Below are 144,179 nucleotides of genomic sequence, written 5' to 3'. Positions count from 1 at the left end.
CTTGTGTCTAAAATGAATCTTAAGATGTCTAGTTTACAACCCAACAAACGGATCTTAATTTGGATATAAACACAAGGAGTTATAGACCAAAGAACATAACATGGTCAGTGAATCCGAGAATAAGAATTTAAGAGCAACAACTTAAAAATGAAGGAAACAAGCCTTCTAAGATGTAAACAAGGTTGAAGAACTTTCATTAAAAGATAATCAAGAGAAGAAGAACTTACACAATCATAAGGAGGAGAAGAAGAAGGAGATCTTGAATTTGAAACAAGAAGGAAGGGAACTTGCCTTAGATGGTTGCAAATCCAAAGAGATGAAGACACCCCTTGAAATTGAAAATTCCATAGTCTCCACTTAAAGCTTCAATGAAGAAGAACAATGGAGGAAGAAGAGACAATCGGGAGAGGGAGAAGAAGAAGGGAACAAGAAAGTAAGAAGAAGAAAAGGAGGGAAAAAATGTGGGAGACTTGTTTCCCAACTCCTTTCAATCCATCTCCCTTTTAATTTTCTCTAATTTGCCCTTCATACTAACACACACAATTCACATATCTCTTACCCATTTTGGTCATTTTACCATTTTCTTAATCTTTTTTTCTTTTTAATTAAGATACCATTCTCTATACCCATGGCCCAAGCCCAAGTCAAAATATATAGTCCAAGCCTAAGTCAAAATATATGGCCCAATCCAATTAAGGCCCAATGGACTTTTCTTGAGATTTGGGTTCAACCCAATTCATTTACACTTAAGATTTAATTATTTATCAATGGTCTAATTCAAATAAGGCCCAAACCCATTTAGCCCACAACTTTGAGACTTTTTCACACCAAATATTATTTTCATTAATTTACCCCCATTACCAACTCATATAATATTTTTAACAATTAATTAATAAAGGCAACAACTCTAATGTGCAAACTAAAATACCCATAACACCTAGACCCACTAACGGGTCGTTACATAAAAGTTGTGAGATGTTTGCCAGAAGTGATCAAGAAGTCAATTGAAGTATTAGACTACATTAAGACGATGAATTGTTGTTTTTCGAATGTGTGGATCGCGTATAGAATACTTTTGACCATACCAGTTACAGTTATCTCTGCAGAGAGAAGTTTCTCAAAGTTAAAGTTGATAAAATCTTACTTTCGGTCAACAATGTCACAAGAAAGATTGAATGGATTGGCGATGGTGTCTATTGAAAGACATAGTTAGAACAAATTGATTGTAATAGTTTAATTATTGATTTTTCATCTAAAAATGCTAGAATAGTAAATTTAAAGTGAAATATTGTAAATTTTAAACTATTATTGTGAAAATTTTGAATGTTTTTATATAGTAAAATAAATTTATTTGTATTCGTTATATATTATTTTATTTTTAAATATAGGGGTCTCATATAAAATTTCGCTTAAGGGCCATGACATCTTAGGGCCGGCCCTGGCGACTACCAGCGACGATAAAGCTGAAGACGGGAGCCAAAAGAGACTGAGGAATTGAAGGCGATGGTGGGGGAGATGGTTGGGGTGATGGTGAGACTGATGGCAACGGACTACAAGTGACAATGATGGTCGAAAATTGGTTGTAGAGAGCTAAAGAAGAAAGAGAGTTGAAAAAGAAAGATATGGGTTAAAAATTGATATTTTGATTGAGGGTAAATAGGCAATTTTAATTATCAATGCAGCTTTTTCTCTATATAACTTTTGGAAAAGCTAAGGGGGAGAAGTTTTTCAAAAAAAATTATTAAATTAGCGTTTAGATTATATAACTTTTAAGTTATTTGAGTTGACCAAATACTTAACTGAAAAAATTTAACAGCTTAAGCTATACTAATAGCTTATAAACGATCAAACCCCTTAGCGAAACGGACTGTTAGTGGTCTCTCATCAGTCACATCACCACCATATCTCTCTCAGTTCATAAGGTAAACATGGTCTTCAAAGGAGTTATATTTTCCCCCTCAAAGTTTGAAAAATATACACTTAGCATGCGATCTTTTTTGTTTTTTTCAACAAATGCCCCCCCCCCCCCCCCCCCCCCCCCCCCAATTGTCACCCCTCAAGTTTGAAGAATACACTTAGAAGGTAGAGTGTACGTAAACATTTTCAAAACCGCCTCCACCACTTAAATATATATCAAGCGAGTATATTAGAAAAAATAAATCATAAAATAACAAAATAAAAAATGATTAATTATTTTATCACAAATTTACTTTTAAATTTTAGGTAACTAAACCGTATCTTTTATTTTTATGTTATTATCAAACTTAGTTTTTTAAGAAAAATAATTCTAATTATCTAATAACAAAGAGCTAATAGTTTCATGCTCTTGTTGCAGCTAGGTGTTACTGATCAAGGAGCTGACAGTTTACTACTAAACTTTAATAATAACATCATAACCCCTTCACTTATATTAACTCTACATAAACATGAGAAGAGATTCACCGGACACTAATAATAAACAAAGTTTCTTCCATATATATATATATGGACACGAAATGACTCACAATACTAGGTTTGAAACAAAGGCTGTTACTTTATCTTTCACCCCCAATATTTTTTACTATAATATTTAATATATTGAATTATCCGTCACCATTTCTGTCATCGCCCTGATGGGAACGACTACCTACTACTGGGCAGGCCAGAGGTGGTTACCTCTTAGGCTTGCAACATTTCTTCTGCAATTAGCTAGGAAACATTAATTTATGGACAGCAATGGAAAACGAACAGATCGAGTATCTTTCTTTCCGATTAAAGTCAAAAGTATTAAGAGGCTAAGAGAGAGAGATGTCACCTATTAATGACTGTTTTGAGAGAGAGAGAGATATATCACCTAAGAATGACTGTTGTCTTGCAATAAAAAATTAATGTATTTGTTGCAAGCTACATAACCTTTGTTTATAAAAGGGATAAGATGTCATAGACATATATATCCTAACCAAATTTACTAAGTTTTGAATTAATTACAGAATAAATACTACATTTATCATAACCTTTGTTTTTTTTTTTTGTCTAGTTTATCTTACTTTAAGTTAAGTTAGAACCTATCCAATATTTAAGACAAACCCAACAACTAATCTCTCCCTCTACAATAATGAGTACATATGTGTGTGTGAATTGATAATATTTTAACTCTTATCATATGCGCTGCAGGTGACCAACTATTTATTTTTTTGGGTCTCTTAAAAGTTAATTCATGGGCCATGGCGGTTGTCTCTTTGCGTGTGCCTGCCATACATATATATCTTCCAAGAGAATAATCAGTCTCCCCGTACGCATGCATTGAGGTAAAAGGGTTTGCGTTCAAACTTTAAATCCTTCCGTGAGCATCTTGCTTGTGATTTGTGATTGGAACACCTTTTTGTTTAGGTTAATAATTATTAATTAAGTTTAAAAAATAAAATAGTTAATAACATTAATATTAAAACTTAATAAGAAATTTAATTATTCTTTTGAACAATCTATCTATATGATATATGATATATTGAGTTATAGAAATTATAAAAAAAAAAAAAAGAAGCATAAATTGTCTCCAAAGGAAGTCGTAAAACTGGGTCCAACTGGCGGGTATCTCGAAATTTACCTTTGCCGCTTTACTCTACAAAAATAACAATAATGTATGCAAAAGCAGAGTGTATGGAGCCAAGGAATCCGATGGCAATGGATGGAACCTCACACTTGCAATGGGAAGGGATTAGGGACAAGCTTGCCTAAGCCAAACAATTGAACAAACCATTATTCTAGTGGACAAGCTGATGCCAGGGTTAGTATATATTGCGCCATAAAATATTACACGTTTGTTGACTAAAGAAGACAACAGAAAATGTCATTTTTTGTACTGTGCTTGTCAATATTCTATTCTAGAAATTGATGGTCTATAAATTGGCTCCCGTGTCGTGAGGGTTTGGCATCAGAGTGAATTTGAAACTATTGACGGTTGTAAGAATGGCGACAATGGGCCATTTCAGAATGCTGGTTTTGGCAGTTTTGGCATTCATAGGCTTTGCTCAAGCAGATTTGCAGATGAATTTCTATGCCAAGAGCTGCCCCAATGCTGAGAAAATTGTGCTGGATTATGTTCACAAGCACATCCCTAATGCTCCAACTTTAGCAGCGCCCTTGTTGAGAATGCACTTCCATGATTGTTTTGTTAGGGTTAGTAGCTCGAAACTTCACTTTTTGTTATTGTTTCTCTCTTGTTTACTTTCCATTCAGTAGGATCAGGATTTGTGGTTGTTGTTGCTATAGGGTTGTGATGCATCGGTTCTTCTCAACTTCACGGCTGAATCAGGCACCCAAACCGAGAAGAAAGCTGTTCCAAATTTAACACTGAGAGGATTTGACTTCATTGACAAAGTGAAGAGCTTGCTGGAAGCTGAATGCCCTGGCATAGTCTCTTGCGCAGACGTCCTTGCCTTGGTTGCAAGAGACTCCATTGTTACCATTGTATGATACCTCAATTATCAATCTACTTGCTTTTCCACACTCTAAACATTTCTCTCACTTTGCTTTTGTCAATCCTCAGGGTGGCCCTACTTGGAAAGTCCCAACTGGGAGAAGAGATGGATCCATCTCAAGTGCCACAGAAGCCCAAAACAACATCCCTGCACCAAGTTTCAACCTAACTCAACTTGAATCAAACTTTTCCAACAAAGGACTCGATGTTAAAGACCTTGTCCTGCTCTCTGGTAACCTATAAATCAACAAATCTAACTATAGATTTTCAAGTTCATCGTTGAGATTGTTTCAAATTCATATTTGAATACCCCATATGTATCAAAAGTACTATATATGATATGGATATGAACTTCTATACCAAATCCAAACTCAATGAGTTTGCATTGAGAGCCTATCTAATTATTCGAATTTAGTTAGTGTCATTTTTCCAGGACTTTTTACTGTGGTTTGTCTATATATAAACCTTGGAAATGGGATGCTTTTACCGACATTTGTACATAATGAATGTCAGGAAAATCCATTTTCTTATTAGGGTAGTTTCTCAATATATAGAGTTACATATTTGATTATTAATTAGATGATCTTAAGTTAACACTCGCGCCTTGTTCTTCTTTTTCTTGTTTTTTGCAGGAGCTCACACAGTTGGAATCGCGCATTGCCCTTCTTTCTCAGACCGATTGTACAATTTTACTGGACACGGGGATGAAGATCCATCTCTAGACAGTGAATACGCAGCAAACCTCAAGGCCAGAAAATGCAAGACACCGACTGATAACACCACCATTGTTGAGATGGATCCGGGCAGTTTCAGGACATTCGACCTCAGCTACTACAGGCTCCTCTTGAAAAGGAGAGGTTTGTTCCATTCTGATGCATCTCTAACAACAAGCTCCACTACAACCGAGTACATCAAGGAACTCCTCCAAGGATCGCTCAACTTCTTCTCTGAGTTCGGCTCTTCGATGGAGAAAATGGGGAGGATCGAAGTGAAGACTGGATCCGATGGACAGATTAGAAAGAAATGTGCGCTGGTAAACAGTTGATGAGATTGTTTCTTTTTCTACTTGTTTTTAGATTTAAGGTTGATATATTTAATTAATGTGTGTTTTGAATTTGGAGATCATTGTGATGTGTTGGATGAATAATGATTTGATTTGTGATTCCTTTTCAATGAGGACATGTCCAAGAAAGCTCATATTCATATTCAATAGAACATTGTCGGTCTGTAATTCTTGTGCCAGCATTCACTTGGCTTTTCATCACCAAATAATTGTGCTGCTTTTGCATGCAATGCATGTACATGAATTCCCATCTCTCTTTGATATTGATTGCTTAATTAATTAGCGTGTAATTATAATACAATATATAGTTTTAACTATATATATGGTATTGGTAATTATATGATTCGTGGAGATCTTGATTTTCAAAATTAATCGCACAACGGGACAAAACCCAATTGACAGCTATCTGCCTTCTAATCAATTTGAATAAAAAATTCTACCGACAGAAATTGATTGGTTAAATGCCTGCAATTGAGGTCCAACGCAGCCTCAGCTGCTTTTTCCTTTTTCCCATTTTTTTAATTTTTAGATTTAAATAACTGTTTTTATTTAATTATTTTAAAACCCATTTCCATTTCAACTTCGATTCTTCCTGTTATCATTAGAGTTGGAAGTGAAAAGAGTCGTATCTGAGTGACTTGATTTGATCTCCTTCAAGTTTATTTTCTTAATTAAATAATAAATTTAAGCTTAGTTTTTAAGCTCATAAGCGCTCGATTGTTAGCTCATTCATAAGCTTATTTTAAAATAATGTACTTTTTATAATTCAATATTATTTTTCATAATATGTATAATATTCTAAATATATATATAGATGTTCTACACAAACAAACTTAAATTAAACTTAGGATTAATTTGACCTTTGAGCTTGCGAAGAAGTCACATTTAAATTTTATTTTAAGTTCATTTAAAACTCATTTAATATAAATAAATTCAGTTCAAATTCAATAAAATCTAAATAAATAGACTCAAACTTTAATATTGAGTTCGACTCAAATTTAAATACAATAAAATGTTAGACAAAAAATCTAAGTGCTTATCACTAATTAGTGTTACACCTTTTCCTTCCCAACCCGATTTGATACTTTGTCCGCCTTAAAAGCCTAACCAAAGTAATTAACAAAGATAAGTTAAAATAAAACACATACTTTATATTATTATATTTGTATGATTTGTTTTTTTTTTTTTCTTATAAAAGAAAAGTACATAATTATTATTTGCTTGTTCCCTGCCTCTTTAAGTTTAGGGGCATATACATGTGACAGTCGCGTCTTGATCTTCAGCCCCAACTGATAGAGGCTTCTTAAAATATAGATGCTTTTAGTAATCTAGGTGTAGGTATCTAGACCTCTACCGCTCTACGCCCCACCTAGACCTCTGAGCCCACTAATACCATGAACCGTGTTCTCCAAACTATTACCATTTTCCACCTAATCATTGACCATTTGGCATTAGTTTTATGGGTTAAGTAGTATTTTTAAAATGGTTTTATTTTTTTATGCAAGTAAATCCAGATTTGGTGCTTTTAAATGGCAAGTTCCCAACTTATTTCTAATTTTTTATTTTATTTATGGACACCTAATTTAAAGGGAAAAAAAAAAAGTATTTGGGCACGTCATGAGATGATTGATTGCTCTACTGGCGCGCAAGAATGGGAGTTGGGGACCATTATTGTATTCGTTCCTCTAAAGCAGAGCCTTCCAAAGCCCCATTAATTAGTTTATTATATTAGTTTATATTAGATTTTGCTTACAAAATAAAAAAATTGGGTATGCTGTTGATATAAGCATGCAAATGTGTGGCATTGGTTAATGAAATGGGTGAGTGGGCCCAACTGGGCCTGCACTTGTACAGACTACAGATGCCGCCTGTATTGTCCCTTTGTTTAGACAAGACATCGTTGGTTAATCACTGCTCCTCACGAGCCATCCCGCAGTCGATCAAAATGAGGTCACATGGCCCCCGAGGGCACAGTCGAGTGGCACAGGGCAGACTGAAAGCTTATTTAAGACTTTTAACATGAGTTGGATTATTAGGGAAGTAGAATACTTTTTTTAAGAAAGTATTTTGAGAGTGACATTAATGATGTTAATGTCTATCATTTTGATTATTTAGACACATTTTTCAATTTATCTCCTCAGTATAATTTTAGGAGCTAGGTGGCTGAATACGCCAATAATAGGACGTAATTCAAAAAAAATGAGGTCACATAATCCTAGGAACATAGCCTACAAAAAGACGTGGAATCGATCTTGTCGAGGTGTTGCTTAATAGGCCCTAAGTCGTGATTCCATATTCAACTCCTAGCCACAACGAAGTACATTCTTAATTTACTCTTCTATAGGTTGTGGGGTCAGTGTGTAGAGAGCAATCGTGATGATACATAACTACACAAAAAAATGAGATCACATGCTTTATGGGTATGGGCATGCTACACTGATAAATTACTTAAAATTTTATATAAAGTATTGAAGTTGGAATTAATGTGATGATTTAAAAAAAAAATATTTTTAAAAGATAGTATTTAGTTAAAAAGGTAAGTTTTACGTAAATTGTATTGAATATTTAACTTTGAACTTGTATAAATTATATTTATATTTAAATTTATTTGAAGGGTACATTAGAGAAGGAAGATTACCCGTATTTAAAAATTAATTAGACAAAATTCAAATATCTAAATAAATAAATAAGGTCCAACCCAAAGATCTCAACCTCAATCATATCAATTTAAAATAATTCAATAACTCTAGTCTCTTAGGCACTTTTCCTTTTTACTTCGAAGGCCAACCAAAGGAAATGACAAATTATAAATAAAAACAAATGATGCTTTATATTATTCATAAAGAACAAAAGGTACATAAATATCACTTTCTTTTATCGTATTGTCACATCACTTTTTAATACCCAAAGAATTTGGTATCTGGAAAAGGAAAATAACGTTATTTTAAATATATATAATTATATATATATATATATATTTATCAAAGAGTTTGGCGCATCAGCTTTTACAGCATTGTTTAGTTGGAGGAATCAATTTGCTTTGGAAAATATTTTTTTAATTTTTAGTTTCAATTTTGGAATTATATGTCCTAATATTTTATAGTTTAAAAAATAATGTTATTTATTTCTAAAAAAATTAAAAATTGGGTTTTTTATTTTTCATGTCAGAGATTCAACTATTTTATAAAAAATTAAATTTAAAATTTTAAAAAATGTCTTTTGGCCTAATTTTTAATTATATGGAAAATCGTGTTTAAATATATAAATTTTTAAATAAAAAAACTTAATACATGCTGTCGGCCCCTCAATAATTCAAAAATGGCGTTTGATTATTGATATACAAAATATCAAGATTCAGTATCTCAATTATTAAAAATTATTATTTTAAATTTATATTATAATTGAAAGTAACTATAATCATTATTTACGTTAGGTAAGATGTCACAATATAAAAAAAAAAATCATGTCAGCGAGATACATTATATTAGACTTAATACATAAATATGACATTTGATTCATGATATAAAAGTTACATAATATACCTAAAAATATTTAAAAAACTAAATTTCATAAATAAACCCAAAAAATTCATAAAAACCTAAAAAAAAAACCTAAATTCATAAAACAAACCGAAAAAATTCATATAAAAGACCTAAAAATAATCAAAAAAAGACCTAAATTCATAAAAAAAAACCTAAAAATTCATATAAAAGACCTAAAAATATTCAAAAAATACTTAAATTTTATAAAAAAAAAAAAGAGGACCTAAAAATTTAATAAAAAACTAAAAATATTCAAAAAAGAATTAAATTTCATAAAAGACCTAAAAATATTTTAAAAAAATACTTAATCTCATAAAAAGACCTAATGAAAAACTGTGATTACAAGAACTTAAATGAAAAACAACAAAAACTTTATTAAATACATAAATCTTGTTTACAAACTGTTAAATATAATGTTTTAAACAAGAAATAACAAAACAAACCCTATCAAAGTACTAATCCAACCATCGTTGACACAAATCATATGTTGTGGGAAACACCAATGAGGTCTTAAACTATAATATCCAAAACAAGTCTCAATGAACATTTATAAAACTATTCGCTAATTTAGACGAGTCACACAATAGCAAAATATCTCAAGTATTTTAATTTACAACAAGATGATGAGTTACACTATTAGTAGTCGTGACCCTCATTCTTTCGTACCTTAAAGTAACCTCTTCCTATAGTTGGTTGGTGAAAGGAAACATCAACACTTGGTGGTTTATGCAAGGCTTTTAACTAGTTTTCAAATTTATTTAGAAAATAATAATAAATGGCAACAAATGAAATATAAAATCACTTTGCAAGACCCTATATCTAACAACCATGTGCAATAAAATTAAACCATCCATAGGACATTAGAAATTTATACCTTGTTGGATAATCGTGTTGGAGATGAATGTGCTAAACATGCAGCACATTCATCTCTCGTCCTTACTGTGAGCTCTTGAGGTAGCTTCACGAATAGCTATGAACAGCTTCGAACCTATTTTTCGAATGACTAGCCCTCCTCCATTATCACGAGGGACCAAGTCAGTCCATAGTCCAAGCAATGGTGGAATCCTATAAGAAGCTTATGTGCTAGCCAAGATTCTTTGTAGGTGATAGGTGTTGTAATTGGGTTTGCAAGAATGGAAACCAACAGTCTCACTGTTAATACAAATTGCTACAATGGCAACAAGCAAGAAGGGAACGAATGGAACAAGAGGATGATGAAAGGGTGAGTTCTTGGAAGAAGAAGAGAACAAACAGTCGAGTAGAAATAGGCAAGAGCAAAAGCAACCACTCAAACTTTCTTCTTCTTTTCCATTTAAATACCAAAACACCCTAGCCCACATACATGTATCAAATCGAAAAAAAATGACTAGGAAAGAGAAAGGGAAAAGAGATGGGGGTGAGAGGCATGATATCTGAATGTCGTCCTTCCCTTTTGTCACCCTCCAACACGCGGTCGACTTTTCATTACCAAAAAATGACGAGAAAACATCTTCAAACTTGACACTCTGTAAGAAACAGTCGACCACTTTTGATTATACATTCAATTGATTTTCATTGATTTAGTAAGGAACGATTGATCGATTCTGAACCAATCGACTGCCTCTAAAGTTGGTTGACCACCTTTATTCCCTCGTCTCAACTGTAGTAACCCATAATTAGAAATCAAATTAATTATTGGTTTAATGTGTTAATTAATAATAAGATTAATAATATTAACAATAATAAGAATAATGAGTTAGTATAAGCAAATGAAGTAAGTGGTTGGTGTAGGACTATGTGTAAGACATGAGATATGTGAGTATATTATAATAAGGTTAAGAATTGGTGAGGGAAGTGGCGTGAGTTGCTGGAAATTAATAAAGGCAGCCTCAATTAGCATTTAAAACTAAAGTAGGATGTTAATTTAATTGAAGATGTAGCCAGTATAGCTGTGCACGCAAGGCTGGAGGTTGGCTGATTTTTTAATTAGCCAATTGGAGTCCAAACGGCGCCGTTCCCTTAAGAGGCGGTGGCCTCCAGCAGCTGCTCCAGCGCTGCCACGTGGCGCCTCCTCTTCCTTTCATTTTAAGGCCAATTTAAGGCCGTTTTCTGCCCGATTTTCGCTCAGTGATCAGCAAACAATTGCAGAAAAATTTCAGTGCGTTGCGACGCGAATTAGGAGATTTTGGGTGCTGAAAAATTGGATTAAAGCAAGTTTAATCAGCGATTTAATTATCCAGGTATGTAGAGCAGCTAGTAATTAATATTCTGTACGGTCAGAATTTCGTTTTGCGTCCAATTTTGTTAATTTTGGCAAATAATTGAGATATTGCAGTTTATATAATTTTTACTGCTTTTGGACCCAACGAGCCTAAGGATATCTTTGATAAGGCAAGTTCTTCTTACCTATCTCGTCGTTTCTTTCGTTGGCGATTTATTGGACCTCCCTTCGTTTGATTTGGCTATTAATTAATTATGAAGTTTTTAAACGGTTAGTTTAAGATTTAATTTATTAAATGGATCTCGTGGGTTTTATTCGTTGGTTGCCTACGGGGGTTTGTGCCACCCCCTGCCTGTTGGGAATGATGTCGTACTCACCCGGGGCTAGGTTCTTAGCTGTTGGGTATTGTTATTGGATTTTTGGTTATTTATTGGTCAGAGCAGTTGTGCAGTGGGGCAGGGATTGGCTGTTCGGTGTAGGTGTGACTGTCGTACGGTCTGTTTTAGGCCGTCAGATGGTCTCTCCTAGTCACTGACTGCTGACCGGTGTTAGACACTACTGACTAGCTCTACCATTATGTGATCATAGCATGCCTGTTATATTTTATTCTTGTTGCATGGTTTGATGTGCACATGGGTACGGGCTACATATTGGAATTATCATGATTTGGTTATGCTTGGTCACAGACATTCTAGTTGGCTAGGTTGCATCCAGCACGGGCATATGCATCGCGTGTGATTTACTATGTGGGCGGAGCATGGCCTGATGCTTGGATGTATGGGCGCCTTGTATCATGTTGATGCTCAATACGCCATTGCATTTTATATGCATTGCATGGATACTAGTATTATTTAGTTCTCGGACGGGAGTACCGTTCCGAATGAGCCTTTGGCTCGACTGTCGGGAGTACCGGCAGGGATACGGGTGACGGGAGTACCGACCCGGGACCGTGCGCACAGGCTTATGGAGATATATGTTGCCTTTCAGGGCAACGGCAGGTTGGTATGGGACTTGGGTGTCAGATGTCTTATGTGGGCCCCAAGGACCGGTATGTGCTTTTATTACGCGGCACTATTGTTTGGTTGCGTCACATGGCTTGTGTGTACATGTGGGTTTGTATTTGGGGTGATCTCTTCTTCGATTCATGTTATAGCCTTCATTTTCATATAAACTTGCTGAGTCTTGCGACTCACCTTGCTTTCCATCATTCCAGGTAAGAGTAAAGCGAAGGCCGAGGGCGAGGATCGCGCCACCTAGCAGCCAGCCGTGTTGGTAAGGTGTACAGTTAGCTGCCCCCGTCATCTCTGATGTTTTGCTAGAGTCGCTGTCTTTTATTTTTGACTGTGCCAGGTTGTCATTTGTACCTCCTATTGTTGGCACAGGGTTTGTATGTATTTTCATATACTCCTTGACCGCTGTATCAGCGGGGTGCTTGTGGGCATGCATGTTTACCGTTTTGCTTCCGCTGTTAAATTTCTTATTTATGCATGCCAGGGCATTTTTGTCTTTTGTCTATTCCTCTTCCCTTCTGTGAGCGCACTCGTTCGGATAGACCGGGTGGTTGGGATATCCAAGCGGGGGTGCTTACAATGTTGGTATCAGAGCGTCATTGAGTCAATTTGGGGGGACAAGTAACTGTACACCAAGGCTGTTAGGTAGAGTTAGAGTGTTAGGACGTGTCTGTTATTTCGAAATGCGTTCTAATTAATTTTGGTTGTATAGGTATCATGGACGCACGACGTGGGCGAGGTCGTGGTAGACCGACGGCACGAGGTAGAGGACACCTTGTCCCTACTCCGGAGGTTCAGGCTACAGGTGCGGGAGAGCAGAGACAGCCAGTGCCACCAGATATGCAGGAGACATTAGCGGGTATTTTACGAGCTATAGATGTACTGGCAGCATCTCAGTTGCGACAGGAGCGCAGACATGATGATAGGACCGCTACGGCCCAGGCGTCGCATTCAGGTACGTTGGGAGCAGGGGACGGTTCAGGTGCTACAGTGCTTAGAGATTTTATGGCCCTGCGACCACCAGAGTTTAGTGGAGGCGCTGATGCGACGGTGGCTGAGGATTGGTTACTAGCGGTGGAGAAGCATTTGAGATCCATAGACTGTGCAGAGGCCCACAGAGTTCGGCTGGGGACTTTCTTGTTACGAGGTGACGCCGAGCGATGGTGGGAGACCACCAGACAGCGATATGGGGATGAGGGCCCGACCTGGGCACAGTTCGTCGAGACGTTCAATGAGACCTATGTACCGGCTTGGATCATAGAGCAGAAGGTGTTTGAGTTTATCGAGTTACAGTAGGGCAGTAAGACAGTTACGCAGTATGAGACTGAGTTCGTGGCATTATCTCGTTATGCTCCTGAGTTAGTGACCCCTGAGTCGCGTCGAGTTAGCAAGTTTCAGAGGGGGTTACGACCAGAGATCCGTCATGCCATGGCTGGTATTGAGGCCCCTGACTTCCCTACGGCTGTTCAGCGAGCCCACGCAGTGGAGAGGGATCGATTGGAGGCTCGAGCAGAGCAGTTAGTCTTGAAGGGTGCAGGGAGCAGCAGTAAGAAGAGGAAGTGGGATGCAGGCAGTCAGAGTTCAGGGCTTCCACAGTGCCAGCAATGCGGACAGAGACACCAGGGGCAGTGTCGGGAGGTGCGTCGGGATGTATGTTATCGCTGTGGTCGGTCGGGGCATTTGAGAAGAGACTGTCCACAGGTGCTTAGACCGACTACACCCGCCCTACCAGCTACACCGGCCACAGGGCAGGAGATTATTTGTTTTCGCTGTGGACAGAGAGGTCACCGAGCGAACAGGTGCACCCAGCCAGCACAGAGTGGAGGGCCACGGACTGGAGGTGTGGGGCCCAGACCAGCTCAGAGACAGTTTGCACCTAGGGCGCAGGGTTCAGGAGCGCCATTACCTCTTCCAGCAGCACAACGCCCAGGGCCTACAGAAAGAGTTCAGATGCAGGGACAGGCATTTGCAGTGTCAACGGCCGAGGCAGTTGAGAGCAGTGATATAGTGCAAGGTATACTTTCTCTCTATGGCCATGACGTACGTGCCTTATTTGATACAGGTTCCACCCACTCTTTCATAGCACCCCATTTGTTGCATAAGATCCCAATCCCGTGTAACCCCTTACCATATGATTTATCTATTTCGACACTGGGAGGGGCGGTGTTGTTGGGAAGTGAGATGGTCAGGGATTGCGAGATAGGGATTCACGACTAGGTATTTGTGGGGGATCTTGTTGTTTTGGCGATCCAGGATTTTGACTTACTGTTGGGTATGGATTGGCTCTCACGGCACTATGCTCGGGTTGATTGTCATCAGAAGGTAATTTCATTTGAGCAACCGGGGAGACCAGTTGTTACATACCGGGGTGTGAAGCCAGTGGTGACTACGCCGATGATATCGGTTATGCACGCCAAGAGACTTATTCGACGTGGGTGTGAAGCCTACTTTGCGTTCGTGACCGTGATAGCGGGGGAGAAGAAGGAGTTGGCTGCCTATCCTGTGGTGCGAGACTTTCCAGATGTGTTCCCAGATGAGTTGCCGGGACTACCACCGCACCGAGAGATTGATTTTGCGGTCGATCTGATGCCAGGTACGCAGCCTATTTCCAAGACTCCTTACCGTATGACTGCCAATGAACTGAAAGAACTCAAGATGCAATTGCAAGATCTTTTGGAGAAAGGTTTTATTTGGCCGAGCACATCGCCATGGGGGGCCCCAGTATTATTTGTGCGCAAGAAGGACGGGTCTATGCGACTTTGTATAGATTACCGACAGCTTAATCAGGTAACAATCAAGAATAAGTACCCCCTACCCCGTGTGGATGATTTACTGGATCAGTTGCGTGGTGCATCGATGTTTTCCAAGATAGATTTGCGATCAAGTTATCATCAGGTGCGAGTCAGAGATGAGGATATTGCGAAGACCGCATTTCGCACGCGTTACGACCATTATGAATTTGTGGTCATGCCATTTGGGCTGACCAATGCACCTGCAGTATTTATGGATCTGATGAATAGGATATTCAAGGAATATTTGGATTCTTTTGTCATAGTTTTCATTGACGACATCCTAATTTACTCACCGAGCCCTGAGACACACGAGGCGCATCTGAGCGTGGTTCTGCAGAAGCTTAGAGAGGAGCAGTTATATATGCCAAGTTTTCGAAATGTGAGTTTTGGCAGACCCGAGTGGTATTCTTGGGACACGTGGTATCAGGAGAGGGTATCTCAGTAAACCCGGAGAAGACTAGAGCCGTGATGGATTGGCCGAGACCGATGACAGTGACGGAGATTCAGAGTTTTCTTGGCCTTGTCGAGTATTATCGACGATTCATAGAAGGCTTTGCACGACTTGCATCACCCATGACGAAGTTGACAAGGAAAGGCGTTAGAATTATTTGGGATGAGTCTTGCGAGAGATCATTCCAGGAGTTGAAGCGGCGGTTGACTTCGGCGCCAATACTGACGATACCCAGGAGTGGTGAGTTATTTACTGTTTACAGTGATGCCTCGTATACAGGATTGGGATGTGTTTTGATGCAGGACGGTCGAGTGAATGCTTATGCATCCAGACAGTTGAAAAGGCACGAAGAGAATTATCCCACACATGATCTGGAGTTGGCAGCTGTCATGTTTGCCTTGAAGATTTGGAGGCATTATCTTTATGGTGAGAGAGTCCAGATATATACAGATCACGAGAGTCTCAAGTATTTATTTTCTCAGAAGGAACTTAATATGAGACAACGACGTTGGTTGGAGCTGCTTAAGGACTATGATTGCGAGATCCTCTATCACCCAGGTAAAGCCAATGTGGTAGCAGATGCATTGAGTCGTTGTGGAGCATCAGTTGCAGCTATGATGGTGTAGGAGTGGTTCTTACTGGAGCAGATGAGCGATCTTACTATCTCTGTGGCACTAGACAATCCTACACTCTATTGTGCTGCCATGAGTATCCATTCAGATCTAGAGGGTCAGATTCGCGATCGACAGCGACAGGATGTGGAGCTTGGCAAGATTATGGCTGATATGGAGAGATTTGGCCCATTGGGGTACAGCCCGAGGGATGATGGTTTGCTATTATTCCGTGGGCGAATTTGTGTGCCGAGTGACGGTGATATCAGGCAGAGGATCCTAGAGGAAGCTCATCGTTCTCCCTATATTATCCATCCTAGAGCGACGAAGATGTACCAGGGCTTACGGCGTCAGTATTGGTGGAGCGGCATAAAGAAGAGCGTAGCAGAATTTGTATCGCGATGTTTAGTGTGCCAGCAGGTTAAGGCTGAGCACCAGAGGCCCGCAGGATTGTTACGACCTTTATCTGTGCCGGAGTGGAAGTGGGAGCGCATAGCTATGGATTTTGTCTCAGGATTTCCACGATCCAACTGGGGGTATGATTCGATATGGGTGATTATCGATCGGCTGACTAAATATGCACACTTCCTACCTGTCAAGAAGACCTATCCTATTCATCGACTGGCCAAGCTATACATTGATGAGGTGATGAGACTGCACGGAGTCCCAACTAGTATTGTGTCAGACAGGGATCCTCGATTTACCTCACGATTTTGGGAGGCGTTGTAGAGTGCTATGGGGATCCAATTGACTTTCAGTACAGCCTTCCATCCTCAGACTGACGGGCAGTCGGAGCGGACCATACGGACTTTGGAGGATATGCTCCGCGCCTGTGTACTGGATTTCCATGGGAGCTGGGATGATCATCTGTCACTAGTGGAGTTTGCCTACAATAACAGCTTCCAGGCCAGTATTGGGATGGCACCTTTTGAGGCGTTGTATGGGCGGCCGTGTAGATCACCTCTATGCTGGACTGAGACCGGGGAGCGAGCACTACTTGGACCAGAGTTGGTAGAGCAGACGTCAGAGAAGATCCAGTTGATTCAGGCTAGGATGAAGGCAGCTCAGGACCGTCAGAAGAGTTATGCTGATAGACGACGCCGAGATTTGGAGTTTGATGTGGGTGATCATGTTTTCCTTCGAGTTATGCCGATGAGGGGTGTTCGACGCTTCGAAGTATCTAGCAAGTTGAGTCCTCACTACGTGGGACCGTTCGAGATATTGGAGCGAGTTGGATCGTTGGCATACCGATTAGCTTTACCCCCTCAGTTAGCCCATGTACATGATGTCTTTCATGTTTCTATGCTCCGCAAGTACGTGGTAGATCCCGGGCATGTCATTGATTATCATCCGCTCGTGGTGCAAGAGGACGCGTCATACGTTGAGTTGCCTGCTAGCATTGTGGATCGGAAAGAAAAAGTGCTCCGTAGCCGCACGATTCCCTATATAAAGGTCCAGTGGCAGCGACATACTCCTGAGAAGGCTACGTGGGAGCTAGAGGAGGATATGAGGCAACTTCACCCTCAGTTATTTACCTAACTAGGTACGAATTTCGGGGACAAAATTCTTTTAAGGGGGGAAGGATTTGTAGTGACCCATAATTAGAAATCAAATTAATTATTGGTTTAATGTGTTAATTAATAATAAGATTAATAATATTAACAATAATAAGAATAATGAGTTAGTATAAGCAAATGAAGTAAGTGGTTGGTGTAGGACTATGTGTAAGACATGAGATATGTGAGTATATTATAATAAGGTTAAGAATTGGTGAGGGAAATGGCGTGAGTTGCTGGAAATTAATAAAGGCAGCCTCAATTAGCATTTAAAACTAAAGTGGGATGTTAATTTAATTGAAGATGTAGCCAGTATGGCTGTGCACGCAAGGCTGGAGGTTGGCTGATTTTTTAATTAGCCAATTGGAGTCCAAACGGCGCCGTTCCCTTAAGAGGCGGTGGCCTCCAGCAGCTGCTCCAGCGTTGCCACGTGGCGCCTCCTCCTCCTTTCATTTTAAGGCCGTTTTTTGCCCGATTTTCGCTCAGTGATCAGCAAACAATTGCAGAAAAATTCCAGTGCATTGCGACGCAAATTGGGAGATTTTGGGTGCTGAAAAATTGGATTAAAGCAAGTTTAATCAGCGATTTAATTATCCAGGTATGTAGAGCAGCTAGTAATTAATATTCTGTACGGTCAGAATTTCGTTTTGCGTCCAATTTTGTTAATTTTGGCAAATAATTGGGATATTATAGTTTGTATAATTTTTACTGCTTTTGGACCCAACGAGCCTAAGGATATCTTTGATAAGGCAAGTTCTTCTTACCTATCTCGTCGTTTCTTTCGTTGGCGATTTATTGGACCTCCCTTCGTTTGATTTGGCTATTAATTAATTATGAAGTTTTTAAACAGTTAGTTTAAGATTTAATTTATTAAATGGATCTCGTGGGTTTTATTCGTTGGTTGCCTACGGGGGTTTGTGCCACCCCCCTGCCTGTTGGGAATGATGTCGTACTCACCTAGGGCTAGGTTCTTAGCTGTTGGGTATTGTTATTGGATTTTTGGTTATTTATTGGTCAGAGTAGTTGTGCAGTGGGGGTAGGGATTGGCTGTTTGGTGTAGGTGTGACTGTCATACGGTCTGTCTTAGGCCGTCAGATGGTCTCTTTTAGTCACTGACTGCTGACCGGTGCCAGGCACTGCTGACTAGCTCTGCCATTATGTGATCATAGCATGCCTGTTATATTTTATTCTTGTTGCATGGTTTGATGTGCACATGGGTATGGGCTACTGATTAATGGTTAATTTTGTAAAAATTTTGTTATAATTATACCCTTCTTTTGATCTTAAAAATGGTTTAAATTAGATATTAATATATATTTTATGGTTATATGCAAGTTTAAATTGAAAAATAAATGAAATGAAATTTTAAAGTAAAATTTAATAATAATAATAATAATATATAAAATTATATATAATACATATACATCATTATATGCATGCATGTAATATATATATAATATAATCTAATATATATATATGTGCCATGTGTAATACATATATATAATATATAATTTATTAATAACATTAAATTATTTTTTTAGGCATGAAGAATTCAAGCCCATGAAGAATTAAGGCCCAATTTGAGCAACCCATGGAAGATATTATTTGGAGAAGGCCAAAAAATTATTTTTAATCCTAATGAAGATTAAAAAACTAATTTATAGAAATCTATTTTTATTTTTTATGTAAGAGCTTTATTATGTGTGTTTTTTAGCTAAAATCCATTTAACTATTAGGTGGATATTATAGCTAAAATCCATTTAACTTTATGAGTGCTTTATTAGGTATGTATTTTAGCTAAAATCTATTTAATATTATGTGTGTATTATAGCTAAAATCCATTTAACTTTAAGTGTGTGAGTGCCCATTAAATATAATTATGTCTAATTGAATAATTGAAATTGTGTGGTTTGTATTGCATCTTGTGGCCTATAAATAGCTCACTTGATTGCATTTGTAAGTGCGATTATTATTCTTGAATCAAAATTTAGTTGTTTCCTTATAATTCTCTCTTTGAGAATTGTTCTTGTTCTTTCCCCTTTTCTTTAGTATTCTCTCTTGTGATCTTACTTCCTTTCTTCTTTTAAATTCTTATGTCATTTATTATTACTTTATTATTCACCGCCTAAATGGCCGGTTAATTTATGCCTTTAAATTTCTGTAATTTTAATTCTTGTCATTTAATTATTCACCGCCTAAATGGTTGGTTAGTTTATGCCTTTAAATTTCTGTAATTTTAATTTTTGTCTTTTAATTATCCACCGCCTAAATGGCCGGTTAATTTTTACTATTTTAATTCCTGTCAATTAACTTTCAAATAAAGATGAGTAGCTAAATCTAATATTGGATTAAGGCAAGGACAGTGTCCAACGCCAATGATTCCCAAAGAAAGCTGCGCTTTAAATAAGTAACATTAATTTAAATTTCAGTATGAGTGTGTATTAATTATTGAAAAATCACTAGGTTTGGATTGGAGCGTAAGCCTAACTTAGAGCTTTCATGCCATGTATGAGAGTTACTAGAACTGGAAACGCTATCATACCCAAACCCGGATGATTAATTTAGTTGTTTTGTGTATTAATTGCAATTGGATTTATGGTGGTTGCTTAAATTAGAATCCCGCATATCATGTATGGGGATTGCTTAACCTAGAACTATCATCATCTCTGATTACATTTAATAACAAACCCTCATATCTGAAATTAAATTAATGTTGCTAATCTTTTATGCTAAAATTTGGGAATCAACGGGTTGGTACTGAAATTGTCTTAACTCAAGTACTATCCAATTTTATATTCTCACTTAAAGTATTTATTTCAATTACTGTCTTAATTTATTTCCTAGTATATGTTGTTTAAAAAACCATAAAAAACCTTGTTGCCAATTTGTCCAAATGCGTGTGTGCTTGTGTGACATTCTTTTTATTTTGCCATAAATAAATCTCTCAGTGGACGACCTGGACTCATTCAGAAAATATAAATTTAAGTTTGGACTACAACTGCACTCGTACACTGACGAGTATAAACCTCTCACCTAAATAAAGAAAAAATATAAAATTTTTATTGTGTTTTGTTTTGTATTTTAATTACAGGGTGGGAGTGCAGCCAAATTTTGGCGCTGTTGCCGAGGAGATTGAGGCAAAAACAAAAAGAAAAAAAATATATAAGAAGAGGCATCTCCTGATAAATTCGATAACTCTGATTCTTTTTACTTTATTTTTATTTGTGCATAGTGTATAATACTTAGGTCAGGTAAAACTATAGAATATCAATCACTCATGTCTCAACACAATGAGAACATGCCACTTGCACACAACATGTCTGCACATGGTAGTGACCATGGTGACCCTGATCCCATTGATCAAAGTATGATCAGACCCCTTAGGGAGTATCTTCATCCTCCTAGGCAGACAACCCCCTCATGCATTATTCTTCCCATCAACCATCATAGGTTTAACTTCAAACCTGGCACAATCCAATTGTTGCCAACTTTTCATGGCATGGATTCTGAAAATCCATATACTCATATGAAAGAATTTGAGGAAGTATGTAGTACTTGCATGGACCATACAACAAATAAGGATGTCATAAGATTAAAACTCTTTCCATTCTCACTGAAAGATAAGGCAAAAATATGGTTAAGCACTCTCCCACCTAGATCTATAGGAACTTGGAGAGAAATGCAAACAACTTTCTTAAAAAAATACTTCCACTTCTTTGACACATTGGCTGAGAATACAAGGAACTGGGATGTTGGTCCAACATCTGCTCTTGATTCAAGAGAAAATCCACAACCTAGAGGGAGATACCAACTGAGTGAGAGTGACGATTTAAATGCAAGACTAACTGCTTTAACAAATAAAGTTGAAAACATGCAACCCAAAAAGGTGCAATCTGTTAATCAAGTGGAAGTAAAGTGTGCTGTGTGTGATGCAACAGATCATTCAACTGAAGAATGTCCTACCCTACCTGCTTTCAAGGAGGTATTGTATGGGCAGACTAATAACAATCATTCACACAACTTTGAGGGGAGACAAAATCAAAATCAGAGTGGAGCCTATTATGGGAATAATCAGAACTACAATTCATACCATCCCAATAATAGAAATCACCCCAATTTTTCTTGGAGAAATAATTCTGGAAATCATTCTCAACATCCCTTCCCTACACAACAACACACCTTTCAATAAAATCAAGGTTCTTCATCCAATACTTACCAACCTCCTCATAGGAGATCTTTGGAAGATACCTTGCACCAGTTCATCCAAAGTCAAACAGGTATCAACAATCAGGTTGCTCAACTTGTTAAAAATCAAGACCAAACAAACAGAGCCATAGAAGACATTAGGAGCCAGTTGACCAAGATAACACAAACATTGAGTGTGAGAGAACCCGGAAGGTTTCCATCCCAAACTAATCCTAACCCAATTAGGCAAACCAACCAGGTGGAAGCTTCAAATAGTGAAACCAACACTCATGAACAAGTGCAAGCAGTGACTGCCCTAAGAAGTGGAAGAATAATTGAGAAACCAACTGATCCTAGGATAAACCAACATATTGATGAAGAAAAAGAACCAAAAGATCATGAATCCACCGTGGAGAAAAATGAAAAAAATGAGAAAAATGAAAAACAAAAAGAAGATAAGAAAGAAATTCAATACAGGCCCAAACCACCTTTTCCACAAAGGTTGAATCGTTTGAAAAAAGAGCAACAAAATACAGATATATATGAAGTGTTTAAGCAAGTGAGAATCAACATCCCGCTGTTGGATGCAATCAAACAAACACCTTCATATGCAAAATTTTTGAAAGATCTGTGCACTGTCAAAAGAAAAACAAATGTGCATGAAAAGGCATTCTTGACTGAACAAGTCAGCGTCATTCTCCAATTGAAAACTCCTCCCAAATACAAAGACCCAGGTTGTCCAACCATTACATGCATCATAGGAAGTCAAAAGGTTGATCGGGCACTCTTTGATTTAGGAGCTAGTATCAATTTGTTGTCATACAGTGTGTATCAACAGTTGGGATTAGGTGAGCTTAAACCCACTAGAGTGACCCTTCAGCTGGCTGATCGATCAGTCAAAGTTCCATGGGGAATTGTGGAAGATGTTCTGGTACAAATCGATAAGTTCTACTTTCCAGTGGACTTCATCATTTTGGACACCCAGCTGCATCAGGGGCCTCAACCTCCTGTGCCAGTCATCTTAGGTCGACCATTCCTTGCCACATCAAATGCCATCATCAACTGTAGGAATGGTGTGTTAAAGCTATCTTTTCGGAACATGACTGTAGAAATGAATATCTTCAGGGTAGCCAAACATCAGGACACTGAGAGTGAAGTGGAGGAGGTAGACTTGATCCAAACACTAACCAATGACTATTTTGAAGAGTTCATGAGAAGACCCAAAGAAGGAAATCAAGATCTTGAAGAAATAAAAGAAGTGGAAGTCATAAGCAAAGAAAGTGAGAAGCCTACATGGATGCCTGGTTTAGAGCCATTAAGGAACTTGGACAGTAAGCTCATGGCTCCTGATAGCCATCAGTCCACGCCTGAGAGAAAGCCATTGCCCAGTGATTTGAAGTATGTCTTTCTAGGAGAAGGGGAAGCATTCCCAGTGGTGATCTCTTCAAGTTTGACACCTCAGCAAGAGCAACAACTGATAGAAGTTCTAAAAGCACATAGGAAGTCATTAGGATGGACCATTTCAGATTTGCAAGGTATTAGCCCTTTGATCTGTACTCATAAGATATTCTTGGAAGAATGAGCAAAACCAGTTAGGCAAATGTAAAGGAGATTAAATCCCAACATGAAAGAAGTTGTCAGAAAAGAAGTGCTTAAGCTATTGGATGCTGGAATAATTTACCCAATCTCTGATTCTAAGTGGGTAAGTCCAACACAGGTAGTACCCAAAAAGTCTGGAGTCACTGTTGTAAAAAATGAGAACAATGAACTGATTCCCACGCGCATCCAGACAGGATGGCGTATGTGCATTGATTATAGAAAGCTCAATTCTGTGACAAGGAAAGATCATTTTCCTTTGCCTTTCTTGGATCAAGTTCTGGAGAGAATAGCAGGCCAAGCCTACTATTGTTTCTTAAATGGGTACTCAGGGTACAATCAGATAGAAATTGCACTAGAAGATCAAGAGAAGACTACTTTCACATGTCCATTTGAGACATTTGCATACAGGCGCATGCCATTTGAGTTATGCAATGCTCCAACCACCTTTCAAAGGTGTATGATGAGCATTTTCAGTGAAATGGTTGAGCAGATTGTTGAAGTATTTATGGATGACTTTTCTGTTTATGGAAGTAACTTTGAGGCCTGTTTGGAGAATCTGAAAAAGGTTTTAGCAAGATGTGAGGAAACAAATCTGATACTCAATTGGGAAAAATGTCACTTCATGGTGAAACAGGGCATAGTCTTGGGGCACATCGTTTCATCTAGGGGGATGGAGGTAGACAGGTCAAAAATTGAAACAATTCAAAAACTCCTCATCCCTAGGAATGTGAAAGACATCAGAAGTTTTTTGGGATATGCAGGGTTTTATAGGAGATTCATTGCTTCCTTTAGCACCATAACAAAACCCTTGTGCCATTTGTTGTCTCAAGATGTTTCGTTTGAATGGAGTCCTGCCTGTCAAAATGCTTTTGATAAATTGAAAGATGCACTCATTTCAGCACCTATCATTCAGTCCCCTGATTGGTCCCTCCCGTTTGAACTTATGTGCGATGCTAGTGATTACGCGGTAGGAGTTGTGTTAGGGCAGAGGAAGGATAAAAAACCTCATGTGATATATTATACTAGCAAAACTCTTAATGAGGCACAAAAGAATTACACCACTACAGAGAAAGAGTTACTAGCAGTTGTCTTTGCCCTGGACAAGTTCCGATCTTACCTCGTAGGGTCACTAGTGATCATTTTTACTGATCACGTTGCTCTGAAGTATTTGTTCACAAAGCAAGATGCAAAACCCTGTCTGCTCCGATGGATCTTACTCCTGCAAGAGTTCAACATTGAAATCAGAGACAAGAAGGGAGTAGAAAATGTGGTGGCTGACCATTTGTCAAGGATTCCAAGTCAAGATCTCACACAATTTGATGAACCAATTCATGACAATTTCCTTGATGAGCAACTGTTTGAAGTGAATGTTATTCGTGCATCATCTGTTGTCCCTTGGTGATTAGTGGTTAATTTTGTAAAAATTTTGTTATAATTATACCCTTCTTTCGATCTTAAATATGGTTTAAATTAGATATTAATATATATTTTATGGTTATATGTAAATTTAAATTGAAAGATGAATGAAATGAAGTTCTAAAGTAAATAATAATAATATATAAAATTATATATAATACATATATATCATTATATGCATGCATGTAATATATATATAATATAATCTAATATATATATGTGCCATGTGTAATACATATATATAATATATAATTTATTAATAACATTAAATTATTTTTATTTTTTTTTAGGCATGAAGAATTCAAGCCCATGAAGACTTAAAGTCCATGAAGAATTCAAGTCCATGAAGAAATCAAAGCCATGGAGAAATCAAGTCTATGAAGAAATCAAACCCATGAAGAATTAAAGTCCATGAAGAATTCAAGCCCATGAAGAATTAAGGCCTAATTTGAGCAACCCATGGAAAATATTATTTGGAGAAGGCCCAAGGATTATTTTTAATCCTAATGAAGATTAAAAACCAATTTATAGAAATCTATTTTTATTTTTTATGTGAGAGCTTTATTAGGTGTGTTTTTTAGCTAAAATCCATTTAACTATTAGGTGGATATTATAGCTAAAATCCATTTAACTTTATGAGTGCTTTATTAGGTATGTATTTTAGCTAAAATCCATTTAATATTAGGTGTGTATTATAGCTAAAATCCATTTAACTTTAAGTGTGTGAGTGCCCATTAGATATAATTATGTCTAATTGAATAATTGAAATTGTGTGGTTTGTATTGCATTTTGTGGCCTATAAATAGCTCACTTGATTGCATTTGTAAGTGTGATTATTATTCTTGAATAAAAGTTTAGTTGTTTCCTTATAATTCTCTCTTTGAGAATTGTTCTTGTTCTTTCTCATTTTCTTTAGTACTTTCTCTTATAATCTTACTTTTTTTTCTTTATTCTTTTAAATTCTTATGTCATTTATTATTACTTTATTATTCACCGCCTAAATGGCCGGTTAATTTGTGCCTTTAAATTTCTGTAATTTTAATTCTTGTCATTTAATTATTCACCGCCTAAATGGCCGGTTAGTTTATGCCTTTAAATTTCTGCAATTTTAATTCTTGTCATTTAATTATCCACCGCCTAAATGGCCGGTTAGTTTATGCTTTTAAATTTCTTGTCATTTAAATTCTATTATTTAAATTGCGTCATTTAAATTTCTGTCAATTAACTTTCAAATAAAAATGAGTAGTTAAATCTAATCTTGGGTTAAGGCAAGGACAGTGTCCAATGCCAATGATTCCCAAAGAAAGCTGCGCTTTAAATAAGTAACATTAATTTAAATTTTAGTATGAGTGTGTATTAATTATTAAAAAATCACTAGGTTTGGATTGGAGCGTAAGCCTAACTTAGAGCTTTCATGCCATGTATGAGAGTTACTAGAACTGGAAACGCTATCATACCTAAATCCAGATGATTAATTTAGTTGTTTTGTGTATTAATTGCAATTGGATTTATGGTGGTTGCTTAAATTAGAATCTCGTATATCATGTATGGGGATTGCTTAATCTAGAACTATCATCATCTCTAATTGCATTTAATAACAAACCCTCATATCTGAAATTAAATTAATGTTGCTAATTTTTTATGCTAAAATTTGGGAATCAACGGGTTGGTACTGAAATTGTCTTAACTCAAGCACTATCCAAATTCATATTTTTACGTTTAATGTTTATTTCAATTTTTGCCTTACTTTATTTTCTAGTATCTGTTGTCTAAAAACAAAACCATAAAAAATCTTGTTGTCAATTTGTCCAAATGCGTGTGCGTGTGTGTGACATTCTTTTTCTTTTGCCATAAATAAATCTCTCAGTGGACGACCTGGATTCATCCAGAAAATATAAATTTAAATTTGGACTACAACTGCACTCGTACACTGGCGAGTATAAACCTCTCACTAAAATAAAAAAAATATAAAAGTTTTATTATGATTTGTTTTTATTGTGTTTTAATTGCAGGGTGAGAGTGCAGTCACTTGGTATGCCGACATTGCAAACTACTTGGCAACTGGTCTGATCCCAGACCATTGGAGTAAGCAAGATAGGCATAAATTCTTCAGAAAAGTCAGAACATTCTTTTGGGATGAGCCCTACCTCTTCAAGTATTGTCCTGACCAAATCATCCGTAGATGCATACCCGATCATGAGCAACAAAGTGTCATCAATTTCAGTCATACTCTTGCATGTGGAGGCCATTTTTCTGTCAAGAAAACAGTTGCAAAAATTTTTCAGAGTGGATTTTATTGGCTGACACTGTTCAAGGATGTGTACAAGTTCTGTTCAAATTGCGATCGATGTCAAAGGTTAGGAAGTCTGTCAAGGAGAAACATGATGCCATTACATCCGATCCAAGTGTTATAAGTTTTTGACTGTTGAGGTATGGATTTTATGGGCCCATTTGTCAATTCATTTGATCATGAATACATCTTACTTGCTGTTGACTATGTGTCCAAATGGGTAGAAGCAATCCCGGCCAGAACAAATGACCATAGGACTGTCGTGAAATTTTTGAAAGAAAACATATTCAGTCGATTTGGGATGCCACGAGCAATCATCAGTGATGGGGGTTCCCATTTTTGTAATAAAGTTATGGCAGGATTAATGAAGAAATATGGTGTACTGTATAAGGTTGCAACACCATACCATCCCCAAACCAATGGTCAAGCCGAGCTAGCCAATAGGGAGATTAAGCGCATATTGGAAAAGACTGTTGCTGCTAATCGTAAGGATTGGTCCTTAAGACTAGTAGACGCTCTTTGGGCATACAGAACAGCTTACAAAACAATTTTGGGAATGTCTCCCTATAGGCTAGTATACGGTAAATCTTGTCATTTGCCGGTGGAAATTGAGCATAAAGCATATTGGGCAATTCATAAGATCAACAAGAGTCTAACTGAAGCAGGCTTATCCAGGAAGCTCCAATTGAATGAACTTGAGGAAATTCGGAATGAAGCATTTGAAAATGCACGATTGGCCAAGGTTCGCATGAAAGAGTTACGTGATCGGCACATCATTCGAAAAAGATTTCAGGTAGGGCAACGGGTACTCTTGTATGATTCTCGATTGCATCTATTCCCAGGAAAATTGAAGTCTCAATGAGTCGGCCCTTTTGTAATCAAGTCCATCTCAGGATATGGGGCATTTGAGATAGAAAATCTGGAGTCAGGACAACTTCTAACAGTCAATGGTCATAGGTTGAAACCATACCAGGGTAGTGTTGAGGAGAATGAAGGAGTTGTGGATTTGGATGATCCACCATCATCTGATGAATAAAGGAAGCTTCATGTCGTCTAGGAATCTGACGTTAGAAGACCACCTTTCCATTTAGATTAAATGGATGTCTCTAGATCTAAAAATAAAAATAAAAAAATTAAATAAAAAAAAGAAAAAAATAAAATAAAATAAAATAAAAATAAAATAATAAGGAAGTATATATATAAGTTGTTCATTTTCTGCATTACTTAATTAACTTTGATTCAAATAGTGTTTCTCTGTGTGCAGTCTAAATAAAATTTTTTGCATACGAGTTCATGCATTGAAGACCACTAGGTATGCCTATCTTTTATCCTTTTATTGCCGATTGAGGACAATACGTAATTTAAGTTGGGGGGTAAGGTGAACTTGATTTATTGGTGTTTGAAATTGATCCATTGTGCAAATAATTTTGTTAGACTCAATAATATTGTCTTGTGTGGTATGTATGATTTTATTGGGCCCCTAAAACAAAATATTTATTAAAAAAAAATCAAAAAAATCAAAATAAAATAAATAAAATAATAATAATAAGAATAAAAAATTAAAAAAAATAAACAATAAAATAATAATAATAATCATAAAAAAATAAAAATAAAAAAATAAAAAAAATTGAATTAAGAGAGACAGAATTGACGTTGGTGGTAGCCATCTTTTCTTGGGCAGTGCAATCACACTGCCCTATAAAGGATAAGGCACACTGCAAAATGTTGAAAAATGAGGCACCAAGCGTTAAAAAAAAAAAAAGAGACGCCAAGCCTGATGGTGCAATTATGGCATGCCTCGAGTCGAGTGTAAAACAGTGATGCCCATTGCTCTATAAGAGACTCTATATTTGTATGAGGCAAGTCACCCCTCTTGAGCTCAATCTTCTCTCATTTGTGTTATTCTCCGATCAGGTACTCTCATCCATTTTGTAAAGTTTATAGTTCTTTACTTTCTTCTTAGTATAATTTTTTTTTTTTAAAAAAAATGGATCTTTATCTCTCAAAAATTCACAAGTACTATCCATCTCTCCCGCAGAATGATTTGAAAAAAATTTATGCTGCTAGGTGTGAAAGACTTAGGCTGTTGATGCGTAATAACATCCCTGAAGATATTCGTTGGCTGATCGAAGCAAAAGTTCGATTAGCTGGTGAAACTTCACCTAGTTTTAAGCATTTTCCAGGCTTAGGGAAGAGTAGTTTTGCGAAGAAAAGAAGAGTGAAAAGAGTGAATGGTTGTTACAAATGTGCTCGATGGACCTGTAACACACGATGCAAACCTGTGGGGTTTACGTCCATAAATCGAGAAGATAAAATTAGTTTCATAAAGGATGGACTGAGTAAGGAGTCTCTGGATGATATCCGATTGACTCTTGAGACGCATCCATGTGGAATAGTGCAAAGAGAACTTCTTGCTTTATGGATCCAATTCAGAAGTGACTACCAACGCTATAGTCTTGGGAATCTGACTAAAAACGACCATGTTTGCCAATCTATAAGAAAATTGGATGGGAAGCTTATCCCCGCTTCATAGAAAGTGTTTAAGTCGTTTCTGGACGTAAAACCAGAGGAAGATGTAAGCCACAATCACAACTACTTATACGTACGCATGATTTTTGTTTGTATTTATTTCTTGTTGAATTGTTGTATAGCTACTTTTGATCGCCAAACTTCTTTTCAGGACATACAAAAGGAACAAACATGAAAGGCCAGTTAGTTCGTCGAATCAATACCATATGTGTACTTTGTGGCTCTCAACTTGGGAGCGATATTTGTTATGCACTTGCAGCGAGCGAACTTGGTAAAAAATTAGGAGAGAAAAAAATTAATTTGGTATATGGAGGAGGAAGTCGTGGATTGAATGGTTATATTTCACAAGTTGTACATCTTGGAAATTCATCTGTGGTATATGTAATGCCAATCCCTTTACCTGAACCACATATTTCCAGGATTACACGCGGTCAACTTATAGAAACGACTTCTATGTCTGAGCGCATGGCTTGTAAGATTTATTAGTCAGATGCTTTCATTGCTTTACCAGGAGGTTTTGGAACACTTGAAGAAATATTTTGTATAATCTCCTGGGCCAAGAGTAATCTCCATACCAAACCCATTGGACTTTTAAATGTTAACCATTTTATCGATGGGTTACTCTCTTTTCTTGATCAGGCTGTGGACCAACAGTTCATTTCTCGTTCAGCAAGAAAGATTCTCATTTCTGCATCCACCATTGATAAGCTGCTAGAGAAATTACGTGCTTATGTTCCACAGTACGATCCTCATGAGCCTCGGATAGACTGGTCTAAGGCAATTAGTAACAAGCGCCAAAGGGGTCCAATTAATTTAGATTTATCACTGTGAGAAATGCTCTTTATTAAGATGGCTGAGTAAGGAGTACTTTTTGTACTCTTGAGACGCATCTAGTTATTGTACAACTTGCAGGATTTTCTTAGTTGTGTTCTTAAAAAAAAAAAACTGTGGAATGTTGTTGGGCAAAGTCTTTGATAAGATGGCTGAGTAAAGAGTACTTTTTGTACTCTTGAGACGTATTTTTTTTATCTTATGACTTGCATCAATTTTTATTTTGGTATGAAAATATAAATATATATATATTTGGTGTGCTCATTTGTTGTTTAAGTTTTAGCAGTTCACAGCAAAATGTACTTGTGGAGTTACAGGTATTCTTAACAACCCTAATTTATTACTGCAATTCAAGTTGGGGGGTGTAAGGTTTAGTTATGAATTATCTGGTTCATATTTAACTGTGAGTTTACTATTGCTAGTTTGTAGTCTTGTGTGAATTGATTATCTTTATCTGCTCTTATTAAAAAAAAAAATTATGTTTTAAATAACACTATTCCTAAAGTTTTGAAGTTATGCACTGATAGCCAGTTAAGTTTGCAATACGAAACATGAATGCATTGATTTCTTATTTGAAAACGTAGAATAAGTAATTTGCATTCATCGGGGATTCAAAATTTAAAAATTGGTTATCGGTCATAAAGTTAAAGATAACAGTAATTAGCTAATTAGTACACTGTATGATCCCTCAACAGAAGTGGAGACTATTACCCAAGTGAGTGTTTGAGCCTAATAACCGTTAATTCTAAGTGAAATAACACTTACTCTAAATATGCTTTATTGTTTATCTTATCTTTTCAATGGCTTCAAAACATCAATTTGCTTTGAATGTCTAGTATGATAGCGGATAAGTTTAATTGGTTTCAAACTCTGAATTAGATGACTGAGTAATATCGTTTTGTAGAAGTATGATAGAGGGATCAATTTCTTTCATTTTGGGCCTACTAACTTTTTTTTCTTTCTTTACATTAACCTCATTTGCTATCCCATTTGAGCCATTTGTAGTACAATTTCTTTCGTTACCCTCGTTTAACCCATAACCATATGAATTTTATCCAACCTGGTGTGATTTTGAGAATTAGTCTGTTTATCTATTTTCATATTTAAAGAGAAAAAGAAAAAAAATAAAAAAAGGAAGAAAAAAAAAAGAGTGAAAAAAAGGGGGCAAATTCTCTTAGCTATTCAGTATAACTGTTTCAAAATAAATGGTAAAAAAAAAAAAAAAAAATTCCTGACACACCCTTTGCACACTCTACCTTTTCTTTGACAACCCGTATTAACCTTATAGCCCCATTACAACACAGTCTGGTCCCTTTTGATACTATAAATCATGTGATCTCAGAATTCGAGTTTAGAGTAGGGAATCATGTTTAAATTCAGAAGTTACTCGTCTAGAGCATTATTCCAATCATGAAGCTATGTCAATTTCCCTATTCTTTCATGAAAATAAGTTCCTTGTATTTGGGATGGCACCGAGTTTTGAACTTATTATACATTTACTCTTATAACGATGCAACCCCTTGTATATACACCTAAGGAATTCTTTTTATTGGAGGGAAAATCTATAGTAAGGTTTGAAGTCAAAACTTCAAGGGAGTAAGTCTGTGTGTTGATTATCCTAATTGCTATTCCTGAGATTGTATGACCTTTAACCAAAAATCTGATTTAGAATGCTAAATTATTTATTCAATTTTATGCATTTCGGTTTTGAATTTGAAATTTTTACATTCATACAGTTATTGTGAATAAAGCTTGGCATGTGTATAGTCTGATTGCTAAGGGACTAGCAATGTTTAAGTTGGGGGGTATGATTAATGGTTAATTTTGTAAAAATTTTGTTATAATTATACCCTTCTTTTGATCTTAAAAATGGTTTAAATTAGATATTAATATATATTTTATGGTTATATGCAAGTTTAAATTGAAAAATGAATGAAATGAAATTTTAAAGTAAAATTTAATAATAATAATAATAATATATAAAATTATATATAATACATATACGTCATTATATGCATGCATGTAATATATATATATAATATAATCTAATATATATATATGTACCATGTGTAATACATATATATAATATATAATTTATTAATAACATTAAATTATTTTTTTAGGCATGAAGAATTCAAGCCCATGAAGACTTAAAGTCCATAAAGAAATCAAACCCATGAAGAAATCAAGCCCATGAAGAATTCAAGCCCATGAAGAATTAAGGCCCAATTTGAGCAACCCATGGAAGATATTATTTGGAGAAGGCCCAAAGATTATTTTTAATCCTAATGAAGATTAAAAAACCAATTTATAGAAATCTATTTTTATTTTTTATGTAAGAGCTTTATTATGTGTGTTTTTTAGCTAAAATTCATTTAACTATTAGGTGGATATTATAGCTAAAATCTATTTAACTTTATGAGTGCTTTATTAGGTATGTATTTTAGCTAAAATCCATTTAATATTAGGTGTGTATTATAGCTAAAATTCATTTAACTTTAAGTGTGTGAGTGCCCATTAGATATAATTATGTCTAATTGAATAATTGAAATTGTGTGGTTTGTATTGCATCTTGTGGCATATAAATAGCTCACTTGATTGCATTTGTAGGTGTGATTATTATTCTTGAATCAAAATTTAGTTGTTTCCTTATAATTCTCTCTTTGAGAATTGTTCTTGTTCTTTCCCCTTTTCTTTAGTATTCTCTCTTGTGATCTTACTTCCTTTCTTCTTTTAAATTCTTATGTCATTTATTATTACTTTATTATTCACCGCCTAAATGGCCGGTTAATTTATGCCTTTAAATTTCTGTAATTTTAATTCTTGTCATTTAATTATTCACCGCCTAAATGGCCAGTTAGTTTATGCCTTTAAATTTCTGTAATTTTAATTCTTGTCTTTTAATTATCCACCGCCTAAATGGCCGGTTAGTTTTTACTATTTTAATTCCTGTCATTTAAATTCTGTTATTTAAATTACGTCATTTAAATTTCTGTCAATTAACTTTCAAATAAAGATGAGTAGCTAAATCTAATATTGGGTTAAGGCAAGGACAGTGTCCAACGCCAATGATTCCCAAAGAAAGCTGCGCTTTAAATAAGTAACATTAATTTAAATTTCAGTATGAATGTGTATTAATTATTGAAAAATCACTAGGTTTGGATTGGAGTGTAAGCCTAACTTAGAGCTTTCATGCCATGTATGAGAGTTACTAGAACTGGAAACGCTATCATACCCAAACCCGGATGATTAATTTAGTTGTTTTGTGTATTAATTGCAATTGGATTTATGGTGGTTGCTTAAATTAGAATCCCGCATATCATATATGGGGATTGCTTAACCTAGAACTATCATCATGTCTAATTGCATTTAATAACAAACCCTCATATCTGAAATTAAATTAATGTTGCTAATCTTTTATGCTAAAATTTGGGAATCAACGGGTTGGTACTGAAATTGTCTTAATTCAAGTACTATCCAATTTTATATTCTCACTTAAAGTATTTATTTCAATTACTGCCTTAATTTATTTCTTAGTATCTGTTGTTTAAAAAACCATAAAAAACCTTGTTGCCAATTTGTCCAAATACGTGTGTGCTTGTGTGACATTCTTTTTATTTTTCCATAAATAAATCTCTCAATGGACGACCTGGACTCATTCAGAAAATATAAATTTAAGTTTGGACTACAACTGCACTCGTACACTGACGAGTATAAACCTCTCACCTAAATAAAGAAAAAAATATAAAATTTTTATTGTGTTTTGTTTTGTGTTTTAATTGCAGGGTGGGAGTGCAGCCAGCTACATATTGGGATTATCATGATTTGGTTATGCTTGGTCACGGACATTCTAGTTGGCTAGGTTGCATCCAGCACGGGCATATGCATCGCGTGTGATTTACTATGTGGGCGGAGCATGGCCTGATGTCTGGATGTATGGGCGCCTTGTATCATGTTTATGCTCAATACGCCATTGCATTTTATGTGCATTGCATGGATACTGGTATTATTTAGTTCTCGGACGGGAGTACCGTTCCGAGGGAGCCTTTGGCTCTGCTGTCGGGAGTACCGGCAGGGATACAGGTGACGGGAGTACCGACCCGGGACAGTGCGCACAGGCTTATGGAGATATATGTTGCCTTTCAGAGCAGCGGCAGGTTGGTATGGGACTTGGGTGCCAGGTGTCTTATGTGGGCCCCAAGGACCGGTATGTGCTTTTATTACGCGGCACTATTGTTTGGTTGCGTCACATGGCTTGTGTGTACATGTGGGTTTGTATTTGGGGTGATCTCTTCTTCGATTCATGTTATAGCCTTCCTTTTCATATAAACTTGCTGAGTCTTGCGACTCACCTTACTTTCCATCATTTCAGGTAAGGGTAAAGCGAAGGCCGAGGGCGAGGATCGCGCCACCTAGTAGCCAGCCGTGTTGGTAAGGTGTACAGTTAGCTGCCCCCGTCATCTCTGATGTTTTGCTAGAGTCGTTGTCTTTTATTTTTGACTGTGCCAGGTTGTCATTTGTACCTCCTATTGTTGGCACAGGGTCTGTATGTATTTTCATATACTCCATGACCGCTGTATCAGCGGGGTGCTTGTGGGCATGCATATTTACCGTTTTGCTTCCGCTGTTAAATTTCTTATTTATGCATGCCAGGGCATTTTTGTCTTTTGTCTATTCCTCTTCCCTTCTGTGAGCGCACTCGTTCGGATAGACCGGGTGGTTGGGATATCCGAGCGGGGGTGCTTACATCAACTTTCTATAAATTGTATCTAAACCTACTATTAACTCTTAATAGACTTTTCATTATCTCATAATAAAACTGAGACCCATTTAACTCTTAACAACCTACCTGTTAACTTTTAACAATTGCTCTCATTGATTAAACCAATTCCGTTAACTCTTAACGAAGTCATCATTATGTTCAGAATGTATCATAATGGCACCAATATTCAAAAAGGGGTGAATTGGGTAATTTAAAAATTAAGTTGACTTTGAAATTCTTTTTGAAGGAAACTGAGATTTTGATGTGAGTGAAAGGAATTTGCTAAGCACAATAAATGAAGTGAAGATTAAAAGCAATAGAGGAACACAACAATATATAGTTGTTTGACTTAAACCAAATATAATCCACTTCCTTAATTTCTCACTAAGGAATTTAAAAGTTGTTCATTATAATCATCCTATCACTTTGGATAAGCCCTCTAGCAACAAGAAGTTAGGAATGTACAATTTATTGCTTTAAACAAGCATGATCTTTAGTCACAAGCTATGTATTACAAACCTCTTGTTTAAACAACCAAACTCTCTAGTAACAACAAGCTAGGAATTATGAAGAATAATACAATAGAAGAGAAAATCTAAGAGACAAAACTCTTAGTTACAAATTCTTCTCAAAAATGAATGCAAGGCTTGAAAATAAAATTTACAAAGTGAATGCAAAGCCTTAAAGAGAGAAATGAGTGGAACAATGAAACACAAAATGAATGAGCACTTGAGAGCTTATAATATGATCACTTGGTTGATTTGAATTATCCATTTGACTTCTATTTATAGTGCTTGACGAGATCTTGTAAGAATATAGTTGTTGGTAGTGGGAAGAATACTTTAGATGAGTGGAAAAATTAGTCGTTGAAAGTTCATGCTACAGAAACGGTCAACAGTCTAAAAAAGAATTGCTGACACCCTCTTGTGCAAACATTCTGTCGGTTGACAAATCATAGAGGATTGGTTGACAACCACAAGCTTAAAATGCAAAACATTTATGTGCAAGCCTTCTGTTAGTCAACAACTTTAAGGCAAACGATCAACAACTAGATGCTTAAAATGCAAAACATTCATGTGCAAGTCTTCATTGGTCAATAGCTTTGAGGCAAACGGCCAATAGACAAAAACTTAAAAAGTGTAAGAATATTGAGGACAAGCATTATGTCGGTCGATAGATCTAATTGGATCAGTCAACAGATTAAGGGAAAACATCAAATCATAAAAGACTACCATTTTGTCAGTCAACAGACCAAGGAAGATAGGTCGACAGCTAGAAGCAAAATAACTTAAGTGGTTGATAGATTATGTAATACCCGAGAAATTCTTAAGGTTATAAATGGCATTTTACGAAGGGCATAAGTGAAATTTTTGAAAGAATGAGGCTATAGGGTACACTATCACAGTTTTAAGAGATCAAGTCGACTGAAAGGAATACCCCAGACCCTAGATATTTAAGGAGAATGGAATAGTATCGACGAGTGATTCGAGTTATGATTTTAGACATCAAAAGAAATTGAATTGGAAACAGTTTTTCAGTACAGTTGTGGATCAGGCTGAAAAATCAAATCGTCGTAGAGGACTTTCGAAAAGTCAACAGAATCCTAAGGGAGCTTCGATTTTGCGTTAGGATCAATCCTAAAATGGTTTCGAGATGAAACAAGGGTCCCGTGAGGGCCCGGAGAGCAAAATCGACCTTGTCGAGTAATTTGGAGTTATTAATTTTGGGTTTTAAGTATCTCAATGATTATTAATTTAATATTTGAAGATATAATTATAATTATGCAATGCATAAAATGGGATTAATAATTTAATTGAAGAATTTATAATGATTTTAATAAACTATATATATACATGTATATGTATCTGTGTGCTGTGAATGAAATCAGGGGGGGTATTACAATAGAATATGTGGTACTCAAGAGTTGTGAATGTATAATTTATATATTTTTGTGGGTGAAGTATGCGTGGTGGACTATGATATAATTCTTTAATAAACAAATATATATATATATATATATTTTATGTCAGTAAATGAGTGAAGGCTAAGTTTCAACATATAATATATGTATTTATGTGTGTGAAGTTTATGTGAGATGAGCGTGAAGGCCAAGGCTTGGCCATGATGATGGAATTATAAATGTATATATAGAGTGGCAGCTAAGTGATAGTTATATATATAATATTCATATATATGTGTGGAGTTGCAAATTGAAGATTTGAGATGTGCCGGCAACTTTAATATTTATACTTTTATGTGTTTGGAGGGCAAGCACCAAATCAGGGATTGGCAAAATCTGTGGGTGTAATCAGTGGCTAAGTATTATATATAATATTCATATATATTCTTGGAGCCCAAGCACAAGCCGAGTATAAATAGGCATTGGGTGCAAGGTGGAGAAGACGCAAAAAAGATAAGAGAAAGAAGAAGGAAGAGGACAAGAAATAGAAAAATAGAGGGAAAAAAAAAAGTAGAAAGTTTTTGAAAAATTTCAAAAATTTATTTGAAGTTTGAGGGATTTGTTGGGGCTTGGAAATTAACATTTAAAAGCTTGACATCAGAGTCGAGATTGAGCTTGAATTTCGAGGCATTTTGAGTTACATTTAAGGTGAGCGTTCTACCGAAAAACTTGATTTTAACTTATGAGTGTTCCTACTTTAAACTTGGTTTTGTTGTGAGTGGTTCTATCCCAAAAGTTGGTTTTGACTTGTGAGCGTTCTACCGAAAAATTTGGTTTTAACTTATGAGTGTTCCTACTTTAAACTTGATTTTGTTGTGAGTAGTTCTCTCCTAAACTTGTTTATTGTGGGTGTTTCTACCCTAAAACTTGGTATTTATGCTACCAAAACATTTTGAGAATTCATGCAAAATGGTTTTGTTCATACAAACGATAACTTGTGACGGTTGGTTTCTTAAGGGAGGTTCGTCTCTAAATGTTTTGTACTTGTGCATTACATTTTATAAAATGTTATTTATATGATGCATTGAATTGTGAAATATGGCATTGTCATGCGTTTTGTGATTGTTCATATGGAATGTCAGCCTAAAATGTTGTTTGGATAGTGTAACCATAATTCTCTAATGGTGTGACGGAATAATAAGGGTATCTTGTGTTGGTGTGCAAGCCAGGAAAGCTGCCTTGGTTTCCGTGCCAGGCCGTTTGGTTAGGGAAGTTGCACTAAGATGACTAGGTGGTCCATATAGGATTTGAGTTGGGACTAGGTAGTGGTTCCTGGATGCTTTTGAGTGGGAACGTAATCTCCGACGTAAATGTGGTGAGTTGGGTTCTTGCATTGATGTGACTCTCCTAGGCCGGGAGTTGGTAACGATTGTTTCCGAGATGTTGGAGAGATGCATTGACTTGCCCCTCTTAAGCTAGAAACACGTTGTGTCGATGTGTCGGTATGGTGGCATAGCTTTTAGAGAGATTGCTATTTTCCCGTGGTAGGGTTAAGCGCTTGGAATTCTCTTGGGCTAAGGCTTACCGGGTGTATTGATTTATTTTATGTCTTGCATTTATTCATGAAAAATGTGTTTTTGAACTCTCACTTAGATGATTCATCATCTAATATGGACTATGTCCCTGGAATATTCAAACATTCCAGGTGAAGGCAGCAGTGCTAAGGGAAAGGGAATTGCCGAGGAGTGACGGCGATTAGTGGATAGTTTATTTTATGTCATTGTCAATTATGTTGTTAATTTTGATGACGTCATGTAAATGTTGGTTCGACCTTATATTATTAATAAAGTGGTTTTGGTTATAATTTATTGAGGTTTCGATCTAGTTTCCACGTTTAAGATGATGAACTTGTCTTAGTTTATTGATGGTTCATAGTTGATATACTAAGAAGGTGTAACGAGATCTTCGGGGAACGATTTTATGTTGAGTTTCCGTTGATTGGAAAAAAAATATCCCTAGAATCTTACATTACCTAACACTCCAGAGAAGTGGGGTGTTACAGATTGCTTAATTTTTCTTTGAAAGACTTTACTCCATTTTATCAATATGAAAAACCAATTTCAAAAGCTTTTTAGGGAGAATTTTTGAGAGATGTTAACTTTGTTTTCCAATCTCTTTTTGATAAAGAAGACAATTTGCATTTTGAAAATGTGATTTTCATTTAGGCTTGAAAATGATATTTATTTGAATAAGGTATATGAAATTGATTTTAGTTTTGAAAAACACATATTTAAACTTTAGGTTATAACTTATTTGTTGTTTTTCATAATCAAAACCTTAACCTAAGAGCAAAATATCATATTAACCCTTAATGATGATTAATAATTAATTACAACAATACATTACTAATTCGCTACCACACTCAAATTTGCGTGTAACCTTCTAGGTTCATCACTAAGTAGCAATCAAAACAGGTTAACAAATTTGACGTTGATCAAACACTTTAATCTACAATGAGGATCTCTTCCATCTCTTCGATGCACCTCGAGAGGTCTTAAGTGACAACTAGCGTTATGTTAGAACGATCCTATCAGTAATGAAGTCATAATTTTTAGTGAGCCTATTAGGGCTTTCGACTCTTGTGTACTATAATTCTTCCACTGAATAATATTTCGATTAAGTGAGAGTCATGGATTGATCGAGTTCACAAAACTCAATAGTTATGCCAAGATTTAGCATGGTGTGATTGAGATGACACTTTGAAACTCTTTTTGACATTAGAAACTCTTTCCAATCATGTGCACCTTGCCTAAGGGTTTAAACAATCACAAGTCACAACGGATCACATAAGATATTCGCCTCACACCGGATGTCAATGGATTTCATTAACAATCACCTACCTCCATACGTTATTGTACAAATACCGCACAAAGAACATTTCTGCTGCCATATTTTGGAGTTCCACATATCAGCAAATCTCTTATACCAATATACTAGACAATTGTGTTTCATCCGATCTAAGGACTAGTAATACAATCGAAACCAGTAATAGATTATTAATCCTCTCAGTCACATGATCTATTACTTGTGTCACATTCAGTAGATATTCAATTAACATCTACCCATGTCTACTTATTTATCTTATGAATTATGACATATGACTCACTACTCTTTATCATTAGTATTTCATACTAATCAAAGGTAGTAGTCTATGTGCTATTCCATAATCAATTAATCATATTAACCTTTTGAAAAATCTAAGGATAGATAATTATTTTAAGAAATCCTAAATTTAAGGGTGTTTGTCACATATTTTTAACATTTTAAAAATAAGACATTTATTAGAAAATCTAATGACTCATTCATATATAAATTGGAGAGGTATGAATGAAAATATGATCATAAAATATGAAAATGCATTATATTAAATTTGCAAGATATACATTAGTCACAATTTACATTTGTCAGACATCATCTAAATGTAAGATTAAGGCACTAACTCGAACAGTTGGCTGTGATACTTGGTTTGCCATGCCATTGTAAATCTAGTAGTTGATAGCCCATACTACTTTGTCTTTTAATTGCATGTTGTATAACACTTTGGGAAGAACTTCTTGAATGGGTTGGTGGAGATGGAGCACTAGTTGATGGCCCTAGTGGTGCTTTCACAAACCCTCTAGTATGTTATTCAAGCTAGTTAAAAAGAAGAGTTAGTTGAATAGGCAAACATATAGATAATCCATCATAAACTAAGTTTGTAGTGTTCAAAGAAAACTTACATTCCAAATTATAACAGTAGTGTCTGCTACCAATAAACCATGCCTAGTTTGTAGGTTATTCCTTCTAAACTTTTAGACTAATTTCTAATCTCATTGAAATTTTTAGGTATTTTTAATGAAAATTTTAGGTCTTTTTATGAAATTTAGAATTTTTTATAATGTTTTTAAGTTTTGTTTATGAAATTTATGTCCTTTTTATTAAATTTAATTTTTTTTCATATTATGGACCAAATGTCAATTTTTTTAATTGTTGAAAGACAAATGTCAAAGTTTTTAATTGTTGATGGACTAAATGACATATTTATATATTAAGTTTAGGATAACGCTAGACGAACAAACCCATCGACAAACTAATAGCCAACTCTAAGAAAATTACATATTTAACCCTCAGTATAAAAAATAACTTCACCCTTACCTCTCACTCTCTCTTTCACTCTCACCTCACTCTTTTTCGTTCTCTTTGGAAACCCCATTATTGTCATTCCTCTTCTTCCTCATACTCTCTCTCTCTCTTTCTCTCTCGCCGTCTGCAATCGTTGAAGCCCCTACCAACGACTCCATCTCTTTCTCTTTCTTCTTCCCCCCTCTTTCTCTTCTCGTTTCTCGTCGCCATTGCCACCGACGCAGTCGTCTCCGTCGACGTCCGTCGCCATCAATGAGGCCAGCAACGCCTCCATCTCCTCTCTCTTTGTGTGGTTCTTCTGCTACTTTTCTCCGTCATTCGTCGTCCACTTCCACCATTCTAGCTTCTCTCTCTTTCTTTGGGTCTCTATGTTAAACTAGCACATATATATAAATATATAATATATGACATTATATATTACTTACATATTATTTATTTTCTTATTTATTGATATTACTTGCATAAATTTGAAATATGATATTATGGTTTTGTTTAACTTTAAATATGATTTTTGATTTTTGTAAAATATAATATTAAGATTTTGTACAACTTTATATATAATTTTTTATCTTTCAATTCAAGCAATATAAATAAATAATAACATACAAATATACATAATTATTTATACATAAAATAATTATAAAATACATAAAATTTTATGTTTTGTATGAATGATAAAGAAAAAAATTATAATTGGGATTATAAATTATTTAAACTTATTCTGAACAAGTGGAGAATAGTGGAAATTTGTTTGATACAAGTCTCCTAAACACATTTGGCTTTTCCCTTGTCTTGGGGGCGAGAAGAGAATTTTCTAGTGGAGTTCATGGTGTTCCTTTTAACAACAGCATTTTCTTATCTTCTATCTATTTTGTTACTTTTAAAATTTTTGGCTTGTAAGATATTAAAACTTTTAACAGTATAGTTTGGTTTGCTATTTTTAAAAATTTATTTTGTAATTTTATTTTATTTTTAAGTTATAAAATGCAAATCAAACTATAAACCATAATATTATAATATTTATTTTTAATAAAAAATATATTTTTATACCCATCACAGTACAATTATATTTCTTCTTTATCATTCATACAAAACATAAAATTTTATGTATTTTGTAATTATCTTATATATAAATAATTACATAAATATGTATATTTATTGAAAATATATATAATTATCTTATATATTATGTTCAAATACATAAATATATGTATATTTATTGAAAATGTATTTGAATATAACTTGGGTTAAATATATATATTTTCTAAACAAAAATATAGACTAAACAAGAATAAAAATAAATAATATATTTATATATTCAAATACATAAATATATGTATATTTATATATGTGTTAGTGATCCAAAAAAAGAAAGAAGGGAGATGGAGGTGTTGGCGGCAAATGACGATGGAGGCGTCAGATGCATCGGCAAAAATGAGCAGAAATAGAGAATAAGACGAGAGGGGGAAAGAGAAAGAAAGAGAGATGGGGGAAAATGAAGGCGAAACAGCGAAGATGGAGGCAAAGGTGCCGACGATGGCTAGAACAGCGGAGGCAGAGGTAGACAGCGGCTGGAACGACGAAGACAAAAGTAGAGGAAGGATATGTCGGCGAGAATGAGCAGAGAGAGAGTATAAGGTGAAAGATGGGGAAGGAGAAAGAGAAAGAGAGAGAGAAGATGGTAGAAAGGATAAAGAGAGTATGAGGAATAAGGCATTATTTTGGGCGCGCATTCAAAAATTTGGGTTTAATTTATCGTGATATTTTGGTGTTAAAATATCACGATAAATTGAGTTGTCCATGGGTTTGTTTGTGTAGTATTATTCTTAAGTTTAATCTAATGTGTCTCACTTACGTAATGTTTACTCGCAAGAACAAACGCGTTCATGCACGCATTGACATTCTATTACAGAAAAACTTAAAACAATAATTTTTAATAATTGAGATATTAAATCTCAATATTTTGCACATCAAAAATTAAATGCTGTATTTTTTATTTGTTAAAGGACCACCATGTGTATTAAGCCAATAAAAAATAGAGACTTGAAAAGTTTTATTATAAAAAATTGGACTAAACCCAAAATGAGGTTTTAAAATTTTAGTTACTAGTTTGAAGATTTGAAAATGTAATTTTTTATTAAATTTTTATAAATTATCTCGCCCTCCTCTAAGACAAGTTACATTTGCACAAAACAAAAGCTTTTCTCCTTTTTAATCTTCTTTTAACATATATATTCTAATCTTCTAGATAATTTTTATAAAAATTTAAAATAAAAATTAAAAAAATAATAATAAATTCAAAAAATAATTTAATGCCTCTTAACTTTCTTGGCCCATTTGTTTTATTTTTAATAAATTCAATTTTTTAATTAAATAATAAAAAAATATATGTTAAACTGTACCTCAATATATTTATAAATAATTATAAATTTTTAATATATATAATTATAATTTTCTCATTTGATTTCAACACAATTTAAATTGATGTTTTCTTTCTAATACACGTGGCGGTGCATATAGTTCAAAATTCATTCTTACAATGTTCTGTAATATTTTAACATTATCTAATTTGTTTTGATGCATTACAGGAGATTATTTGACGAATACCACGACTCATATGATATCTTTTCTCAAGTCTTTAAAAATGAGTCAACTGACATCAATTGGCGTATACTTGTTTTAGGCACATCAGTTGGCATTACTTTAGTTGGCTTAGGAGACGCAAGGATTCCAAAAATAAAGGGCAAACGTGCAGATGGCTCAACCACCAAATGAAGGGCCAAAATGAACATTTTCTTGAGTTCTACTATAGGCTAGAAAGTCTCACCGAGAGACTTACATAATGGGATCGAAAAGACCAAAATACCCCCGTCTAGAATACAAATTTGTAAGAGATGTCACTACCCACTACGCAGCATTCGCCTCTCTCCCTTCTCCCATGGTCACGCGACCGCTGATCGCCAACGCTACTACACCTCGCCACCATCATTACTGCACCTCGCCTCGTTGCCATTGTCTCGTCTTGTCGCCTCGCCGACTGTCGAAGGATGCAGCAACGATCGGCGAGGCGAGGCAAGGCGCAATAGCAGCAATGTTGGTGGTTGGTGGTCATGCGGCCATGGAAGAAGAGAGAGAGGAGAGAGACGAGGGCATTTGGGTCTTTTCGACCCCATTCAATAAACCCATCGATAACCCTCTCAGGCAAAGTAGTATTTTTTCATTTTCTTTGTTGTCAGTCGCAGCATGAAAATTTGCCCTCTCTTTTTTGAAAATAAGAAAAAAAAATCATTATCCATTCAAAAAAAATATACTTCTCAATGGCTTCAAAGGGAGGGGGGGGGAAAACTCGAATTGAAACAAAAACAAATAGAACAATGTGAAGGAAGAAGAAGAATTGAAAAGTATGGATCATTAAACCTGACTATACTCTGCTGGCCTTTCTTGCCTCTGCATTTGATTAAAAAATTCGACTAAGAAACAAAGCTGTAGACCAGCATCTCAAAATCTAATTTCTCAACTGCAGCTCCAAGGAGAAGGAATTGCCTATTTCTTGCTGGAAAGATAAATGCCAGATAGTATTGCTACCCCAGCAACTGCAGCTCCCAGAGTCGAAAGGATCTTCACAACAGAAATACCCGGCTTCTTTGAAGGTATATCTACAACCAGAAAATCACTCACCTGCGACACCATTGAGAAAGCAGCAGCATTCAGGAACATGTATGTCTAAATTCCTAGAAGTCTGTCTCAAACTCAACGAAATTGATTCGATTGGAGTTGAGGGAAGATGGTAAAGGAAACAAGATCAATCGCAAAAGGAGTGTGTGACATTTAAAAAGCTCAACCCCCTAGTGGTGTTAGAATCTGAGAAACAGCTTGAATTGGCATATGTTGGGACCAGTCCAACATCCTTTCCCAAGCTAATAGGCTACAATTTAAATTCGCTTATAGAAGAAGAGAGAACTAAAGAAATCCATGTCTAACCTCAATAGGATGCTTCCAGTGCCTCTTAATTCCCTGCAAGTGTCCCTTACCGACAACTGCAACAACTGAACTGTGCTCACTAGCAACTCCTAACAGTGTGGATGACATGTACCTGAAGGTGCAATCAAGTCAAATAAAAGACTTCTTATCACAAAAAGAACTAATAAATAAGACAAATCCATCGAATACCTTCCTAACCCTTCCATCTAGGATGAAAAAGGGTGCTTCAGTTTTCAGTTAAACGCATTCATCAGATGCCAAAAAATGTTTGAGTTACTGGCAAGAAGTATATGCGAGAATCGTCATGGAATTAGCAAAGTATAAATTGTCACTGGAGTTCATGCCAGTAGCATCAGTTTTCAAATATATATATCAAACAATCACCCCTTTTTTCTTGTTGATTTCTTTTACTTTTTACTCAAGGTTTTTTTTTTAAATAATCTTTTTAGATGGACACAATTTCTAGAGGTGAGGATGCCTTAGCTTCAGTTTTTGCAAAGTTGGTCACTTTGACAACTTCATTATTAGAAGAGTGAAGTTTACACTAATTACAAGTCAAGAACATGCCACTGTTTAACTGTGAAATCCTCCCCCATGCAAATCTGGAACTACAAAAGTGTCAAACTCAAAAGAACCACACAGATCATGGAACTAAGTTTATAAAAGCCAAAAAATACTTACTGGTCTCTCTCATGCACAAGGGTTTCCATTACAGTTGGGAATTTCTTGCTCATCTCTTGAATCACAAGAGTCAACATATCAACATCATCCATTTCCTTCAGCTGAAGGCAAGCAAAATCAAATTCAAAATGCCTGGCACTAACATAAAGTGATGACAAGTGCCTGCTGGTGGAAATCAATTTTGAAGGAAAGCTTACCATCTTATTGATATCTTCTGGGCTTGGTAAAAAGAATGCTTGGAAGAGTAAAGAGTATAGTAACTTCGTCTTGTGCCATAATGGCATTTTTACCCAAGTCCTTCGTAAAGTTATCTATTCATTTAACACCAAAGGTTACATCAAAGTTAGCTTACAAGTGAAGTCTTATTTATGGATGGTTTAAGTCCACGAGGTTAACACAAGATGCCTATAAGATGATAGAGATGTGAACAGTGTACTGCAGTGTCAATTTTACAGTAACACATTAATTACAGTCAAATTGGACGAAAAAAAAAAAAAAAGCATGTCATGCACTAAATTCTCAGAAAATTTTCACAGAAACTGCCAATGTACAAATTCAATAACTTGAAGATTACATTAACTACAAACAAATGTGCACATATCTCATATAGTGAAGTTTGAAACCCCAAAAACTGTGTTTAATGATAGACAGGATGGGATGGGGCAAGAATTAGGAAGACACAGAAGGTTAAGGGTAATTTCATAAGGTGAAGAGTCCCAAAAAGGAAGTGTTTCTTCTTCCAAAAATTAAAGGAAAACGTAAGCAAAAGGTATCTTACTTGTACTGGGCGATCACCAAGTATCACCTTGCCACCATACTTCACTGCTTCTTCAAATGCCACACGAAACTCAGACCCAGGAAAAACCTCAAGCTTACTCGCAACCTAAGAACAAAAAGTGAGAGAGAGAGAGAGAGAGAGAGAGAGAGATGCATGTGTTAGGATCCTAGAATAATTCCTGATTTTATGGGATTAGATTTAGGTCAACTTTTGGTTTTATATTTGGCATTTTCCATTCTATGTTTGGTAGTTTCCTATTTGTGTATTCCTAGAATAACGGATCTTAATGACCCTTATTTCTATATACTGTAATACCTATTGATGGAACAAGATTATGGGAGAATTCTTCTATAGAAACTATTGTTTCATGGTATTAGAGCCAGCACCGGCGCTGGCTTAAATTTTTTCCCCATTCTTTTTCAAATTGAGACAGTTCATTATGGCAACCAATGGCCAGACTTCTTCTACAGCATAATCAGCCCCTGCTGTTTCCAACCCTACCCTACCCACCTTATCTTCCACCGACACCCATTCCCTTCAAATTACACAGCATAAACTTAATGGAACTAACTTTAGAGAGAGGTTTTAATCTGTTCTGCTTGTAATGAAAGGGAAGGGCAAGGTGGGTTACCTCAAAGGTGCCCTGCCAATGCCTTCTAAAACTGTTGACAACTATGCACTTTGGGAGACAGAAAACTCCATTATAATGGGATGGCTCGTTTACTCTATGGAGCCCAAGATTGGACGGACTTACTTTTTATACAAAACCATAAAGGAGATATGGGATGTGGTTCAGGAACTCTATTCGGACATGGAAAATACTGCTCAGTGTTTTAAACTTTGTTCCTCTCTTCATACTACACAATGACTGTCACGGAGTACTACAACAAATTGACTGAGCTTTGGCAAGAGATGGACCTGTTCTATGACACCAGTTGGAATTATCCTGAAGATAGCGTCAACTACAATAAAATGCTGGAAAAGGATAGGGTCTTTGACTTCTTACATGGTCTCAACAAAGACCTCAATGTGGTTCAGGGTTGCCTACTTGGTACCAAACCTCTCCTCTTGATCTGTGAAGTTTTTGTAGAAGTCCGACTGGGGGAAAGCCGTTGCCAGTTAATGATCACCTCCTCAAATCTGTCCACTGAACTTGGATCCCAAAATACTGCTTTCGCAGCCAACAAGAGTGATCCTTCCAAGAACTAGAAATTCGGGAATAAACTATGGTGCGACCACTGAAACAAGCCCTATCACACTAGAGATACCTGTTGGAAGGTTCCTGGAAAATTGGCCAACTGGAAGCCAGAGAGCCAACGGGAACCAAATAAGGTTGCCTATGCCGCTGAAACAACACCTGACTCTAAGAAACCGAGTTCAGCGACTCCTTTCACTATGTACCCAATGGAGATGTTGCAGACTCTCTTGATCCAGTCCAAACTTTCGAAAGAATTACATCCTTCTCCACCTGCTGCAATGGCATCCGTTGCACATAGAGGTACTCTTCACACTTCTTGTTTATCGCATACCGTAACTGTTGAATTGTCGACACTAGAGCATCTGACCATGTGACCGGTTCCTCCACTGTTTTTTTCTGCATACCAAAAATGTATTGATGACATTAGAATTTCAGTTGTTGATGGAAAGGTATCTAAGGTAGCAGGCTGAGGAACCATCAATCTTCCTGGTCTAAAATTACTTTCTGCCCTTCATGTCCCAAACCTCCAATGCAACCTCTTTTCTGTTAGTAAGTTGACTATAGACCTTAATTGTGCTATAATTTTTTACTTTTCTCATTGTGTTTTCCAAGACTTGACTTCAGGGATAATGATTGGCAATGCTAAGGAGCAAAACAGCCTTTATTATTTTACAAACACGGGTTCTCCTTCAACTACTCAGCCCCTTCACCATCTCTCCTTGTCTACAGCTTCTTGTGAGGTTATGCTTTGGCATCAGCGTCTTGGCCACCCTAGTTTTTAAGTATCTTAAAGCATATAGTACCCAATGTTCTTTTCAATGTGAGCATGGTATTTATGCTAAACAAAGCTGAGCCCATCATCCTTTGAAGCCGTATTACCTAGTTCACAGTGACATCTAGGGACCAGCCCATTCCTCCAACCTCACAAGTATAGTGACATCTGGGCACCAGCCCATTCCTCCAACCTCACAAGTACTCACTAGTTCATCACCTTTATAGATGATCAAACTTGGGTTTGTTGGGTTTATCTAATGAGAGAAAAATCTGAGGCTTGCTCCATCTTTATACAGTTCCACAAACTAATCACGAATATTTTTCAATCCTCAGTTCACATTCTTAAAACTGATAATGGTAGAGAATATTTTGCTCAAGAACTAAACCAATATCTCCTTGATCATGGCATCTTTCACCAAAACTCATGTCCTTATACCTCCACCCCCCCCCCCCCCCAAAAAAAAAAAAAAAAAAACAAAACAGGGTTGCGGAGCGAAAAAAATCATCATCTTCTTGAGGTCACAAGGCCACTAATGTTTGCCCAAAATGTTCCAAACTCTTATTAGGGTGAAGCCATCCTAACCGCTGCGTATCTCATAAACCAATTAGCCTCTAAATCACTCCAATTCCGCACACCATTGAGTTGCTTACTGGAGTGTTAGGATCCTAGAATAATTTGAGAATAATTCCTGATTTTATGGAATTAGATTTAGGTCAACTTTCTGCTTTATATTTGGTATTTTCTATTCTATGTTTGGTAGTTTCCTATTCGTGTATTTCTAGGATAAAGGGATCTTAACGACCCTTATTTCTATATGTTGTAATATCTACTAATGGAACAAGATTATGGGGGAATTCTTCTATAGAAACTATTGTTTTAGGATGAAAAGTACACGAAAAAATACATCAGAATGATTTAATTGAAGAGGCAAATTACATAACTTGTGCGCCAGTTAAGTGAAAACTGGAAAGTAGTCAACCTTGGCAAGAAACCAGCCGTATAGTATTCCAAAGAGATTGTGCCCTTTCTTCCACATATCCACCATTTCTGTCATTTTTGGTACCTGGCAAAATAAAAATCAGTAATTGTGGAACTGAAGTTTTGGGAAGAGACTATTAAAGACCAGCAATACATTACACATCTTAGATTATAAACACACTAAAGTCAGCAAATGAGATTCAGCAACTAGTCAAACCAAAAAAGCAGCAGATAGACCAAATCCCTCCAACTGCCATGGAAAAGTCAGTACAAAATGGGATGGTTTGATGACAAAAGTTGTCAACAAAGCTATACTAATGGAAAAAAAGACTTGAACTTATATGAATGGAGAACTACATAAATGACAGATATCCATAAGGGAATACGTGTGTATGGCAAATAAAAAAAATTATATATATATATATATCAGAGGGTAACATTGGAAAAAAATTGGCATATGAAATTTAAAAATAGGTGACAGGATAACATAAGCCACATCCAAATGGTTCCATGCCTCAGATTCTTTTTTTTTTTTTGTTTTCTTTTTTTTGATAAATAATAAGATTATATATTGAGAAATGGCTGGAAGCAAGCAAACTCTGTCCAGAAGAACTTAGAAGATCATCTATAAACTACTTAAAGAAGAACTTAAAAACAAGAATCCAAGAGAGGAGGGACAAAAGAATGTGATCTTATAAACAACAAACAGACTTCTGTTTTCTCTCAAAAGCTATCCTATTTCTTCTCACACTATATACACCAAAAAATAGCAAAGGAAGCAATGCTGAAATCTAAAATTAGTTGGAACTGACTATCATTTGATTACTAGTAAACGATGAATTCCCAGCATCTACTGTGTAAAATTAGTATTGATATGTGGCTAAGTGACTTCTCTTGTATCCAATTCCCTCTATTTGACTTAAAGATAGGTTTCACAAGAATCAGTTGCTACACTGTGGGCGTTCAAGGTTTGTAATCATCCCTTTTAAAAGCTTAAAATAATCTTATACACCTTCTCTTGTGTAAGCAGAATCTTGAAATTCTTGGAAAAAGCTCTCTACAGCAGTAGAACTGGACTTTCTAAATCTAGCTTATGTTATGTCTCACTCAAAGCAGAACAAGATAGGGTTCCTGGTTTCATTTCTTTAACTGCATAGGTATAGGATCTCTAGGGTGGTGCATTGTGGCTTTTCCGCTCTCATTCTGCACCATGCTATATAACTCTATAGTGTTAGCTGATTTGCCGCTTCTTTCAAAATATGGTGAGACATATTCATATAAAGTGGAAAGTAATAAGACTTTTTTAGCCAACAAGAACTACAGCTGCAAATTCCCTACCCAAAAATTAAATTGCCCAAATACTCAAATAAGCACTGGCAGTAAGTACTGATTTTGACATGCTATGTAAATGCTTATGTAACATCCCAAAATTTTACAGAATTTTAGATTGTTAGTTTTGAAGAAAAATATTAAATGGGTATCCGGATGATTAATGAAAGACAAAGTTCGAGAACAAAATTCTTTTGAGAGGGTGCGAGTGCAACACTCCAAAAGTTTATAGAGTTACAGAGTGTTAATTTATGAAAAAAAAATCATTGAAATAAGCCTGATTGATAAATAAATTCAAAACTTTGATACTAGTGAGACTACCACAATTCTTTAGGGATTTGAAGCATCAATTTTGGGGAGAAAAAACACTAAATAAATGATCTAACAGTTTATTTGGAAATTTGGGTGCTACTGCAATTATCAAATTTTATGGAACTTTTGGAGAATTAATTTTCGAGGAAAAATTTGTTAAATGGGCTTGATAGATGATTATTCAAAAATTTTAAAGTGTCAGTGTGATTATTCAAAATTTTGACAATTGAGTGGTTTGGAAAAATAACTCTAGTGACAAATAATTTTTAGAATTATTTCCTAAGTAAATGTTGTAAAAATTGGGATAAATTCGATTAGTAATGGAATAGTAAAGTGCATTACGAAATAGTTAGACTTACACTTTATTTGAGTAAGCGTGGAATTAAATTGGTACTGGATATAATAGTGTATTTGAACAAGGTAGTGATTGAATATATAGATATATAGAAATATAACTGAAATTTAGTATTCTTGACTAAGAAAGTTGGTAAAAAAGCTAAGTTGATATAGGTATATATGTGTGGAGAAAAAGACAAAAGTGAGATAGATATTTATTGAAAAAAGGAAAAAAGAGAGAATAAACAAAAAATTATAAAGCCCAGCAGGCTGGCATGCCAAGCAGAAAGGGGTCGAGGAAAGGGACCTCACAACCTCTTTCCTTTGAAAAAATTAGAGAGCAGCTTGCAGCTGCTCCCTGCAATCTGCTTGCTGCTACAACAAGGGGCTTCCTTGGGCAGCCTCCTTCACCAAAGGGGATGGCTTGCCATTTACCCCAAAAAGGGTTTAGCAAAAAGGGTGAAAATCTTGTATTTTTCATCAATTTGGAAAAATAGCTTTTATATTTTTTTCAAATTTATGTCCCCTTTAGTGAGTATGTTTCGAAGAAAAAATTTAAGGGCCAAGTTCTTGAGCTTACAAATGGGAGAAGGATGAGGTCTTCCACCCTTAGTGACTAAAGAGGGAAAGTGAGATCAAAGTGAGAAGAGTAAAGAAGAAAAGGAAGCTTGGCAAAGGAGATGACTTTGGAAGGAAGAAGATTAGGCACTAAAGAAATCTTCTTCAAACAAGACAAGATGAGGGTTCATTGTTAATCTCTAAACTCATGTTATGTGATATTTATATTTTGTAAACTATATGTGCTTTAAAGCATGAAAAATAAGAATGTATGACCAAAGGGTTGACATGGTGTTATGGGAAGTGGTACATCATTTACCCTGGGTGAATCGTTGGATTGCACCCCAACACCAATCTTGCAAGTTGGTTGGACTTGATAAAGGTTTGTAAAGGTTAGCCTCCATAGGTCACTAAAATGTCAAGGGAAATGTTCATGCACATAACATGAATCATGCACGGAAATGGTTTTTTTAACCCTTACTAAATAGTTCATCACTTACCTTCACACATTCAAACATGCAATGCGGACCAAGTTAGACCGAGGACAAGAAAGGAGGTGGTTGAATGAAAGTGAAATGATTTTTGAATATGAAGCATGTACAGATGTTTTGTTTAGTTTTGACTACACATTGCAAGTCTATGTTCTTGTAAGCTTTTAAACTACATAGATTTCATTTTGGTAAGATTATGTATGAAAATGAATCCTTATGCAGTAATATGTAGACCATTGAAATGTTGAGACGTAAGGTAACCTTCTCATGAATGTTTAAAATATGGGAATCGGCATATGACTATGCTATTGATGCTTACCATTCTGGTCTCGACAGAGAGTCTAGTTGGTAGTTATGTCCCAAACTATATTTTTCCTATAAACTAGATGTGTGTCAGATCCAAGATCTAACAAGGAGAATTCTCTTCGATTAAGAGAGAACTCACGGGAATTTTTGGGAGGAAGAAGTAGAATTAGAGAATTCAGAGAGAGAGAGAGAGAACAAGAAAATTGAGAGGGAAAATGGCTGATTCGATTATCAATTCATGCCTTCAAATGAGCTGAGTCAACAAATTTATACTGTTCAGCTGGGGATTGGCACCAAAACGGTCGCCTAATCCCTTCTAGAATCAGCAACTTGCCTAATCACTTGTAAAACAACTTGCATTGCTGGAACATTCCTCCAGCAAGCTAATTCCCTCCAAAAATTAGAAACATAGCTATCAAATATTAAAGACATCGCTACAAAATAAGGCCCAGCATCTAGGTACGTGACAATGTGTTGCCTAATTTTTGGTGCAAGAATCATTGAAAAGAATTTTTCTGCAATTAGTTATGATTTTTCTAGTAGAACCTATCCGAATGGTCTAAAACAAAATACTACCATGAACCAGTCCATTTTGACAGTTTTCTGGGAGCAGCATAGAGTGTTTTAAATTACAGTAAAATTCTAAATGATGGTTAAGAAAGTCTAGTTTCTAGCAAACTTGGTTTCACTTCATTCAATTTTTTTTATAAAAAAAGATATGCCTAATTTGGTAACGACTATGCAGTGCAGTTGCTGATCAAACCAGCTGACTTAAAGTCAAATTTGGGAAGTTCAAACCTTAATAAAATGAAATAATATTTTGATATATTGTATCCCATCAAGTGAGCGAACAGTACTCTCATAAAAATGCGCAAATTTGGTCAGTCAGGTACTCAGAGATACAGACTTGTCTCACAGCAGGAGCAAAACTGCAAACTCTCAACTTTATATAATTTTTCGAAGGATCAAGTAATATCCTTTAAAGTTGATATTATTGCACAAAGTTGTCTTATGAGTGTTCTAATTGTGAAATTTTCATGGATTTTTATGATGATTTTAGTATATTAAACATTTGACTTCATGGATGTTGAATAGCAACTATATTAAAGAAAAACTCTAGAAGTCTCTTAAGCCTAATGTAATACCCCAAAGTCCAGAGAAAGATAGTATATATAAAGGATAAATAAAGAAGAAAACAACACCAGCTGGATACCTTTTGAGTTGAATGTAAACAAAGAACTCTCAGGTTAAGCGTGATTGAGCTGGGGAAGCTCAAGAATGGGTGACCCCCTAGGAAGTTCGTGTCGGCCTATCAGGGTAAGTTGTTCTGGTCCTTCCTATCGATCAATACGGGATATTACACCTAAGGTGGGCTAAAGAAGACTCAAAAAGAGTAAAAAATGGTAATATCAATAAGATTCAATCTAAACATGTTTAGATGCATAGAAACTTTAATTATCACCCTTAATCATGATTTTAGAATAAATGGTTGCATTTTCAAATGGATTAAGTGTTGGAACAAGATTAAGAAGCGGTGAAGATAAGAGACGGCCGAAAATCAAGATAGAGATAGAATTTTATCTTTTTACCTTTTTTTATTTATTTGTTGTATATTTAAATTATTGTAATCTAGTCCTAGATATAAGGTAAGTAATCTAGTCCTAAAAGGTAGGGAATGTAATCTGGTTCTAAAACTTAGGAGAATTCTTAGGAACACTCTTGTATAAATTATGTTATTTACATCAATAAAATAAGAAAGAATACCGTTTCCTTTTTCCCATATGGTATCAGAACTTCAGTCTGAGCTTGATACGTTGTAGCCCTAGTGCCTTCATCGCACAATTCCTTCCTTGTTTCTGCCTTCATCGCACAACCTTATATTTGATCCACCAATCGGTTCTACCTTCATTGCACAGTTCTTAGCCTGATTTGTTCTCACCCGAGTGCCTTTATTGCACTCACTAGCCTGTAGTTCCGGGAGCCTTTGGTAGCCTGCAGCAGTTCAAGATTTCAGCCTTCCTCAAATCATGATGGCAGAATTATCAGATGTAGCGTCCAAATCCTGCAACCGATGAGACAAATCTAGTGGAAGGACCCCAACCAGATCACTCTCCAGTAGCCGGTGAAGTTCCTCTCACCTCTAAATTACCTATAGTCCATCCATCTTATAGGTTGGACGGAAAGAATTAACTCCAATGGGCCTAATTAGTGAAGACTCTTCTTAAATGCCGTGGGAAGGGTAACCATCTAACTGGAAACCCTCCTATGGATACGGATTCAACTTACATAACCTGGGACATAGATGATTCTTGCATCATGTCTTGGTTATGGGGCACTATGCAACCAGAAATTAGTAGGAACTTTATGTTTTTGAGCACAACCAAAGCCGTATGGGAGACAGCACAACAGACATACTCTAAAACCCAGGATGCTTCCGTGATCTTGGAAGTCAAAACAAAGATCACATCTATCAAACAAAGCCAGCTCACAGTCACAGATAACCACAACTTGATGAGAGGATTATGGCGGGAACTTAACCAATATCAACCCATCAAGATGGTATGCCGAGAAGATGCTGCAACACTCAATCAAATAATTGAGCGAGACCGGATTGTTGAGTTCCTAATTGGACTCAATCCTGAATTCAACCAAGTAAGGGTGCAAATTCTTGATAAGGATAAACTCCCAAATCTAAATAAGGTTTTTGCAATTGTAAGGAGTGAGGAAAATCGACGATATGCTATGCCAACTAAACATACCACCGAGGGATCAGCCCTAGTGATATGAAACAAGAAGGCATAGGAAATAAAGCTGGAAAATTAGGGTTTCAGAACCCTAGCAGATCAGGATTAGGCTTCCAGAACTGCGGCCCTAGTACTAATCGAGATTCACAGTGGTGTAGCTTTTGCAAAAAGCCCCACCACACTACGGAAACATGCTTTAAACTGCATGGGAAAGAGACAGTCTTGAGCAAGATTGGAGGTTTCAAGAACATGAAATTCCAAAGTTTTCATGTTAACAAGGAACAAGAAGAGGAGGCTGATAAAGGAGAAGCAGAAGCTAATTTTACCCAACTTAATACTGAGGAGTTACGTAAGTTAAAGGCCTTTCTCCAGACGTTTCAAGATGGAGGAACATGCTCCTTAGCCCATCAAGGTAATTCCCAAGGTAACTTCAACTCCCAAGGTAACTTCCCTTCCTATACAGTTTTTTTAGCTTCTAAAATTGGTAAGAATAGCAGTTAGGTCCTTGACTCAGGGCTACCAACCACATGACCCCTAATATTCATTGTTTTGTGACCTATGACACCCTTGAGCCTACCTATAACGGCCCACCTCCTAGAGCCCCCGCTAGCATAGAAGATCCGTGAGAGGGTCATCAATAGAATGATATAGAACAGAAACACAAGCCAACAACTCGCACCCAACTTAATGCAAAACAACCATGGTTTTCTTGTCACACAACTAGCAACGAGTTATACAAACGAGGATAAGAGCAAAATACTTAAGCTCCACAAAACAACAAAGTAAGACGACACCCAAGACCCCATCTTCAGGAGAGCTCTACATATGGCACTATGACCTGGCAAACTGGTCCCAACACCATCAAACGAACCCACCAACTCAAGCATTTCCCTTACCTGGAATGATGGGAAGCAAGGGTGAGTCACAAGACTCAACAAGTGAATACAAGAAACAAAGGCTAAGGCTTCAAGAGAATAACCCTGTACAATCCGCACACCCTGTGCCCAAGACGTACACATTCACAGCATGAAACACCAAACAAAGATTAACCGCATAAATAAACATGCACATAATGGTCCTTGGGACCCACATAGAAGACACCGGTACCCAAGTCCCTAACAAACATGTCGCTGTCAGAAACTGGCAAGCAATAAATACCCTGTGCTCCAACGCTGAATTCCAAGCTCCCGATACCCTGTGCTCCAGCACAGGATCCTAAACCTTCTTGGGGCGATCCCTCCGCCCATGATTCACGCACATAGATCTTCATGTCTAATCAGGTCTTCTCTTGGGACCTTCTCGAGCTAATCTAAAAGTCTTCCCTCAAGATTCCCCCAAGCTAGTCTAAAAATCGAGCCGAAGCCACCCCGGGTCGATACTCACGTCAACCGGCCTAGCACAGTACTCCCGCCCGGTATAGCAATAATAATAGTAATAATAATAACCACACGCAATGGAACCATATAATGCACAAATAAGAATGCAATGGCATAGTAAGCATAAATGTGATACAAGGCCCCCATAAAACCAAGCATCAAACTATGCTTCACCCATATAGTAATACACATTCAATGCAATGCTCGTGCGAGACTCACTCTAGACACCTTAAGATGCCCATGCTCACAGGATATGACACCCCAATTGATGCAATTCCCAAATCCTGATACACGCTAACAACAACAAACTGTAGTTAAATAAATATTAAATTCACATACAAGGACCCAAGACCCACAATCGTCACACACACACCCATCTGAAACCTAACCCAACCAAGTGCAGCATCATTCCCAAGAAAGCGAGGCGATAGAAAGCCCCGTGACGAACATAAATAAATATCACAAAGGGGTTCTTTATTTAGTTTAAACCACTATCAACAACTCATCAACAACACTTAAGTTTAATATTCAGAACCGAGTCGGGGTAAGAGAGGGAATAAAATATGTAAAACAGCAAGGACTTGCACAGGGATTAAAGAGCACGTGGAAAGGGGGAGGAACCTGCCTCTAGATGGCCGATTCTCCTCTTTCTCGCACTCCCACTACAAAGTAATCCATATTATAGAGAATAATGAGTCTACGACTCAATTTAATTAAATCTGACCGTGTAAAATGCATAATTTAACCATGAAAAATTTATAATTTGACATACGGAACTCCCAATAATTTATCCCACTTACCTGGCCACTTTAAACACCAAATAATCCCAAAGTTTCCTAATTTTCTTTAGATTTTCCCAAATTTCTGGTTGTTGCGCGAGTTTCCTTCTCCCCTACTTTTCCTCTCTATTTTCCCCTCTGTCCCATGCTCAAATTGGTGCCTGATTTGAGCTTTAAAATGGCAAAAACTAAGTGGCTGAGGCCCCGCCACGTGGCGCAACCAGCAGCTGCGCAAGGCTGCCACCACCTTGCCCAAAATGACGCCATTTTGGGCAAGGAATGGCTGGAAAATGCAGCCAAAATTCCTTCCTTAGGTGCGCAACCCCTCCGCCTTGAACCCGTGTCACTCGCTTGGCCACTCACACATGTGACAGCCTGATCCACGAGCTTCCTCGCCCTATATGTGCACCACATTAATTTTAAAATAACCGCCAGCCCACTTCCAAAATTTACACTTAAACCCCATAACTCACGAAAATTAACACACACACCCCACTTAATAATTACACCTATACCTTGATTTTACCTAATATTTACCCACTTCCTCACAACGATATAAATTAATATTTTCCCTCAAATCCTCGAATATTCAATAATTACCTCAAATACCGGAATTAATAATTACTATTTATTCCCAAAATTTTGGGATGTCACGCTACCAAACATATCATGATTGTCAATGAACACCAATTGATCCCAATACAAAATTACAAGCTAATAAGAGTGGTCAAGAAGTGAACAAAGAGAGATTTTAACACTTGGTAGGGCGATTAATATATCTATCACATACTAGGCCTGACATATCGTTTGTTGTCAGCCTAGTCAGTCAGTTTATGTAGGATCCTAATGAAGAACATATGGCAGCAGTAAGAAAGATTTTATGCTATCTTAAAGCTACGCCTGGAAAAGGGATCTTGTTCACTCTAGGAACAGACTTAAAACTTCAAGGCTATACAGATGCTGATTATGGTGATTCTCTAGTTGATCGAAGATCTACAACCAGGTACTGTGTATTCTTAGGAGGAAATCTGATATCCCGAAGGAGTAAAAAGCAAAGGGTGGTGGCTAGATCTAGTGCTAAGGCGGAATTTAGAGCTATGGCTCTAAGTGTATGCAAACTCTTATGGGTAAAGATTATCCTAGAAGATTTGGAAATTCCGATACAAAGGCCTATTGAACTATTAGGAGATAATCAATCAGCTATAAGTATAGCCTAAAATCCGGTGCAACATGAAAAAACCAAGCATATTGAAATTGATAGGCATTTCCTAAAGGAAAAATTGGATAATGGTCTATTGAAGATTTCATATATTCCTTCCAACCATCAAGTAGCCGATGTTCTTACAAAAGATTTGCCAAATACCTAATTTGAAGCTATGATCAACAAGCTAAGTATGATTGACATCTACTCCCCAGTTTGAGGGGGAGTGTTGGAATGAGATTAAGAAGCAGTGAAGATAAGAGATGTCCGAGAATCAAGATAGAGATAGGATCTTATCTTTTTACCTTTGTTTATCTATTTTGTGTTTTATCTATTTGTTGTATATTTAAATTGTTGTAATCTAGTCCTAGATATAAGGTAAGTAATCTAGTTCTAAAAGGTAGGGAATGTAATCTAATTCTAAAATTTAGGAGAATTCTTAGGAACACTCTTGTATAAATTTTGTTATTTACATCAATAAAATAAGAAGGAATACCATTTTCTTTTTCCCACATTAAGGGTGAGACTCCTTAGTAATCAGTGGTATGAACTTGCTTAACCAAATGAAAACGTGATAGGGGATTTGCTAGATTAGCCTAGGGGAAAGAAAATTAATTTAATAATGAAAGTTGAATTAATTATTTCTTTAACAATAACAAAAAAAAATAATCCCCTAGTTTTCGGTTTAGTAAAGCTTGGGAGAGTGGGGTGTTATAGCTTGTACAACATATCATATCACCTCATAAAGATCACGACCCGATAGCTCTAAATACACTCACGATCTCATTAAGCATCACAAGGCATTACCAAAATGCTTGAAATATTAAAACACAAAGATCTTTGTCTCATTTTGACATGTTAATAATTCTCTCACACATCAAGAAGCATTCTGAAATAGAGAGTTCTTGACAGGGACCCTATTTTTTTAATTAATAAGGACATATCATGATGTAGGACTGTGACACTACTTAACTCTTATCTCTCACCAATTCAGCTTTGAGGCTGCCAAATACCTAAAAATTGGGATTCAGACAGAAGATTCCACATTCATGCTACCAAATATCAACTCATCAACTATAATCAATCATCCAATACTGTGGTGGGCATTCAGTTTAAGTGGATCAATAAGGCAAATGACACAGAATCCCATGCAAAGCAAGCTTGCATGGATATAATTCCATACAATTTATTAGTAGAAAAGAACGAAGTTAAGTCAAGGAATGCATGAAAGATACATATACAGACCTTCAAATTCTGAGGAGTAAGTACAGCGACACGACTTGAGCATAACTCCAAGAAAACAACCTGTTTATCAATGTGTCGTCACTTTATTTAATTCATAAAAAGAATAATAAATAAAGATGACTGCTATAACAGAAAAAAATGAAGCAGACAGTTGACGTGGTAAATAATACGCCCATCAATCAAGAGCAAATAAGTTTCTAAAAAAGAAGCACCTGTGGTTTTAAATAACTGATTACAGCTTGAACTTCTTGGCAGGATTCCTGCAACATCACAAATAGATCAGTATAGCTGTTTCTTGCTTTTCTATCAGTTTTTTTTCTCTCTTTTCATAACTCAGTAAGAAAATAAAAAGATATGTGATTCATCCAAATGATTCCAGACAATAGGTTAAGAAAATGCAATGGGAAAAGGCAAATATAAGAGTCCAATTATTCCCAGAAGTTTTAAGGGGCGATAGCCAACTAACTAGTTCCCGGAGGTTCTTCCTATATTTTCAGACGGACTGGTTCTTTAAGCCAACTGTCATCTAGGAGTTCAAACACCAAACCAACTTCAAATTTTGCAGCCCCTTCTGCACCCAACTAATATGCTTTTGCCAGACTTAACACGGTTGCATTGCCTACCCAATTTATGTATATATTATATATAATGATAAGCAAAGACAATTGGGGAAATACCAAGGGAGAACCACCTAAGTGCATCAAAAAGAAATGTGTGAGATGTCTATGGAACTACACTCGAGTTACTCAAAAAATCAATGAAATGAATATATTAATCCACACATGGGTAAACCCCACACCTAGAAATCTATTAAATAAATGAGAAATATGCTAAACCTTCTCAAGCCATCCTCAGGTAAAGAATCCCATTCAAGTAGGTGATATGTTAATTCCTCTCTGATCCCTTATCAACTAAGCTTAAATAGTGGACAAAGATAGAAAATAAGTTCAAAACTACATGAACTGTCTTCAATGAAAGTCCCCCGGCCTTTAAACAAATAATGCCTCTTCTAACCTGCTAACCTCATAAGAAATCTTCTATGACTGACAAACATGAATTGTAATGTAAGAGGAACCCAAAAGGAAGGTCAACACAACTGGCTGGCAAAAACTTCACCATAAAAGTTGACACTCCAACTGTTAAGAAAAAGTCAGCCAACACATTTCGGAAGTTCCCCAACTCAAGCAGCCCATAAAGCACCAAAAAGAAGCTTAAATATAGAAAGTGAGATCTATAACAGGTCAAATTGAAGAGTGATCAAATTGGAACAGTACAGTGTCACCCAAAATATGGATGTGGAATGCAGAACTGCATAATAAATGCACTACAAATTTACAGCAGAATGCAGTTTAATTCCGAGTTCTTTTTACTTTAGCCCATGTAATTTGTTATCCCCAGCAAACATTATCCATCTGTGTACTTTTATTACTATTTGGTGTTTCATTATATAAAACAAAAGAACAGCAAAGACTAACATAAATTTATAGTGTCATTAACGCTTCCCACCTAGTGTGATTGAGGCTTGTAATTGATATTGTTGTTTCAGCGGATTAAGGTTTGCAATAGTTATTGCTGTTGTTATAAGCAAATAATAATATAAAACAACACCATATGTAACACTTCAAAACAAAGATACCATATTTGGATGCCCCACAAAATGCAAATTCTAAAAAGCAATGCCATTTTATCCTTCTCTATGCGTATCAGTGTCATGCTTATCAAAAAATAAATTGATTAATTAGAATAAGAATTAGCAAATGTCTGGCCATCTGATAGCTTAAGAAAGTCACAAAAGCAAATTTGAGGCAAAGACTAATTGTGCTTAAAAAGTTACTCAACATGATCAGTTGAAAAAAGTAGGACCACAAATTAACCTTCATGAGATAAAGTACAACAAACCTCAAAAAGGATCCCCGCAATAAAAGGTTTTGCCACTTCAGACAGTTTTACTTTACAAAATGGAAAACAAGCCCACAAACAGTAGAAAAACCATGCCTCAGAAATTGACAGCATTTCCAGGAAATGAACTTCCACATTCCTGCATTATATTCCTGCATCATAATCAACTAATTGCTAATAATGCACAAACCTAGCAACGCAACTGTGGATTGCTTGAATTGAAACTCTAAGTCGTAGCATTGCCTGCGACTGCACGGCCAACTGGTGTACTACACAGACCCCTCACTCATTTCAAAGAAGATGGAAGAAAATAATACAAATATCCAATCTTCAAAAAATCGTTTCCAGTACAGAACGCAATTTTTTCTATATTCCAATGAGACAAGCATGTTGAAAGATAAGAATCAAAAGACTAGTAACTAAAAACTTTTCTGTCTTCTTCAATTCTCTAGGCAGCCAACCATAAGAAGGTAATTAAAGAACCAACATAATCACCTGAGAAACGTGAGCAGTCCCAATCAAGTAAACATCGCAAACCCCGCCTTCCGCCGAAGACTCACACGAAAGCGTCACCACACTCCGGGATAGCTCCTCTGGCAGCACCTTCCGCTCCAGGCCTTCATCTGCGACTTCCGCCGCCGCATCCTCGCCTCTCTCTGCTTCCACGGAAGAAATGCTCTGCACCAAGCTCTCGAGATCGGCCCCAGCGTTCTGGCCGCCGGGCGAACCAGGGCTTTCGACAGTGACGAAGTCCTCGGCGGACTCCGCCGGAGCGTCGGTCTCCGGGCCGCGCGAATCGTCGCCGTCCATCGCCGTCGAGAGCGGTTCGAGTCTACGACGCCTGGAGGCGGCGGCTTCCGATATGCGCTTCGAGATGCTAGGGTTTGAGAATTGCCTGGGAGATGTGGCGGCGGCCGAAGGTTTACCGGCGAGGGATCTGGTCGGCGGGGCACGGAGAAGGGGGAAAAGGAACAAGCGAGACTCGGGCGAGTTAAACAGAGTGAACGCGCGAGTCAGACGACTCATATAACCAGCTCTCCTCCAAATTTCACAATGCGACGTTTAACTCTGCGATCAAATGGATTGCTGCAGTTGCCGCCTTGGAGCTCTATCTTCGCCGTCGTGTAACGCTGCGGGACACGTGTCGCCCCGTCTAGCCTCGCTGTCGTCGCCGTGCCAGCCGCTTCGGCAATTAATCTGTGGATTTACAAAATTACGAAATTTATGGAATCCACTTTGAGAAGGTAATTTTGTCTCAGTCTCACAGTGCAATACTCTTGTATTACCAATAAGGATGTAATTTTAGATATAATTTTGAAATTAAAATTTGATTAGATATATAATTAACTCTCTAAGTTAAAATATTGTCTGACAAAAAACTATTATTATAATGATAAAATAGTCTCAGTCTACCAATATAATAATTTATTTAATTATTTTAAAATATAATAACTAATTTGAAAATTTATTAAGTTAAATTACTAAATTTTATGCCCATTATTATTCATTGTAGTTTTCTATTTGAGGGGGAAAAAAAAGTGCATAAAAGATAAAATTTACTATTATTATAAATTTGCTTTATATATATATATATGCTCGACCACTCAGAACGCTACTCAGAAGTCAGAAGTCGTTCTTTCCAATCCATGGAAAGTTAGGGTTCACGCGCATGCCATTGCGACGAATCGCACTACGATCAACCAGAACCCTCATTTTATACGTGTTTCAATAGGAGTTCTCAATCGCGTCGTCATTTTCGACAACCAGAGGCTTTTCCTTCACTGCGGACTCGGGCTGATTTCATTTTCCTGACACAACCAGACCTTTTCTCTCTTCGATCTATTGTCTTCCGTGATATATACATATATATACACACAAAGATGGTCGAGCGGAAGCTATTCAAGACGAAGCTGTGCCTGCTGTATCAGAAAGGCCACTGTCCGCGCCAAAGCTGCTCATTTGCGCACGGCGATGCGGAGCTCCGGCGATTCTCTGGTTCTTTCACCGGTGAGTTAGCCTGCTTGATTTTCCTTTAGATGTTCCAGTTTTCGGTATTCAATTATGTGAAGAATTTCAAGAATTGCCACGTGATTCTACTCATTAATGTTCCAGTTTTTAATATTCTTGGTTTTGGGTGTTACCAACCCAGTATAAAATATCTGTTGCAGTGGCGTTTTCTACACATTTAGACGGCACAATGATATTTTCCCTGTACCTCTCTTTTGCACCCCTTCCTGGTACTTCTGATTTTTGCTATTCTTTGAGATTTTAAAGATTTACTGCAGAGAAGATGTCCCAAGGAAACCTCAAACAAGTAGGAAATACCTATAAGTGTTGGCTAATAGGGACGGCACATTGTTGAATCTTTACGGCTAAACGGATGTGATATTTATCCATCACTGGATGTCATGTTGATATTTTTAATATGGAAATTGAAATGATAAATAATGAATTACTCAAAAGATTCAGTTTAACTTTTCTTAAAATAAGTAGAATAGGAAACAGTAGTAGAAGTTCATATAAGTTGGGAAACATAAAGGTTATGGAGTATTTAGGGGTGTGGATTTGTCTTAATAGAACTTTATTTTGAGAGAGGCACCAAATTGTTCCGTCCTATAATAGTACGGATGAATTGCTGATTTTTGAAACATATATAATTTATTATGCATATGTTTACCCATCTGTAGACTCACTGTCGGTAACCTCATGAATGGGTTACCCTGTTAGCATATAGAGTTGAGACGGTAATAACAGTTCCTGACATGAGATGGTAATACAAAATTTACTTGGCAACAAAATTACAGTCTTTGTTAATGAACTTTTACTGTTTGTATACTATATGTGCAATCTGTTGTATTTCTTGCATTATTTTTATCCTTCTAATATATTCCTGCTCAGTATCAATGAGATGATTGAATGTATAACGTGTTACTAATTTCTTTTGATTTTTGGGTCTGCCAATATTCCCCAAGATTGCATAGATGTACATTTAGGAGTACAGAAATAATCAGATGACTATTATGCTTGGTAAATTCTGACTGCCTCCATACTTCCCTAAAATACTCAAGCCACTTTTATCTTTGAGTGGCAATGGTCAGCTCATTCTGAATGCAGTTCCTCTGGAGTGTTCCCGGTTGTGTCAATCTGGGGCATTGTGTATTTAAGTTCTGTACGGGTAATGGAAAATTGCACCTAAATGTCTGGTTAACTACAAAATATATGGAAACAACTCCATATTCTTTGCTAATTAGATATTTCAGTAGTTGGGCATGTCATTAATCCGTAAAAACTGTACGTTTCACTGACAGGTTTAGTCTTTTTCCATCAGAACAGATTGTGCTGGTTGGTTTTATCTTATGCTGCTTGTGGTATTATTTGTGAGAAAACTTCATCTTGGTTTATCCTATTCATCTAAGAAACAGCAGTTCTCGTTCAGAAATAGGTGTTTTGTGGAATATAATCCCTTCCAAAATATATAGATCTGAAGCTGATTCGTTGGATCATTCAAAACGTTTTTCTCTAGCAAGTTCTGCAGTATATATTGATGGAGCATGTGGTATTTTCTTCATTCTTCATTTGTGACTTCTACTTGAATGACATTGCAAAGGGATCTCATGGATGGGAGATGTGCTCAGGAAAGACCATTATATTGCATGCGGGATCAATTATTTTATATCTTGATCTGGCACTTTGGACTTATCTGTATTATACAGATTGTGTTTCTTATTTCTCAAGAAGACAGGGATGTCATTCTTTTTCAATTGCTTCAATGACATTCGAATGGTTTTCTCCATGGTGTAAGCTCAAACACTGGTATATCTGTATCTAATTCATTGTATGAAGCGCTAATTTCCATGGCCCCTTTGGAACTGGCAAGAAGGCACTATAACATTTCAATATTATGTTACTGATGTTGTACCATGTAATGGTAAGCGTAGCTACACTATCGGTGACAGGATTTTCTGCGTAATTATACCTTTGGCGTAATTTATGAGTTTGTCCACCGTAATTGAAATATTATCTCTTTCTTATTCCAGGTAGACGTGACTATCGCGGTAGTGATTTGAGAGATAAGCTTGAAAGAAGGCATTCTCCAGTGAGAAGGTATTCTCCCGCTAGAGATGCAAGAGGTCGACGTGCGTTTCATGGTTAGAAATTTAATCCTTTTGAGTGTTCCTTTTTCTTCTCCATAGTACTGTTGGAAAATGTTATCACCTTTTGTTTTTGTTCCTTTTGTTTTGCTTTTCTATTAACAAGTGGACTTAGGAGCTGCTTTGCGAATGCTTCTTCCTGCTGAGCTTTTGATTTACCTCTTGTAGTCATTGTATGTTACTGAGTGATTTGTTTCAGTGAATGATATGGTGATAACATGGCGGTGTTCTTTTACTATTTCACATTAGTCTTTTACTTTTTCTTATTCTTCTAAATTTTGTTCCTTTTTTTTTAATATTAATTGCAGGATTCAGTCCCTCCAGTTCTCCTGGAAGGAGGAGGTAACTTTGATAGTCATTTATGCTTTCAATTTCTTTAGAAATTTTGTATTATTCTTATTAAATAAAAGCAATTATTTGTGTTACCTGGAAGATATTAAATTCCCTGTCTATATGTGTAGAGAGAGTGAGTGGCCACTGCTTCAGGAGGATTAAATCTAATGTAGAACCTATTGATATTTTATACTTCTTTCTTGGTTCTTATTTAATAAATTATACTTTAAAAGTAAAAGCCTATAGACATTTATAATTTCATGGCTAACATGGAACAAAACTTACCAAAACATGCTATACAGTCTAATTTGCCTAACCATTCTATTTTCCTGCAGTACTAATATCTCCAATGTGGATAATAAAATGTTGGTCTTTAAGTAAATGTGCTTGTATTTCTGTTTTGCCAAGATGATATTGATATGTTTTACCCTTATGGATGTTGCAGTTTCTTTTGTTCTCTATCATTCTTGTTTCTGGTACTAATATCTCCAACACGGACCATAAGATATTGTCTATGGGTAGATTTTCTTGTTGCTCCTGGTTGACCAAGATGATTTTTATTCACATATAGAAGTTGCAGTGCTGTGTATTTGTTATATTTCTCATTTTTTGAATATTTCTTTTTTGCTGATCTAGTCTTTTTTTTGTTGGTAAACGATTCAATGGGATGTTTGGAGGTATACAATACCTACTATTTTTCTCCACTTTTCTTCTTTTGTTTGAGAGAAGCAAAAAACAGCATAAATAATTTCCTGTCACTGGTTTCTGGTCAGGAAATTATTTGAAACTCCCCACCCAAAAAATAAAATAAAGTAAAAAAGTAAATAAAATTTTCTACCTAATGTGTTTTCTACATTATTTGTTTCTTCTTTAATGGCTGAGAACAAAAAACAGTTTTCATGGATACAACCATCCAACTGTTTATTGTGAGAATTACTTGGGAAATTAGTTGTTGGATGATTAGATATCTGTTTATACCTTTCTGTTGCTGTAATCATGAAATGTACAAGTATGTTAAAACTGTTCCATTTTTGTGCAGTGATAGAAAACACCGAAAGAAACAGCCATTGGATGGTCAGAGCGATTTTTCTGAAAGTGTGAAAATCTCAGATGGGACTGAAGATCGATTTAGAGACAGAAAGCTGACATCCTCTGATTCCAGAGGTGTTCTTATAGAGCAGGTACCTTTTGGAAAATGTTGTTTTTACTGAGTGGGACATTGTAAACAAATCGTAATGGTGCTCTCAGTTCTGTTTTACTGAGACATGGTATATTTTTTTTTTGACATATCTGCAGTTAAAGCAAGCACGAACAGAGGTCACCCTGCTGAATGGCCACAAATGCCAACTGGAGGTCTGTTTAGTTTTATTGCTGTTACAATTGCTTTAGCTTGTGGACATTACATGGACATCCTTGGCAATGACCATAATGTGCTTCCATCTTTGTGTGCTGACTGCAAGTTCAATAGGTCCATGAAAAAGAGGCTTAGCTAGTTTATTGCAAGTTAACTTTTTATTTGGGTGTGATATCGGAAAATAGCAGACAATAGCAACGGGATTGTACAGCTGAAGTTAGGTGGTAGAACAGTCCATGTAGTAATACAGGAAACACCTTGAAAGTGTCTACAATGAAGAACTTGAGCTTGAAGTATGATCATGCTCCTGCTACTTTCTCTATGTCTAGATTTGTGAATAAATTGCCAGGCTTCCTAGACATGGTATGTCTCTAGTCTTGGAGCTGAATTTAGCTCTTATTTAGGTTGGCCAATATATTGTAGTTGGTTCATTAATGACTAGTGAACTAATCAAAACTCTTTTGCTTCCAAGAGAAATTTTGAAATCATGTCATGTAAGATACACACACACACCATGCAGTAAGTTTGAATTGAAAGGAAGGGAAGGGAATGTTGGCTTGCCTTCTTGTTAAATTGTAAAAGGTAACAGAAAAGAAGGGGGTGGAATTTTGTAGTTTGGACTGAAGGGGGAAGGAAAAAGAATAATAATTTAGTCTTACATGAATAGAAGAACACAAGAAATTAATTTAACTTTTTCCTTGCCAGTTTGGACAAAATGGGTAACCAATAATTTAACTTTTAGGTTTAATTGAATTTTCCACATGTTTGAAAATGGAAGGATTTGATAATAAACTTTATGCTTATTTTGTTTTAATCTGATGGTGCATCTTTGCATGATTAGTAACACTGGTTTCTTGCATGGTGAGGAGTGCATATCCTAGAGATATTTAGAGTCAATTCTGTCTCTCTGCCTTGATGAAATCTGTTTCTATTCCATTATTTTATCTTGTCGTCTTTATTTTTATAAAAAAAAATTACAATATCACCCGAGGTTTGGCATAATAATAGAGACCACTCCTCTAGTTTGAGAAATTACAGTGACTATCCCTCCATTAGACAGACAGTAGGATCTCAGTTAAATGACTATTTTGCTCTTTTTTATGTAAAATTTGAATTTAATTACAGATACCCCCCCGGCAGCTGGCCCTAGGTTTTAAACTAGTTACAGAGGGTACCCTTGCGTTTTTTTTCCAAATCAAACCATTTTTCCTGATTCCAGAGACATTACCCACCATTTTTAGCTACCTTTTCAACGAAAATGAGAAATATTATCTTTGTTTTCTCAATGCATTGTTGAGTTGAACTCTAATGTCAAATTGTCAGCTCCTTGCTCACCCAGTAGAATAAAATTCAGCTCAATTCTTGCCAGTTGTCTTTCTGATTACAGTCGTATCTGGTTCCTACTCCCCTTCAACATCGCTTCCTTCTCATTCCTGCTGCGATTGATGGGCCAGCCTCAAAGATGTAGGGCTTTTTCTGATCAATGGTGATGTAAGCATGGAAGGTTAGTTTGGTGATTGGCTAAGAGTAAGAAGAGGGGTATTCTGTGTAACTGCAGGAGGTTATTTGTACTGGGTTTTGAAAGTCAGGAATACTGAGTGGAATATTTCAAACTGGAGGTGTGGTCCCTGTAATTATGCCAAACCTTGGGGCTGTCGGTGTAATTTGCCTAAAAAAGAATTTGCAGTTAGCTTTTGATGACCATTTCTTTGTTGCAATCAAGGTTCTTGTTTTGCTTTCTCTTGTTGGGTCTCCTCTCTCTCTCAACAATCCACCACTTTAAGATTTTTATATTTGATTGTAATAAACCTTTTGACATGATTTATGTAATTCTTTGAAGACATACCTGGAAGAGAGGGTCCAAGAAGTAGATTGTCTAACTTCCAGAATCCAAGAGCTAGAAATGCAATTATGCCAAGAAAAAGAGGAAAGCAAAAGGTATTTATTTGATTAGCAAACAGATGTATGAAAAATATGCAATGTTTCTAGTTTTTATTAACAATAGTAACTGAATAGTTCAGTTCAAGATGTCTATTACAGGTATTATTGTTTCTGGGTGTTATTTGCTGAAAATTATTCTCTTACCCTGTTTATCTTGTGTTTTATTTTTATTTTTCTTGGGGGATAGGATTACTTCAAAGATTAAGAAGTTTGTCAAAGCACATACCCGTTACTCACGGTTACAAGATGAACTAAAGAGGTAAGCTTCAACTTTTTAGTTTTTTTCTCACCTCTCTTGTAGGCTTTTGTTTGCTTGGTTGCATTACTCTTTTATCTGGTTTTAGTTTGGGTTGAAGAGTTCTTATCATATGATTAGTATTTAAAATGTGAAGGTCGCATGACCGACTTCAAAAGCTGGGCGATCAGCTGGGCTTGGAGGCTACCAAGCTTGGTGCCAATGAGGAGGATTCAAGCATCAATATTTTAAGTGATGGAGAGACTGCTGGTAATCATGCAATAAGCCCCCATTTGAACCAGTTGCAAAAGAATGCTTCTCCAAGCAAGAAAAATCTACGGATGAATTCAGAAACTATTGAGGAGTCAAAATCAGGTCAGCCTCATTGATGTGCATTTCTCTACACCATGCTGGCCTGGTATTTTATACTTTCCAGTAACTTAACTGTATATTGACATTTTGGAGTTTAATCAATTATTGAATTTTTTTTAATGGCAAGGAAGGACTATGCATTATAATAATTCCGCAGAGAATATGATCATGTATAGAGATGATTGCAAGCTAATGTCCATGTAGCTCACCCCACCTGGGATTGAGATGAGGCTAGATATGTTGTACTGGGAAGGAGGGATGGTCAAGCTATGAAGGATCATTTCCTGTTTATGGAACAGTGATATAGTGCTCTCTTGAGGGAAAAAAGGAAGAGGGAAAAAAAAAATAAACATGCCAAAGGGAAGTGCATTTCCCTAGTAAATGTACTCTGGTTTGCAGTCCCAGTAGGAGTAGATAAAAACTAGACATGCCAAAGGGAAGCTGCAATCTGCATTTCCCTAGTAAAGATACTCTAGTTTGTTGTCCCAGTAGGTTACCTCTTTTTCAATGAACCAAAAAAATAGTGAAGGGAGTTCTCAAAATTGAATAAGATCTTAGGCAACTTTGAACCCCTGTGCCAAGCAGAAGTTGAAGCCATTAGGTGGAAAGTTAATGGCATATCATCCCTATTGCGAAATTTTAAATATCATGGTCATTGAGCAACATTGCCATGCAGCTTAATTCGATAACTTGAGTATATTTTTTTTAATACTTCCCACGAAATTGCAATTTTGGTGTTTCAAGTGACCTATTTGATGGTATTTCATCCAAATTTCTGTTTAGTTTCGGTTTAATATGGAATTGTGCTTGGTTATCGAATTCTAATATTTGTTCCCAAAGTCTGTATGCTTTAGAATGGACCTATGATAACAGTTTGGTACACGTTAAGGGACCAGCTTGTGGATCCACTAGATTCAGATCCATGTAAACCAGATTTGTGAGATTTGGTCCAAATGGAAATTGATCTGGACCACATAATTTCTTTTTGGATTAGATCTAGCGCAGATTCGGATCATATATGCCATATTATTACCAATATAGTGTTGATAAACATTCCAAGTAGGCCTACATGTTCATCTGCTGATGCATTACCTTCTCATTTGCTCTTCACTATATACATATGATTTTTGTTTTCTTATGCCACACTACCTCTATTATCTTTTTTATAAATTTGTTTTTGGTGTTACTGTGTTTAACTGACTTTGGACAAAGATTTATTTTGGCACTGATTTCTGTATTATGCATGTGAGTGTACAAATATTATAGGAAGTTACAGTAATTAATTAGTAGCTCAAATTGTAAACATATTTATGCATTATGCATGATTTTTATAAGCCCATGTCAAGATCGAACTGTCTTGAAGTTTTTCTACTATGTATTGACCAGTTGAGTTGTGGTTTCTATCCCAACTCACTTCTTATACACCAGGAAATCTGATGAAAGGAGAAGGACCTATGATAAGATCTACCAGATTAGAGAAGCGTTCACGATGGAATGTTCAACATCCTCAATCTAACAGTAATAATATAGCGGAGGCAGAGGATAACAGACATGGCGATGGTTGGACCCATGCCAACGAAGATAGGGCTAAGAGAGGGAGGATTGTCTTTGCTCATGTTCCCTCAGCAGAAAAGGTGCTTGCTTATTTTCATTTCCCTATCCCTTTTTGTTGCTTTTATTAAAAAAATAAAGTTTCTTTTTGCGTTCTCTCCATCTGCCTTTTCCCTTCCCTTTTCCATTTCATATATGACAAATTATATTCACGTGGCCTTTGTGACTTATAATGTGGCTTATTGAGGTATATGAGAAAATAGTAACAGTTCTGCAATATTAACACAAAATGGCATTGCATTCTAGGAGTATTGTTAGAGATATATACTTTAGCACTGAGAAATCTCTGGTATGCCTAGAACCCTAGTGTCCCCCATTTCTAGTGCACCTATCCCCTCTCCCTCCCTCCCTGTGACGTCAGGCTCCATTTAATTTACTAAGTCAAACGTTTGCTTGGTAAATCTGGAAATGTGCAGTTCAAGGGTTCTGAACCAGGCTTTGTGCTGCCACCAACCAGCATGGCTGCTCATGCAGTTGATGAAGCAATTGAAGCAGAGGAGGATCTTGTGGCCGAAGGTGAGAAAGGAGTTACAAACGGGAAATCGGGATTGCTTTTTCCACCACCACCTCCACCAGCCCCCCAAAATGCTTATTTACAGGTTAGCCTATACACAAGACATGAATTCTTCCATCTGTTTATTGTTGCCGTTTGATGGTTTTTCTGCAGGTGAAGCTATCGAAACTAGCATCATCAGCTTCTAGTATGATGGTTTAGTGTTGTGTTTAATGGTTTTTGCTAGTATCGGGTTTTACATGACTAGGATTGTTGGATTAATTGAAACTGGTAGTCATTTTTTATTTTTTATTTTTTTGGCAGTACCGGGCTGAGGACGAGAATGTGGATGTGGAGGGGCTTGAGGAGATGGTGGATGTGGATGCCATCTAATATATGTCCACACTGTAAGATGTCTTCGCCTAATTCCTTTCCCTATCGGATAACATGTGAAGAACTGGTGTGTATGAATGGTATATGATTAAGAAGATACCCTTGTAATTTTTTTTTCTTTTTCTTTTCTTTTTTGTTGCTTTATTTTTTTTTAAGTGTTGAACATGGACAAAGTAGAGATTGTGCTTTTGCTAAGGCCTGTTATGGATTTAGAAAAGGTGAAAAAGATTAGTGTATGAACAGCAAATATTTTGGATTCCTGTTGCCCCCTCCTCTTTTCCTTTTCTTTTTTTTTTTTTTTTGACATAAGACAAGTATGCACTCTAATTCTTCTCTTATAATCATTTGGTCTCCTAACTTAAAATGGATTTATCGTGTCTTTCAACTTTTAATTTTGTTATAATAACACATCCATCTTTTAAATATGTGTGAAATACATGTAAACTGTCAGTAAATCACCGCAAGGGAGAGATGGGTTGCTGGTGAGGGAGGGAGGAAACAGAGGAGGTCGCCAGCGAGAGAGATGATGGGTCAATCGGCATTGACCTGTCAGTCGATCGGCCAATGAGTGGGTTGATTGGCTGATGGGTCAGTCAGCGACCCACCCAAATAGTGGTAGTTTGGAAAATAATTTAAGGTGGGTGGCATTTTTTTTTAATTCTTTTAGATGGAAATGTTAAAAAAATAAAAAATTTCAAGAGCCAAGTTTGCCTTGATTTGTATATGTGCTTACCAGAAACGGGGGACAACTGAACTACTAGACTTCGACATATCAAATACAATTTTGGACTGGCTCGTGAAATAAATAAAACAAAAATAGCTCAAACTCAAAGTGACCAAAATCTTCCCACTCAAAACTTTTTGATACATTAACATTAATGAAAACCACTCTCAACAGACAAGACTTCAAAATGAAACGGCAATATTCAGCAGTGGATAAATATCAGACGGCTCAGTGCCTCGTCTCTGAGTTGTATCATGTTTCGTGTGGCCCTTCTCTTAAGCATTTGGGACACCTGCATCTGAAACCATAATCTGCTAGCAATGTTTGTCGGTCTTCAAAAGGAAGGTCCTCGTCTATATATGATATCGTTACCTGGAAGATTACATTATAGAGGATTATAACATAGTCTAGATGAGAGCCACATGATGACTACCGGTAATTCTTAACGAGTTGGGTAAATTAAAAGAAATTACTTCCTCTCCCTTGCTAATAGGTCGGAGAGCAATTATTGTTGCTTGGCCATCCCGGTCCTGCAATTGCAAACAAACGCAAATCAATATTATGATCTATTCGAGGAAGTTGAGCCTTCTATATGGCATCCCATTGACTTTGAAGATAACATCATTCATCCTAAAATATTGGCATATGTTATGTTTATATTGTCAATTTTCAAGCATTCCAATATGCAACCATTTCTTCCACACTTGTTCATTCTGGACCTTCAATAATTCTGGTATCAGACTACATTTCTTTCCCTTCTTCCTTTACTAATTCCCTTCCCTATATTTAGATTTTCTACTACTTATAACCCAAAAGGTGTTAAAACAAATGAGCTAAATATTTCATTGGTGATGGCAATAAGTAGAGATTATACTCTTTTTTCTCAACATCACGAGTTTTATTTCAACTATCAAAGGGGGATAATTAGAAGTTTTCTCCAAATAAGTTAGGGTTGTCCACCATGTAACTGGTTGTTGGTCTGCTATTCAGAAAATACAAATGATCTTGTTTCAAATCTTCATTTCCCATTTTTGTGGCACAAAATGAACCATCAAACTGTTCAGGGGATAAGAAATAATCAAATGGTAAATTGCAACTTAGAATTACTAGTTACCTCATCCCTTTTGAAGGCTTTCACATTGGGATCACAGGAGTGGTTCATACAACTCTGAAGAGGGAAGAATGCAGTGCCTACGAAATTTAACAACAATAATAGTTTATCTCAACAATTATAGCTCTGTAGTTATCACTTCAGTAAGAAAGTATTGATGGAACAAACAGATAGACATCATAATGTAGGTTGGAACCAAGCAATTAAAGAGATGAACTCAGGACAGTCAAAAAAACATCACCACATGAATTGATAATAAAATAAAATAAAAAAATATCAGAAACACTTCATTCTCACCATGAAAATTAAGCTTACACTAAAAGACAGCATCCTCTTAATGGCTTAGTTGGTACACTATCTGGGGTTGTGGTATGTTTTGAATATTAACTAGGGTCATTATTAAATTTATACCAACAAAATTAATATATCTTATAATTTTTTAAATAAAAATTAATATTTTAAAACAATTGTGCTAATATTTATCCTCTTTGTCAATGTTGTGGTCATTGAGTTCTTCAATGTATTAATTAATATTAATTTAATATAACTTAGTAATTGAAAAATAGCAAAAGAAATAGCAAGAATTGTAAAAGAAAACTGAAAAAATTATAAAAGTCATCGGAAAACAACAAAACATTAAAGAGCATTGGAAAACAACCTTTCTCACTTGCAGAATACATTGCCCCCACACTTACCTAAAACAAAAAATAATATATAGCCCCTTGCACAAACTGTTCACTACGAGAAGCCAAACAAATTATTGTAAGAAGGAAAATGCTATTGGTACCTCTTAGGCTACACAATGCATGTAAAATGATAAAAATACCCTTCATCTAAGACGAGGCGGTGAGACGCATGACTAAAACGCCTCATAACCCAAGGCGGTGAGGCAGGCGCGAGAGGTATTTTTGTCATTTGCGTGCATATGTGTAGCTCAAGATGTAGCCCTTGATGTACCAATAGCATAGTCTTTGTAAGAACAATAAAATAGTGAACGGAGGTGGTCGCCTGCCTCCAGTGACATTGCCAATGAAAGCAAGTTGTCAGAGATCAAGTTCGTGTGCCCGCACACACGACCTGTTTACCAGCAAGTAAGAGACGCACACAGAATGTTGATGGCGCATGACATATCCAACAAATTTCTTACCACCACTGGAACGCTCGCCACTCTTCAATCTATGTGAGTATGCTTCAAGATTGACCAAAAATGATCTTCAATAACAAATCATGCTAAAAGCCCAAAACCTTTTGAAAAAGATGAAAATCTGGTTTGCCATTTTTGGCGACCTAGTTCATGACCCAGAGCAACCTGGGCCTCTTTCAACCAGCGAATTGGGACATTTGACCCAATTTGCACTACCACCCTGACCCTGGTTTCTATGAACAGAACTATATTATGGGTATAAAAGTCAACATTTAATAAGTGAAAGTACTAAGCTGAATTAAGGAAAGAGGGGCGTGCTTGCATATCCTTTATTCATTGTTTTGACCCCAAAAATGAGGAGTTTTTTCATTTCACTTTTACCTATTTCACTATGCTTCGAACCAAAATCATGACAAATATGGACCAATATTATATTCATAAAATTTTCAACTTTGTGAAAAAATGATTTCAGAACCAGGGAAAAGAACTTTGTTTTCCAAAACTCGGCTTTTTAGAGAGATGGGCCAGAATAGTTTCTATGACCAATTAGCAAAACATATCTCCCTAAACTTTAGACTGTGTTCTCTTTACTTTTTAATTTTCAATTTTGAGTTTTGAATTCATTTTTAATTTTTTGTTTTGATAATCTATTTTTAGAAAATTGAAAACACGTTCTCTTTATCATTTTGAAAAACTATTCCTCAAAACAAAAAATTAGAAAACGTGTTCTCTTTGAAATTTTGAAAATAATTTTTTAATTATATTTTATTCAATAAATTTGATTATTCAATAAATGAAAAATATTTAATGTTAATATATTATTAAAAAAATATATACATTTTAAAATTAATGAATTTTATAATATTTTTTTTCATTACAATAATAAAATATGAATAAATAAATGTATTTTGAGTTTAATTTGGATGAAAACACTCAAAACAACTTTTTGTTGTTTTGAGTTTTCTTTATAATTTTTTTTTTATTTTCAAAAATATATTTTTAAAAACAATAAAGAGAACGCGTTTTCATCATTTTAGAAAATTAAAAACTAAAAATGACTTGAAAATAGTAAAGAGAACGCAGCCTTAGGTTCTAGAACCAAAACACAGCTTTTGGAACAACAACCAAAAGGACCCGCGAAATGCTTAACTTTTGTTCAGATATCAAAACTTTTTCTGATAGGTAGCTTCTGCATTAAAACTTGTAAACATTAGTACCAACATGGCTTATTCTAAACTGCAACCAAATTGAACACTAGTAACTATGTCATTGCAGTTCTCAGCAAAAAACCAAAAACAAAAAAAACAAAAACTATGTCATTCCAGTTCTTCCCTTACCAAAGGAATCTTTTTAATGGTTATCTTTAATAGAAAAAAAAAAAGGAATCTTGTACTAAACTGCCAAGAGTTTTGGACTCAAATCATTTCCACCATTTCTCTGTCCATAATGGCAAAACCTCTTTTTAATCATAAGGTTCTCTTACTGCCTCATGTAATATTCACTTCTATCTATCAATGTGACATGTCCCAATTGAATCAAACCAGTCCTAAGTTATATAGCCCCCTGTTGCACATAAAAGAGTAATCTTGGTCAGCTGATTCATGTTGACTAGGATTAGGTGCCACATCTGGCTTCTCACCATCACATTCATCTCTTACACCTTATTTTAAGATATTCATGTTCATAACGTGGTATATGTTACTTCGTACATGTCTCAGCTTAAATACATTTTAAACAACTGAACACGACTAACTCTATACCTGACTTCTGGTATTTCAACACAACTCTAATGAGCATTCAACCATCACTCTACCATTATCCAACTATTCTTGTTCATCCAACTTCATAAATTTTCTCCAATCTCTTCTATGGAAATCGATCCGAGACAACTGGAATAGATGTTTTAGATATCTCCAAGGGATCCTCATTCCTGTCCCTAATTATATCATGACAACATTTCATACCCTAAGCATTCAATTTTCAGCCGTCTCCCACCCCCCAAAAAGTCCAGCAAGCTCAATATGACATTAACAGCAGTGGTGATGCAGTTGTCACTTCTCTTATCAGGCATTCTATATCTGGTACTAATAAAAATTTAACGCAAAGACACATTCATGGAATGTAAGCTTCCAACAATTTTTGCCAGCAAATATAGCAGTGCCTTCCCATCTGAAATTAAAACACACCTTCACAATGAACTGAATAGTCATGACCTAGAGCGTCCAGAAGAGGCCCTGTTATTCTTTCAGCCTGTTTCTGCAACAAAATTATAAAAGCAACAGTACAGCTACTTTCCATATAATAAAAAGTGTAAATATATCCAAATGCTGTCAGCTAACCTTTTCAGAGCGTTGAAGATCATCAATGTACAGAAAATAATCCTCCACTGGAGATGCTACAACCAAATCACTGTCCCATAAAGATGCATCAACCACGTAAGCAAAGACACTGTGCTATCTGATGTGAATTAGGAAGAATATCTTGCATTTAGGTGCCAGAGCCCGCTGCAAGTATTGTTTCCACACATGCATAGTAGCATACACCAATAGGAAAAGACTAGAAATGTTGATAAGTACAAACTTACAGATTATTTAGCTCAAACATTCCAATGATATGCCCATAGATCTCGAGGGAAAATACTAAGGAAGAGTTAAGAATATCAAAAATTACAATTTAGAAAATATTTAGCAAAACATATCAAAAGGAGGTATTCAATTGAAAAAGTTTGTGAGGATACATGGTTCACATTCCTCGTCAAAGATGGCAGCCTTTAAGAGTTGCAATGACTGAAAAGTTCACACTGAATATTAGATTTAAGTTGCTGCATTAATCAAGATCAACATGTAGCACGCACAAATAATAACTAAGACAGGGATGTGGGACCCCTATCTATTTACAAAAGGGATATACTGTTATTGTTTGCACTTCTTATCTAACAAATTTTGTTCTTTAATCAATACCTGGATATTTTTTAAGAGATAGCACCTAACTCTTGATAGCAAAGTAGCAATAGGGAGGGCTTTGTATGATCATCACCAGTAATGAAATCAATAACCATTGTAATCCAAGCATTGTTTCTCTATTTCTATTACAGAGTAGAAATAGTCACTCATTAATGCTTGGTTGGATTTGGCATATATAAACAACTGGCAACCAATGCTGATCAGACCATCTAGCAAAAGGCTTGACAAAATGTGCATTCAGTATAGAGTTATTCAGGGTTACAATCACAATATACAGAGTAGCCACACTATCTATTTGACTCTTTGGCAAGCACAAAATAGTAATTTGTGACCAAGTAAACACAAGTCTACACAGATACCTGTGTGACATAAGGATACGGTAATACATGTAAATACAATTCTATGGAAAGAACAGAGACTGCAAAATTAGATTTAGCACCATTATGTAAAGGAACTTGAGAGACTCAATCAATGTAAATTGTTGAGTTATATGGTTATATTAACAAAGTACACCTAGGGTTAATCTTATGTTAGAACCCGTGGACCATGGCCCGTTGTATTTTGTATATATATAGGTGTATAGTTTATGAGTTTAATCAATGGTATATACATATTAACAGCTAGGGTTTTCTTCCTAAGATTCACATGGTATTAGAACCAAAATACAAACCCCAACCGCCACCATACACCATACAAACCCTAGCCGCCGCCGCCGCCCACATCACCGATGACCAACACTGGTGGTGTCGCCACTGACCGCCACAGCCTGTTGTGCCACTGTCGTTGCCGCCCACTGCGTTCTCGCCGCTCGCGCTATTGGTCTGCAACAGTTCTTCACCGTCCGGCCACTGATCACATGCACAGCCGCTATCGTTGTGTTCGTCGGCCTCCGATCTGTCGACCCCTGGAGGCCCATTGCCATTGTCACCGCCACACTGCCTCTCTCGCACTGTTCACGGAAACGTTTTTGCTTCGATCTCTCTCTCCAGTGCTCCGATCGCAACGCCGTCTTCACCATTAGGCTCGCCTCCTTTAGTCCATCCCGGTCCTGGTGGTTTCGTCGCCATTTGCTTCCATCCGACGCCTCCGGTCACCGACATCCGCCATTTGCCGTCGCTCTAGCACGCCTCCACGCTTCATTCTCTATGCCGGATCATCCAGCCTTTCTTTTTGGCTTATTTAACCCCTTTTGTTTTAGATTTGTTGATCTTGTAGGGCTCCCTTTTGTCCAACATGGCTAGTACCAATAAATCTGGCTCCTTCTTTGATATTTTGTCTCCCTCTCCAGCCATTGCTAGTGAGAAGTTGATGGGCAATTCCAATTATATCTCTTGGTCCAAGGCAGTTGAACTGTGGTGTATGGGTCAAGATTTACAAGATCATCTAACTACCAAGGCCGAGAATATGACCACAGATAAAACTAAGTGGCAGAGAGCTGATACTTTATTGTGCAGTATCCTATAGCAGTCAATTGATCCTTCTCTTCATCCAATCTATACTAACTATACCACGTGTTGTGAATTGTGGGCTCAAGCCAAGGAGCTATACACTAATGACATTCAATGCCTGTATTCAGTGGTGTTTAATATGCTCAGTTTACGACAGTAAGGTCTGACTTTTCCTGATTTTCTTAGTCAGACGGCCTCTATTAAAGCTGAATTTAACTCCTTGTTACCTGTTGGTAAGACTGCTACAGAGGATCTAGCTCAGCGGGATAAGTTCTTCATGGTGTGTACTCTTGCTGCCATTGATCTTGAGCTTGCTCCTGTTCGTGATCAGATTCTTGCTATTCCTACTGTACCTACTGTGGATGAAGTGTATTATCGTCTTCTTCGGGTTTCATCTGTTCCTACAGTGCCTCCCTCTTCTGTAGGTGATCATTCAATTATGGCTTCACAGGTTCAGAGTAGTGGCGAACAGTGAGGAAATTGTGGTAATCGGGGCAAACGCCCCAAGTGTAACTACTGTCACAAGCGGGGGCATACTAAGGAACAATGTTATAAGTTGCATGGTCGCCCTCATCATGTTAATGTTGCTCGTGCTGATGGTTCTCAATCTGAATCCTTTGATGGTCATACACCACAATCTATCTTTCTCACTGGGGCTTATGATGAGTATCTCAAGTATAAGACGTCCCAACAATCCTCATCCACAGTTGCTTCTATCGCCCACTCTAGTGATTCCACTACCTGTCTCGCTCAGTCATCCTCTTTAGGACCATGGGTCCCGGACTCAGGTGCTTCTAACCATATCTCTGGTAACCCCCATTTGTTATCTCATTTTACTAATTCTATTTCTTACCTTCTGTAACATTAGCCAATGGGTCAAAGCAGTTGCTAAAGCTGTTGGCACTGTCAAACCCTTACCTTCTCTGTTTTTAGATTCTGTCATTTATCTTTCTCATTGTCCCTTTAATCTTGTCTCTGTTAGTAAACTTATGCGTGCCTTAAATTATTCTATCACCTTTGATAATCATTTTGTTATTATCTAGGATCGCAGTACGGGACAGATGATTAGCATCGGATGTGAGTCGCAGAATCTCTATCATCTCAACCTTCCTACATCTCCTGCTGCTTGCTCGGTGACTGAGTCTCCTACTCTTGTCCACAATCGTTTGGGACATCCTAGTTTGGCTAAGTTTCAGAAGATGGTTCCCAGTTTGTCTAGTTTGTTGTCTTTTCATTGTGAGTCTTGTCAACTTGGAAAATAGTCTCGCACTTCTTTTCCAAAGCGTGTCAATAATCGGGCTGTGTCCCCGTTTGCTTTAGTTCATTCCGATGTCTGGGGTCCTAGTCATGTCGTGTCTGTTTTGGGTTTTCAATATTTTGTAACGTTTATCGACGATTATTCTCATTGCACATGGTTATATTTAATGAAAAATCATTCTGAGTTATTCTCATTTTTTGAATCTTTTTGTGCTGAAATCAAAATGCAATTTCATACCTCTGTTCAAGTATTGCACAGTGACAATGCCCCTGAGTATTTTTCTATTCCCTTTACAACCTTTATGTCTTCTCAGGGGATCTTGCATTAGTCGTCTTGTGCCTATACACCACAGCAAAATGGGGTTGTTGAGCATAAAAATAGACATTTGATTGAAACTGCTCGCACTCTTCTTCTACATCATGTCCCCTTTTGCTTTTGGGCTGAAGCTATCATCGCTACTTCCTATCTCATTAACAGGATGCCCTCCTCAGTTCTTCAGCACCAGATTCCTCACTCTCTCTTGTTTCTTGATCAACCATTATATATTCTTCTTCCTCATGTCTTTGGTTGCACTTGCTTTGTCCATAACCTGTCTCCAAGTCAAGATAAATTGTCTGCTCGATCCATCAAGTGCTTTTTTCTTGGTTACTCTCGCCTTCAGAAGGGTTATCGGTGTTATTCTCCTAACACCCGCCGCTATTTTCTTTCGACGGATATTACCTTCTTTGAGTGTCTCATTTCTACTCTTCGCCTCATTCTGAGTGTCAACCCTTTTCTGAGGCAATCCCTCTTCCCTCGAGTCCTCTTGCTCCTATTCTCCCTGTTCCTTCTTCTACCCCACTGCAGGTTTATCATCGGTGTCATCAGCCTCGGTCTCCTCCCGGTGGAGATGTTGTTCCTATGCCTTCTCCAGTGTCTCCTACTACTTCAACGACTCCAAATGTCTCACATCCTGCTCCAATCTCTCCACTTGCTGCAATCCTACCTTCTAAGGATCTGCTTCCTATTGCCCTTCAAAAAGGTACCCATTCTTCTCGCAATCCTCACCCCATTTATAATTTTCTTAGCTATCACCGTCTCTCGTCTCCTTTTTGTGTTTTTGAGTCTTCCTTATCCTCTGTTTCAATACCTAAGACCGTTAGTGAGGCACTTTCTGATCCAGGGTAGCATCAAGCAATGGTGGATGAGATGACTGCTTTGCATTCTAATGGTACTTGGGATTTGGTTCCTTTACCCCCAGGGAAATCTCTTGTCAGCTGTCAGTGGATCTATACTGTCAAGGTGGATCCTGATGGGCAGGTCGATCGCCTTAAGGCCCGTTTGGTTTCCAAGGGGTATACTCAAGTTTATGGTATTGACTATGATGACACTTTTTCCCCTGTTGCTAAGATGTTCTCTATGCGTTTGTTTCTCTGTATAGCAGCTATGTGCCACTAGCCATTGTATCATCTAGACATTAAGAATGCCTTCTTACATGGTGAGCTTTAGGAGGAGATTTATATGGAGCAACCTCCTGGGTTTGTTGCTCAAGGGGAGTTTGGGTTGGTTTGTAAACTCTGTCGCTCACTACATGGGTTGAAGCAGTTTCATTGAGCCTGGTTTGGTCGCTTCAGTGCTATCATTCAAGACTTTGGTAAGACTCGTAGTGAGTCTGATCATTCGATTTTTTATAAACGCACATCACAGGGGATGTGTATACACTTGATTGTCTATGTAGATGATATTGTTATTACAGGTAATGATCAGGATGGTATTGTTCAATTGAAGAAACATCTTTTCCATCATTTTCAGATTAAGGACTTGGGGTTACTTAAATACTTTCTTGGCATAAAAGTTGCTCAGTCCAATTCTGGTGTTGTTATCTCTAAACGAAAGTATGTGTTAGACATTCTGGAAGAAACTGGAATGCTTGATTATAAACCTATAGATTCTCCTATGTACCCTAATGTAAAGCCTCTTACTAGGACAAAAGGAGCCTCTTGCTGATCCTGGGAGATACCACAGGCTAGTCAGAAAACTTAATTATCTCACTATCACTCGCCTAGACATTTCTTCCTCAATCAGTGTTCTCAGTCAATTTTTACAGTCTCTTTGCGATAGCCACTGGGATGTGGTAGTCCAAATTCTCAAGTATATTAAGGGAGCTCCAGGTAAAGGGCTATTGTATGAGGACAGAGATCATACTCAAGTAGTCGGATATTCTGATGCTGATTGGGCAGGTTCTCCTTCTAATAGATAGTCTACTTCAGGATATTGTGTTCTAGTTGGAGGAAACCTAGTATCTTGGAAAAGGAAGAAGCAGGAGGTTGTTGCTAGGTCGAGTGCAAAAGCAGAATATCGTGCTATGGCCTTGGCAACGTGTGAATTTATCTGGTTAAAACAATTGCTTCAAGAGCTCAAGTTTGGGGAGATATCACAAATGAGATTAATTTGCGACAATCTAGCTACATTACATATTGCTTCCAATCTTGTTTTTCATGAGATGATCAAACATATCCAGATAGATTGTCACTTCATCCGAGAAAAGATTTTATCTGGCAGTATTACCACAGATTTTGTCAATTTCAATGACCAGTTAGCAGATGTCTTCACTAAGTCTCTCAGGGGTCCTCGAATTGAGTATATTTGTAGCAAACTTGGTGCATATGATATATATGCTCCAACTTGAGGGGGAGTGTTGAGTTATATGGCTATATTTATATGGTGTAGTTAATCTTATGTTAAAGCCCGTGGCCCATGGCCCATTGTATTTTGTATATATATAGGTGTATAGTCTATGAGTTTAATCAATGGTATATACATATTAACAGCTAGGGTTTTCTTCCTAAGATTCACATAAATGATAGTAGTACACTCTTTTAGAATAGTGAGGCGATGAATGCAGAGCATGAACACCCACTAGGCCACTAACAGGCCAAAGATACCAAAAGCAAATGCATCAACTTACAATTTAATAGAGGTATTAGGAATGGACAGAACAGAGTAATAATCGCCTTGGAGAACAGAGGAAGATTGGGGTAAATAAAGGCATAGTAGTCAGCAAAACTTCATTAACAAGATTCAAAATTTCAAGTTCTTTATTTGAGAGCTAGTTCATGTTTTCTCCTAATAAAATTTCATTCATAATTCAGTGCAATTGACTTATTGACCATTTTGGTTTCTTCTTCAGTTAGATGGATACATAAAACTGTAAGCCTAAATAAATTTGTGTTCCATTTTCTTGCAAAAAAAAAAAAACATATGTTGAAGGTGACCAAAAGCGTGACTCTAAAAACATGATAATATATTGCAAGAATTGATTCAACATTAGAAGAAGGGAAGAAAAGGCTTTATTGTCCAATATGAGGCTCATATTGGGTAACTTCTGCTATAAACCTAGAAAAACTCAAACAATGCATTAGGATCGTAGGACATGAAAGTGTTTATTGCTATGCCTAATCATATTAGGACACCTGTGGTAAACAGTTACGATTGAATATGAAAGCAGCAGATCGGTTAAAAGTACAAGCTAAAGATAAATTTTATTGTTCAGATATTAATGGACCAACTAGTTCAAAAGCATATCAATATAGCATTGGCATATGCACCATCAGGATGAGGACAATTTACCGTGAAAGCCAGCTCTTTTATTTGCATTCTAAATTCTGATTCATCACAACAATCAATGTCATCTGGCAGAGCAATGCACTCCCACCATCTGTAAGAACGTGTGAATCAGCACTCTAGACCTTGAATAGTAAACAACTTGCAGAGACAAGTACGCAAAATAAGAATGTTTAGGACCCTTTTTCATGGAAAAAATAGTACATTAAAGCAGTTGATCTTTTCTCAGGTGTTCTGCAATTTTAAAGCTTACTTATGTATTTCTTGGTAGACAAAGTTACAAATACATTTGCAGGAAAGGGGGGGGGAAACAACTAAGAGACCGCCCATGTATGTGAAGGGAAGGAAAATAAAACCTATACCCCATGCATACATCTATTAACCCAAAGAATCAACAAAATCAAAAAGGTGATGGATAGATGCATGCACTCCACCCTAAAAACCAACTATACAAGATAGATGAGATCTTGCTTTCAAACTTAGAAATAGAAGCCTCAATCACATTGAGAGTGATTCTATTCCTCTCACTTCATGATGTAGCGAATAGCATGATAAATAAGGGAAAAGCAATCGCTAATCCTCACACAAGCACAAAGGTGTAAGAACTAGAGAAAAATCTCTCAATTGTATGGAATATGTAGAAAAATGTGTAAAAGAAATATAGACAGTTAGGAAAAATATAGAGGCAATTTTTCATTCATTATACAATTATTTATTTTCTAGGTGGTAGTTTTTTCTATGTACTACCTCTATATAAGCAGTTATCATTTGTGTATAAATGTGTTCAATCTGAATAATAAAGTGAGAACTTTTAAGGTGTTTACAGTCCAAAACTTTTTCATGGTATCAGAGTAGTGAGACAGAGAGTTCAGAGAGAAAGAGCGGCGAAGATGGTCACAGAATGGAGCCATGGTCACAAATTGACCACTATCAGAAAGAAAACCCATTGTCACAGATTGGCCACTACCCATCTCCGATCATCTCTTTCATCTTCATCTGCCATCGCCATCGCCACAGCCACAACCGTCTCTCTAGTCCCACAAAAAAGAAGAGACACATCAAATCAAATCCTAATTAGTCTTTGAGGGGTTGATGTCAGTCATATCTCCAAAGGAACTAAAGGATGATGTTGGTTGCAATACCAGTAAAATAAATCTATTGTCAATGAAGACAGAGCAAGGCAAAGTAAATGTCATTCTCCACGAGACGGCACAAGAAATCTAGGATGCCGCAAAGGAGAAATATTTTGACATTAAAGACACAACAGAGGCGTTGTCAAGGAAACCTCTCAAACACCCAAAATTTTAATCGTCTAACTAAAATATTGGCAACAACTCAACATGTTCAAAATTATCTAAATAGACAAGCACTTCATAAAAAGAAAAATTGAAGGTGGATTTCCTACTTACCAAGATCTACCAAAGACTCAGTTTGAAGATGTAAAGATCCAAGCTAGACTTCTTTAATATTTACAGACCAGCTTGAAGGGACATGTAGAAAAACGTGTACAAGAAATATAGACAGTTAGACAAAATATAAAAGTAGTTTTTCATTCATTATACAATTATTTATTTCTTAAGTGGCAATTTTTTCCATATAACTACCTCCATATGAGTAGTTACCATTTGTGTATAAATGTGTCCAATCCAAATAATAAAGTGAAATTTTAAGGTGTTTATAATCCAAAACTTCTTCAAAATAAAGTTATGTTATTGACCGAATAAAATAGACTTAAGGCCCTACTATTTATAGAGGGTTTTACAATCCTTATTCTAAGAGATAAAGGAATCTTAGGGTGTGTGTGATTGGGGGTAGAAAGTGAGGCAAAATTCCAATTTCATGGCATTCCAATTCTCACCCCACCCCCTAGGAATTCCAATTCCTTGATTTCAAGGAAAATCTTCACTTTTTGAACTAAGATAGAATTCGAATTCCATGAAAAAAAAAACTATTTGATGGAATTTCTTGGAATTTGGATGGAAAATATATTCCATCTCCATTTTTCACCCCTATCAAACGCACCCTTAATTAAGAAAGAAAAAGGTAGAGCTAAGTCAAAGACAAAATAGGAATCCTAAATATTCTAGAAAAAGGAATAAATTAAATCTTCCTACAAAATAGTAAAATAAGCCCTAAAATAATTAAATAATTGAAATTACGAAAATTATTAAAATTAGTAAAATGAAAGCTCTGCGTCACTTCAAATATTCTCCATTAAAACAAGATGAACCAAAAACCCAGCTTTGCCTTCCAATAATAGAACCTCTTGGGGTGCTGTAACTCATAAGATCACAAATAGTCAATGGAAAGTGGAAACACCCAACATGCAACAAAACAGTCTAGCATGTAGCCAGATAACTCTCTAGCCACTGAGCAATTGATGAACAAATGATCAACAGTCTAATAGTCAACGCGTAAATAGAGATTTCAGTTCCCTATCCCCATAGACTTTGGGTCAGATACTCTGATTGCATTGAAGTTCCAGCATGCTTATTAACTTGAACACCAGCCAGAATAAGTAGACGAAAGCAAGTCAGCCTCGCAAATGTTATCTAGCATCTATTGCATCTGAAAATATTTTTTACCACTAAGGAATGAATTAACTCAATAACAAGGAGAAAAAGAAATGCAACTTCCTAATATTAAGAACACCATTGCCAAAGGAAAATACTATCAGAATTATGGAGAAACAGATTTTGCATTACAAATCCGTCTACAACTTCTTATGTTGTGTCAAAAAAAGAAAAAAGCACAATAAAAGTTATAACTACCTTCTCTTGTATCCCATTGCTACAGGTTTCCAGGCCTCCAAAAGCAGAGAAAGGTCACAGCTGCCTGTGCACTTCTCTTGCTTGTCAAGATCAGCTGCTTTCAACTTCTTGTACCTTAAAATGACGAAAGCAACTACCTGAAGAGGACACCAAATAAGTTAGCTAATAGAAATGACATACTCTGTACAAAGGCATCTAAATGAAACAACCTGAATGAAGTTCTTAGACAACGCAAAAGACCTATGCATGAATATGTGGCCTAATTTGATCAATTTAAGATGAGGTGCAATGTTCTTGAAGAAGAGGCCATAATCTTGGGTAGGTCAAATGGTCTAGATGTAATAGTCTCAAGGGAATTGGGATATAATTTACTCAAGAAAAGAAAAGTTTCTGCTTGAACTTGTGCCATTATAGAGTACACCACAAAATCCAGATTTGCTCCGCATGGATACCCACAAATAAAACAAGAAGATGTAAAATGATTATTACCTTGGCAGCAAGGAGGAAAATGTCATTTGTCTCTGGAATAAAAAGATCATAAAAACAGAAAATCAAATTAACAAATTTGTCCCAAAGAATAGTTGTTCATTGCAGTTAGCTAAAAGTGCTAGAGCCTTACCATTAGCATGTCGCATAAACTTTTGAAGTGCCCCCTTATTTGATGATTTTGAATTTGAGCCCACACAAAGCAAAGAATGAAACATATCCCAATCAGCATCCGCACAAAATTTGCTACAAAAGCGACAATTAAAGAACTAATTTACCACAACTGGCATAAATAAGAATGAAAATAGAAAAAATTAAGTCATGCCAAGGAGACGGTATGCTGACAAAAGAGTAAAATAACATAAGACAGATTTTTGCTATTCTTCTATATATAACAAGGACAATCCCAGCTAACATGTCATTTGAAAACCCAGCCCAGGGCACAAGTTTAATATTGTGGTGGCACCCAATGGTTATATGTTAAGTCACTTGTTTGTTCCTTGATCATAGAATTTTAAGAATGTTGTTTCACACATCTCATGTCTGCATTTCCAAGTTAAATTCTCTGGGACAAAGTACATACTAAAGCTCACCCATCATGAATTGAGATATTGAAGTGCAACAGCAAGAAGTTTGTGAAAGATTGAAGAAGAGAAAAAGAAGGGCTTGAGAAGGAGAAGGTGGCCTGAGAGAGAGAGAGAGAGAATCATCAATTGTATTCAATATCAATCAAAACTGTTTTTCTGATTACACCCTAAACCTATTTATAGAATACAACTAAAACACAATGCAAACCTCTAAACAAATTTATAGATAAGAGATAAGATCTACATAAGATCTTATCAAAAAATAAAATCTAAAATTCAAATAAAACCTAAATCCTAAACAAGAACAACAATATACCAAACCTCTATTCCACAATGGTATTAGTTACATAAATTCTAGGTCTTCAGCCATTTTTATGTATGGGTTTATCTTTTATGAAGCCCCTATAACCAATATCATAAGTAAGTGTTTCCCACTAAGTTTCTCTTTGTCTTCCTCTACCTCATTTCCATTCTATCCACTCTTCTCACAAAAGCCTCTATTGATCTTCTTCTTACATGACCAAAACCATTTCTTATGAATCTTATCTTACTAAGAATAACCTTATTTCTAATTTTAAGTTTTCCTGTATGGTAACTGCTGGAAATATGCTAAAATCAAGAGAGATTTGTCCTTGATCCTAGAATATTCTAGGATCTAAGTTTTATGTAAATAATATGTAAATATAGTAAGTCAAGGATGTAGTTTAGGATGCTGTCAATATTTAGATTATTTCCTTCCTTTTTTTGCTCATAATCCTCTCCTTAAAAGAGGATGCTGTTCTTGCTCATTTTAATCAATGAAGACAAATTGTCTTTGGTTATTTCTAAGATGGTATCAGAGCTGGATTAAATCCCAGCCATCCACTCCGTGTGAGGCTCTTCGCGCAACCGTCTACGCCTCCTCTATTGGCCTCTCGATTGGTTGCTGATGCCCGGATTCGGCAATTCCCAGCCTTCGCCAAGCCTGAATCTGCTGGTCGCGGCCACCCAAGATTGACCCAAGGTCATCTTCTCTTTTGCATCCTCCATCGTCAACCGCCAGGATTCTTTCTACCGCTGGGCGAGTGCAAGCGGTGTTCGATTGGGTCGGTTGTGTTCGCTTCAGCCACTGCCGATTGCTCGCGGCCTCTCTACCGTGACCAGCGTTCGTCGGTTGTGTTCGCTTCAGCCACTGCCGATTTCTCGCGACTTCTCTACATTGACCAGTTTCAGTCACTGTTGCTGCACAGTGCAGCGCAGCCGCACGTTGCAGCCACCGTAGCCACTGGAAAGCACTGCCGCAACTGTTTCTTCTGCACAACGCGGCAGCCACAGTCGTTCACAACATTACTGTTGCAACCGCTTATGCAGAGAGCCGCAACCGCCTTCTGCTTGCTAGCACCTTACATTGACAGCAACTAATTTTGCAGCCATCTCCCAGATCTTGGTAACCTTGCTTGCTTCATTTCCTTCTTGTTTTTTCCTCTTCCAGCTTGTAAGTTATGTCGGAAGTCACTTCTGAAACATCCTTAAATCCTGCCGCTGCTATCCAAACAAAATATCCAGCGTGTAAGTTATGTCGGGTCTGGTGTGACCATTGCAACAAGCCACGCCATACTCGTGGGACTTGCTGGAAAATTCATGGCAAACCTGCCAATTGGAAGAGCAACAAGCGAGGAGACAAGAGTAGTAACCATGGGGTCCTTACTGCGAATGAGGTTGACACAGGTCTCTTCAACAAAGAGCAGATTGATCAACTCTTGAAGCTGTTACAATCCAATTCCTCATCTGATATTCCTAGTGTTTCCTTGGCACACACAGGTAGAAAACCTAAAACTCTTTCTTGTCTACATTCCTCTCCATGGGTTATTGATTCCGGAGCCTCCGATCATATGACTAGTTCTCCTTATTTATTTAATACCTATTCTCCTAGCTCTGGAAATGAAAAAATCAGAATTGCCGATGGTAGTTTTTCATCTATTGCAGGAAAAGGTCTTATTCAACTAACCGAAAAAATTAATCTCCATTATGTTCTTCATGTTCCTAACTTGGCCTGCAATATTTTGTCTATTAGTAAACTTTGCAAAGACTCTAACTGTCGTGTTACTTTCTTTGAATCCTATTGTGAATTTCAGAACCAAAACTTGGGGACGATGATTGAGCGTGCTAGGATGATTGAAGGTCTTTACTACTTTGATGAAAAGTCTTCTGGTAATAAAAAAGCTCAGGGCTTTAGTAGTACTAGTTCAATTCTTATTCAAGACATAATTATGTTATGGCATCTTAGACTAGGACATCCTAGTTTTACCTATATGAAACGTTTATTTCCTGAATTATTTAAAAAAATGGATTGTTCTTCTTTTCAATGTGAAAGTTGCATCTTGGCAAAAAATCATCGTTCTACATATTTACCAAAGCCCTACCAAGCATCCAAACCTTTTTATATAATTCATAGTGATGTTTGATCTAAAATTTCTACTTTATCTAGAAAAAAATGGTATGTTACCTTTATAGACGATCATACTCGTTTGTGTTGGGTTTATTTGATGCAAAAAAAATCTGAAGTGGAAACTTTATTCAAAAACTTTTACACTATGATTGAAAACCAATTTCAAACCAAAATTGGCATTTTACACTTTGACAATGGCACCGAGTATTTCAATGAGCACTTGGGGGATTTTTTGAAAATCAAAGGTATTCACCACCAAATTACTTGTCGGTATACTCCTCAACAAAATGGCATTGCTGAACGTAAAAATCAACATTTACTCGAAGTAGCACGTGCCAACATGTTTTCTATGCATGTTCCAAAATATTTATGGGGCGAAGCTGTTTTAACGGCATCCTATTTGATAAATTGGATGCCTACTAAAGTATTAAAGTACCAAACCCCCCTTGAGTGCCTCAAAGACATTTTTCCCAACACTAGATTACATTCGGACCTTCCCATCAAAGTTTTTGGATGTATTGTGTATGTTCATATACCTACTCAATTTCGCTCAAAACTTGATCCTAGGGCTGTCAAATGTGTTTTCTTGGGTTATACCTCTCATAAAAAAGGCTATAAGTGTTATGATCCTCTCACAAAAAAGACTCACGTGAGTATGGATGTCTCATTTGTTGAAAACAAACCTTATTTTACCAAAAATTCCCTTCAGGAGGAGAACCATGAAGCTGAAGACAATTTTTGGGATGTTTCTGTCCCCCTTCCAAATGCAATTTGTCCTACTCAGGAATCACATGTTTCTGATAATGGTCACCTAGGAGATTCTGGTTCTTTGATGCCAAGTAAAGGGGTTTCTCGGGCAGGGGAAGAATTACTACAAACTGATCATAATGATCTAAATTCTGAGCTTCAAGTTTATACCAAGAAGAGATTTTATCAAAAGAACAAAGACTTGAATGTCAATTCTGCACAAAACTAGTCTGAAAACCTGATAAATGGCACTGTAAGTTCAAGAACTCCCACTTCAACTTCTAGTCCACCTCTTTCTACTTTACCTAATAGTTCCAAAATTGATTCTTCAACTATTTCCAATCATTTACCTACTATTTCTGATCTTGATATTCCTATAGCAATTAGGAAAGGTGTCAGGAGTTGCACTAAATATCCTATTGCTAAATACCTCTCCTACCACAGATTATCTAAGAATCATAAGGCTTTCACATCTAGGATTTCACACTTGTTTGTGCCAAGGAATATACAGGAAGCTTTGGATGATCCAAACTAGAAATTAGCAGTTATAGAGGAGATGAATGCTCTAAGGAGAAGTGGTACTTGGGAGATAGTTAACTTGCCCAGAGACAAAAAAAATAGTAGGGTGTAAATGGGTGTTTACAATAAAATGTAAGGCTAACGGGAGTGTTGACAAGTACAAAGCCAAACTAGTGGCTAAAAGCTTCACCAAGACTTATGAGATTGATTATCAGGAGACCTTTGCTCCTGTGGCAAAAATAAACTCTATCAGAGTTCTGTTGTCTCTTGCAGTAAATTCAGATTGGCTTCTACACCAACTTGATGTCAAAAATGCGTTTCTTAACGGTGATCTTGAAGAGGAGGTCTTTATGAGTTTACCTCCTGGATTTGAAAATAAACTTGGGAGTAACAAAGTATGTAGACTGAAGAAATCCCTGTATGGTCTCAAATAGTCTCCAAGAGCATGGTTCAAACGCTTTGGAAAGGCAGTTACCAGTTATGGCTTCCTTCAAAGTCAAGCATATCACACTATATTTTATAAACACTCAAAGGATGGTAAAGTTGCAATTTTGATTGTTTATGTTGATGATATTATTTTAACTGGTAATAATAAGACAGAGTTAGCAGTCCTCAAGCAGAAACTTGCAAATGAGTTTCAAATCAAAGACCTGGGAATCCTAAAATACTTCCTAGGAATGGAGTTTGCAAGATCCAAAGAAGGCATCTTTGTCAATCAGAGAAAATATGTTCTTGACCTTCTTGGAGAAACAGGATTACTCGGTTGCAAGGTGTCAAAAACTCCCATTGAGCCTAATGTGAAACTATATGCTGTCAAAGCTGAAGAAGTAAAGGATAGGGAACAATATCAGAGACTTGTGGGCAGATTAATCTACTTGTCTCATACGCGACCTGACATTGCTTTTGCAGTGAGTGTGATGAGTCAATTTATGCATTCACCAGGACCAGAGCATTTTGAAGCAGTCTACAGAATCCTCAGATATCTGAAAGGTTCTCCTGGAAGAGGATTACTATTCAAGAAACATGGCCATCTACAAGTTGAGATCTACACTGATGCAGATTGGGCAAGAAGTGTTAATGATAGGAGATCTACTTCAGGCTACTGTTCGTTTGTTGGGGGAAACCTTGTCACCTGGCGAAGCAAAAAACAAAATGTTGTGGCTAGAAGTAGTGCAGAAGCAGAATTCAGAGCTGTTGCTCATGGAATCTGTGAGGGAATGTGGATCAAAAGGATACTTGAAGAGCTGAAATTTCCTCAATCAAAACCTATAAAAGTCTATTGTGACAATAAAGCTGTCATCTCTATTGCTCATAATCCGGTATTGCATGATCATACAAAACATATAGAAGTGGACAAACATTTCATCAAGGAGAAGCTTGATGCTGGAATAATATGCATGCCATATCTTCCAACAACTGAACAAATTGCTAATGTTCTAACTAAGGGTCTTCATAAGAAGCAATTTGATAAACTTATTGGCAAGCTAGCTATGGACGACATCTACAAGCCAGCTTGAGGGGGAGTGTTGGAAATATGCTAAAATCAAGAGAGATTTGTCCTTGATCCTAGAATATTCTAGAATCTGAGTTTTATGTAAATAATATATAAATATAGTAAGTCAAGGATGTAGTTTAGGATGCTGTCAATATTTAGATTATTTCCTTCCTTTTTTTGTTCATAATCCTCTCCTTAAAAGAGGATGTTGTTCTTGCTCATTTTAATCAATGAAGACAAATTGTCTTTGGTTATTTCTAAGAGTAACACATCCATTTTAGCACCTTACCTCCGTTATGCTCATATTTTGAACAAGTACGTAATTTACTGCATACATTTTGTGCCATTCAACAAAGCTGGTCATATAACTTTCTTAGAAAAAAATTTGTTTAGCTTTAATGGAATCTTATTATCACATAAACGCTAGATGCACATTTCCATTTTTAACGATCTTGTCTAAATTCTATGGATAACATTCTAATTAATCTTTTATTTTTTTGGATGAGTGATCCAAGATATTTGAACTAGTTTTTTTCTTGATATAATTTGATCTTCTAGTTTTATCATAACATTATCTGATCAGTATATTTTGCACTCTTATTTAGTTCTCCAAGCTTAGCATTTAAGTATTCAATGAACATGACTGCTACTCATTTTGGGCTCAATATTATCAATATAGGTACACATCACATGCAAAGCGTACATGGAACAAAAAGGGACGATTTCGATGCATGATTGGAGTGGAAATAAAACTTGAAGGCATGGTCAGCTATCAACTCGAAATGAGGTGGAGAAAGTGAAAGTGGAACAAGAGTGAAAAGTGAAAGGCGAAGAAGAAAAAGGCTAAGGAAGAAATCTAGTGGCCTACAGCAATATGCATTCCGCTATAGGACTGTTGTAAGAATTAGTTTATGGAACTCACGGTCTTACAGTAACAGTAATATGCATACTGCTGTAAGACTGCTTTAAGAAATGCTTTCTGAAGCTCATGGGTTTGCCGCAACAAGCATATCGCGATAGGACCGCGATAGGATTCTGAACTTCAATTCAAAGCGTGATTTCGGCTCGTCTCCGTCCAATTCAATGGGGAACAAGAGTTTTCACGGAGCACAACTCGAAAACCCTAGAGATGGCTATATAAAGTCTCCATCTTGGAGTTTTGAAGGAGTTTTTTGGAAGAGAAGCCGACGGAAGATTGAAGGGGTGAAAGAAGGCAACTTGAAGACTGTACTTTTGGTTGTATTTTTCTTTTTCTTTCTCAATCTCTGATATGGATTCTGACTCTTTTCTTTTTCTTTTGATTGTAAGAATGCATTACTGAGTGTTTATAACTAGGGTGAATGATAAAACCTCGACTTCTAATGGTTTGATTTAAAGTTACTCAGTTTGTTATTTTCTTATTCATTCGGGTTGATTGATTGTTATGTTCATAATGCCATTTTGAGGCATGTTCACCATTGAAATGTATTTGTGATTTGTATTGCTTTCGAGAGATTCAATATGGATTAGACATGGTAACAAACAACGTAAGGTCCTATAATAGGTAGAGATACCGTTATGCCCTGTGAAATCATTTTATGATGATCACTGTGATTGAATGCATGTTTATATGTTCAAAGGTTGACTAGAGATAATTAATCTCATATATATACATAGAACTGAATGACCATCGAGAGAGGCTTTTGGTTGTAATTGGATCATCGATTTTCAACCTAAGATAAGGAATAACAAGATCCGAGTAATGAACAATTGAATCATAGAAGGCCGACGATGGATTCACAAACCCTAGTGCCTTAGCTTTGTGGGTTTATTGTTTTAGTTGCATCTTTTATTAGTTAATCAATTTTCATTACAGTTGAAGTCATTGTTAATAGTTATACCAATGTGTGTACTAGGTTAAGGTTAAATCAGTTAGAGTAGACATCAAAAGTTAGTCCTCGTGGCTACGACACCCCTACTCATCACTATATTACTTGTCACAATCCATCCACTTGCAAGATAGAATAGGCGAACATTATCCACACTTATATCTTTACTAAACTTGCATTCCATATGTTTAGCTTTCACTCTACTCAACTTAAAACCTTCAAATTCCAAAGTGTTCCTTTGTATCTCAATCTTGGTATTCATGACTTTTGTCCCATCCACCAACCCAACATCATCTGCAAATAGCATACACTATGACACCTCTACCTAAATATGTTTAGCGAGTTCATGCATTACTGGGCAAGTAGGTAAGGGCTAATGCAAATTCTTGATCTAATTTATAATTGGAAAAGGCTAGGTATCTCCTCCACACATTCTGACACATGTTATTGTTCCATGATACATGTCTTTAACAACCTATATATAAGCAATTCAGATTAACTTCTTCTCTAAAACATTCTATACGACTTATCTAGGAACTTCGTCATAAGCTTTTTCTATATCTATAAACACCATATGTAAATATTTTTGTTTATCTTTATACATTTTCGGTAAGTGCCTCAGCAAATATATAGCTTGCATTGTTAACCTACTAGGGAGGGATGAAATCAAATTAGTTGTCTGACACCTTGGTTTCTATTCTTAATCTTTGCTCAATCACTCTCCCCCAAAGTTTAGAGGTGTGATTCATTAGTTTGATTCTTCTATAGTTTCCACAACTTTGAACATCTATAATTCTTGTAAATAGGCATTAAAGTGCTCTTCCTCCACACATCCACCATCTTTTTTGAATTAAGGATCACATTAAACAATTTCTTTAACTAAAAATTCCCCTCTTCTTCGATGCATTTCCAAACTTCTATTAATATATTACCTGATCCAACTACTTTACTATTCTTCATATTTTTCAATGCTTGCTTTATTTCATTTTGATAAAAGTCTATAAAACATGTAATTTCTATCTTAATTACAATTGCTTTGATTAGTTCATATTATATCTATGTATATATCTTTCTCCATCATTTGTATAAATTCGTCAATATAAATTTTCTTGAGCTTCTAACTTTACATAATTAACGGTGTTTGTTTCTTCAGTTTTTTGGCCAAACTATACCTCTTTAGGTTTTCTTTAGAATTTCTTCATAACAACATTTTCACTTGTACCTCTTCATTCCATGCCAAGACTCTTTTTGATTTGGGGCTTTTCCTTTGACTCTCCTAGATCCATTTTTCTTTTTTGGCATTTCAATCCACTTGCCTCTCCTTGTATAGCCCAATCTGTTATGACACTTTTTCCTTGAAAATAATTTTTTTACACCTTTTAAATCCCATCATTTGATTCTTAGGATTTGTTTTTGTATAACTTTTTCTCCCACATTTCCTGATAGGATGTCAAGAACCAAAATTCTATGTTGAGTGGTCAGGCATTTTCTAGGTATAACTTTACAATCCTCACAATATAAGAGATCCCCAGTTAACCCCATTTTTACATACATGTTTTAATAAATGTTCAAATTCTGAACCAAAAAAAAAAATTAAATGTTCAAAAAAGGCCTCATGCCTACATCTCCCTATTTTCAATTTATCTGGGGATCTTATGGGGTTAATCGGGGCCCCATTTACACCACTACTCATCACATAAGAAAGCAGTCTAATTGGGTAGTTGATAAACCATCTTTATATGTAATTAAGTGTCCATCTCATTTTTTAAACCTAGAGTTGGTTGGCTACGATGAGCATATATGTTGCAGCAAAATCCAAAATAGGTTTACCCTCATTATGTCTTTCTCCAAATCCATAATGTCCATGTACATCTCTATACCCATTCCCTTCTCTACTTACATGACCATTTAAGTCACCCACTAAAGTATAAACAAGAGGAAAATGTGTATGACCATTTGTTTAATCATAATCACTTAAGCATGCTCATAAATTTTTTTTTCCTTATTTTTCAATTAAGTTCATGTAAGGTAACTTATGCCAAAAGAAAAATGTATATTCAAATTCTGGAAGCCTTTCAGGCTTATAATTACTGTTGCCTCATAGCTAATGTTAATCTTGTAGTGTAAAGACGCCGCATACTCTTATACAAGAAATGGTGTTAGAAGTACAAAATTGTTCCCATCCTAAAAAAAAGGGCCCAAAATTTAAACCAGAACATGGTTAAGAACAAAAATATTTTGGGAAGCAAGGAAACATATCAGGATCTGTACCTGCAGTAGAAAGCTTCTCTACATCCACCTGGACAGAAAATAACTTCAGGTAATGGGAACTTATCCGAATAAGGCAAAACCAATTCACCATTCATCAACGATTGTGCAACACCCTCAGAAAGAGGAGTTTGATACTTAGAACTGCTGGAAGCACATTCACCCAAACCTCTGGAATCTTCTTTGTAAAGATCATCCTCACCATTGGATGAATCCACTTTATGTTTCTCTTCTGGCATGTGCAAAAATGTCTGCCCATCACATTCATTATTTGCAGACACACCCAAATCTTGAAAACAGAGTTTCCTCCCAATCTGAAGCTCTATGGAGCCAATAAAGCGGAAACAGAATCCACACACTAAACAATCAAACTGCAGCATGTCAAAAGAAATAAGGGTAACATGCAAGCCTTAAGGAAGGAAAAATTAAGATAGATAGATTCAATTTTAAGAACCTTATTTGCAAAGTGTTGAGCCCCAGCAAGCATTTGGTCTTTCAGAACTAGGCCCCCTTCTTTGAAGTCCACATCAGCATAGACGCCTGCAGTTCACCATTCTCAATTTCCCAGTAAGGAATGAAAATGAGGACTAAAAAGAGACCACACATGAGATTAGCTCAAAATAAGAACATGGAGGGAGGAAAACAAATAAGTTGCTGGGATCGCAACATTTGTAATCTTTCAAGATTCATTTTATTGATTATCTATTGTATATTTCTGTAAGACTAAAAATTAAACAAAATATTCAAACGCACAAACTCCACAACAAAATCCGTCTTCACTTTATTTGAAGTTAAACTTGAACTCCGCAATTAGTCAATTCCCACTAACACCTCCCATGCAGTGAAATGAAAATAGCAAGTTCTTTCGCAACACAAATCAAACACATGGCATGCAACAAGAAACTGAACAGATAATCCTTAGAGAATCACATGTTTTTCTCCAGAACAGTTCAAAACCAAACACTTTCTATCTTCAAATTCCAAAACGAGACTAGCATATCAAAAACAGGGTAGCCATAAAAGAGTACCCTTCCCATGCTGGCCGTCTTGCTTTACCACGAGTCCCCTGCATTCTCTAGCTTTCACAAGGTGATCGAAGTATTCCTGGGTTCAGAAAGCAAAGGGCGAAAACCATTCTCAACAACGCACTGAATAACATAAACAAGTGTGCTAGTTTGTGGGCATGGACATGCGCGAGCATATCCAGAAGCTTGCCTGAACTTGGCGAGGCGGTAGCGGTTTCAGAAGAGATGAGATTTCGTCAGGAAAGCGGGCGTCGATCGGACAAGCAACCTCCATCAGAACGAATCCTTCTGGCCACTTCCCAAAGGATCACCGGATTGTGCCGAAATTGCTCTCTTGGCGCCTCCTAGTACTACTCCTCCCAGTAGTTTTCTTTTGTTTAAGGTCTTTTGGCAAACTCATTTTTTATTGGTACACAACATCTTGGGCTACACAAAGGTGTATCAATGACAAAAATATCACTCTGAAGCGTATAGAGGCACGTGAGGCGCATGAAAAGGCATAGGGTATTTTGGTCATAATACTCCTTGTGTAACCCAAGGTGTATATAAATGATGTACATGTAGCATGACTCTTTTTTATTTGGATAACATACAAAACTTTAATATTGATAAAAAATTTACAGTCAATAATATGTAGGAGAAACATAACACCACAAATCTAATTTTAGATTTTTCCTTTTTAGATAACTAGAGTTTATATTTTTTGTATGATGAATTTTTTTCAAAATAATTTTATTTAATCTAAAAATAATTTTATATTCCATTTCAACTTCCTATTCGCACCAACAACAAAAATTATTAGCAAAAACACAAGAAAAAAAATTGTTTTATATTAAAGTATTTTTAAAAAACATATTAAAATATTTTTTACTATCAAGTTCAAAAAATTGCTTAAACAAAGCACCACCCCGAGTGGGAGAAAAATTTTTGAGAGTCAGACAATTTGACAGACAGGATTACAGAATAAAAGTTAAAAAATTAAAATGCCATTATCCACATTACATTAAAAAAAGTACAATGCAATGTAAGTAATGACATTTTAGACTTTTAGCCCTTATTTTGTAAGTCTATCTCTCAACTTACCTGGCCCTATAAAAAAACTCCAGTGGGGTGGGGTATGGGAGAGGGTTCTATTTTAGCAAAAATAATGTTTTTCACAGCTCCAACCCATCACGTATGCCACAACATAGAAGAATATGGGAGAAACCAGAATTGTTCCACACTAAAACTGAAACCATTAAAAGAAAAATGGGTTCTAATAAACTTCTAACCTTCCAATAAGGGCAGCAAAAATCAAAAGCATCATTTTGACAACATACGTTTCAACTGGGATGAATTCCCGACAACCACTTATGCACTTTATCAGTCAGTGTCGATCAAATTTAAGCTATTCTATTTCATAAAGGCAAAACAGAAAGACAGAAACAGCTTTCTGTGAGTATTACACATTGGGTCTCTCTCTTTTAGAAATGAGCAACTGCTGCAGGGGAACGCCATGAGCTGGACCAGAACCACAACGACGAACAGGGAAACCAAAAAAAGTGAAGAACTTCTATTCATCTTTTATCGGCTTCTGCATCAATTGCATCCGAAGAACTGTTCCAATGATGGAGAGCTGAACACGTTTGCAGCAGTCCTCTCAGGTTTGACGGGCGAAACATAGAGCAGGTATTTGATGAATCTCTGCAACCAGTTAAACAGAAGAAGTTAGTTACCAGTACAAGTTAATGGAATCAGTATTGGCCGCAACCATGTAACCAGGTTAAAACCTATTTGGAGTGAGCCCACACATAGATTTTTGTGTGTTTAGTTGGTCTCAGTGGTAACAAGAAGGATAAAATCGATATTCAGTAACCACAATGCTGAAGGAATTTTACAAAATTATTGGGGGGCAATGTTAGCAATATGAGAAGCAAAAATCTTATATTGCAAACATTGCATCTTAAAGATGGAACCAATCATTTTGTAAAAATCTTTAAGAGATGAAGCATTGCACAGCAAAACATGAACCGGAAGTAAAAATCTTAGAGATGGAACCGAGCAGGAATTCAGAATGCATTAACATCCACACAAAGGACACAATCAAACATTGCAACATGATGTCTACTTTCCTTTTGATAGCACCTCCTTGGACTGTCCGACATGATATTGCAATTTTAGCTACAAAATTAGAAATTATGGTTGCTACAAAATTAGAAATCATGGTTGCTACAAAATTAGAAATCACGCAACACGTAATTTTTTTCTGTTGATTAGTGGTTAGCAATTTAGTCTCTTTCTATATTTACACAAACTACTTTAGTTGAATGTACAAATCATATGCCATATTCAATTGGAACCGTCTTAAATGCCAGAGTGAGGAAACTACCGCCAGCTGAGAGACGATTTCTGAATTTGAGTCAATATGCCAATCTGGCTCCAGTTGCCGAACGAAAGATGTTCGCCCATTCTCTGTGCTACAAAATAGAACCTGCAGTTGCATTGCACAAGACATTAGATAGCAAATCTATGAAGGAAGACCAAGCAAAAAATCTATGAAGGAAGAAAGAGAAAGAGAGGAAATAGTGCAAGGCATGTAGAAGAACTGACAAATCAGCAGATTCAACAGGAGACCAGGGATATCTTTGTTCAAGTTTATGCATGCTAAAAATTACAGAGAAGCATAATTTAACTATAATTTCCCTACCTGCTGGATGTTGACTAAAACTCCAGAATTATTTTCCAATAAGTTCTGGAAAAGCTCAACAAATGTAAAAATCTTACAGTTGAAGTGTTATGGCCTCAGATTAAAGCTCAAGTTCAATTACACAGTGAAAGCCATTTAGTTTAACCAACAATCTTCACTTGTACTCCTGATCAAAAAGGAAAGGGCAAAGAAGTTCCTTATAGGGGACAAATGCATTGGTGAGACACGGTCCGCTCATACAAACCTTGTGCTAGGACCTACATTGGAACAGTGTGCACTCTACTTAATTCTTTTTGCTAGGTGTGCTCCATACATATTCCAGTGTGATGCTTATGATCTAAGATGTGCTTTGGGCTCACATAACAAAATGATTATGCCAACAGGTGCATCTTCACTCTGCTTTCGCTTTACTAGATGTGCCTTCTGTCTTTGCGATGTAGAACCAATAGCGAGAAGAGAGGTGGGGGGGGGGGGGGTAACACAGGGAAGGGTAATAATGTCAGAGAGATAAATGGTTGAAGAATTGTAATAGCACAGAAATAGGAGATAATGGGGGAATACATAAGGAGAATGGAAAGGGGGAAAACCAAAGAGAACAGAGGAAGAATCTACTTTTCTAATACCTCAATCAATCAATATCATAACTGATTATCTCTTATAATTGCGAATTTTACACATCACATATCCATCCTACTAGAGACTAAAAATTTAAAATAAGAAACATTACCAAATAGAATACAGAATACAGAATACAGAATACTACTAAATTCCCAAATAAATAAAAATCCCAAATAGCCCCATGTATGTTCCTCAATTAATGGTGCAGGTAAATACAGCCAACCACCTTTACTTTGTCTCTGTATGCCTTGGCATTTTCCAACCAATCACTTTCTTATTTGATGTCCTCATTGTGTCAAGAAGTTCCTACGCTACCATTCTTGGAATAACTGGGAGAGAGTTTATGCACTCCAGTGTTCTGAACTGCTACATGGTTCATAAGACCTAAAAGCTTGTTAGTTTTTAAGACTCTAGACATTTTAGTTTTGTATCATATGGTGATTAACTCCCAGATATAGAAAAAGCAAGACTAACCTACCCCAAAATTAAAAGAAAATGTCAGCAAAAATAGCAAAGATATAAACTATTATATCACCAAAATTTTCAATTGATATGCAATGAACATAGAAGAGGGTGGGTCTTGGTAGTAACAATAAGGTTGTTCCTTTGGGACTGGCAGGTCACAACTTTTGAATTGTGGAAATAGCCTCTTTGCAAAGCAAGAGTAAATCTATGCACAAAAACAACCTTCCCTAACCCTTGCAAAGAGGGGAGCCTCGTGCAATGGGAATGCCCCTTGTGTAATCAACAAAGAATGTTATTCCTTTTTCAATGGGTTATCACCAAGAAATAACAATTTCAACATAACACATGAACTTCACAGAAAAAAGATGACCAAAAAACCAACCTCAGGATCACATCTCCATTGATTTACTGGAAAGAAAAATGCACCTTGTAATATCAAATAACATAAGAAATGCAATACTTGTTACCTTGTCTTTGACCAAGCCACCCGATGTAAAGACCCCAGCATTTTCTAAGGCCAGGAGAACCTTTTTCTGCATAGCATTATTCTGCAATTAATTACAAGGATTCTATTTTCTATGTATTGCATTTAAAAAGTATAGAGCAATCAGAATTCAGAAAATAAAACAAAAAAACTGATGCAGTAAGAAAGTTACGCCAAGCTGGTAATAATTTAATCTGCCACAGAAATTATGAAACAGTAAAACTGACAATGGTGGCGGATGACAATGATTATGGGTACTGAGTATAAGCACATATCAACTAACAACCACCCATAGATATTCCCATAATATGAATTACCTATTCATTGTCTAACCATACCATACAAGCTTATCCCACAGATGACACCAAAAGGCAGTTATAATGACACGTGTGAAATGCCGTTTTTGCCCTTTTTTCTTTTTGATTGGTAACAAGAACCGGTAAAATTTAGAAAACAAGGAGCAAAAAGACCATTATAGAACAGCTCTTAAGCTACATGAACTGAAAATAACAAGATGAGAAGTTTTTTTTTGCATTCCAAACATTTTTATTCTACTCCATATTCATATCTGAATTTAACACAATGAAGGTGTATTTGGAATCATATTGTGTTTCTATGTTGTACAGGTTCAGTTTCCAATATCAATTATGTGATGGAGCATAACCATATCAATTATCTTCATTCACACCATCTCACAAAACTTTTTCCATATCAAGATGGTATTGTAACTCTTATCTCATCATTCCCTTCCTAGAGGGCTGCATTAGAAGGATACTATATGGAATCATTTCTGCAAAAAAAAAAAAAAAAAATCTAAATAAATGTGATTTGATATGGGGGAAACATATTTGATGTGCTTTTCCAAAAGCTATTTTGCAAAACTTTTTTGAGAAGGGGGTATAAATAGTTTGGGCAGAATACACCATGCACCTTTGAGGTTTGCTAGAAGAACAGGGAATACCCTTCACATTTCTTGGGTTTTTCCAAGAAGAAGAAGAAAGTGAAAATTGAGAAGAAGTTGCTTTTTCCTAACAAAAGTCCCAAAAATTATAAAGAACTCCTCAAACTTAGAAACCCCTTCTTTTCTGTTTTCTGCAGCAGTTCCCTTTTTTTCAAAATGTGAAGGGTACTCCTTGTGTTTTATTGAACCTCAAGAGTGTTGGGATTGATTAGTGTTCTCAGATTACTATAGAGTAACTTGATCTTTTAATCTAAACTCAAAATATCTACTCTTTTTTTTTAATTACATACAGATTTTTTATTCAAAGGGGAAATGGTAATTATACGTATTCATCAATGACCGTCAGATGCAAGAATGGTTAGTGGAATTTCTAAAATGTGAGGTGTGCTCCTTGTATTTTCGTAAAACCTCATGGCTGTCTGGTGTAATTTAGTCAAATAGTTTTAACAGAGGTTCATTTAAGTAAAAGATTTCATACTGATGCAAAATGGGACTTTGTGTTTCTAGAAGCTAACTTAACAAGGAATAACCTGGAAGTTACAAGCTGTGAATAAGAGAGAGAAAGGGAGAGACAACGATATGTAGGGAAAAGAAAATGAGATTCTCTATTCACAGTTAGGTATATACACAGCTATAAAACAAACTCACTCACTCAAGGTACAATTAAGAGAAACAAAGCACTATGTACAACGCTACAAAGCTGCATCCTTCCAACACTTCCCCCCTCAAGCAGGCACATATGTATCATATGTGCCTAGCTTGGTACAAATGTAGTCAAGCTATAGACCCCATAATACCTTTGTGAGATTAGCCAGCTGATCATTAGAACCAATAAATGAGGTACCAATCTCTTCAAAAACCAACTTATGTCTCACAAAGTGACAATTTACCTCTGTGTATTCTGTCCGCTCATGAAAAACAAGATTAGAGGCAATAGGTAGGACAGCTAAATCAGCTGCATAGGCCTTGAATCTCCAAATCTCAACTTCTTAAGGAGTTGTTTAAGCCAAATCAGCTCACATGTGGCTAAGCCATGGCTCTGCACTAGATCTAACCACAACATTCTGCTTCTTACTCTTCCAAGACACCAAATTACCTCCAACCAAGATGAAGTAGCGCAAGGCAGAGTGTCTATGTGGGACAACCAGCCTAATCAGCATTTGTATATCAAAAATATACTTATGTCCCTTGTTCTCAAACAATGAGCCCTTACCAAGAGCACTCTTAATATACCTCAAGATACACACTAAAGGCATGCCAGTAGCTATCACAAGCGGTGTCCAAGAGCTAACTCACCACACTAACAACAAAAGAAATGTATGGCCATGTAATGGTAAGGTCATTAAGCTTTACTAATTCCCCTATATCGCCAAGGATCTTCCAATGGCTCCCCTTGTCCCATTACAAGCTCAACATTAGGTCCATAGGAGTATGTATAGGCCAAGAACCAAGCATACCAATCTCCTCCAAGAATAGTTCGAAGAGGCGCACCTCAATGCAAAGAGCTCTGTGTGGCTCCTCACCACAAAGGCACAACGCCATGCTTGAGGCACTACTTAGGCACACACCTCATGCAAGGTGCAAGGCGCAAAAAGGGCATGCCTCGTATATATCAGTGTATTAAAACCATATTTCTTGTCCATTTGTCATCTTTGATCTTATTTCTTGTTGATTTGGTTACATATTCTTTGAGGCAAATCTAACACTGTAAAAGCTAGAGGTTTACCGAATCTCCCACTTCTTGTTGAGATCCTTTGGCAATGATGTTCACTCACTGGAGAACTGCTCATGTCTGTGTTCTACTTCATTTTTCTTTCTTTCTTTCTTCTAATTTCTTTTACAATTTAGAAGAAACTAATTCTTAGCTATAATTTTGTTTCGCTGTGTTCGACTTTGATTTTTTTTTCTTTCTTCCAATTTCTTGCTAAGTAACAAATGTTTTCATTGTGTATCATACTATTTTTTTCTCTCTTCTAATTTATTTTACAATTTAAAAGAAACTAATTATTTTTCTATCACTATTTTTGTTCTGTGTTCTACTGTAATTTTTTTTTCTTTCTTCTAATTAAGAAGCTAAAGGATTGTTTTTTTCGAGTTTGAGCTTTTAGTTTTCCATTTTGAATTCATTTTCAGTTTTGCATTTTGAATGTCTGTTTTGAGATTACTGAAAACGCGTTCTTTTTGTCTGTAGCGTTTTTCGCGTTTTGAAAATTTTGAACGTGTTTATGATGAAAATAGCCAAAACAACTTTTTATTGTCTTGAGTATTCTTTACAAAATTTTTCCTTATTTTCAAAAATACATTTTTGAAAATATGAAAGTAAACACATTTTTACTGTTTTGGAAAACTGAAAACGACCTAAAAACAGAAAAGAGAAAAGGGCCTAATTGTTTCCTATAATTATTTTTTGCAATGTATTCTGCTACAATTTTTTCTTTCCTCTAACCTCCTTTGTAGTTAGAGAAACTAATTGTTTTTCTACAATAATATTAGTTGCTATTATAAGGTTGGTCATTTGTCATTTATGATTTTATGAGTTTGCATCTATCCTCTTATAGGTACATATTGACAACAATAGTGTAAAAGTATTTTGTGAGCAATTTGAATAAATGTGCATCTCATGTGCCTGAGGCTCACACTTCACCTTGTGCCTCGAGTCTAGGCCCCAAGCACTAATTTGCACCTTAGCACGCATTGCGCCTTTGACAACTATGCCTCCAAGATATCCAAGGATACTTTAAGAGATGCACACACCATGTATAGATTGAGCTACCTCATGCCATGGAAATACTTCAACTTAGCCAAATCCTTGGTCTGAAAATGAGAGCGCAAATGGGTCTTCAACAACCCAATACCAACCTCATCATTGCTTGAAATAACAATATCATCTACTACACCACCAAGTATATAACTCCCCTAGTAGAATGGTGATAGAAAACATATCGACTTCACTTCTAATCATACCAAAGGACTGTATGTCAAAATTGAAGCAACCAAACCATCACCAAGGAGACTGCTTCAAGCCATACAAGGACTTTTTCAAGCAACACACCAGTTTAGACTCCCCCTGAGCGACAAACCTAGGAGGTTGCTCCATATGCACCTCCTCTTGAAGGTCACCATGAAGAAAAGCATTCTTAATATCCAATTGATAAAAAGATCATCGCTAAATAGTAGCCATAGGAAGAAAGACATGGACAAAAGCAATCTTTGATAGCAGAGAGAATGTATCACTATAATCCAACCCAAAAATCTAAGTATAGCCCTGAGCAACCAACTGGGCCTTCAGACAATCAATGGTGCCATCTAGACCAACCTTAACAGTAAACACCCACCAACAACCAATAGCAAACTTCCCTAGAGGGGGAGGAACCATGTCTCATTAACCAACAAGGCAGACATCTCCTCATCCATAGCATATTGCCACCTGGGTTAGAAATAGCTTCTGCATCTATTTTAGGAATAGAAACGAAAGAAGAGCATATACAAAAAGCAAAATGGGCAGGTGACAAATGATGATAGGTCACCGAAAGTATAAATGGGAATATTTTACACTTATACTTGTGGGAATGGTTTTAGAACCATCAACCACAATGAGAGGAGGAAGGGAAATAGATGAATCAGAGTAGGAAAATAAAGATGTATTACCAAAAATTTGTTTTGAAGTGACAAAATCAAGAATCCAAGGACTAAGAGGGGTATGTGAAAGAATTACCAATGAATGACACGACAGAGGAAGAAGAAGCCTAGGCAACAGAGACTATGGGAGAGGATGCCTATTGAGCTGCCTACAATCGAGGATACTCTGACAACTTCTTGGCAGAGATAGTATATGTAGGGGTTGGTCTCTCAATATGAGTAGGTATCAAGCACCATTAATTGCTCTTCTCCACTCTTAGGGGCAGCAACATTGGCATAAGGAAGCTAACAATGGAAAGCATAGCAAGTATCCTTATAATGATTAGGACGATGACAACAATTACAAAAAAGGGCCATTTACCACCCCAACCATGTCCAACACCTCTACCACGACCACCTCCAGAACCAGACTCAAAAGAAGATCCATGAGTCTGAGAAGCAATAACAAACTGCTCTCCAACTGAAGCCTCAAAAAAGGATTGTGTGCCATGAAGAATCCAAGCAAACACCTCTTCCATGGTAGGTATAGCTGGACTAATCAAAATATGAGCATGAATATCCTCCATATCATCCCCAAGACCAGCTAGGGTAAGCACCATAAACAATTTGTCCTTCTATTTCATCTGCTTAGCAAGATCAGTTGTAGTAGGGAGCACAAAATTAAAATTCAACACAGCAGACTGGATTCAACCCAAATAAGTAGCCACATCTGAATCTCCCATCTGAATATAAAACAAATTACTAATGATAGTGTATAGACGCATTGTATCATTAGTATACAAGTGCAAGCATGAGACCAAATATCAAAACAAGTCTCATAAACATGAAATAAGGACCAAATCAGAACCATAGTTGTTGAAGGCGCGCCTAGGCGCAAGGCGCCAGTTCAGCGCCTCATCTAGGCTGAGGCGAGGCGATTTCAGTGAGGCGCGCGCCTTGCACGATGAGGCGCCAAGACGAGAGGCGCGCCTCATGAAACCTAGGTATAGAACCTAGGTTTTAATTAAAATCTAGGCAGCCCAATTCCTCTCCTATTCTCAGTTTCAACATATATACATTACAACATATTTACATTTCTTTAGTTTAAGTAAATGTCCACATTTTCTTTTATTTATATTTTACCTTCCATTTACTTTAATACATAAATGTAAATAAGAAAGTATCCCCCATTTTGATTCAATAAAAATATCTAAAAAATTAAAATCCATAAGAATAAGAAAATAGAATTTTGATTTTAGTACAAACTCAGGATTTAGCGATTTTACCACCCCCAAAATACATACCTACTATTTTTTGAAAAATTCATTAAAAATCATTTTAACAACAATGAATATTAGCTATCAAAATACCGGAAGATAGTTTTCAAAATGAAAACATTTTCTCATATGTCTCCTTATAATGCGCTAATCTTCCGAACTTAGAAAAATAACATTTTTCAAAATGAAAACATTTTCTTGATTGAAGGGAATGAAGAAGATATTGATCTTGATGTTGATGATCTCCTTGATGATGATTGATTAAAACTTCTTTATTGATTGTGGACTTGTAATGTTTATATGTTTGTTTAGAACTTTGCATGATGATTGGTACTTGTTTGAGTTTGAGACTTTAAGTTTGAACTTTGATGATGTTTTTAGTTTAGAATTTGCATGATGAATGAATCAACTTTGATGATGTTAGTTTAGAATTTGAAGATGATGAATCATTAATGATATGCATGTGTTATTATTGATAATTTGATAGTTTTTTATGATTTTACAAGATTTTGAGTTTTTTTTTTTAAAAGGTGCGCCTCACTTCGCAAAGGCGCGCCTCGCGCCTCAGGCTCCAGAACCCTTTGCGCCTTGTTGCGCCTTGCGCCTTTCAGAACTATGATCAACACCAATTGACTGCCATAGCAATGTAACCAACTGTGCATCCATCATATCCCATAAATTCATATTTGATTCAGCGACATCAGATAACTGTTTGCTCAAATGATCACTTACACCGTGTCCTCGAAACCGCATTTGGACAGAGGCAGACCCAAAGGAAATTCTAGCCATACAATTTGTCAGTTGTAATGGCAAGAATACTGGAAAGTGATGGTACAGTCACTGGAGAAGACGACCTAACCACTCTAGAATTTGACGAGGCCATAGTTCAAACCTGAGACAACGAAATCAACCAGAAATAGGCTGATCGAAATCACCTGAGACAAACTCACGAATTCTCAGATTGAAGAAGAATCAACAGAGATGCACAAACTGAGATCAAATCACGTGAACCAACCACAGGAGTTCAAAACAGATTGAAAAGGTGATCAGATTGCTCCAGATCAATTGTTGAATCAAGATTGATTATTTACAAAACAGGGAAGATTGCACAAATCTATTTCACAGAAACCCTAAGTTACGAAAGCTCATGCTCTATGGCTCTGATAACATGTGAAGAAGAGAGAGAAAGGGAGAGACAATGATATGGAAGGAAAAGCATATATGAATTCTCTATTTACAGTTAGGCATATATACAGCTACAAAACAAACCAACTCACTTGTCACAGCCCAAGGGTTGTTATGTAATTAGAATGAGGCGGTATGTAATTAGAATGAGATGGCAAGGTTGGCGTGGTGTAACTGAATCAGCAACTTGGCACATGGCCGCCCACTTGGCACATGGCCACTTGGAGCTTCTAGAAAGGTAGTTAGAGAAGTCTCTAATGTAACCAACTCCTATAAATAAGAAGCTGATCATGAGGATGGGGATATGTGAGAATCAATACACAAGTCCTTTCCCTCCCAATTCGATTTCCAATTTCTCTCTCTATTCTCTTCCTTTCCCTATCTTCCTAATTCCCTTTTCCCGCCAAGTTTTCTTCCAAGAACTCGGAAGAACCCTTAGTCAGATCCAGAGGTCTGACATCACTCAAGGTACAACTAAGAGAAGCACAGCACCATTTACAATACTAAAAAGCCGCATCCTTCTAACAAAAGCAAACTCACAAACATCAAGTCCTTGCAAGTTGAAACAAAAGCCCTAGCAGTCAAAAGTTGCATATATTAACAATATTGCCAACCCTAAAAGGAGTGACTTGAATCCAGTGGAGTACAATATGAGTGATGATGCTAGCAAGGTTGATGGCCTTTTAGAAAATATGGTGGGCATTGAGGTTGGGATGGGAGAGAGCTACCACTGGCAACCCAATGTTGTCTGAAAGTCAATGGAATAACTCTCGAAGGTATCTAGGAGTCACCACCCAAATCATAAACACCTTCTAGGAGTTGTCAACATGCTGGTGACTCACAAAGGTTGTCAACAACAGATGGGTGGGGAGAAAATATAAAAACTAAGAAAAAAAATACAAACTTGAAACCAAAACAAAGTTTTTTTTTTTAATGAAAAAAAAAAACTAAACACAAAATTAAAGCTGAAAGCTCTATCAAACGACCCCTTGTAGATTTTTTTTCTTTATATTTTGAATTTAAGAACTCCAGCACAACACAAATTAACAAGAAAAGTCCATGGTACCAATGAACAACCATAGTTACTAGGAATGTGGTATGTTTCGTATTTGTAGTAGGAGAACAGGTATAAGGTACGTTAATATGCCAATTTTGTTGTACAAAAGGGATAGACTTAATTAGTTTGTTATTCCAGTTTGTAGTGCGTTTTATAGTTGTACTCAGGTCAAAATTAGTTGATTGATACTTTACTATTATCAAAACTAGTTTGTGTTGTTTATACTTTTGCATTGTTTGTTTTTTTTAATTCTTTGTTATGTTCTTGTACAACTTATGCATTGAAGAATTTATGCAACAAACGCAGGTTTGAATGTAATTCAAAATACAATAGAATATACAAGAAAGTGAACTAGGCAAGGTTACTTTTCTCTAATTTTCCTTGAAAATTATTCTAACTTTAAGTTTATTCCCTAGTTCTAATATTTTATATCTGAATTCATGCACTGCTTGGGATCCCCCGTTCTTGGGAATCCAAATCACATTCCTTGCAATCTAGGGATACAAAAGAACTACAATCTAGAACACTTGATCCAAATCACGGTTCCAGTGGGGGGAGGGAACCTAGTAATTATGTGAATGATTATTAAGTCAAGCTAGCAATACTTTACACTGGGAGGATGCCAGGAAATGGACACAGAACCAAATAAGACAAGTCAACAAAATGTAGAGGCACATTAGGAAATGCGCCCGGGACCAAATAAAACAACTCAAAACAATGTGTAGACTAGATTTCCGAAGGAATACATGCAAGGCTTGCTCAGGCACTGCAAAGCTGTATTGTATGCAAGCAAGGATCATTTCTGGTAGGTTACAACAACAGATATCATTAAGAAAAAGGAGTGTATGATGATTAATAGCACAAACACCAGAAAAAAGTAGAAATATTTGCACTCACTTCACTTTCATCATCCAAAACTCTTTCCATGAGATAAAGATCGCAGAATTTTGTAATTTCCAACAGTACTTCCAGCACAGAGGATCTCACAGTTGCTTGTTTCTGCCCAGAAGGAATTAAGCAGAATGTCATTCCCTTTTCTGATTCATGTAATAAAGAGACAGACAAAGAATATCACCACCTGAAGCTCCTCAGGAGTAGTTTCCTCAAGGACTACACCAACCAACCGGCAGGTTACCTTGATAAGGAAAAACAACGAAAGCATTAAAACCATAGATTAAGTTAAATAATATGAAGGTTAATCTATCTGAAAGTTCTTAAACACAAATCAGATGTTTACCCATTTCAACAGGGCAATGTGATAATTTAAGCAAATTCATACATATTGGGGAACTCATGAATATATTTTCATAATTACATCACAATTATTTCATTATTATTATTGTAGGCAGCTGCAGCAGACGTATTACCATTTTTGTTTGCAGTTGCTTTTGTTTATATAATTACTTAGCAGTATTGTTAGTGCCAACAACAAAAATTGAAACCTAGAGTACGAAAAGTTGTGTGTAACAGTGATTGTTACTATCTGCACCATGCATGAGGTTGAAAGTGCATTAAGTTTAGCACTGGGAACATGACAAGAAATAAATTAGCTAAAGGATTGGAACACAATTATCCATCAAGTTTAAAGAAGCAAGGGAAGAGTGGAAATTACATTACAAAAGCTATGAATCTTATAGTAACCATAGCTAACCAGAAAATATAGTGTAGTTCACATTTTCTGGAGAAAAATTAATGTGCCCAATTAAAAACACTAAATACCGAAATTGTAAATGAAAAGGACCATGTATTTGAATTTTCAGCAAAAATGCAGAAATCAAGTTTATATGACTACAACAACAAAACAGACCTTAATCCCACTAGGTGGGGCAGAAATCAAGTATATGAAGAGGGGCGCGGGGGGGGGGGGCAAAGAAAACAGGAAAAGCAAAGTTTATAAATGATAAAATCAAAAATGAAAGTAAAATAAAATAAAAAAGTCAAAAAAGAACGGAGACACTTAAAATGATTTTAGTGTGGCATCAGATGATCCATTGTTGTATGCAATGAACTTCTGGCATTATTTTTCTAACTCCATTAGCATTTTGCATTACCAATGACTTTCAGACCTTGATAACGATTTCATCTTATGTTGTCTGACTTTTGTTTTTCTCATCCCTTGCCTTTCATTCAACCCCTTCCTCTGCTTATTAGCCCCCTTTCCTCATCAACAAAAAATTCCATAATTCTTGAATCAGAAACCCTTAAAATTTCCATTATCCGAAGTTTATAAATTCTTTAGATATAAGCTGCATTTCAAGATATCCAACATGTCCCTAGAAAAGATTTCCCACAAAGGCCATTTAGGGACAGCCAACAAGAGTCCTCAAAATGTCCTATCTTATGAGATTTTATTTTCGGACTCCGATAAGCTTAACAAGTGGCGGACAGGCTTTTACTAGTGCTGTGTTCAGGCACAGAAAGGCCAAAAAGAAGAATCTATGCAAGCAATACTAAGTAGAACTTTCAGCCTGAAATTATTTTTTATATTCATTTATTGATAGGTAAAACTTTTTTCTTTTCTCCTTTTCATTTTAGCAGTTTAATGGATTTGGCCATAAGTCTATTTATCAGCCCATTTCCATCTAAACCAATAAGGTACCCCTTTCACGGACTTTAGCATGAAATGGTTGTGTTTCAATTGAGTTCCCAGCCTTCGAAATATGCAATCTGATCAGGCAGAAATCCCAATCAGAAAAGGCCAAAAAGTGGAGAAGAGAGAATTGAACTAGACAATGTAATTCCTTATATTTGTTTAAGTTATAACAGGAGTTTAACATTAACACTATGGATTTCTCCATATATTGCTCATATGAACAGCACCTAAATATTCTAAACAAACAAATAACTCCAACATAAACAGGTGAGAAAACTTGTACAATCCCATGTGGCTAGACTGTAGCTGATCATTATTAAACCATCATGGAGAAACAAAAATGGTAATACGTCTGCTGTAGTTGGAAAGGTCACCGTGGAACAGATCACAAGTGGAGTGGGAGAAGAGTCACAAAGGTTGGCCAAAGCTCTCACGCACCAATGAATCCATGGTGCATGACTACAAGTTAACCTTCCAGGTTGTTGCTCTTCACTGGCAGGCTCACTTGAGTTAGGCGATCCCTCTGACGGCATCTCCCTTTCTCATTCTCCCTTTCATCGGATATTTCTGGTTTGATAACACAACACACACCAAACCTCTATTTCTTCTCTTCGGAATTCTAGTCTGTTCTTTTATGTGGGCTTAGGGCTATTAATAGTTATTATATTACGCAATTAGTTTTGTATTTGTTCATTCTTTATTTTCTTTATAATATATTATTTTTTTCAGTATTGTTACAACAAAATGGCTTCTGCAAAGTGGGAAAAAAAAGATCCAACTAAGAAATATAACTTTTTTCCAAGGTCCCAAAAATGTTTGTTTGAACATTATCCACTTTTTACAAGTTCCAAAGTTATGTGTTTGAACATTATTATAAGAATTTTATTTGAGAGCATTTTAGATGTTTCGTATATATTAATTTAATTATCTTTTTCATGTCAAATATAACTTTTTACAAGTTATTTATAATCTAAGAAATATAACTTTTTTCCGATATCCCAAAAATGTTTGTTTTAACATTATCCACTTTTTACAAGTTCCAAAGTTATCTGTTTGAATAGTATTAAAAGAACTTGTATTTAAGAGTATTTCAGATGTCTTATATACATAATCTAGTCATTTTTTCATGTTAAATATATATAGCACCTGTTTTGCTCAGGCGGGGGCTTTTTTGGGCACCTAATGCTCCAGGCAATATAATGTCAATATTGCCTTAACAGCTCCTTTCCCATCTGACTACCTTGAGTTTGATTACTGAGAAATATTTCTAAAGAGCAAAATTTTGGCCTTTTTCCTTAGAAGAATTGATCAAAAGGAAACCTTCCTGGTATGAATAAAATCTTCTAATTCATTTGAAAGAATCAAAGCCTAAAGGAAACTTTCAATTATGAGAGGGGGAAATTCGATCAGAAACTAATAGATAACAGACTATAGAATGGAATCTTTGTTTACATTGAGCAGCCACTATTAAATAAGAAAATTACAAGTAAAATTAAACAGATAGTCCGTGCACCAGAGAATGCCACTAGTGTTTAACAAATTACCTTCCTTCCTTCACTCAGCTTCTGTCTAACTATTTGTCCTAAAGTCGGCTGCGTGGAAATAAATAATAATTAAGAATTAGTTATAAACCAAATAAGTACAGAGCAGTGCAATATTCCAGAGTGGCTAGAAAAAAACATACCTGTATGGGCTGGAAGAACTCATCAATAACATTTTGTGCTCGTGCGTCCTCTAGGGATGAGCAAACTCCAGAAGATGGCAAATTTGCACTTGAAAGATTACTTACGCCAGAACTACTAGGTGTAGGAGTTTGCAGTTTAGGTTGCCTTCTTTGAGGTCCACCAGGCGATCTCATTAGTCTCCAGGTAAAGAGTATAGCAATGGCAAGCCCTGCTAAAGCCCCAACAGATCTTGAATCCTGCAACCAATTAGAAGGAAATAAAAAATGTCAAAACTTTCCACATTCATATTATCCCAAGTATAAATGTATATGATCTTATAGGTGTGATATGTTTACTTCCCAAGATAACTTTTACTCAAATTTGAGAGAACTTTCAACTATTTGCAGAAATTTTCACTACTTACATGTCTCATTTTATGCAAAAAAGAAGAAGATTTTGGTGTTTAAATTTCCTCCTCCTTACATTACTTGAGAGGGTTAAAGTCAATACTGGGCATTCTTTGCAAAGACAGTTCTCCCTTTTCCTGGTCAAGAACAAACTTCTAACTGTCTCCAGTTATTCAACTAATAAGGGAAAAGACGCACCTTGGGGAGGGAGATTAATAATTGACCATCAAAGCAACTGTCGACAACTAAGATGACATTTAATCAGTATCAGAAGATGCTCTTCCTTTGGCTTCTAAAGTCAATATCCCTGCTGATACACTCTCAATAGCAAGAAATACTTCCAGCATGCAAATGAAACACCACCAAAGACAACAAACGACAATGAATCGCAGAACGGACAAAAAGACAAGAAACAAATGTGGAGAAGTAGAGACATCAACTAAAAATCGAGAAAGGAATTACAGGCCGTGATTTTCCTTCAATTTTCTGTTCTAAATATGGTGCTCTATGACCTTATCAAAATATTGAATAGCTGAACGGAAGTAATCAAAATCAGACCTCTCTTCTCCTTTATTACCCTTCCGTTTCTTTTTCCTAGTTACAGAAGCTACCAGCCTTCAGTTCCTCTAAGAACAAGTGTCATGACATATCAGCATCTATCACGAAGTTCCAGCATTCAATTCCTTCCAATGTTTCACTAATTTCCTTCCAAATTGTTCGCACCACAAAGAGAATCCAATTCTTTCAGAATTCGACAATTCGTCAAACAAATCAACTAGAGATTACCAAAACAGCCGGGGAAAAAAAAAAGCTGAAAAAAGGAACGGTTCTTCGACACAAGAGAGATCACACAGATGCAACAGTAAAATTGAAAGAAGGAAAGAGAATTGAGAGACGAACGAGATTGTCGAGGGAGATCGAGAAGAGGTTGGACATCTTGAGGGTGAGGTAAGCCCCAAATCTCTTGATGAGCTGCACCAAGTCTTCCTTCGAGGATTCAGCCATGTCCTGAACGAACACAGTACGATACGACGCCGTTCTCTCCCCCGAGAATTCTTAACCTCTCATGACTTCTTCCGCTTTGTGCTTCGAGTTCTCAGATCTCTGTCGTTCGATCGAAGAGAGAGAGAGAGAGAGAGAAGGAAATGTGAAAGAAATGTGAAATTTCTTTGTTCTTCTTTCGGCCGTGTCACGGCGACAGGGGCAAGTTGATCGTACGGAGACGTGCATAGAACCTATAAAAATCAACGGCTGGGAATTAGCTAGATAATCAAGAGGGAAAATGGAAAAGACGTGGACCGTGAAAAGCACAAAACGACGTAGTATCACCCAACTTGCGCGTCACTTTCAGCCTTCTGCTTCTATTAAACTTCTGCAAAAGAGATGGGAGACTCATCTTTTAGGCGAACCTGGTTACTTTCCCCGTGAGGCTTATCCAAGCATATCAAAGTGACAAAAACGCCCCCTGCCACTATATTCTCTACAGTTACTCTTCCTTCTCTTCTATGGCTATCGCCTTTCTCATCTCTCCTTCCTTTTCCGTCGCCATCGTCATCTTCACCTTGCATCTCTTCGTTGCACGATCTCGCCTTTTGCCCGTTAATTATCGCTACATTCATTATGACAAAAGTCAACGATGAATGCAATGACAATCAATGAGCGAGAAGTAAGGCAATGCAAGACAAAAAGCAAAGAAAATAATAAAAAATGAGAGATAAGAAAGGAGGCGACCATGAAAAGAAAAAAAAAAAAAAGCAATTTCAAATGGCATTTTCGTTATTTTAGAATCTTTCGATAACCCTCTTGATAAGCCTCTCAGAGAAAGTAGTAATTTTCCTAATTAGGCATGTCTATTTCCCATTACAACAAATATTATTTATTTGATATTTATTATAAGAAATTATTAATTATTAGAATTTGCCCGATACTAACGGTCTCTTGGCTAAGAATATTAAAATAGGATTTTTTTATATAGTAATATTATATTTAAAATTTCATTCAATAAATATAAATTAAATTAAATTGAAAATAATAATTTAACTAAAGTGAGATTATATAATACTCACTGAAGGATGATTTTATATAATCCCATTATTATTGTGCTATAAACGTTTGAATGAACATTTTTTATACCTGACTATATGAACAAAATATAAAATTTTAAAGTATCTAACATTAATAATTGTATTAGCTTCGAACCATTTCCTCTGAATTCGATCTCCTCTCAATTAAACTATCTCAATTATGAGTTAACCATAGAATGGACTTCCTTGAAATCCTCAATGGCAGTTATTCTTCTTGGCTACAAGATAGACGCTTGGTAGAGGCCCCCGTTAATTGGGCTGGGCTGGTGAATTAGTTTTGAAGTATTTCTAATCAAGGTAGAAATAAGAAACCAAATCCAAAGTAGAAATAGGAGATTCAGTTGAGTTGTTAACTTATTATTTATAAATTGATCAATACCTCCTCAAGTAATTATATTAAAAATACATATAATATTTAATTATTGATGCGTAAAATATCAAGATTTTATATATCAACTATTAAAATTCATTATTTTGGATTCTTATGATGCACTTGTTTGAGTGCACTATAAGGGCAGATCTATAAGTGAGCTGTCTTAGGTAGTGTATTATTAAATTCAATTTTTTTATGTAAAAAAAATTAATAACAACCCAACCTAAAACAAATTAAAGTTCACTTCAAATTTTATGATGTGCAATTCTCCACTCTTGATCATAACCCATTTATAAATAAAAAAATTGTAAGCCCGAGACAAAGTTTATTCAAATTTTATCATTAATTTCAAAAAAATTCAAATAATAATTTTTTAAATTAAATTTTATAATTAATTTTAAACTCAAATCCTATCATTAATTACATAAGAATTTTATTGTATTATCTTTTTAAAATTTCAGCCTCCGCAAGGTAGATTCCTAGATTCGCCCTTGCATGAATAATCAATTGACAGTATTTGAATAAATTGATTGATTTGTTATCCCATCTCAATAATTAAAAAATATGATGTTTGGTCTTTGATAAAAATTATATATATCTTAACTATTAAAAATAGTTAGTTTAAACATAACAAATCAGTCGACCTATTAAAATACTATTGATTAGTCTATCATGTAGCATGTTACTCACAAAAATGAATGTATGCATATACACACATTAACATTCTACCACAAAAAATACTTAAAAAATAATTTTTAATAATTAAAATACAAAATCTCCATATTTTACACATCAAAAATTTAACATTATATTTTTCGTGTGAGAAAACATCCTATAAATATTAAGCCTTTAATAATTAAGGTTGTTCAAAGTGAAATAAGCAATAACATATATCAAGATAAAGAGACTTTTATCAAAAGCCATAATTTTTGGTGATCAGTAATTTTTTTTTTTTTTTTTATGATCCAGGTGCTCAAACTTCGCCTACCTCATCTTGAAGGAAACCAATCTTTCCCCTTAATTCAGTCTCCGAATAAATCGAATGAGATCATAAACTTATCCACTTTCAAAGTGACACACAATCAATCTTCACTAAATAAAATATTTATGCATCCATTAAGAGTTGATTGCTTGTCACTCCAAAAAAAAGTTAGAAGTTTTACCGGTTGTGCTCTAGGGGCATGATCAATAAATTTTCTTTTAGACATCATGGATATAAGTTTATAGAGTAATAAAATCATGTTAAATCTTCATTTTTTTCCCATCATTTTTTTGAGAGTGATATTCCTATTGTGTATGGCATAAAAACTTTATAGTGTTAATTTTAATAATAATAATAAATTTTAATAATTTGTTCTTTTAATCATATATTCGAGTTACTAAAATTAGAATTAATCATACTCTAATTTTGGCTGATCAGGAGGCTCTGTTGTTATGATCGTTCCACGAAACAAGCAAATAAGCAAGAACTACAAACGAGATGGATGTATCATGTATGAAGCAAAAGTGAGGTCAGTCCGCCATTGACGGAGCTGGAGAGCTCCGAGCATCTTCCGGCGGCTTCTGGTTCTGGAGGGCGGTGGGGCCATTGGACGACGGCGGCGGGGGCTTTTGGAGCTTCTGGGCGGCGAGAAGCATCTCCCTCTCCAAGTGGAGGCAGTAGCTCTCGAAGACCCGGGAGCTTACTGAAACTCCGAAGTCCAGCAGGAAGAGCAGCTCCAGCTCCAGCTTGTTCAGCTCCACATTGCTCACTCCCCCAACTCGAGCGTAGAATGCGTTGTTGTAATGCCTGCCGGAACACAGAAGATCTCAGCACTCAAAGAGAAGCCATACATGGATTATGGACAAACAGAGAGGAATTACAGGAAGAAGAAGAAGACCTTCTTGTCTAAATGATCCCATCTTTTCATTTTGTTATATACAATCACTCTGAACATATATCTATAAGAATATCATGATCTTTCTCACCAAATGGGCTGCCTACTGGATCTTGCCATACGATTCGGCCTTCACACATTAGTTAAGTGGGTAAAATGTCAAAAGTATTTCTATTTTGGTTTTAATAATTCGGTTGGTAAAATTAAATTAGGAGCATTTTGAACATTTTGTTTACGGACAATTCATCTTGGCCACCCATTTAATTAAAAATATGATTATTCAAAGTGAGATGCCTCTTATACATCAAGGAGACTCTCCTTAAAATCTAACACTACTCTTCTTTCAATTTTGAGATTTCCCACACTGGGTTAAAAATCTCACATCTTAATAGATGTGACCAGAGGTAGACTCGAAATACTTTTCTAGATCATATCTAGGTGACAATGATTTAGGGTTTAAAACACTATAATCCTTTACTCAAAAGTAGTAACGGAACATAATTACTAAATGCGAGAAGGCAACGACAGAAATTACGAGAGAGAGAGAGAGGAATTACACATCGTCAAGCATCTTAGAGGCGACCATGACGCTGGTGACGAGCAACCTATGGACGTTGAGAGAGAGAACGAGCGAGTCGGGATGCCGGTGAAGCAGCCGGTCTATATACACGTAGCCAACCACAAAGCAAGCCGGGCTACAATTCGTGTACTTGTAAATCCTCTCCAGGTACTTCCCTATGCTGATGCTCGGCGCCCTCACGCCATGAAACGCGTCCAGGCTCTTCCCTACCGGGGCGGCGCAGCCCCAGCTCAGCCCCTGCTCCTCCGTCTCCTCCGACAAGCTCACCGCCAGCCGGTCGTTGCGAGCCACCAGCTTCTCCAGCACCGAGGACAGGATGGTCAGCACCCGGGGCGTCGGCTCGGCTTCCGTCGCCCGCTCCGGCAGTTGGAGGTGGTTGTCGTCGGCGCCACCGGGTAACATCTACACCATATCGTGGGTACGGCGAGGAAGGAGTGTAGTGGTGGAGGAGCGGTGATTTATGGATTGTGGCGGTTGAGTGTGAGAAGGTGTGGATGTTATCTCTGGTGTGGGTGGGAGCAAATGGGTGTCCAACACGTGTCCTTTTGACAACGTGAAACAGTGAACAAGTCGCCCAAACGATTAATATATTAAAATAGGATAATATATCAAAATATTTTATCAAGTGACGATGATGAATTATTTTCTCCCTCAAATTTGTATTAAATTAAAAATAGTGATTAATTAATTATTAAAATAAAATAATTTATTATACTATATTTATTTATAAATATAGATTAAAATCTCTAAACGTGAGGAAACTTGAGTTTTCTAATGTTAATTAAAAAAAATTTGAAATATTTAATTTTTGCTCTTGAAATTTTATTTTTACAATAATAACAAAACTTTAAAAATATGAATTTTGATTTATTTTTCTTTCACTACATTAATTTTCTTCTATAATCTTGAAAATGCAACATCTTAAATCTTAATTAGCATTAGAAAATCCATGCATTTGATCACCTTAAAGAATTTTTTATGGATTTGTTATTTTACCAAGTGACAATGTGAATTATTTTTCCTCCTTGCATCAAATTAAAGATAATGATTAATTACTTATTAAAGTAAAGAATAATGCTATTCATCTAAACTAAATCTCCAATTTAGGTGGTACATTTTCATTATCCAATGAAAATGTGCAATCTCTAATGTGTAGATGAATAGTATTACTCTAAAATAAAATTATATATTATATTATAATATTAAAATATATAATTTATTAAATCTTAAATCTTAATTAGTATTAGAAAATCCTTACAAATGAAGTATGAGAGGTTTTTCAATATTAATTAAAAAAAATTAATATATTTTTTATAATGCTCTCCTAGCTTCTCCAAATGAGAATAAATAATGTTCTTAAAATTTAACTTTTGCAATAATAACAAAATTTTGAAATATGAATTTTGACTTATTTTTCATTCACTATGCATTAATTTTCTTGCATAGTCTTAAAAGTGTGATATTTTAAATCTTAATTAATATTAAAAAAATTTATGCATTTGACTTAGAGATGGAAAACAGGCGAGCCGGGCCGAAGTTGGCCCACGAAGGAAACGGGCTGGGCCAAGGAAATTGAACATTGGGCCCGACACGGCCCTGTGGCCCTTAATAAATGGGCCAAAGTGGGCCGGGCCATGGGCCTATTGGACAGGGCTAGCCCGTGGGCCTGGCTATTTGGACTAGCCCATGAGCCATTTTTTTTTAATTTTTTTATATATAATTTTTTTAAATATATTTTTTATTTTTTTCCCAAATGTAACTAATATTTTTTAAAATATGTTTATTAATGTTTACTTATAATTTTGATGTTTGTAAAATTATGATGTTTACAGTAAACATTATGTTTATAAAAATTACACTAAAATTATGTTTACAAACATAATAAACATTATGTTTACAAATATAATTATATTTACAAACATTACAATAAAATTATGTTTACAAGAAACATAATTTTTAATTATTATGTTTATAATTATTAAATACAAACATAATTTTTTAAATATTTTCTTATTTTTTAATGGGCTGGGCCGGGCAATTTTAGCGGGCCGGCCCATGGGCCATTTTGGTGGGCCAGGCCACGGGCCACATATTACTAGCCCGGCACGGCCCTCATTTTGCTAGGTGGGCCGGCCCATTTTCCATCTCTAATTTGACTACCATAGAGAATTTTTTATAAATTTGTTTGGTAGAGCTCGCACACAACATAAAAAGTACCTAACTCCTAGACCACGAAACTTAATATGCAAACTTCTCAAAGAATCAACTATAGTCAGTATTTCCCAGCATGTTTATATAATAAGCTATTTAAAAATAAATTATTTACAAATTAAATATTTAATATACACATAAATGAAAAAGAGATTAACCTTCAGAATTAGGGGTGTCAAAAAATATCTAAAAATCGGTGAACCAGACTGAATCGGACCGAATCACGTCTTTTGGATTGGTTTTATGGTTCAAATGTTAGGTTCTGATTCTAAAGAATTAAGAACTGATATATTTGGTTTTGTTACTAGTTTTTTTTTTTCAAACCGTGGTTCGAACCGAACCGGAACCTGATATTATACTTATGTACATATTAAAATTTGTTGGGTATATATATATACATACGCATAAATAATATCACTTCCTAAGAAACTAGCAAGATTCATGAACTCTTTTATTTCTAGACTTTTATGCATTATTAGTATACTAAATGGTCGTTGTAATCTTATTTGATGAGGTAGTCTATAAATTATTTTGTTCTACTTTTACTTCAAAATTTGAAGCATTAATAAAGTTATGGGTTTATTTTAATTTACAATTTTGTTTGTAATTTCATATTTTGCTAAAATATTTAGAAGCTAAATGTTAATTGGATAGAATCGAAACCAGTTCGGTGCGACGGATTGGTTATGATTTGGTTTTATATATGTAATGGTTCGATTACGGTTCTTATTTTTTTGGAACCGTTAAAAATGGTTCGGTTATTGGATTCTTATAAAACCGGATCAATCCGAACCGTTGACACCCCTATTCAGAATAATTCTAGAGCAACGAACTTCTTACAATTTCTCTACCAATAAACCTGCTAGGAACCCATGCATTACATAGTAGTAATCTCGTAGAAAAATTTATATAGTTAAATAAATTAGTAACTATGATTTAATTTTTTCATAGTTTTAAAAATGTGATTTCTTATATCTTAATTAGCATTAAAAAATCTATGAAAACCAAACAAATTTATTTAAAAAATTCTTTAAGGTAATCAAGTGCATGGGTTTTTCAACACTAATTAAGGTTTAAAATATCACATTTTCAAAATTATCGAAGAAAATTAATGCATAGTGAAAGAAAAATAAGTCAAAATTCATATTTTCAAAGTTTTGTTATCATCGCAGAAATTAAATTTCAAGAACATTATTCATTCTCATTTGGAGAAGTGGGGAAAGTATTATAAAAATTATGTTAAGTTTCAATAATTATAAAATATATTTAAATATTTAATGATTTGTTCTTCTATTGTAATAGTTTTTGTGTATAAATAGGAAATTCTTGTCAAGATTTTTCATTTTATATAATACGCTGCAATTTAATAAAAGTCTTTTCAAAATATGGATGGAAGAGTTGATTTTGTCAATCAAATCAATGTTAGCAAGACACAATGGACGATGAAGGTTCGAGTCGTGAGGGTTTGGGAGATTCTATACTTTGAAGATAATGAAAGGAATCACGAGTACGATGGTTTGGACAAAAATAAAATTTTTATTGTATATCAGATACACACAATGAAATATGATATATACGTCATGCATAATTTGGGTATTTAAGTAACACGCATATTTATCAAAAGAATATAAATAAATGCATACCTGCTATATATCCAATGTAAGGTTGGGGTACATAAATAATTTTTGTATTGAGACCGTATCCACCTCACGTTGTGATTATCTTAGTCTGTCCACACCTAGTATGCCAAATGATATCGTTCCGATCACTTCTTTCCATGCTAGACACAGAGGTTATGCATATCACCAATGTCCACGTATCGAAATTATACACTTAACATTTACACGTATAATTTATGTTGCAGTAGAATAGTTTCAGAAGAAGTAAAAGAAGAAGAAACTACATGCGTAAGGAGAGAGAGAAAAGATAGAGGGCTTTGCCTCTTTTATCAAACCCCTTCCCCTTTTCTTTTTTCTTCTCTAAATTTAATCCCTTCTCACATCCGTCGCCCCACCAACTCAATAATTCAAGAGATTACTATGCAATTTTACTATATACTATGTATTTCAACTATGCACTATGTATTATTGGTAAGGGCCAAGGGTCAACTTTTGACCAATCAGTTTCAAAGACATTTCGAGCACACGATGTCAATACTAAACACAACACTATATGGTGGGTGATTTTCTAGATTCACTATCTGCTAGCAATCAAATAACACCGAAATCATTTTCGGTATTACTCAACCCCTTGACCCATCACCAAAACTTATCCAAATATTGATGATGTTCCGAGAATTCCTAAATAGCGTCTAATAGCGGTTCAAGATAGTATAGGTGGCAGTGAAGTCTCACTTCAAGTGAACCTATTACAATTGACGATTATCGTGTATTATAATCCTTCCATCACTTAATGTCCCCGACTAAGTGAGAGTCATGGAGTGACAAACTCACAAACTCAGTAACTATGTGTCAAACCTCATTAATGTGACTAGATGACACCTTAGGAAATACATTTTCTGACTTTCAATCTATCTTGGTCAGGAATTGTCCCGTCACATTAATAGTATATCACATAGGACATTCACCCATCAATTACCGATGAGGGTAACAGATCCTATTCTCAACACCTGTTTCCATATACCAGCAATACGGAATCGCATAGATAAACGTTCCCACCTCCCAATTAGATAGTTCGGCTCATTAGTAAATCCTACACACTAATACACAAAACAACCATGTTAGATCAAGTCTAAGAATCAATACACCATCGTAATCTGATGACACAATCATTATCCACTAGACTATGTGGTCAATCATCGGCGTCACATTTGGCTAATCGTTCCGCAAGGACCACCCACAGGTTTACTAGTGACATCTTATGTTATATGACGCGTGACACACCATCCTCTTATCAGTATCCCCATACTGAACGAGATAATAACCCCCGTGCTAGTCCATACTCAATTAATTGAAGTCCTCATCCAAATAATATAAGAACTATGAATAATTTAAGAAGTTTTGTTACCAAAGAATCTTGTCACAGTCTCAACACTTTGAGAATAAAAATTTCACACATAAGAAATAAGAACTCATTCATATAAATGATTAGAGAAAATATGAATAAAGAAAACCTTATATTTTATCGATTTATACAAAGATACAATAAATGCATAAAACAAGCCCACTAAATGTCATTCAAATCTAGCATAATGGCACACAACACTAACACATAAATCAAAAATTTATAGCATTGAGATGATTTTTATGGATGAACAGGTTTTTTTTCCCTTATAAATTTAAAGTTAATTATTTATAAAATATATTTTATTTTGTATAAATTATTTAAGATTTTGCCATCAAATTTATAAGGTGAAAGGTTCATGTAACAATCAAGCGTTCGTTGGTTCGGTCTTTTAAAACATTAATTCGTGAAGAACAATTGTATTTTATACGTAATTTTGTAGTTGGATACAACAATATGAAATACAAGACTACAAGCCACAAGTATAAGTACAAGCCAAACGTTATGCCAAAGACTAATGTTGTAGATGCTATGGATGAAAGTTTCCCAATACAAAATTTTATCTTCAAATCATTTGCTAATATTTTAAGTGAAGATGAACTTGATGAAAATGAATTGTTTGATAAGTATAAAATTGATTATGCAATGATTTATACCCTTATAACTGATATTTTTATTTTATTTTATTAAAGATATAATTGGAGAGGTCATTGGCAAAGACAATGTTAAGTGCCAAATATCTCGTAGAATGACAAGCAAACTCATTGATATTGTACTTGAAGACCTAGAATATGCTTCATCCATAATTTTTTCAGATGTTAATTGATAATTTTATTTGCATATACTACGATAATTTTTTTAGCATGCTTAATTCATTGATATTGTTCATGAGGACCTAGAGTATGTTTTACCCATAATTTTTTTTTATGTTAAATGATAATTTTATTTGCATATACTAATGTGCGGGTTTTTGTGAGTATTTTTTTTTTTAAAAAACAATCTTTCGTGTACTTTGTGAGGTGATTTTATAGATGAGGTTAATGATTATCTAGAAGATTAAAAACTAGAACATGCAATTATCATACTTCAAATATGTCGTGCCAAAAGATTCAGAGGTTATATTTATAATTTCTAAAATATACATACATTCCAATTTAAAACTTTTTTGTTTAATATACATGCTTGAATTAGAAAATACTTCATTGTAGATGAGGTTAGAATATCTAATATTTATTATATTTAGAAAATTGATGGTGAATGTCCCTATCAAGGAAGTTAATGAATTTTGAAACAAGTATGGCTATTTTTTTATTTTTATTTTTGTGCAAAATGATTGACTATTAGTATCATTATTTTCTTGTTATGATTATTGAATATAGGATATTTTAGCTCTCAAAGTATAAGTCAAATATCTTTTTCATCTATTTACTTCATCTCTATTAACCTAACAAGTAAAGTAACTGATGTAAAAACTATTGAAGAATTAGTGGAATTTGTAGAGGTAAAACAAGTAAATTATGATTACATATATTTAACACTCATGTTTTGTGTTTTTTTTAATAAAATCGTTTTGTAAATTTTTTATTATTTTTTACTACTATTAATCTGACCATATTTTTATAATTTTTATCCTAGGTTGGTAGTTCTTGGGTTCTTGTTATTACAATTGAGAGTGATCAAGACTGGTGGTACTTATTTTGTAAAAGATATCCAAAGAAAGTTAGTTGTGTTGACAAAAAATTTTATTGTAAAAAGTGTGACAAATTTGATTTCACTTGAACTCTTAGGTAGAGTAATTACCATACTTTTTTTTTATTACATGTTTATTAATCACCATTTTCATTTCTCATCTTTGTCAATTGTGTGGTGGATTGATTAGCTTCAAGGTCCAACTAAGGGTCATTGATAGAACTAGTAGTGCTTCTTTTGTTGTTGTGGAATTGTGAGTGTTTGTAGCTACTTCGTAAGATTGCTAACGACTTGAGAAATGATTTGGCAAAGGTAACTTCCTTACCAACAAATATTATATATATAACCGTGAACCTAACAAACATGACTAGTATATAATCTAACAATTAATTTTAGACGTATGTTGATGGATTCCTACTGAGATGGACACTTGGTGGAAAGGAAAATGTTGTTCAAAGTTTAAATCAAACTTCAGAATATTTCAAAATATTAGTGAGTATAATGAAGTCTATACGGTTATGAAATTGATTGACAATAATGAGTTAATATCAAAATATGTTTCAAGTTGTTATATCGAAAATTAGGTTAGTGTAAGGTATGTTAAATTTAGTTATTGAATAATTATCTTTCATGTTTAACATCCGTGATTGATCTAATTGCAAAAAATACTGTTTTTATGACTTTGATATCCTTTCTCGACTTGAATACACTGATATTGTTGAGTTAAAGGTAATTTTTGTTATTACCACAAATATTTTTATAATAATTTTATGGTATTCATAACTCAATAAACTTTGATTGGCATGTAAGATTGTGTCTATAGTGAGGTCAATTCCCCAAATAAAATCCATAACTCAATAAACTTTGATTGGCATGTAGGATTGTGTTTATAGTGAGGTCAATTCCCCAAATAAAATCCCTACAAAATGATCTAATCCAATGATAGTTGGAGATGGCGGTTCCTATCAACTTTACCTTCATCAAATCCAATATTACCTTTTAAATTTCAACGAAAGCAATACTCTTTGATTGTATCATATGCTATGTCTATCAATAAGAGTCAAGGTCAAATCTCTTTCACGTATCAAACTTTATCTAAAAAATTCAATTTTAGTCATGGAGAGCTTTATGTTATAGTCTCCTAAGTTACAAATAAAAAAGGATTGAATATATTAATTTGTGGTAAAGATTGAGAACTAACAAATTCAACCACAAATGTAGTCTTCAAAGAAGTTTTTCAAAATTTGGATTAAGTATATATGTTGTTTTTGAAAGTTTTAATAATAATATCTAATAAAATGTTAATTATATGATGTTTTAGAATTTGATTTGATTATAATTAATTAACTTTTATAGATGACTATCGAAATCATCTATTGTGATTACGTCTCCCATGCATCGCATAGGTTTAAGTTTTCTAAAATTTAGATTAGTTATGTTGTTTTTAAAAGTTTTAATAACAATCTTCATGATGGAAAATGCCATCGAGTTCATAATTACTTCTATATCCCGAGAATACAATTAGTAATAGCAAAGACACGTGTTCGCAGGGGGCCAATCTAAGGTCGCCATCCAACCTAAGTTTGAGTGGGACACGTGGCAGAGGAATTTCAACAAAATCGACTAATCTATTGTTCAACGAAGATTCTCTAGATTCCTCAGCCTCAATCATCATTCTGAAGATCACGGAGGTGGGGATTATCCCGAGCTCTTGGAATAGATAGCCATATCCATATCATTAAGATCATAGCTCCGTCAGGAACGGGATCCGGATCTCGACAATTCGAAAAGGGAATTCTTATCTTAGCAAGAGAATAAAAAGAAAGCAACCAAGACGAGTAAGGAATTTCTCTCTTTTTTCTCTAAATTCTCTACTACATACTTGAAAGTTGTAATAAACCAATAAACTGACTTGATTGTCGGAATGATCACGCGGAAGCAAGTCCCCTGACTTCATCTTTTGCAGGTACTTGATATGAGGCAAGAAGGGGTGATCGGCTTCCGCATCATCAAATCTCTAATAAAATATTATTTATATGATACTTTAATATTTGATTTGATTATAATCAATTAACTTTCATAGATAATTATCAAAATCATCTATTGTGATTAAATATCCCGTGTATCGCACAGGTTTAACACTAATTATTTTAAAAAGTAATGCTACTTATCTATATTGGATATAAATCTCCAGTTTAGTTAATATATTTTTATTGAAAAATGAAAAGATGTAGATATCTATATATACATTAAAAATTAATGTAATTTAATTATGTATATTATAATTTAAAAAAATACTATTTAGATATTAAATTTTGACATTTTATATGACACTCAGAATAAATATTTAGATAATGTAATTTTTAATGTATATATATTATAATTTAAAAAAATACTATTTAGATATTAAATTTTGACATTTTATATGACACTCACAATAAATATTCAGATAATCACCAATAATTATTTACTAACCTATAATACTAAAAAAAATGGTTGTAGTGATCTGAATATTAATACTAAATATGTATAAAACTTTAATATTTAAATAATATTTTTATTACTTTCGAGGAATTTTTTACTTTTTGGAAGTCGTTTGTTTGCTGGTTCATTCGTCTATTTCTCTTGCTTTTTCCATTGCATGAAATTTCCTTAAAAGCCAGGTCAGCAGACAGGTCTCCACGTCACCAACCTCATTCACCAACCACGTGTCCGCTCCGCGGCCGCACATTTGGAGCAACCTTCGCCTCAAGTCTCTATGCTCAGTCATTCCTTGGGCCGACGTGGCAATCTCATCCTCGTCGCCAACACGGAAGGACAAACTCCTTGTTCCATGCTATTTACTTTACTACCATCGGCCCAACCAAAGAGCGAGTAAAAGGGAACGACCATATCAGCTGCTGGAAAACCAAGCTGTCCACCTCATCATCCCCAAATCTCTTTCTGGCCTCCCATGCCGCCACGTGTCTACAAACCCAATGCTCCAATAAATACCAACCATGTACCAAGCCACCAAAGCATTACACAATTAGTTCACGGTTTCCATTCTGAAGAAAGAAACCAACATTTGAAACTTAATCATCTTCGTAGCCAGAATCAATTCAACTTTTATTATACCTTCCTTTAATGGCTTCTGTGTTCCTGGATATTGGTTAATGTTCCTTGTCTCTTTTAGTATTATCAGAAATCCGTGGCGGGAATTTGGAGTAGGACAAAAGGTCAAATTGTCTCAGTTTTTTATTCTTTTTCGTTCATCAGAGTTCTAATGAAATTGTTGGTGTTTTTGTGGAATGGAGTAGGATTAGAGAGGTTAGTGGTTTGAGGATCAGGACAGTATAATCCGAATTCCTGCCACGAGTTTCAAGTTAGTTATGTTAGTTAAAGAGGATAGCTAGGCTAACGTTCAAGTATGGAGCCTCTATGTGAGTTTTGCGGGGTGGCGGTGGCAGTGGTTTACTGCAAATCTGATTCGGCCCGGCTTTGCTTGGGCTGCGATAATCTTGTGCATTCTGCCAATTTCTTCTCGCGCAGGCATCTTCGATCACTCCTGTGCGACAAATGCAGCTCGCATCCTGCGAATGCCCGCTGTGTGACTCAGAAAATGTCTCTGTGTCAAAGTTGCGATTGGTCTGGAAATGGCTGCTCTGGCCAGGGGCATTCATTGCAGGCGTTGAGTTCTTATTCGGGGTGTCCTTCTCCGGCTGAATTCTCAAGGATATGGTCCTCTGTTCTTGATGTGCCTCCTTCTAGTAGTTTTGATGCTGGTTTGGGTCCCATTACTACATTGCCCATCAATGAGAATTGCCTCGGCAATTGTTTGGAGAATACTGGTAATGAGGGGTCGTCTGGGTTGGTGGCAGGCAAGTTGAATGAGTTACAACCTTGCTCCAAATTTGAGCCTTGGAACAGCCAGTCTACTATGCTACCCATTCCAAGTTGCCTACCCCCATTTGGAAAAGATCAAGCACTTGTCTTACCGGAAGGATCAAACCTGCCCAAGGTGATTTTTCTCGCTATTTTATGAATCTTCGTTCTGCAATACCCATAATGAAATTGCAACAAATGAATTTATACATAATGACCCTTCTAGTCGAATATAACTTGTGATCTATGATGTGTATGGGTGATGGTTCCACTAAGAAAACTCAGTGACCACGTCCAGAATCTGAATGTTCAATTATTTGCTTCATCTGTGGCAGGGACAATCTGGTTACAAGAATCTTGAACTTAATGATAATGAAGGTCTCTGCAGAGGTCTTACCATGGATGACCTTGCATTGAATTTGGAGAGCTGTGATGAGATATTTGAATCTTCACGAGGCCACTCGGCATATGATTTTGAGGATGGAGGAACAGATTACCAATTGATAGACAAAAATTTATCTGCCAGTGAATCTAATGGTCATGTTGAGAATGCTATAGAGGTCCTTGCAAATCTATATTCCTAAAGTTTGTTGATGCCATTTTTCTTCTGTTTCTTGCTGAAACATCTCAAATAAATATTTCTCTTTGCCATTCTTGTCTTTTCTTAAATGTCTTATATGTTCTTTCTGAAAACTAAATTGTAGACGCTCCTGTAGATCTCAAAGGCATATGGAGCCTTCTGTGCAGTCTATAAAACCTGATATGAAGTAAAAACAAGTTTTCTTAATCCTAACTGTGATACCTTGAACTTTTATCTGTTCAGAATCCAGAATTATGGTCAAGAATGCATTGAACAGGACTACTCTGCTAAAAGTGATTATTCGATTGTTTGCGAGACTTGCAGTAGTTTGTGTTGTGGATTTTTCTTTCTTTCAAGAACAATCAAAAAATATGTTTCCTTTGATGAGTCAGTCTTAGTTGTTTGTAGAATCTGGCTTAAATATAGGTCCAGATTCACTTCTTTACGTATTACATTTTTCTTGAAATATCCATCATATCTAGATTACTTTACACCATTTTAAATTAACACAAAGAGAATATAAATAAATAACCATACTTCATAGATTTTAAAACTAAATCAACGTGGTTTTATTTCTATATGGTTATTAACTGCAACAGGTTAATTTCTACTAGTAGAACATTGTTTATGGCTGATGTGTTTGCTATATCTCTATTTATGTTCTCTTAAAGTAATAGCTGATTATCAGTTTAGAACTTTGAAGATATTTAAAATCTGAAGCTCATGGATAGTTCAAAAGTTATTTTTTGTTGGCTGACTGTCCACTTTGTGGGTTTTACCTAGGCAACATCATCAGGACAGCAAGAATGCAACGGATTCCAATCCTCATGCGTTACAGGGTCAGCCAATCTCATGCAGTCTATGAGTGGCATTTCTAATAGCATGCTTATGAATCCCAGCTACAACAGGAATATAAACCTTTTCTCAGTTGCACAAGTTCCTTCAAGTATTTCGTTTTCATTATCCAACATTACTGGTGAAAGTAGTGTTGTTGATTATCACGATTGTGGCTTATCTCCAATGTTTCGGGGTGAATCACCATGGGAGTCAAATTTGGAAGTCAGGTGCCCACAGGCAAGGGATAAAGCTAAGATGAGATACAATGAAAAGAAGAAATCGCGAACGTAAGTGATTCAACCTTTTTATTTAGGATCAGCAGTTTATAATCATAACACATTTAAAGTGTCTATGGCTTTCTGGATAATCTTATGCTGTTTTCTCTGCTTTACATTGGTAGCTCTGACAAAAGAAGTTGTTCTAAAATGCTTAGGAAAAGAAACCATTTTAAACCAGTGAACACATTCTTCTTTGTCATTCTTTTCTCAAGAAACCTTTTACGCAATTGAAGCAATTTCTTTACTTAATTTTATTCAACTTCTAATGAATGCCACATGATCCTGATCAATGGGGTTAAAGTGTTGTTCCTAAAGTAATTGGGAAGCAAAGGGCAAAAGTTGCTCACCGACGCTTTTTTCACTCCAAAAGAGCATAATTGGTTTCTGAGATTTACCTTTCCGCTGATTTTGGGAGTTTCTTTCATTTCTAACATTTCTTTTTTAGCTTTCTTGCTTTTCTTCATACAATCTGCATTAGCATCTTCTTAAAGATCTTCCATGCATTTAATTATAAACACACACATAACAAGGAAGGAAGAAGAGAAAACTAATAGTTACCAGAAGTTAAGAACTTAGCACAACATTCAAATTGCTGTTTTGGTTGCTAATAAATCGATAAGCTAATTTGATGTCACTTGAACTTGACAACAAAGTCAAGTATTTCCCTCTTAAATTGTATCATTTTGCAGATAATATAGGTTCCTTTTCTTACTCACTGAAAAATGTTCATTTCTTCAGATAAAAAGATAATTATTCATGATTTCTCTGTTTTTTGGATCATTGTTCAGCTTCTAATTTTTCTCTTGTTCTTTGTCTATAGTTTTGGTAAACAAATAAGATATGCTTCCCGTAAAGCCAGAGCTGATACTAGAAAGCGCGTGAAAGGCCGATTTGTAAAGGCTGGTGAAGCATATGACTATGATCCTCTTGTAGCAAGGACCTTCTAGTCAGGTATTTTTCTGTGTCCCTTTTATGTCAAGGCCATAGACAAAGTATTGAGCTTTCCTACTGCAAATGTCATTCCTCCAGAAATTTAAGGTTATATCAGTTATAGTCATTTAAAGAACCACATTTCATCTATGCAGCATTAGATCTCTTCCGGCGAGATCAGGCATGTTCATGGCACTCTAGTGAGATCAAACTCCCTTTGTGACTTAGCAATCTTTTTTTTTGTTTTCCTCCATTTCAGAAATTATGAAGGATTTCAGTTCATGTATAAGCCGGTGAACGACAGTGTGGTGACTCCCATAAGGTTGAAGTGCTCTTTCCCTTGCCTCTTCGAAACTTGATCCTCGTCTTGCTTTCGCCATCAGCTTCACTAGTCTTTCTTTGGGGCATTGTCTTCACTGCAGGACAATTTTGGTATCCCAGTCATGGCATCAACTAGTTTTTTTTTTTTTTTCATTCTTTTTTTGTTGTGCAATAAGATCCAAGTAACTTCACTGCAAGATGTATGGAAAAGAACTCTGAGCTCAGCTATGATAAATAATAAGTTCATCTGCATTTTTCATTGTACTTTTTGAGTATTTTACTTGGGAAACTTTGTTTTAATTTTTCATGATTTTTATAATTATCTTGGTCGTTTCTATTTGCAGTTATCACAAGAAAGTAACCCAACCTTTAAATAACACATCGACAAACTTTTTTTTCCAGTAAACAGAACTATCACAGAGCTCTTGATCTTACTTATGTTAGTTTGCAACAACTCAGACTAATGATCTTTAATTAGAATAAGTGTTATAGATAAAAATAACTAGCAAACTAGAATTCATGTAACCGATCTCACAAAGTGGGGTAAAGGCTTAATCAGGGGCGGATTTAAGGGGGACAGGCACGGGCTGCAGCCCCCCTCCCCCGATTTAGCCCTCCCCCAGATTTGCAAGGTAAATTTGACCTATTTGGAGGGGAGGAAGGCTGAAATGGCTTATGGATCTGAGGGCCAACTCTCCCCTAGATTTGCTCCTAAATCTGCCCCTGAGCTTAATATGTTGTTGTTGGTTATTTGTTTTAGACTGGCAATTTAGTGATCGATAAAGGCTCATATTGGTCAACAATGAGAACATCGAAATCAGTTCATATACTAACCTTGTGGAAACTACTCTTTTTTGAGTATTTAATTCAATCCCTCATTTTTCTTTTCACTGCAAAAGCAACAACCCAGGGTTGGCTGTATAAATTTTAGCTCACTTGGTATGACCTTCTATGAGCCCCTTTTAACCTTTTGTTCACTGTTGCGACTGAAAATATCATCGTTTTTCTGTTCTCGTGCAACATCAAGCCAGGGGCGGATCCAGCAATCCAGGGTGGGGTGGGCTGAAAAAAATTGGGCTGGGCTGGATTGAAATTGGTCTGAGCTATTACTAAAAAATCCAGGGCAACTCACATAATTCCTGCATCAAGCACAAGCAGTGATATTTGTAGATTTGCATATGGTTGCGTACAACAGACAGAGAACCTACGAATGCGAAAAAAACAAAACCTGTGATGATAACTTGTTCCATGGACCACAAGCCAAGGAACAAACAGTGGGAATAGGACAATATTTGTTGGACATACTCTTTTAAGTTGCTGGTACTCTTTTGACAGCAATTGATCTGCCAAGACTTGTGATCATCATCCAGCGTGTGGTTGGCAGCTTCTCAAGCTGTTATAGCTCATTGGAATCGATTAATTGACTAGTTCCATTTGTCTACAAGTTAGCTGGTCTTTAACTGGGGCCAATGAGAATTTGGGTGACATTGCGGTTTCATTTTTTCCTTTCTTTGTAAGTAGAGCAGCATTGTTATTTCATGGAACGAATATGATATTCTAACCTGAAAAAAAAGAAAGAAAGAAAAACCAGCAGTCCCTTGTTGGAGAGACTGATTCTCGTGATTTGAATGCAAAACAACATACCAAGCTGTCATCCCACTGTGAGTGGGGAATTTGTCAAGAATTCATGTTGTTTAATCTGACAAGTTTTAGTAAGACATCGACTAGCTAATGCAACCCTTCTCTTTTGTAAGAGCTTGGGAACTGACCATAAATAGGAACCCACTGACAGTTTCTTGTGATTCAATCACAAACGAAATTAAAGATACTGGTTGAAGGTGATATATATCTGAAAATCTGTAGAGCTTGAATCGGAGATGAACTTCAAAAACTTTTTTTTTTTTTTTCCAGATTCTGTTGTGAATGGCATCCAATTTGGAAGATGATAGGGAACTATGACTCATCACAACTCATATTAGGAGGATTATTTGGATGAAGACTATCTACCCATGAACCTGTAAATGTCTCTTTGGTAGCAGCGGTGCTCCTTGTGGCCAGAAGGTCACGAGATTGAATTATGGAAACAGTCTCTTTGCACAAAAATAAGGGAAAAACTACAGACAAATATGACCCTCTCTTGACCTTTCCAAAATGGGGCGCTCATATACTAGGGATGCCCTTTTGGTATCACAACGAGAAGTATGCTATTTACTCGACATCGAGATGGGGATGCATATTACATCTGAAGTCTTCAGCCAATCTTAAGCATAATAGAATTGGACACATACCTGAACTAGCAAAGTATAAATCAACAAAGAAAAATGATGTACCACTTTATTTCATCTGATTGTTAATTCTCTGATAACTAAACAGAATAATACAGTAAATAAAAAAAGTAAAAATTATCTTCTTCTTCTTCTTGGCAAATCCGTTGCTTTACAACGGATTCTCTTCTAATATTTTTGGTGAAAATTTGAAGCTTCTATTACTGACCTGAATCTGGGTATGTTACACAAGCTCACATCTGTATACACCCATTTCAAAGAACTCTACTTTCGAATCACTATGGAGTTGGCTAACTAGATAATTCAGTAGGAACAAGAACACTCAAATACACAGAAAAGGCCTTTTTAGTGTTCTTGAGCATTTTGTATGAAGATCTGAATCGCATCTGCTTATCTCCCCCCAGCTGACAATGGTTGGCAGCAGTATCCGAAACGAATTCCCGACGAGACACCGATGTGTGAGGCCTTGGCAAGTGCTGCAAAGCAAGCATCTGATGTGCCTTTGGGCTATGAAATTGGCTCCATGCACCCATTTGTCACATTTTCTGCACAGAAAAGCATCATCTGCTTGGCAGTACAATGAGGCCTCTGCCTTGCAGAGTTCACACTGCACCTTAGCTTGCCTCGCACTGGCTGAAACTGCCTCTTTCACCGCCTGCGGCTGCCGGAATCCGCCTCGGCTTTGAGGCTTTTCTCTGCCTTCACACATCTTTGAAGCACAATATCTATAGCATGGCCAAGAAGATGGAAGGAAACAGGCATTTATAGCAATATTGGTGCCTTGATGGTTCCTATCTTTTTCATACAGTTCCTGGAGGATATATTCTAGATCACCATTTCAAATATAGTGGCAGGTTCGTCACTACATGGCATTTTAGGAAAATTATATTGTACGTGCCACATGTTTCATAAAGAAATATCTCTAAAAAAATCATGTGGTAATGATATTTTTGAAAATTTAAATCAATGAAATCCAAATTGCCATCTCATTTAACAATTTGGGTGCAATTTGATTCAAAAAATTGGATACTTCATAAGATATAATAAGATTTAATTAAATGACATACTTATTCTTTCTAGTTAAATATGATTTAATCAAATTTTATTTATAAATTTTTTTATAATAAAATAAAAAAACCCGAATATGTCATCTTCCCTAGAGTGATTGGTTTTTTAATTTGCACACAAGATTAGGAAACCAAAATTGCTGTTTCCCATTTCTCCCTCCATCTGTGTGAACTTTCCGGGAAAATTCAGAAAAGATAGATTGTTGCCTTGAAAATTTACTTTGTGCAAGCAAGGAAGTTTCTCATAATGGGTATGCATCAAAATCATTTCACTGTCACAAGTACTAGTAGAAGAGATGGAGATGGGGAAGATTCATTGAACAAGAGGGGGGCAGACGCAAAACCACAACTTCATAGGCCATAATTGTTCAGAAATAATTTTGACAAAAGGGCGAAAGATAGCCATTGATTGCTCGATTAAGCTTTAAGCTTTTTGAGATGCTTCAGGGAATGGATGGGAAGCTTGATTTTGTTGCTTGTTGAGTGGTTATCAGGTCAGTTTGGCTGTCAAGCAAAGGAAGAGATGTGTATGGCCTAGAATTAAAGCTCCCCTTAGCTTGGGATCCACCATCTGCCAATACACCGTAATTGATTTGACTTGCCCAAACAAACAACAACCAAGCATTTGAAACTCGAAAAATTGATAACAAAATCAAACATGCCTAATAATTCTATACGATTTTCCATCTTGTGTCAGTAAAAGTAGGACTTTTTATATAGAATATTTATGTTTCTGTCAATTTTAATCTGGGAGTTGGTAAAAGACGAAGGAAATGGGATTGGCTTATGGACTTTCTTCTCTGTCATGCATTCCCACAAATGGTTGGACAGATATTTCACCAAACCACTCGCGATGGGTACTTTGACGTCCACACAAACCAAGTAAACTATCGCCGCGGGTGCCCATTTCGAATCATGAATTTTGAAACCCAGTTGGTGAATGAATAAGCGGTACGTGTAAGAGAGAGAGTGGAAGGAGTGTCAGAAGTGAGGACAGCTGCGTGGCTGTGAGGCTTGGAATCAAAATGTGAGGTTCTAATTCAACCAACTCCAACTTGGGCCATCACTGTTCGGGAACTAGAATGTCTAAGTTAGGTTAGGTTGGATTGCGCGTCACGAAATGTAGTCTTTTTTTTTTTTTTCTCTTCAATGATAGGCTTTGGACCTGCCTGCCAACCCCCACCCATTTATGCCTGAAAAAAAAATAAAAAATAAAAAATTCAATCAGTCTCAAATATAAGATATTTTTATATAAAAAAAAAATTTAAAAAAATAATCACGATTGCCAAGACGATAGAGAAAAATATCACTTTATAGTAAAGTTTATAATTACAAATTTTAATATTTTCTCTCTAAATCCAAATTCTAATTACATTCAATTTTTAGTTTTCATTGGTCTCTCACAAGTGATTTACACATTTTGAATAACGAATCAAATATTTTATTTATAAACTAGTTTCTTTGTTTATCAAGGTTAATGTTTCCTTATCTAACAATAATTAAGAACTTATTAGTAAATAGGATTACACACTAAACATAAAATCAATATTATGAATATGAAATAATTTTTAAGACTAATTATGATTTTTCGTTGAAAATCCCAACAAGCCACCACTTCAGCGAGAATTTCTAAAAATATTCGCCCATTCTCCGATGACAACCATAACTATGTATTACTGATAATCACTATGATTTCAATCACAAATATCACCATACCCTACCATAAAAGGTACAACCACTTAGACATATACTGCCTTAAAATTTTCACGGCACAATGTTGAAAAATATACTGCTGAAAAACTGTGGTGCAATCTTCATACTTGACTTTATTGGGAGCTCTTCATCCACCATGCATCACCATTAGGCTAATGCCTATGTGCAAACTTGTGGACCCGCTAGAAGCATCACATTCTATTTCATAGCAATTTTGGTGGTCTAGCGACATGCCATGAGGATGTATATGCCATCTCTTTAGAAAAAAATCTTTATCTCCCACAATATTGAGAGATGAACTTCTAGCGTCGCAATCTTTGGAACCTTTTGCCAGAGTTGCTCCATCAATGTGACAATTCCTTTTCACATGACGGGATTGTTTACACTTCGAGCATATCACTTTCTTCTTGGAGTTCCCCTTCCAATTTCTGACAAGTGTTAAATTCTTAAAAGTTTTATCTTTACTCCTTAGCCTTCTTTCCTTGTAAATTAATTTATTTGTCACCTCCTCAAAACTTATAATTGGACCCCCATGCATTAAGATAGCTTCATGTGTGCATAGGAAGATGGAAGTAACCAAATGGGTTTCAACGCTTTGTTCTCGTCTTCTATTTTAACTCCAATTGATTTTAGTTCAGCAACAATTCCATTGAGTGCCCCCAGATGATCAAAAATTTTCATACCTTTAGTCATATGCAATTTGTGAAATTGCTCATTCAAATAAAATTGATTGCAAACACTTTTTGCTTGATACAATTCTTCAAGCCTTTCCCAAAGTTCCTTCCCACCAGATATTCCTTAAACATTAGCAATAACATTATTGGCTAGGCATAATTGAATTATACTTACAGTCTTCAAATCAAGTTCCTCCTAATCATCATCGCTCATCGCAGATTTTTCAGAACTAGCACCCGTCGTTTTTTTACCAAATTTTTCAGAGCCTTCAGGAGTTGGTTTACCCTTAAACACCTTGTGTAACCCGCATTGGATCAAGATATCATTGACTTGTATTTGCCACAAGCCAAGATTGATCTTTCCATCAAACTTTTCACAATCAAACTTCAACATGCTTGATATATCTTTTGAGTACTAAGCGACCGATAACCAAAGTTTTGATACCACTTGTTGAAAAAAAAATAAGATGGAAAACAAAAGATCCAATGACACTCAAACACAATAGATTTTTACGTGAAAACCCTAAAAGGAAAAAACCACGACCGTTAGGACGATAGAGAAAAATATTATTATATAGTAAAGTTTATAACTACAAAACTTAATATTCTCTCTTTAAACTCAAGTCTCAATTACATCAGATTCCTAATTCTTATTGGTCTCTCACAAATGATTTGCATATTTTAAATAACAAGCCAAATATCTTATTTATAAACTAGTTTCCTTGTTCACCAAGGTTAAAGTTTTCTTACCTAACAACAATAATTAACAACTGACTAGTAAATAGGATTTCACATTAAACAAGAAATTAATATTAGGAATATGAAATATTTTTCAAGACGAATTAAAATTTATCACTAAAAATCCCAACATCACATCCATTTCCCATCTTCATTTATTTTTGATAAGGCACAAACATGCCGCTTAAGTTGGGACTTATAGTCGTTTGTGTCCGTAAACTTGAGTGGGGACCTATCATGCTCCTCAAGTTCCAATTTTGAACATATTACACACTTGGGTCCAACAAATAGAGTGTGTGAGTTGCACATGCGGTTGAGATACGTGAAGACAGTATCATCTTCTTCATCTTTCTCATTCCCAGTGCTGGCGACCTCTTGCTTTCCTTGTCACTGGTGGCCTCTTGCCTTCCACCCAACCTCTCGCCTTCTTCATTGTCGACCAACCTTGGTCCCTCTTTCCTCGTCGTCGACTAACCGCCTTCCTCGTCACCTAATCAACAATGGCACCGAGCAATCGGAGTTTGTTTGTGAATTGAATGCAGCAAGGGGTATCGACGAAAACATCGATTTGTGTTCGTGAATCAATGGCTCCTCAGCCTAATTTGTGTTTGTGAATGGATGGTGGCACCGAGTAAATGGAGTTATGAATCGACGACACCAAGTATCGCCTTCCTCCTCTGCTGTCTTCACTTTCTTCATTTGTACCGACGATTTGTGTTGCACAAAAATGGTGGCACTGAGCACAAAAACATCGATTCATGTTCGTGAATTGACGACGGGTCAACCCAGTTTGTGTTTGTGAATCGATGGGGGCACTGAGCAAACGGAGTTGTGAATCGACGGTGAAGGCCAAGGTCAGGGTCATCAGCTCTAACCTTCGTAAGGTTAGGGTTGCCGACTCCAACCTCCTCTATCAGCCCTGCCTTCTCTCTTGCAGCATCGAGACACGTGATGCTTTTTCATTAACCTGGTCAATGTGAGGCTCACGTTAGACCACACATGTAACTCACGCGCTATACTTGCTGGACTTAGGTGCGTGAATGTTATAAAATTAGAAGTTGAGGAGCACAATAAGTTCAACTTAAGCCAAATGACCTTTTACCCAAAATTGAGGGGCATTTTTATGCCCGTTGCCTTTATTTTTTCTTTTTAACTGATTACTCTAACTCAACCACTGTTGGTATATTAACTGCATTACAAATATTGGTACGTGTAGCTGCATTACAACTTTGGCATCACATTTGGTGGGTCAATACAGTGACCATCCGTCCGCTTGCTCTTAAGCCCATGGCCAAGCTGAATGCATACGGGCCACTCTCAAGTGTCATTTAAGCAGCTAATTCAATCCTTTGATCTCTCAAGCTTAGGCTCAATTTGATTTCACTCTTAATCCAATTCAAATCTTTATTTTTATTTCTGACAATTGCAACATGTCTATGCATGAGAATTAAGGGTTTGTTATGGAAAAATATTTTTTTAATTTTTGAATTTAAATTTTCTATGAAAGGTTGAATCTTTAATTACAAAATAGAAAAATCAAATTTTTGATTTTTCAACTTTATACTATGGATTGAGAAATATAAAAAAAGGATATTTTCTAAAGACGAATGTTATTATTTTTTGAAATATAAAATATAATAACATGTTTAATTATGAAATTAAATTAAAATTAAAAAAATATTTTCTGCCTAAAATTTTGATAAAAGCTATAAAAATTTGTTATTGAGAAAAATATTATAATAATAATAATAATAATAATAATAATAATAATAATAATAATAATAATAATAATGTTATTATTGTTACATAATCAAGATAGATTTGGACAGAGATGGATTAAAACTCAACCAAATTACAAGAAAAACACTCAAATTATTGGACTTTAATACAAAACCATGAGGTCCACATTAGAGAGTACTTTGACTTGGACAAAGAGTCCACTGGAATTTCCGACTGGGCCAGGAGCTAATATAAGAAGAGCCCACAGAATAGGGCCTGGAATTTCGGGCTGGGCCAGGAGCTGGGTGAAAATATTCAGAGTACTTTGACTTGGACAGACAGCAGGCCGAGTTTCGGTGGCCCATGGGCTCATCCAAAGCCATGAGGTCCCAAACCATGTTTTCAATTGGCATCAGTACCACCTTAAAACGTAGGGGTAAGTTACTTATTAAAAAAAAAAATTAACCAAACAAAGTAAGGTAAGTTAGATTGGTGACTCTTGAAGTTTTACTAAATTAGAATGTTTAGTTTTACATTTTCAAAGTACAGTAATCTCCCTTTTAGTCAATTAATTATTATGAAATTCTATAAAATTTGAAGGGTGTTTGTCCAAGATAAATCAAATTGATGACAATATTTTGATATAATTT

At 36.0% G+C, this 144,179-nt stretch overlaps 7 protein-coding genes across 8 annotated transcripts; 3 read left to right on the top strand and 4 right to left on the bottom strand.

Annotated features, from left to right (window-relative positions):
• The first annotated feature begins 3,848 nt into the window (after window positions 1-3,848).
• LOC127791405 (peroxidase 3-like) lies at window positions 3,849-5,701 on the top strand. The gene is made up of 4 exons (XM_052321272.1): window positions 3,849-4,155; window positions 4,249-4,446; window positions 4,526-4,688; window positions 5,089-5,701. The coding sequence occupies exons 1-4, from the start codon at window positions 3,946-3,948 to the stop codon at window positions 5,499-5,501; spliced, it is 984 nt and encodes a 327-aa protein (XP_052177232.1). The 5' UTR covers window positions 3,849-3,945; the 3' UTR covers window positions 5,502-5,701.
• Window positions 5,702-44,697: 38,996 nt separating this feature from the next.
• Window positions 44,698-63,535, bottom strand: LOC127792431 (uncharacterized). Its single transcript, XM_052322919.1, has 9 exons — window positions 62,838-63,535; window positions 60,656-60,703; window positions 60,444-60,503; window positions 49,768-49,851; window positions 46,816-46,920; window positions 46,235-46,348; window positions 46,038-46,138; window positions 45,357-45,468; window positions 44,698-45,053 (listed from the first exon to the last, which is right to left on the bottom strand). Exons 1-9 carry the CDS (start codon window positions 63,366-63,368, stop codon window positions 44,919-44,921), a joined length of 1,290 nt encoding a protein of 429 aa, XP_052178879.1. The 5' UTR covers window positions 63,369-63,535; the 3' UTR covers window positions 44,698-44,918.
• A 418-nt stretch (window positions 63,536-63,953) lies between these two features.
• On the top strand, window positions 63,954-73,485 carry LOC127791856 (zinc finger CCCH domain-containing protein 13). The gene is made up of 11 exons (XM_052321995.1): window positions 63,954-64,349; window positions 66,380-66,490; window positions 66,802-66,835; window positions 67,866-68,007; window positions 68,123-68,179; window positions 70,021-70,118; window positions 70,309-70,380; window positions 70,514-70,731; window positions 72,157-72,362; window positions 72,756-72,938; window positions 73,157-73,485. The coding sequence occupies exons 1-11, from the start codon at window positions 64,223-64,225 to the stop codon at window positions 73,223-73,225; spliced, it is 1,317 nt and encodes a 438-aa protein (XP_052177955.1). The 5' UTR covers window positions 63,954-64,222; the 3' UTR covers window positions 73,226-73,485.
• Window positions 73,486-73,500: 15 nt separating this feature from the next.
• On the bottom strand, window positions 73,501-100,020 carry LOC127791855 (histone-lysine N-methyltransferase ATXR2). Of its 2 annotated transcripts, XM_052321993.1 has the most exons (15): window positions 99,861-100,020; window positions 99,674-99,749; window positions 99,100-99,185; window positions 98,649-99,016; window positions 88,867-88,979; window positions 88,737-88,768; window positions 88,248-88,384; window positions 85,483-85,570; window positions 78,942-78,990; window positions 78,789-78,843; window positions 78,544-78,613; window positions 78,391-78,460; window positions 75,064-75,140; window positions 74,423-74,479; window positions 73,501-74,321 (listed from the first exon to the last, which is right to left on the bottom strand). In XM_052321993.1, exons 1-15 carry the CDS (start codon window positions 99,942-99,944, stop codon window positions 74,202-74,204), a joined length of 1,482 nt encoding a protein of 493 aa, XP_052177953.1. In that variant the 5' UTR covers window positions 99,945-100,020; the 3' UTR covers window positions 73,501-74,201. The 2 variants fall into 2 exon arrangements, with proteins under 2 accessions (XP_052177953.1, XP_052177954.1); XM_052321994.1 differs by lacking the exon at window positions 75,064-75,140.
• Window positions 100,021-100,923: 903 nt separating this feature from the next.
• Window positions 100,924-117,844, bottom strand: LOC127791925 (peroxisome biogenesis protein 22). The gene is made up of 8 exons (XM_052322110.1): window positions 117,586-117,844; window positions 116,299-116,535; window positions 116,159-116,206; window positions 113,100-113,156; window positions 112,919-113,020; window positions 103,907-103,972; window positions 102,039-102,140; window positions 100,924-101,353 (listed from the first exon to the last, which is right to left on the bottom strand). The coding sequence occupies exons 1-8, from the start codon at window positions 117,688-117,690 to the stop codon at window positions 101,249-101,251; spliced, it is 822 nt and encodes a 273-aa protein (XP_052178070.1). The 5' UTR covers window positions 117,691-117,844; the 3' UTR covers window positions 100,924-101,248.
• Window positions 117,845-120,518: 2,674 nt separating this feature from the next.
• LOC127791924 (cyclin-U1-1) lies at window positions 120,519-122,073 on the bottom strand. Its single transcript, XM_052322108.1, has 2 exons — window positions 121,577-122,073; window positions 120,519-120,931 (listed from the first exon to the last, which is right to left on the bottom strand). Exons 1-2 carry the CDS (start codon window positions 121,999-122,001, stop codon window positions 120,655-120,657), a joined length of 702 nt encoding a protein of 233 aa, XP_052178068.1. The 5' UTR covers window positions 122,002-122,073; the 3' UTR covers window positions 120,519-120,654.
• A 9,415-nt stretch (window positions 122,074-131,488) lies between these two features.
• LOC127791376 (putative zinc finger protein CONSTANS-LIKE 11) lies at window positions 131,489-135,613 on the top strand. The gene is made up of 5 exons (XM_052321208.1): window positions 131,489-132,523; window positions 132,723-132,947; window positions 133,751-134,091; window positions 134,903-135,033; window positions 135,272-135,613. Exons 1-4 carry the CDS (start codon window positions 131,933-131,935, stop codon window positions 135,027-135,029), a joined length of 1,284 nt encoding a protein of 427 aa, XP_052177168.1. The 5' UTR covers window positions 131,489-131,932; the 3' UTR covers window positions 135,030-135,033; window positions 135,272-135,613.
• The last annotated feature ends 8,566 nt before the right edge of the window (window positions 135,614-144,179 follow it).

This window comes from Diospyros lotus, chromosome 15 (genome assembly GCF_014633365.1).
Source record: "Diospyros lotus cultivar Yz01 chromosome 15, ASM1463336v1, whole genome shotgun sequence".
NCBI classification, from domain to species: Eukaryota; Viridiplantae; Streptophyta; class Magnoliopsida; order Ericales; family Ebenaceae; genus Diospyros; species Diospyros lotus.
Note: the sequence above shows the minus strand (reverse complement) of the source record. Positions and strands in the feature narration are given on the sequence as shown.

Bases quoted from the DNA above. Each gene is read 5' to 3' on its own strand.
- LOC127791856 (XM_052321995.1), top strand. From the start codon at position 64,223: ATGGTCGAGCGGAAGCTATTCAAGACGAAGCTGTGCCTGCTGTATCAG. The intron at 64,350-66,379 runs GTGAGTTAGCCT...TTCTTATTCCAG, and splicing joins ATTCTCTGGTTCTTTCACCG to GTAGACGTGACTATCGCGGT. The intron at 68,180-70,020 runs GTCTGTTTAGTT...AATTCTTTGAAG, and splicing joins GCCACAAATGCCAACTGGAG to ACATACCTGGAAGAGAGGGT.
- LOC127792431 (XM_052322919.1), bottom strand. From the start codon at position 63,368: ATGAGTCGTCTGACTCGCGCGTTCACTCTGTTTAACTCGCCCGAGTCT. The intron at 46,921-49,767 runs GTTGACTACTTT...TTTTGTTCTTAG, and splicing joins ACGGCTGGTTTCTTGCCAAG to GTTGCGAGTAAGCTTGAGGT. The intron at 45,469-46,037 runs GTAAGTATTTTT...TTGCACCTTCAG, and splicing joins CTTGTGCATGAGAGAGACCA to GTACATGTCATCCACACTGT.
- LOC127791855 (XM_052321993.1), bottom strand. From the start codon at position 99,944: ATGGAGGTTGCTTGTCCGATCGACGCCCGCTTTCCTGACGAAATCTCA. The intron at 99,017-99,099 runs GTTCTTAAAATT...GACATGCTGCAG, and splicing joins CTCAACACTTTGCAAATAAG to TTTGATTGTTTAGTGTGTGG. The intron at 88,769-88,866 runs GTAAGGCTCTAG...TTTTTATTCCAG, and splicing joins GTTTATGCGACATGCTAATG to AGACAAATGACATTTTCCTC.
- LOC127791405 (XM_052321272.1), top strand. From the start codon at position 3,946: ATGGCGACAATGGGCCATTTCAGAATGCTGGTTTTGGCAGTTTTGGCA. The intron at 4,156-4,248 runs GTTAGTAGCTCG...TTGTTGCTATAG, and splicing joins TCCATGATTGTTTTGTTAGG to GGTTGTGATGCATCGGTTCT. The intron at 4,447-4,525 runs GTATGATACCTC...GTCAATCCTCAG, and splicing joins GAGACTCCATTGTTACCATT to GGTGGCCCTACTTGGAAAGT.
- LOC127791925 (XM_052322110.1), bottom strand. From the start codon at position 117,690: ATGGCTGAATCCTCGAAGGAAGACTTGGTGCAGCTCATCAAGAGATTT. The intron at 116,207-116,298 runs GTATGTTTTTTT...ATTTCCACGCAG, and splicing joins AGTTCTTCCAGCCCATACAG to CCGACTTTAGGACAAATAGT. The intron at 102,141-103,906 runs GTAACAAGTATT...ATGCAACTGCAG, and splicing joins GTGGCTTGGTCAAAGACAAG to GTTCTATTTTGTAGCACAGA.
- LOC127791376 (XM_052321208.1), top strand. From the start codon at position 131,933: ATGGAGCCTCTATGTGAGTTTTGCGGGGTGGCGGTGGCAGTGGTTTAC. The intron at 132,524-132,722 runs GTGATTTTTCTC...CATCTGTGGCAG, and splicing joins AAGGATCAAACCTGCCCAAG to GGACAATCTGGTTACAAGAA. The intron at 132,948-133,750 runs GTCCTTGCAAAT...GGTTTTACCTAG, and splicing joins ATGTTGAGAATGCTATAGAG to GCAACATCATCAGGACAGCA.
- LOC127791924 (XM_052322108.1), bottom strand. From the start codon at position 122,001: ATGTTACCCGGTGGCGCCGACGACAACCACCTCCAACTGCCGGAGCGG. The intron at 120,932-121,576 runs GTAATTCCTCTC...GTGTTCCGGCAG, and splicing joins TCTAAGATGCTTGACGATGT to GCATTACAACAACGCATTCT.